This window comes from Hemiscyllium ocellatum, chromosome 34 (assembly GCF_020745735.1).
Source record: "Hemiscyllium ocellatum isolate sHemOce1 chromosome 34, sHemOce1.pat.X.cur, whole genome shotgun sequence".
NCBI lineage: Eukaryota > Metazoa > Chordata > Chondrichthyes > Orectolobiformes > Hemiscylliidae > Hemiscyllium > Hemiscyllium ocellatum.
This window is the reverse complement of record NC_083434.1, coordinates 3,887,519-4,031,697: the sequence shown is the minus strand read 5'-3', so window position 1 is coordinate 4,031,697 and position 144,179 is coordinate 3,887,519. Positions and strand designations below refer to the sequence as shown.

General features: G+C 42.0%; 1 protein-coding gene across 1 annotated transcript; it reads right to left on the bottom strand.

The window, feature by feature from the left end:
* Nucleotides 1–41,264: 41,264 nt before the first annotated feature.
* Nucleotides 41,265–95,232, bottom strand: nedd9 (neural precursor cell expressed, developmentally down-regulated 9). Its single transcript, XM_060850023.1, has 7 exons — nt 95,059–95,232; nt 66,411–66,881; nt 51,683–51,760; nt 47,970–48,086; nt 46,040–47,293; nt 44,795–44,884; nt 41,265–44,016 (listed from the first exon to the last, which is right to left on the bottom strand). The coding sequence occupies exons 1-7, from the start codon at nt 95,068–95,070 to the stop codon at nt 43,507–43,509; spliced, it is 2,532 nt and encodes an 843-aa protein (XP_060706006.1). The 5' UTR covers nt 95,071–95,232; the 3' UTR covers nt 41,265–43,506.
* Nucleotides 95,233–144,179: the final 48,947 nt, after the last annotated feature.

The following is a 144,179-nucleotide window of genomic DNA, read 5'->3' as shown; positions in this document are numbered from 1 at the left end:
AGTACCTTGCTCCTAATACAATGGGCTCTTATCATATTTTATAGCCTCCTGTGCAGCATCTTGCCAAAGCCCTTCTGAAAATCCAAATTGATCGGATCCACAGTCTCTCCGTTGTCTAACTTGCTCATTACCTCATGGAGTTATACAGTTGTACAACATGGAAATAGACCCTTCACTCCAACTTGTCCACACAGACCAGACATCCCAATTTGTCCTAACCCCATTTGCCAGTATTTAGCCTATACCCCACTGAACCCTTTCTATTCATATATCCATCCAGCTTTGTAAATGCTGTAACTGTACTTGCCTCCACCATTTCCTCTGGCAGCTAGTTCCATACATACAACACCCCCTGCATAAAACATTATACCTCAGGTCTTTTTTAAATCTTTCCCCTCTCACCTTTAAACCTGTGCCATCTAGTTTAGGACTCCTGCACCCTAGGAAAAGGAATTTGGCCCTCATGATTTTATAAATCTCTATAAGGTCACCTCTCAACCTCTGACACCACATGGAAAAAAAACCCAGCCTATTCAACTTCTCTCTAATCAAATCCTCCAAACACAACAACATCCTTGTAAATCTTTTCTGCAGCCTCTCGTGTTTAATGACATCATTCCAATTTAATGCAGTATTCTAAAAGTGACCTCACCAATGTCCTGTACAGCTGCAACATGACATCCTAACTCCTATACTCAATGTTCTGACCATTGAAGACAAGTATGCAAAAGCTTCTGTACCACTCTGTCTACCCGTGACTCCACTTTCAAGGAACTAAAAGCAATACTCCCCATTTTGGGCCCTGCCATTAGCTGTATAAATCCCACCATAGTTTGCCTTACCAAAATGCAACACCTCATATTTATCTTAATTAAATGCAATTTGCTATTCCTCACCCCATTGGCCCATCTGATCAAGGTCCCATTGTATTCTGAGACAATGTTTCTCACTGCCCACCACACCACCTACTTTGATGTCATCTGCTAACTTACTAACCATACTTCCTATATTCACATCCCAATCATTTATCAGAATGATGAAAAGCACTGGCCACTTGTGACATGCCATTGGTCACAGGCCCTCCACTCTGAAAAGCAAGCCTCTCCCACCACTCTCTGTCTCCTTTCTTCAAGCCAATTTTGTCTCCAATTAGCTAACTCTCCCGGATCCCAGGTAATCTAATCTAATCTAACCAGTCAACCACACAGAGCCACACACATACTTTGTTCAGTAATCTGTCAGTAATGAATTATTGGAGTGATTGAAAAAGGTACATGAAAAGGAAATGTTGGCAATCAATGTAATAATTCTGTGCTTCTGTATGAATTATTTCGTAAAATTACCACAGTCCCAGAGGATCTGAGGGCTACTTTCTCATTAGAGAGAAATGACAGGTGGTGGCTTAACTTGAGGGTCACCAAATCTCAGGCGACAGGAGATGTCTGAGAAGGAAAGTCCTTTATGGGAACCTCAGCCAGCACAGGGACTGAACCCATGCTGTTGGCATCACTCTGCACCATAAATGAACTGTCTGGGTATCAGAACTCACATGACTACAGATTATGTGCATTAAGAGAATAGAATCCTCCTTAATTTATGTAGTTTGCTGGAAATTTAGAGGGAGTTTATCACTTGATGTTTGTATGATCAAGAGCCAGCCAACAGTTTCACAAATCCATCATCTTGAGATATGTAAGCATATTCATTTTTCAAAATGTGCTAATATGTTACTAGGAACAGAAGCTATTCATAATTGTTTGGAAATGTAATAAACCAATTTCTTTTGGCTAATAATGTAGACAAGTAACTTGGTCTAAAGTAATTAAAATCATGATGTGGAGGTGCCGGTGTTGGACTGGGGGTGGACAAAGTTAAAAATTGCACAACACCAGGTCATAGTCCAACAGGTTTATTTGGAAGCACTAGCTTTAAGAGTGTCGCTCCTTCATCAGGTGTTTGTGGAATATACTCCACAACCATACGTTGTGTGATTTTTAACTTATCAAAGTCAGTTGTGGTTGCAAGTTAAAAAGCACTCAACATTTGTAAAAATTGGAATGAAATTTCAGATACACTTGTGTCACTCAAGAGATAAGGTGATGCTATAATGGAATTGCTTAAGTTGGAGGGTGAAGCATGGTGAATAGAGGCCTGTGACCCAAGCTGAAATTGCACCTGGATCCTTTGTTTCTGAATTTTTAAGAAGCTATATCCTGGGAGAATTATAAATAACAATGGGAATGAATCTTATTGTGAGCGTTCAGGCGTCAGGAGTTCTTGTTTCTTTTGGCCCCACAGCAATGATTTTGGAATGATGTGTATTTGAGGAAAATAGAATCGTCCTTTATGTCTGAGGCCACAAGGGCTGCTGAAGAATCTTAAGCAAAGGTTAGTCTGACACCTCTTCTGTCCAGCAGCAGCCAATTTCAGAAAGGAGAGCTAAAGACTGATGTTCATCCTCCACATGTCAAAATGAAGGCTCATACACCTATTCCTGATGGAGGGCTTTTGCCCGAAACGTCGGTTTTCCTGCTCCTCGGATGCTGCCTGAACTGCTGTGCTTTTCCAGCACCACTCTAATCTAGAACCAGAACATCTGCAAAGCTACCTTTTGGATTTGAAAACACACATACAAATCTGGTGCTGGATTTTGCATCACCGTGTTGCTCATTCTTGTCCCAGATAACAAACGTGTGAAGGATGTTTAAGACTTGGCAGAACACTACATCATCACAGACTCTAACATCACATTGGATAGTCATAAAACCAACATTATTATCCACAGAAAGATTGTTATATTTTCCCATACCATAATTAATAATCTGTAAATAAATTGTTTTGAGATCAGCATTCATTGTAGATCGACTTCCTCCAAGTTAAATACTGGGAAGAATGTCAATAGTCTGCAATTAAGCCAGCCTGTTTACAATGCTGCAACACACACACAAAAACAGAAGCTGCTGGAAAAGCTCAGCGGGTCTGGCAGCATCTGTGAAGAGAAATCAAAGTTAATGTTTCAGATGGGGTAGAGCTCTCAAAGATAGTGGAATCAAGGGTTATGGAGATAAGGCAGGAAGAGGATACTAATTAGGAATGATCAGCCATGATCATATTGAATGGCGGTGCAGGCTCGAAGGGCTGAATGGCCTACTCCTGCACCTATTGTCTATTGTCTATTGTCGAGAGGTCCAGTGACCCTTCCTTAGAACTGACAGGAACTATGAAAATGTTGATTTATATGCAGAAGATTCAGTGGGAGGAGGGGTTAAGAAGTAAACGATAGGTGGAGATAGAGCTCAAAGAGAGAGAAATGTTGGACAGACAAAGGAGTGGATAATGATCTGGCTAGGAGGATGAAAAGCTGTTAATGGAGACTGTTATGGCTAACAATACGTAGTGTATAATGGCAGAGGCCTGGTGTGTGGGGTAGGGGGCTAGGACATGGGAGAGTTCAGGCCCTAAAATTATTGAACTCAATATTGAGTCTGGAGGGCTGCAGGGTTCCCAAGCAGAAAATAAGGTGCTGTTCTTCCAGCTTGCACTGAGCTTCACTGGAGCACTGCAGCAAGACTGAGACAGAGAGGTTGACCAGGGAATGGGGTGGTGCATGAAAGTGTCAGGCAATTGGAGTTCAGAGTTGTTGTTGCAGGCAGCATGTAGGTTTTTGTTTACAATTCTCATCCTACATATTACCCTAAGATGACCTTCCTACCTCATTCATATCATTAAGATTGCATACCTGCATAACATGGTCAGACATTGATCCCATTTCAACTCCTCTGGCACTGAAATGCTCATTCATGGCTTTGTTATCTGTAGCTGTGACTATTCTAATTCCAATATATTCCTTGCTTGTCTCCCACATTCTACTACCTATAAACTTCTACATTTTGCAGCTTGTGCCTTAACTCACTTAAATCCCTTCCCCATCACATGTATTTTTAAAAAATTACTTGCAGGATGTAAGCTTTACCTAATTAAAGTCATGAACTCAACTGGGAGAAATGCATTGATAATCATGTCCCTTGTTCCATCGAGTGTCACAAAATCTATCCAAGTATAAAATCCCAATGAGACCACCAAAATGACTAATTTTTTTGACCGACTGCTACTCAGCCAAAAAAAGCACAGTAAAATAACTGTTTCCAAAATACACAATTTTAACAAGCGTAGGAAAAAGAACGGGTTTCTAATCTACTATATCCCATGAAAATCCCAAATCCACTCACACACAATTAAGATGGACGAAGACAAATGATATAACATACATACTATGGGTGACAAAAGAATATACTATTGAGAGGAATTACAGTCACACGTCCCATACAAGAAAAATGCTTATGGTCAGGGTTTGGAAAGGGAACCGGCAGACAATGCAGGGATCCTCTGTGGCCGTTCCCCTCAGAAACAAATGTACTGTTTTGGATACTGTGGGGGGGACGTCTTACCAGGGTAAGCCGTAGAGCACAGGTCTCTAGCACAGAATCTGTCCGTGTTGCTCGGAAGGGAAGGGGTGAGATGAGTAGAGCATTAGTCATTGGGGACTCCATAGTTAGGGAGACAGATAGAAGGTTGTTACCTCTGGTTTGTTGCCTGTGCCACGTGCTAGCAAGGCGAGGAATAGGGAGATATAGAAGTTAAGCATGTGGTTACAGGAATGATGCAGGTGAGAGGGTTTTGGATACCTGGATAATTGGGGCTCATTCTAGGGTAGGTGGGACCTCTACAAACCTCTATACTTGAACCAGAGGAGTACCAATATCCTGGTGGTAAGTTTACTAATGCTCTTCAGGAGGGTTTAAACTAATTCAGCAAGGGAGGTTGCAAATAGTGAGGTCAGAAATAAGGTTTCAAGATTACAAGAGTTCACCAGCAAGTAGGAAGATGGTTTGAAGTGTGTCTACTTCAATGCCAGGAGCATCTGGAATATGGTGGGTGAACTTGCAGCATGGATGGTACCTGGGACTTGGATGTTGTGGCCATTTCAAAGACATGGATAGAGTAGGGACAGGAATTATTGTTGCAGGTTCCAGGATTTAGATGTTTCAGTAAGAACAGAAAAAAATGGTAAAAGAGTGGTGTGTGCGGCATTGTTAATCAAGGACAGTATTTCGGTGGCAGAAAAGATGTTTGAGGACTCGTCTACTGAGGTAGCGTGGGCTGAGGTTAGAAACAGGAAAGGAGAGGTATTGGGAGTTTTTTTATAGGCCTCCGAATAGTTTCAGAAATGTAGAGGAAAGGATTACAATGATGATTCTCAATAGGAGAGTGACAGGGTGGTTGTTATAGGGGCCTTTAACTTTCTAAATATTGACTGGAAATACTATAATTCGAGTACTTTACATGGATCAGTTTTTATTCAATGTGTGCAGGAAGGTTTCCTGTCACAGTACGTAGACAGGCCAACAAGGGGCGAGGCCACATTGGATTTGGTACTGGGTAATGAACCCGGCCAGGTATTGGGTTTGGTGGTAGGTGAGCACTTTGGTGATGTTTACAATTTGGTTATATTTACTTTAGTAATGGAAAGGGACAGATATATACTGCAGGACATGAGTTATGACTGGGGAAAAACAATTATGATGCAATTAGTCAAGATTTAGGATGCATAGGATGGGGAAGGAAACTGCAGGGGATGGGCACAACTGAAATGTGGAGCTTATTCAGGGAACAACTACTGCATGTCCTTGATAAGTATACACCTGTCAGGCAGGGAGGAAGTTGTTGAGCGAGGGAGCCGTGGTTTATTAAAGAAGTTGAATCGCTTGTCAAGAGGAAGAAGAAACCTTATGTTAGGATGAGACATGAAAGCTCAGTTAGGGCACTTGAGAGTTACAAGCTAGCCAGGAAAGACCTAAAGAGAGAACTGAGAAGAGCCAGGAAGGGACATGAGAAGTCATTGGCAGATAGGATCTAGGGAAACTCCTAAAGCTTTCTAAAGATATATCAGGAATAAAAGAATGACGAGAATAAGATTAGGGCCAATCAAGGATAGTAATGATAAGTTGTGTGTGAAGTACAAGGAGACAGGGGAAGTGCTAAATGAATATTTTTCATTGGTATTCACACTGGAAAAAGACAATGTTGTAGAGGAGAACGCTGAGATACAGGCTACTAGACTAGATGGGATTGAGGTTCACAAGGCAGAGGTGTTAGCAATTCTGGAAAGTGTAAAATAGATAAGTCCCTGTGCCGGATGGGATTTATCCTAGGTTTCTCTGGGAAGCCGGGGTGTGGGGGGGAGATTGCAAATCCTTTGGCTTTGAGCTTTATATTATCATGGTCTACAGGAATAATGCCAGAAGACTGGAGGATAGCAAATGTTGTCCCCTTGTTCAAGAAGGGAATTAAAAATAACTCTGATAATTATACACCAGTGAGCCTTACTTTTGTTGTGGGTAAAGTGTTGGAAAAGGTTATAAGAGATAGGATTTATGATCATCTAATGAAGAATATGTTGATTAGAGATAGTCAAATGAAGGGTATGTTGTGCCTCACAAACCTTATTGAGTTCTTTGAGAAGGTGGCCCAACAGGTAGATGAGGGTAAAGCGGTTGATGTGGTGTAGATGGATTTCAGTAAGGCATCTCTGGGTTATTACCAGTGCCACGTGCTAGTGAGGCAGGTGATTTATACAAGAGGGATGGGTTGCACCTAAACTGGAGGGGAACTGATATCCTCGCAGAGTTCACTTGTACTACTCAAGATGGTTTAAACTAGAGTGGCGGGGAATGGGAACCAGAGCAGTGGGTCGGCAAGTGGAGGTATTGAGGGGACAGTGGATGTTAGGACCAGTAAATCAAAAAGAAAGGTCAGGCAGAGACAAGTAAATAAACAGGATGGTACTGTTGAGCTGGTGTGTTTATTTCAACAGAAGGTAAGGCAGATGAGCTTTGAGCCTGGATTAGTACATGGGACTATGATCTTGGGGCCATTAGTTGAGGGAGAGAGACAGGACCAGGGTTTTGTGGTTTTAGGTGAGATCAAGAAGAAGGTAAAAGAGGTGGAGAAGTTGCATTACTTAACAGAGAGAGTATTGCATCTGCATTCAGATCAGACATACTGGACAGCTCATCACTGAGACAGTATGGATAGAGTCGAGAGCTGGAAAAACACACATGGTCAGGCAGCATCCAAAGAGCAGAAGAATTGACATTTTGGGCTTAAGCCCTTCATCAGAATATGGGTAAGCTAAAAAATAAGGTGGGTGCAGTCACTCTGATAGGATCAAGCTATTCGTCCCACCACAGCCTCCGAGACATTGAAGAACAAATATGGAGGCAGATTATGGAAAGATGCAATAAAACCAGAGTTTTCACATGGGTGACTTTAGCTTCCCCAGTATTGAATAGGAATCCCTTCGAGCAAGAGACTTAGACAGGGCAAAATTTATTAAACGAAACAAGAGGGTTTCTTGAAACCATATATGGATAGTCGGACGAGAGGAGGGGCTATACTGGACCTTGTATTGGCTAATGAGCCTGGTCAGGTGACCAATCTTTCAATGGGAGAGCATTTTAGAAATAATGATCATAACTCCTTAAGTTTTAAGATTGCTATGAATAAGGATTAGTCAGGACCTTATAGCAAGGTACTAAATTGGGGGAGGGCAAATTATGTCAGTATGAGGCAGGAGTGAGGAAATGTCGATTGGAAGTTGCTGCTATCGGGTAGGTCCACATTAGACATGTGGGAGTGGTTTAAAAACCTGCTGATGAGAGTTCCGGACCAGCATGTTCCAGTGAGGAGGAAGCACAAGGATAGCAAGGTAAACCCTGGTTTTATGTTCTATGTAACTCAAACAGTTCTCAGAGCCACTTCGTCCTAAATTCTCCCTCTCATTGCTTCAAAGAGCAAGAATTATGTCGCACTTGATCTTAAAGTTACAGAACTCTCCCAAATTTAATTTACTGTGGTCTACTTTGCATTTCAGTTTATAGCTCCAAACCACTAAAAGTATGTGGTCTCTTACCTTGAGAATGTGGTTCTTCTTGAACCACAACAATCCATATGATGTGGATATACCTACAGTGCTGCTAACAAGGGACTTCCAGAATTTTGACCCAATGGCAGTGAATGTCAGTGCTATAATTCGAAGACAGGATAACGTATGGCTTAGAGAAGAACATGTAGCTAGTGATGTTGTTATGCATCACTGGGGTAATGCACTGGAAATCAAACCATGGTATTTCCAGAATCATCACAAAAATTGAAGATTCTAAAAAGTGCACACAATTCCCCAATTTACTTGACTTTCACATCAAGCTTTACAGAACACATGCACCAGGTTTCTGTACTGAACAAGCATTACTATTGTTTCAAATAATTAGACTCTAGCTACAGGTGAACAATTATGTACCATTGGTACATAACTCTACTAATTAAAACTTGAATCCTCTTGTAAACGTTACAACACAATTAGACAGACATATACAGTAAAAAAAAATAAAATTTGTGTTATGGGCTTGCTGTGATGACTCTTGTGCTGATCAGAAAGCTGACTATCAAACTTTCTTCTCTGGATGCTTTCACTTGTTTAGAGGCAGCACAAGGTGACTGGTTCAGATTTACAAAAGTCTCTAACTTATTAATTAAAAGTCACAGTGTCCAGCAAGTGCTAAAGATACAAAAAAAAGGCTTTCCTCAATTTTACTTGCATACAGCCAATATAGTTTCTTTATAAAGTCACTGTTCTGAGAAACCTTCTCTGACAGAACCATATAAGTTTCCTGCGCTTTATTTGTTCCTTAGTGGACTTTAAGTTCTGACTAAGATTCTCCCTATCAGGGCACTCATCAGTATCTGACATCTTCGGGTACAACTCTATTATTGAAGCTGATATTTTATTCTCTCATTTTCTCTCTCTGTTTTGCGTTCTAATTCACATTTTCTCATTTCTATTTCCTGTCTTTTAAATCCCATTTCGCTTTCCTTATTTTTTTTTCCTGCTCTCTGTATTCCTTCCCTTTGGAATTCTGTCTCCAGTTTTCTCATTGACTTCTCATGGTCAAGTTGTTCTAAATATAACACATGATTCCAAAGTTTCACGACCCAAAGTATTTGGTCTCTTCTGTATTTCTTTGAAACTCAAAGGCTGTGCCAGTACCTGAGCTATTTCGGCCTTCTTAGGCCTGCCAGATAATGCGACCTCCACTCTACCTGCCAAGTCAATCAAACTGAAAGTTTGAAGGTTTCCTTAAGACTGCCAGGAACCCCTTTACCATTTGCATGAGATTCTTTGCCATTTCCAATCCCATTTGCAAAATACAGTCCAGTACCTCGTGTTTTTTTTTCACCTGTGTTATTTACTAATGCCACACCAATCCTCATTGCCTCTGTTTCAAATCAATCCCAGATGGACTTCCAAACTTTGTTATGCCTCCCTGGGGTAGTGCACTGGAAATCAAGCCCCTCTATACTCAGACTTGTCACAAAAATTAAGAGTTTAAAAGGTATGCACAATTCCCCAATTTACAGGGCATCCAGTTTGACAAGGAGGTTAAAAACAATGACTGCAGATGCTGGAAACCAGATTCTAGATTAGTGGTGCTAGAAAAGCACAGCAGTTCAGGCAGCATCCAAGGAGCAGTAAACTCGACGTTTCCGGCAAAAGCCCTTCATCAGGAATACAGGCAGAGGGCCTGAAGGGTGGAGAGATAAATGAGAGGAGGGTGGGGGTGGGGATAAAGTAGCATAGAGTACAATAGGTGAGTGGGGGCGGGGATGAAGGTGATAGGTCAGGGAGGAGAGTGGGGGAAAGTAGCAAAGAGTACAATGGGTGGATGGGGGTGGGATGAAGGTTATAGGTCAGAGAGGACGGCTGAGTGGACAGGTGGAAAAGAAGATAGGCAGGTAGGACAGGTCATGGGGATGGTGCTGAGCTGGAAGTTTGGAACTGGAGTGAGGTGGGGGAAGGGGAAATAAGGAAACTGTTGAAGTCCACATTGATGCCCTCCTCCTTGACCTGTTGTACTCTATGCTACTTTCTCCCCATCCCCACCCTCCTCTCATTTATCCCTCCACCCTTCAGGCACTCTGCCTATATTCCTGATGAAGGGCTTTTGCCCGAAACATCGATTTTACTGCTCCTTGGATGCTGCCTGAACTGCTGTACTTTTTCAGTACCACTAATCCAGAAACTGGTTTCCAGCATCTGGAGTCATTGTTTTTACCTAGTTGATTTTAACCCTATGCAAATCCTCTTGCAAGGATGCCTGCCTCGAAGAAATTTTCCTTCTCTCTCTACAAGACAGAATATTTCTACCCCAGGGCATCAATGTTGACTTCACCAGTTTTTCCTCATTTTCCCTTCCCCCATCTCACCCCAGTTCCAAACTTCCAGCTCTGCGCTGACCCCATGACTTGTCCTACCTGCCTATCTCCTTTTCCACCTATCCACTCCACCCTCCTCCCTGACCTATCACCTCCATCCCCACCCCCACTCACCTATTGTACTCTATGCTACCTTCTCCACACCCTTACCCTCCTCTCATTTATCTCTCCACCCTTCAGGCTCTCTACCTGTATTCCTGATGAAGGGCTTTTGCCTGAAACGTCGGATTTTTCTGCTCCTCGGATGCTGCCTGAACTGCTGTGCTTTTCCAGCACTTTTAATCCAGGGTTTGACAAGGGGTACAGACGGGTTTCTCTATTTAACAATTATTATTTATTACAAATAAATATGGCAGAACCTCGATTATCCAAACAAGATGGGCCGGCACTAGTTTGTTCGGATAATTAATTATTTGGATAATTGATTTTACTTTAAACAAAGGAAGCCATGCTGATCTAACTCTGTGGTCTACTGGACAATTTATTTAAATCTATAATTTTAATGCATTGAGCGCAAGAGGACACAGATTTCACATGATGAACAAAGTAAAGCAAAGATAACGTGAGCAAACCTTTTAAAAATGCAGCAGTAGTTACCATTTGGCAAGGAGTGGTGAAGACAGCATTAAGCAAAGTCCCCAACAGCTTGTACAATTGCAACAGCATTTGTCAGTTTCCAGGCTTGCAGTCTCGTGATACAAAAATGGAAGCACTGCCTCATGTATGTGTTTGCGTACTAGGCCATTTTTTTTTAATGAACGGCCTGGTAAAGTGACGGGAATACCTGTACAGTAATGTCAACACTTACTTTTGCAAAAGGCTGTGTAATAACCCTTACTTTAAAAATATCCAGTTGCTGATGCTTGAGCTACATGTGTTTCTTTGTTTTTGCCAGGGTTTTCACATGTTCTTCAGTGCAGGTAAATCAAATATACTTACCTCTTTGATGCAAGGTCTTTGCGGGACCTTGAAATCTTCTTTGGATAATCCAAAATTTGGATAATTGATATTCAGATAATCAAGGTTCCTCCGTAGATCTTAGTTACATGTGTGCAGTTATGAAGTGTTTGCATATAACTCTACCAGATAACATTTTCATCCCATTATAAACTTTCACTAGTTTGGAGAAGGCACAGGGTGACTGGTTCAGACCTACAAATGTTTCTGATGTATTAATTAAGTCACAGCTTACAACAATTGCTTAAGGAAAAATAAATTGCTTTTCTTCAGGCTTAATTTATTTTTCTCTGCAGACAGCAGAGACAGTTCCTGAGTTTGCAGAGATCTAATGGCTTCCTCTTATTTTATTCACAGCCTAAAGCTGTTTAATTGCTTGGGAAGTATTCACATAGCTATTAGCAGGCAGAAGGCCTTTGTCATTGATAACTGGTCACTAGTCCACAGACCAATCAGCTACTTGTTGCCAGCTGAATCTCTATTTGTATAGCTCATGGTTTTAGCTTGTCTGTAAATGTTTCACCACTGCTTGAACAACAGCTGTATAAACTACACTTGCAATGAATATTAAGTTACTTGCTTTTGAAAAAAAATGCAGCAATTCCTCAACAGTTCTTGGATTTTGATACTGTTCTTTCCTTGTTTCAATCCACCATCAGAAATACAGAAAAATAAAAGCACAGTCTTTCAATGTTCTCTTGCACTGGCTGCTCATGTCCTTAGAGGTGGTAGATTTTGAAAGGTACTATGAAAAGAACACTTGGTGACTACCATCACTGTGTGTAGATGTGAAAGATTAAATGCTGATGGTGCTGATACAGTCTCAATGTAGTGGGCTGCTTTGATGAAACAAAGGACAATGGATACTGGAAACCTGAAACAAAAGCAGAAATTGCTGGAGAAATCAGTTCCAAAGTTCCACTGAACTCGAAATGGTAACTCTGCTTTCTCTCCACCAATGCTGCCCAGACCTGATAAGTTTTTCCACAATTTCTGCTTTTGTTCTCAATGAACAAAGAACAAAGAAAATTTACAGCCCAGAAACAGGCTCTTTGGCCCTCCAAGCCTGAGACAATCCAAATGTACTGTCTAAACATGTCGCCCAATTCCTAAGCATTTGTATCCCTCTGCTCCCCGCCTACTCATGCATCTGTTCAGACGCATCTTAAATGAATCTACCGTGCCTGCCTCTATCACCTCTGCTGGCAACGCGTTCCAGACAGTGATGTTGAACTACTTGTGTTGTTGGATCTTCACCCATAAAGGCTAGTGGAGAATATTCCATTGCATTCCTGACTTGTGTCTTGTAGATTGAGTAAATTGGAGAATTAAGAGGTGAGTTACTTGCCTGTGACAATGTAAACTTCACAACTCTATTAACTATTTATGCGTTGAATGAATCAACAAAAGATCAACTATTATACACAAAAAGCAGTAGCAAAAAATCTGTCTGGAATTAACTGTTTGTTGAGATGAAAAGAATAAAGGCAAGTTGTTACACAGAGACTGAATGCAATTAGCCATGTCTTGGCGAGACAAAGCTGCTTTGCTACCTGCTTGATAAACTGGATGTTTTATTGCCACAAAAGACAACTGATTGCCCTGCAAAAGAATTGAAAGGGTTAATTGCAGGAAAAGCTGCAATTAAACAGACAACTAATCCTGAATGTAACAAGGAACAGGGGAGCTACTTCTGATAAGAAGGCAAACTGCAATCTTGAGATCTCCAGAAATGTAATCAATATTAGGGATGAACAAATCTATTGAATCATCAATATTGTCACACCACAAACTTGAAAGAAAGGAAATTGTATCAGAATCCAATACCAGAATAAGCCAGTAGCAGAACTTTGAAGACCAACACTGCATAAGGATCGAACCCTGGACACTTCCAAAGGCAGATAGTATTGGTGAATTCTTGGCCAGATTCCATCATTAGCCAAGTTTGGTTGTGAGACTTATCTTGCTTACTTGAGGATTGCTACATGTAATGAAGTTTAAATCATTGTTTCAGTACAGTGAAATTTCTTAATAAGTAGCCAAATTAAAGGCACCTTGTGGTGAGTTTACCCACAAAATGTCACAAAATTCCCAGTCTCTGGACTGCTCTTTCAACTACAGTTTCTTTATGACTGGTTCTTTTCATTTTAAACAGAAAATGCAAGATATTGATAGTTGGTAACGATGGTAATTTTATTGTATGTCATGGAGAGAGTGTTAGATTTTCTGTTCTTGGTCATGTTCATTGGCTGGCAGTTGTGTGATACAAATATTATTTGCCACTTATCATCCTAAGTCGAGAGTGCGGTGCTGGAAAAGCACAGCGGGTCAGGCAGCATCCAAGGAGCAGGGGAATCAACATTTTGGGCATAAGCCCTTCATCAGGAATGACCTATCAGCCTAAGGCCAGATGTGTTTTAAGGTGGGAGGAGAAAGATTTGAAAAAGACATGGGGGGCAACATTTTTATACAGAGAATGGTTTGTATATGGAATAAACTGCCAGAGGAAGTAATGGATGCAGATACTGTAACAATATTTAAAATGGATAAATACATGAATAGGTAAGGTTTGGAGGAAGAAGGACCAAATATAGTAGGTCAGGTGGCACCTGAGGAGTAGGACAGTCAGCGTTACTGTTTCCCATCGCCAACTCTCCTGCTCCTCAGATGCTGCCGGACCTGATGTGCTTGGAGAAAGTGTGGACTGCAGATGCTGGAGCAAAGACCTGGAGGGTGCAAGTGAGAGACAGAGACTTACTGAGATCCTTGTAGAGGGAGGAAGAGAATTTCTTCAAAGTAGGTGTCCTTGGAAGAAGTTTCACAGTAAGATTATAATCAACTAGGAGGAAGTGTGGACTGCAGATGCTGAAGCAACGACCTGGAGGGTGCAGTGAGAGAGAGAGAGAGAGAGAGAGACCCACTGAGATCCTTGTAGAGGGAGGAGGACAACTTCTCCAAGGATTCCTAATGAAGAGCTTATGTTTGAAACATCGACTCTTCTGCTCCTCGGACATGGTTGATTGGCTGTGATTTTCCAGTGCCACACTCTTCAACTCTGACCTGCTGCGCTTATCCAGTGCCACTCTTTCCAACTCTGATTCTCCAGCATCTGCAGTCCTCACTTTCTCCCGATATGTCTCTGATCATTGTCGAGATTTCCATTGACTCCAGTTCTGCTGGCACTCTTTGATGCAATAGTCAGGTAAAAGCAAGTGTCAAAAAAGCTTCAAAAGGAAAGAAATGTGGCCCAAGCTGACTGTAATCTCCTGGTAATCACCTCAGGCTGTGAAAATGATAGCCATGATTGACAGCAATCTGGATGAGAATCATGTTTTGAGTCTTCCCCTTTCAAGAATACACAAGAACAGCCAGTTTAACCCTGGTCTGGGTCCATTGGTGAATTGAGGTGGTCCTGGGTGAAAGTGAGCTCATGCCTGATAGTCTGGGTTTGGGAACTATTGTGTTGTGAAGGATACCATCAAACAACCATCTACTAGTCACATTCCAGGTAAAAAAAAACTCTTTTCTGACTGCTAGAAGCTATGCAGTAATAACTTGAAAAGGAACAGGACAAAAACATTTCAATTAACCTGAAAAGCCAAATAGCTCAAAATCGGTGGTTCAACTATCGACATTTACTGATTACTCCCCACATATGGACCATAGACATTGATCTACATATCCTTTGTTGCTTTTTGAATTACTTTTCATTTTTAAACTACGTGTATGTGTGTTACACTTTGTAGCGTTTAGCAACTAACAAACCTGGTCATTTATTAACTCAACTAAATCTGGTTTAATTGGCTCTCTTTAAGACATACATTCATTAGTGTCTGGGAGAAAGGTATCCTTTGTAAATTAGTCTTATTGTGATTAACTGAGGCAGGGGAAATGAATAAAGAAGTAGAGCCAGTTGATCCCTCCTCATCCAGCAACCTGCCAATTTTGGGTATCCCACCTAGGACTATAATAACTTCAACATCTCGCCTTGGGTCTGATCGTAACATAATCAGGATGCATATTGCGATGAAAACCATGTGTTGTATGCATATTGTGCTATAAGACATTGTCCTGTGAAAAGGTAACTCTTAAAGAACAGACTTCCAAGGTGTTGTTACCTTTGATTGTTTCCAAATATTAGTTATCTTCAATTATGGCTGGGTCTGTTGAAAGGGTTTCAATAAGTTACTCAGGACAGTTTGGGATCACTGAAAAAGCATTCAAATGTGACAGGGTAATGAGAGAGAGAGAGAGAGAGAGAATGTGTGTGTGTGTGTGTGTGTAAAATCGACTCCACAAGGCTGTGTTCTATCTAAGATGTAAATTATTTCATCATTTTCTGTGTTGCTGTCCCACACAATGAGTCCAAAATAGGACACTCTTAGAACTGGCCGTTCATATTGCTATTGTTGGTAATTCAGGAGCCTCTGGTACTGTGCTATCTCTAGCCTTATTCTGTGCATTTAGATGGATAATCCTTGTACGTTACTGGATCTAAACTGTGCAGACTCTCTGCTGCAGTGTTTTTTTTCTAGGAATGAAGTAAGGTATTTTTCTTAAAGAGTCCTTGTATGGTTTGTATATCAAGTTACTTGCCCTGGGAGAGTACCCCAAAGAAAACATATATGGGGATTTTCTAGTCATGTGTGTGGGAGACATGGCCTATGTTGAATCTTCACGAAATTAACTCCGTGTTGTTAAAGCCAGTGAAAGGGGAGGACCTTCTTGTTTAGGATTTTGTCCTGCCATCAAATACTCATGATGAATCTTCAGACATGTGTGGTGGAAACATTCCAGAGTCTCGGAGCAGCAGCTGGGATTCTATGCCATGCAGATCCTGAGCATTTCTGTACATACTGTGATATAAAATATTTATTTCTGATGCTAAAACATGTCAATTCCGTTAACAGTGTTAAGTATAGAAGGGAATGTCTGTCAATAAGTAAGGACGTTTCCCTTAAAATGAAACATAAGGACAAGCCTGGGTGGTCCTTATATTGCAGATTATATTGAAGTAAACAACATTATTCATAGAGGTTAATTGAAATACAGCAGTTCTTAGCAGCAACTGCTAATGAGTCACATGATCCATTCTAAAGAATGAGTTTTTGATTGTAAACAAGAATGAACATTTGATTGAGAATGCCAACAGTGTATGAAAAGAAATGAGAGCAATTATTCACCAGGTTCCAATTTTGTTATTGGAAACAAATCCTTGCTGTCACACTGGTTAGGTAAAACCAATCTATCCAATAAAGTCATACAGCTGAAGAAGGGAAAAAATAGATTCACATTTGTCTGTATGAAGGAAGCCAAGGGTGAAGAGCTGGCAATTCCTTTCATAAATAAATTAAACCAAGTTTGATGCCTTACATTGCCTCAGTTAACCCTCTAATATGCCCAGTAATCACATGCATTAAAAACTGACCTCCTCCATGCAATCTGAAAAAGAAATCATAAGGAAGTTTAAAACAAATTGTGTTTTGGCATTCTCTTTGATCATAAGTATTATTAATTGTGAATGTTTTACAGATTATTAAACAGGTTGCTTTAAGTTCGGAGCAGGAATCCATCGAACCAGAGTTGACCATTCTTGTTTCAGATGATGCACATCCTCCACTCAGCCATTACCATCAAGTCAGAGGATCAACCCTGGTTCACTGGAAAGTGCAGGAAGCATACCAGGTGCCAGATAACCTAAAAATGAGGTGTCAACTTAGTAAAACTACCAAACTGGATGATTTGCATGTCAAACAGCATAAGCAGCATGTGATAGACATAAGCAATCTCACAATCAACAGATCAGAACTAAGCACCGAGTCTTGCCACATCCAATTATGAATGATGATGGACAATTAAACACCCCTACTGGAGGGGTAGTTCCACAAATGCCCCCATCCCCAATGATGGAAGAACCGACACATCAGTGCAAAAAGATAAGGCTGAAGCATTTGCAGCAATCTTCAGCCAGAAGTGCCGAGTGGATGATCCATCTCATGGACAGAAGAGCTGAATTCCAGAGGTGAGACGAGAGTGACAGCCCGTGGCAACAAGGCTGCATTCGACCAAGTATAGAATCAAGGAGCCCTGGCAAAACTGGAATCAATGGGAATTGGGGGCATACTCTCCGCTGGCTTGGGACATACCTGACACATAGGAAGATGGCTGCAATTGGTTGATGACAGTCATGGCAACTTCAGAGTATCTGTACAGGAGTTACTCAGGGTAGTATCCAAGGTCCAAACATCTTCAATGACCTTCCCCCAATCATAAGGTCAGAAGTGGGGCTGTTTACCAATGATTGCGCAATGTTCAGCATCATTTGCAACTCCTCAGATACTGAAGCAATCCATTTTCTAGTCCGACAGGATCTGGACTATTGTCTGGTACAGGATGTCTCTAAGACTCTGCAGACTCCTCAACCAAGGTACACAATGTTAACTTACCCAGGCACGTTAGCATGTATCAAGAAAGGACTACACAGCACATGTCTGCAGTTAGTGAACCCAGGTCACACATTTATTTGAAGACAACAAAAGTTAAGAGTTAAATTTTACACTTTTAAGAACTCTATTACTAACTAGCTGAATCTTTAGAAACTTGAAATATTTCCCAGACACTTGTAACTTGGCTGGTCTGCTGAATTAGGCAAAAGTGAGACCACAGTCAAGATTAGAGTGGGTCCTGGGCCTCCTCCACTACGACTCTCTCACTGCCCGACGCCTGGAAGAAGAACGCCTTATCTTCCACCTCAGAACACTTCAACCCCAGGGCATCAATGTGGACTTCACCAGTTTCCTCATTTCCCCTCCCCCCACCTTACCCCAGTTCCAGTCTGCCAGCTCAGCACCATCCTCATGACCTGTCCTACCTGCCAATCCTCCTTCCCAACAAAATGGGGCAAGGACAATTATAATGCAATTAGGCAAGAATTAGGATGCATAGAATGGGGTAGCAAAATGCAGGGGATGCACACAACGGAAATGTGGAGCTGGTTTAAGGAACAGATATTGCGTGTCCTTGATATGTATGTCCCTGTCAGGCAGGGAGGAAGTGATAAGATAAGGAACTATAGTTTACTACAGAAATTGCAGTTCTTGTTAAGCAGAAGAAGGAGGCTTATGTGTTGATGAGGCGAGATGGTTCAGATGAGGCAATGGAGAGTTACAGATCAGCTAGGAAGGATTTAAAGAGAGAGTTAAGAAGAGCAAAGAGAGGACACGAGCAGTCTTTAGCAAATAGAATAAAGGAGAACCCTAAAGCTTTCTATAGGTATGAGAGGAATAAAAGGGTTAGGGTAGGAATAGGTCCAGTCAAAGACAGAAGTGGGAAGTTGAGTGTGGACCCTGTGGAGATCGGAGAGGTGCTAAACGAACATTTCTCATCGGTTTCACTCAGGAAAAGGAAACTATTGTAGAGGACAAGAATGAGTTACAAAATATTAGACTAGAAAGGACAGAGGTTAGCTACGAACAGGTGTTATCAATTCTAGAAGGAGTGAAAGTAGATAAGCCACATTAGGGAGATTTAAACAATACTTGGACAAGCACATGGTTGATGAGGGGACAGTTTAGGAGGATGAGCTGAGAATAGTTCACAGGTTGGTGCAACATCTAGGGCCGAAGGGCCTGTTCTACACTGTATTGTTCTATGTTCTATGTCCTCCTTTGTTTAGTGGATACGTTGTTGGGGGGTATCTGTCCAGAATAACTGTTATCTTTTACATTATGTTAATGTCATTAGCACCTGACTGCTCTGTGGGTTTTTGTGATTTCAGAGCTTCACTTGGCCAATGTACCCAGCATCCCTTGCTGTTTGGCCAAGTTAGCAATTTGTGTTTTAGCATCCAGGAGGCTGCTACAAGACAATATCCAGACTTGGGCTGACATGTGCCAAGTGGCACTCACACCAACAAATGTCAAGGAATGACCATCTCCAATAACAGGCAATCTAACCAATGCCCATTGACACTCAATAGTGTTACCATCACTGAATCCCCTGCTATCAACATTCTGTGGGTTACCATTAACCAAAAACTCAACTTGGCATCATAAAAATACAATGGCTAAAAGTGCAAGTCAGAAGCTAGGATTTCTGCAGTGAGTAACTCACCTCCATATTCCTCAAAGCCTGTCCACCACAAGGCACAAGTCATATGTGGTGGAATTTTCTACTCCCCACTTGGCTGGATAGATGTAGCTGCAACGACATGCAAGAGGCTTGATTCCATCCAGGAAAATGCGGCCAGCTTCATTGGCACCCCATCTAATGCTCAGTAGTTGCAGTGTGTACTGTCTACAAGATGCGCTGCTGAGATCCTTAGGTAGCACTTTCTGATTTCCATCTCTGATTCAATCTGTCCTCCTTATATCAAAACTGACCAAGCCTTTGCTCTATGCCTGAAATTATACCAATGCATGCTTTTCTTCTTGTTATCTATTCTTAATTTATCTCACTCTGTTGTGTTGTTACCCTCATTTGGTTTGAGGTTTTGCAGTAGTAATAGAATTTTGGCTTTCAAGTTTCCGTTCCTTCATAACTCTGCCTGTTAATATTCTGATCTGTGTGATCTGTTTGATCTGTGAAGGAGAAAGTGAGGCCTGCAGATGCCGGAAATCAGAGTCGAGGGTGTGGTGCTGGAAAAGCACAGCAGGTCAGGCAGCAACCCAGGAGCAGGAGAATCAACGTTTCAGGTGTAGGCCCTTCATTAGGAATGAGGCTTGTGGGCCAAGGGGTCTGAGAGATAAATGGGAGTGGGAGTAAGGTAGCTGAGAATGCGATAGGTCGACGGAGGTGGGGGTCGGAGGTTGGAGAGAAGGGTGGAGGGGATAGGTGGAAAGGAAAATGGACAGTACGGAGAGGTCAAGAAGGCGGTGCCGAGTCGGGAGGTTGGATCTGGGATAAGGTAGGGGGAGGGGAAATGAGGAAACTGGTGAAATCCACATTGATCCCATGTGGTTGGAGGGTTCCAAGGCAGAAGATGAGGCATTCTTCCTCCAGGCGTAGGGTGGTAAGGGTTTGGCAATGGAAGAGGCCCAGGACTTGCATGTCCATCGTGGAGTGGGAACGGGAGTTAAAGTGTTCGGTCACGGGGCAGTGGGTTTGCTTTGTGCATGTGTCCTGGAGATGGTCTCTGAAGCGTTCCGCAAGTAGGTGTCCTGTCTCCCCAATGTAGAGGAGACCGCATCGGGAGCAATGGGCACCCACACGCGCCCCAGCTATGTCTGTATCTTCGTCGGGTGTGTGGAACAGTCCATCTTCTTCAGCTACATCACACCATTCCCCACCTTTTCCTCCGCTACATTGATGACTGCTCCCACAAGGAGGTTGAACAGTTCATCAACTTCACTAACACGTTCCACCCTGACCTTAAGTTCACTTGGACTATCTTGGACACCTCCCTCCCCTTCCTGGACCTCTCCAGCTTCATCAACAGTGACCAACTCAACACAGACATCTTCTACAAATCCACGGACTCCTACAGCTACCTGGACTACACCTCCTCCCACCCTGCCTCCTGTAAAAATGTTATCTCTTATTCTCAATTCCTCTGCCTCCGCTGCATCTGCTCCCAGGAGGACCAGTTCCACCACAGAACACACCAGACGGCCTCCTTCTTTAAAGAGTGCAATTTCCCCTCCCACATGGTAGCTGATGCTCTCCAAAGCATCTCATCCACTTCCCACCCCTCCACCCTCGAACACGGCCATTCCAACTGCAACAAGGACAGAACCTTCTGGTCCTCACCTTCCACCCCATCAATCTCCGGATACAACACATTATCCTTCTCCATTTCTGCTACCTACAAACGGAACCCACCATCAGGGATATATTTGCCTTCCCCACCCTTACCTGCATTCTGTAAAGACCATTCCCTCCGTGACTCTCTTGTCAGGTCCACACACCCCCCACCAACCCATCCACCCCTCTCCACCTTCCGCTACAACCACAAGAATTGCAAAACCTGTGCCCACACCTTCATCCTCACCTCTGTCTAAGGCCCCAAATGAGCCTTCCATGTCCATTAGAGTTCTACCTGCACTTTCACCCATGTCATTTCCTGTATCTGTTGCTTCTGATGTGGTCTCCTGTATGTTGGGGAGACAGGTTGCCTACTTGCTTCAGAGAATATCTCCAGGACACAGGCACGAAGCAACCCAATTGCCCTGTAGTCAAATACTTTAACTCCCTCTCCCACACCCCCAAGGACATGCGGGTCCTGGGCCTCCTCCATTGCCACTCCCTAACCACCCACCTCCTGGAGGAAGAGTGCCTCATCTTCTACTTTGGAACCCTCCAACCACATGGGATCAATGTGGATTTCATCAGTTTCCTCATTTCCCCTTCCCCCACCTTATCACAGATCCAACTTTCCAACTCAGCACTGCCCTCTTGACCTCTCCTACCTATTCATCTTCCTTCCCACCTATCTGCTCCACCCTCCTCTCCGACCTAAGACCTTCACCTCTACCTCCATCTACATATCCCATTCTCAGCTACCTTTCCCCCAGCCCAACTCCCTCCCATTTACCTCTCAGCCCTCTTGGCCCACAAGCCTCATTCCTGATGAAGAGCTTACACCCGAAACGTTGATTCTCCTGCTCCTCGGATGCTGTCACACTGGCTGTGCTTTTCTAGCACCACAATCTCAACTCTGTATTTTAATAAAGTTAAATTCCAATCAGTGTTTTTGATTATTATGAAATTCATGGTTTTGTAAGTCTTGTAACTTCTATCCATGTGGATAGTCACCTATTATCAACAAGAATGCATCCTCATAGAAGTTGAATAAGTCTGGTCCCAAACTTTGCCATGGCCTGTGTGGGTGATGAAATCGTTGGTGTTTGAGTATTGATCGAGTATGTATAGCAGGATGAAATGAAGCTCGTTGTTTCTTACAAAATGCCTGGCCAATGCTCTGCACAAGCCCAAAACTTAGCATTCTAAAATCCCTCCGTGAATTCCATTTTGAATTTCTTCCCTTGGGGGTTTTGTTGTTACCAGCTTGTGATTGATACTAGAGATCGTCTACTATAGTCAAGTACTTCTCTTGTTTATGATATTTGCCCCTACGGTTGATCTGTTTGACTTAGCTTTCACTAATCGTCTAGACAGAACTTCTTGTTTGAGGGTTTTCTATATCTGCCCCCTGAGTTTCTAGAATTTCCTGTAATTTCTTCTCTGAAACTGCTGAAGAACTGATGATTGCTGTTAAAAATGTATCTACCGCTCCAATATTGACTAAATAGTTTGTTTCAGCTTGATCCATTGTACTTCTGGAGAGTAAGTCAGCTGTAATCTGCATCTACCCGGACATAGGCACTGTATTCTTGATGTATTAACCTGAGGACCCTTCATGGTATTTCGATCATCTCAGTTGAATCTAATAAAATAACTGATGATTTGTAGTCCTTTTCATTCTGAAACTTCAAAACCATCAGGTAGGTAGTCTGAGAAATGTTTGCAGCTCCATGTTATTGCTAAAGCCTCTTTCTCGATAACTGTAGTATTGTTCTGTTTAAAATAGTAGATAGGTTGACTTTTTGCCATAAGATTTCTTCGAGGTTTATGTGATTTTCGGTTAGCTTGGAATGACCATTTGTAGAAATGCTGAACATCCCTGACAGTCTTTGACTGCTTATTGCCTTTGTCCTCTTCGGATCTGCCATGATTCCTCTTTCAAATTATATGGCTCAGGAATGTAATTCCTGACTTTGCAATTGATGCTTCTCATTCAGCGTGATGCCTGCATTTTGTAATGCTCTCAGAACCTCAGGATATCTTGTAAGCATGTTTCAGTTTTATAGGTCATCTACAAGCATGTCATCTAAATGATAAATTATGCTTTTTAACCCTTTTTGAAAATTAGATATTCATGTTCAGATATTTCTGGAAATGATAATATTGTAAAAGATTGGAGATTAAAGCAAAACTGCCTGAATAATATTATAGAAGTGACTCATAACCGAAGTTTTTGAAACATGGCAGAGAACCAACCTGGGACTGGAGGAGCAATTGGGAAAGTAAGTGGTTACAGTGAGTGAGCTGCTGTGGTTACGGTCAGTGGAGTCCCAGCCTCCAGTATTGCAGCCAAGTCTTGGACCTGTGCCTTGTGAATTGCTACTGGGAACCAAGCCCAGGCCTCAGGGACTGCTGCCAGCTGTTAGGCTCAGGCCTGATTGGGTTACTGCCAAGGGCTGGGTTCAGGCCTTGGGATTTCTGCCTGGAGTCAGACCCAGACCTTGTCGATTGCCATCAAGAGCCAGACGGTGCTGGCCAAAGAGGACAGCTAGGTCAACAGGACACCAGCTCCTATTTGAATAAAGCCATTGGATCTATTGTGTGCACTTGAGAAGATAGATGGAATCTTAATTTACCATCTCATCTGGGAGATTGAAACACCTTTGGGAAGATTGCACACTCTTGTCTTGGAGTATGGCTTGAACTCAGTGTCTGATACAAAAATGGGGGTGTTACCACTGACCCAGAGGGGCTGCTCAGAGGGCTATAATCTGTGCACTTTTGACAAGCTAGAGGCGTTTCATACTCAGCCATATAAAACCAAAAAGCAACAGAAATGGTACAAGATAGCTTCACTTCTACACTATTAAACAGATGACTAATCTTCTCAATTGATTCCTGGTAAGAACCTATGCAAAATAGAACATCGTAATAGAGCTAAACACCAAATATCCTATGGCACTCAAACACAGAGCAACATATGACCAGCTAACAAAGAAGGGAAATATCTGATAACAGTGTGCAGTATGTGACAGGTTGATCAGAATATAGATGGATTCAGGTATCTGGATTATCACCACTACCCACTCATGAATTGACCTCAAACTATTCCCATTCCTAAAAGAGATAAATATCCTGCTCCAGCAGGGTGGCCTCTCAGCTACGGCTGTTGTTTAAAAAAAAACACAAAGAACTAGAGATGCTGGAAATCTGAAACAAAAACAGAAATTGCTGGAGACACTCAGCAGGTCTGGCAGCATCTGTGGGGAGAAAGCAGAGTTAATGTTTTGAATCTGATAATTCTTCATTAGAACCCACCTCCGAACATGACAGTGCCTACCTCTGGCAGAGTTGCTGCCATCCTTCCGTACGATCCAGCTCCAGCCTTGGTGACCTGCAAGTTATCCTTAATTAAAAGGTGGACCTGGGGATGTCCTCTTCCCTGATCCTGACTGGGAAGATTCCAGGTTTGGGACCCAAAAATGATCCTGATTCAGGCTTGTGATTCTCAGAGCAGAACTGGGATCTATAACAAAGGGATAGCATTTGAATGTATCCCACATCTTGTTTCACATTTAGGGAAGCTGGCATTTTTATACATCATTGAAGGCTGTGAAAACCAATTGCTGGTGTCAATGGGGGGCCTGTCTCTTGAATTTGGCAACCAAGTGTGGGCACAGTGTGAGTGATCTGAGCATCTGAAGGTTGCATAAGAACAGATACACATTGGTTTGCTCTTTTACAAGGATAGTCTCCATACCAGATGCTCTATGATTAACTGTTATGATTCTTTAATAGTTAACTGGACTTTGAACTTTAAAGCATCTTAGCATTAATCAGTGGGGGTTGCACAAATTCCAGATTTGGGTGTGACATTGTGAGATCAATTGCTGAATTCATGTGGGGCCATTCATTAAGGCTGGATAGATGATGGGCTAGATTTAATGCAGTATGGGGTGGGGGAGGTGGATGGGTTTGTGAGTATGTGTGGTTGGGCCTTTGTTCTCAGGCTCTCATCTCCGTTAACCCCACCCCTTGATCCCCATCCCCAAATATCTCACTCTGCTTTGGCATGAGGTTCCACTGCAGTTCCTGGGCCTCCAGCAAGTGTGTTACCAACAACTGTCATCGTTCACGGTTCCATTGATGAACACGGGGGGAGCTTCTGGCCTCTGGCACCTCTGCCGATATCATTCTGAATCCCAGGGAAGGTCTCGGGGTGGCCACTTAATGCCTCTGTCAAGCTCTTAATAGTGTCATGGCTTTCCTCAGGGAACGGCTGTGGTTTCTGTGTCAGATCTCCAACCGTGCACATGACCCGCATCAGGCTTACTAATCCCTGCCAAACGTGTCTGCTCCCCAAATCACTAACACCCTTGCATCAGAAAGGAAGGGGGATAAAAGACTGTGAGTGTGACATTGTAATCTCAAAATATTGAGAAAATGTAGAGGCTTTTTTCATTAATGTTCACAGTGACTAGGCCATTGGTTAAACATTGGTATTACTCCCAGTGTCATAATATATAAACTGAACTGATTAGTTTGCGAGAATTTTTCTTTCTATTTTTGTCCTTTTGGTTAATTTTTTCTTTCTTTCAAGTTTTTGATTTCCCTCTCTCAGTAAAGAATCTCGGATGACTTGAATAATGAAACAGAACTGTGCTATAGTCTTGCTAAACGTTGGAGAGAGAGAGCTAGTGGTGGTTCAACCTGAAGGTCACCACAGTGCAGGTGAGGAAAGAGGTTGAGAAGAGAATCCTTCACAGTAACATCAGCCAGTTGTGGGTATTGAAGCCATGCTGTAAGGGTGATGCCAAGGTTGGAGGATTTGAGCTATAGGGAGAGGCTGAACAGGCTGGGGCTGTTTTCCCTGGAGCGTTGGAGGTTGAGGGATGACCTGATAGAGGTTTTCAAAATTATGAGTGGCATGGATAGGGTAAATGGGCAAAGTCTTTTCGCTGGGGTAGGGGAGTCCAGAACTAGGGGGCATAAGTTTAGGGTGAGAGGGGAAAGATATAAAAGAGACCTAAGGGGCAACCTTTTCACACAGAGGGTGGTACACGTATGTAATGAGCTGCCAGAGGAAGTGGTGGAGGCTGGTACAATTGCAACAATTAAGAGACATTTGGATAGGTATATGAATAGGAAGGGTTTGGAGGGATATGGGCCGGGTGCTGGCAGGTGGGACTAGATTGGGTTGGGATATCTGGTCAGCATGGACATGTTGGACCAAAGGGTTTGTTTCCATGTCGTACATCTCTAAGACTATGACTCTATGTTGGTATCACTCACCAACTGACCTCCAGACTAAATATGGGAAACACTCATCAATGTCCTGTGGTGTTGCACATACAGAAGATGCAGGGTAATGTTCAGATGAAAGGAAATGAGAGTGTTGGGGGATAATTCCAACAGGACCTACAGGCCAATATAATTTAACCCCTATTTTAAAATTGTCAATCCTGTCCTTATTTTTACACGATCTTCAAAAAAAATGTTTGGCAATTTGAAAGCAGAGAGTTGGTTGCTACATCAGAATTTCTCTGTGACACAGCCTGAGGAACTGAGATAAAAATTTGAGGTGTTATGGCACCAGTACTAGTGGCTTAATTCCAGTTTATGATGATTAACTAGATAGTTTCCATTATACTGTGGATTTAGGGAATTATAATGGGAAATGTCAACACCATCATTGCACCAGCTGTGAGATTGTGAATACAATATAGATCATTCAGCAAGAAATATTAGGCATTCATGATCAACAAAACTCTTGTATGCACATGCCACTAAGCCTCTGTTCCTTCAATATGACAGGAAGGGAGAACATGAAGGTGCGTTTATTGAGCCTGAGTGATAGCAGTAGCTCTGGAGGCATTGTGAGTAATTTATCATAAGACGATAGAGATGGAAATGAGTTTATCCCAGGGGCCATTTTGAATTGCCAACTTCTGGCTTTCCTCAAAAGCAATTTCCCTCAGGTGCTCAGGTGTGGACAGGGGAATTGGGTGGATGGGAACATGCCAAACTCATAGTAAACTTCTGAAAACATAACCACCCGTACACAAATATAAAATGAAAGGAAATGCTGTAAATAGATATATTCTGTTCCTTTAAATTAAATAAATACATTCCACAAACCAACTGAAGATTTTTTTTAAGCAAAGATCATCCTGTTTCCATCAAAAACATTTATTGTATTAGATTAGATTCCCTACAGTGTGGAAACAGGCCCTTCAACCCAACCAGTCCACACTGACCCTCCGAAGAGTAACCCACACAGGCCCATTTCTCTCTGACTAATGCACCTAAAGCTATGGGCAATTTAGCATGACCAATTCACCTGACCCGCACACCTTTGGACTGTGGGAGGAAACCGGAACACCTGGAGGAAACCCACGCAGACAATTGAACCTGGGATCCGAGTGCTGTGAGGTTGCAGTGCTAACTACTGAGCCACCATGCTGCCAGGGTAATCACTCAGTAGAAATAGCACATTTACATTTGAGCTGCCTGCTGTTTATGGTGACTGAATGCTGACTGAAGTGTACAGCCCACATGCTGTCTGATCTGTTTATATGTATTGGACATTTTTTATCTGATTAGTGAGCTGCCAGGACATTTAGTCAGAAGCTATATGTCAGGGTATTTTTGTCTATCTGATAAGTTGATTATATCATATTTGATGTTTGCAGTCACAGGAATTCAGTGCCAACCTACATGGTAACTTTGATTTTTAAAGAATAACATGACAGAAGCTTATTTCTGATTGTTGCTGCTTTCCAGAGATGTTCTTATACTTGTGGATCCACATTTTAAGTGTGGATGACATCATGAATTGTATATGGGGCTATGTCTTAACCTTTTTCATTGCCAGCAGGATGTGGAGGGCACCCTGCCAGCCTGTCTCAGGTTATAACCTGGGTCAGCTTAGTCTCAACCGTCTGGAGGGATGTATAGCCCTGAACGATGAAGGTCAATGACTATCTCAGCTCCACAATAAACCACGTTCTATTCTGCATTGCACATGTCAGTTTAATTAGGAGACCTTACCAAAAACTCTCAGATTAGTGTTCCTCCTATACTAACCATTGGAAAGAATGTCTGTAGTTGATATGGTTTTTCTATATTAAAAAGCTGGGATTTAAATCACTTTATATTATGACTCTTAAACAGACCTTAGCACCCATTGAAGTATATTTTAACCTCCTCCATAAATTCCAAACAGAGGTAAGGTAACAGTGAAAATGAGGTTTATTTGAGCTTGGCACTCATTTCAAATGGGGTCCTACACTCCTACCCTACAATGTCGGATGCTTTTCAAAGACCAGGTGTTGAATACTCCCTTCCCAGCTGCTTGTGGATTGCCAAGGGTACCTCCTTACCAAGTGCCCAGTGCCCTTTTGACTTGCAGAGAGAACCAGAATGATGCCCTGGAACAGCCATGATTGACTTCCACTTCTCACAACCTGTCTTCAGCTGGCCAGTTTTCAGAAGGTATGGGTAACACATGCGTACCATTAAAAATCTAAAGGTCACTTCTGACTTGGAGTTGACAGGTTTGATTGTCTTCATTTAGAAGAGACCCTCTTCCCCTGCCTCACCCCTGCCACACCAAAACCAGTAATTATAGCTGGAACCCCTCCCACCCCCAAGCCCCCAATCCAGGAGTGTTGCCAAACAAAGGGATCTTGCGGTGCAGATTCATAGTTCCTTGAAAGTGGAGTCGCAGGTGAACGGAGTAGTGAGGATATCATTTGCTACACTTGCTTTTGTTGGTCAGTGCATCAGGTTTAGGGGTTGGGATGTCATGTTGCAGCTGTAAATTGTAAATTTCAAATACCCTTCCGACCCATCCCCCAACTAGAAGTCTTCACACTTCCTGTCTCCCCCACTCCCACCTTCACACTCACCATCTGTACCTTTGAAAATTCAGCCCTAAGTCACATCTCATGGAAGGAGCCCAGCAGGCAGCATCTCGTTGCCAATCTCAGTGGAAGAGAGAGACACAGTAGTTCCCATTCATTGATCTTGCTTTGTTCAACTTGTGTGCTGTTGTAACCTGTATGCCCCACTCTGTCTACATGATCTGCATACCTTTGTTTGCTATAATCTGCCTGTACTGCTTGCAAACAAAGCTTTTAACTGTACTTTAGTACATGTGAATACAATAAATAAAATCAACTACACGACAGATGTATCAGTATCATTCTAGTTTATGCAGCATCAACAGGGGAGACAATTTTGTCTATCGAACCTCAGGTATAAGGTCCCACTTATCCCATCAATTGGGAATCTAAAAACAGTGGCTTTTGTAAATGGAAAACACTATTACTGCTCCTTTGCCATTCAAGTTCATATGAATTTCTGAGGAATTCTTGCAATGAGGGTTTCAGAAGTCATGAGGAAGACAATTTAAAACTGGCTCTTGGGAGAAGTGGGTTACCCACTCTAAAATGTGAAAAATAACTCTGCAGATTCCCCAGATCCTATCTGGAAGAGCACACTACTAATGTTTTCAAGAAGCTATTTTGTAGACCCCCAAATCTTTTAAAATAGGCTGTATTTGTTGACTTCGAGTAAAAAGTGAGGTCTGCAGATGCTGGAGATCAGAGCTGAAAATGTGTTGCTGGTTAAAGCACAGCAGGTCAGGCAGCATCCAAGGAACAGGAAATTTGACGTTTCGGGCCACAGCCCTTCATCAGGAATGAGGAGAATGTGCCAGGCAGGCTAAGATAAAAGATAGGGAGGAGGGACTTGGGGGAGGGGCGATGGAGATGTGATAGGTGGAAGGAGGTCAAGGTGAGGGTGATAGGTTGGAGTGGGGTGGGGGCGGAGAGGTCAGGAAGAAGATTGCAGGTTAGGAGGGCGGTGCTGAGTTGAGGGAACCGACTGAGACAAGGTGGGGGGAGGGGAAATGAGGAAACTGGAGAAATCTGAGTTCATTCTTTGTGGTTGGAGGGTTCCCAGGCGGAAGATGAGGCGCTCCTCCTCCAGCCGTCGTGTTGTTATGTTCTGCCAATGGAGGAGCCCAAGGACCTGCATGTCCTCGGTGGAGTGGGAGGGAGAGTTAAAGTGTTGAGCCACGGGGTGGTTGGGTTGGTTGGTCCGGGCGTCCCAGAGGTGTTCTCTGAAGCGTTCCGCAATTAGGCGGCCCGTCTCCCCAATGTAGAGGAGGCCACATCGGGTGCAGCAGATGCAATAGATGATGTGTGTGCAGGTGCAGGTGAATTTGTGGCGGATATGGAAGGATCCCTTGGGGCCTTGGAGGGAAGTGAGGGAGGAGGTGTGGGCGCAAGTTTTGCATTTCCTGCGGTTGCAGGGGAAGGTGCCGGGAGTGGAGGTTGGGTTGGTGGGGGGTGTGGACCTGAAGAGGGAGTCACGAAGGGAGTGGTCTTTGCGGAACGCTGGTAGGGGAGGGGAGGGAAATATATCCCTGGTGGTGGGGTCCGATTGGAGTTGGCGGAAATGACGACGGATGATACGCTGTATACGGAGGTTGGTGGGGTGGTAGGTGAGAACCAATGGGGTTCTGTCTTGGTGGCGGTTGGAGGAGCGGGGCTCAAGGGCGGAAGAGCGGGAGGTGGAGGAGATGCGATGGAGGGCATTGTCGATCACGTCAGGGGGGAATCTGCGGTCCTTGAAGAAGGAGGCCATCTGGGCTGTACGGTATTGGAACTTTTAGATTAGATTAGATAACTTACAGTGTGGAAACAGGCCCTTCGGCCCAACAAGTCCACACCGACCCGCCGAAGGGCAACCCACCCATACCCCTGCATTTACCTCTTTACCCAACACTACGGGCAATTTATCCCGGCCAATTCACCTGACCTGCACATCTTTGGAACTGGTCCTCCTGGGAGCAGATGCGGCAGAGACGAAGGAATTGGGAATATGGGATGGAGTTTTTACAGGGGGCAGGGTGGGAGGAGGTGTAGTCCAGGTAGCTGTGGGAGTCAGTCGGTTTATAGTAGATGTCTGTGTTGAGTTGGTCGCCCGAGATAGAAATGGAAAGGTCTAGGAAGGGGAGGGAGGAGTCTGAGACAGTCCAGGTGAATTTGAGGTCGGGATGGAAGGTGTTGGTAAAGTTGATGAACTGTTCAACCTCCTCGTGGGAGCACGAGGCAGCGCCGATACAGTCATCGATGTAGCGGAGGAAAAGGTGGGGGGTGGTGCCAGTGTAGTTGCGGAAGATATACTGTTCCACATATCCTACGAAGAGACAGGCATAGCTGGGACCCATGCGGGTGCCCATGGCAACTCCTTTAGTTTGGAGGAAGTGGGAGGATTGAAAAGAGAAGTTATTTAGGGTGAGGACCAGTTCAGTCAGTCGAAGGAGGGTGTCAGTGGAAGGCTACTGGTTGGTGCGGTGGGAAAGGAAGAAGCGGAGGGCTTTGAGTCCTTCGTGATGGGGGGTGGAGGTGTACAGGGACTGGATGTCCATCGTGAAAATAAGGTGTTGGGGATTGGGGAAGCGAAAATCATGAAGGAGATGGAGGCCGTGGGTGGTGTCCCGAACGTAGGTGGGGAGTTTAAAGTCTGGTTGAAGATTTGTAGCTCGTGTGTCCGTTGTTGTGGTTCTGTTCGCCGAGTTGGAAGGTTTTGCTGCAAACGTTTCGTTCCCTGGCTAGGGAACATCATCAGTGCTATTGGAGCCTCCTGTGAAGCGCTGCTTTGATGTTTTTTCCGGTATTTATAGTGGCTTGTTCTTGCCGCTTCCGGGTGTCAGTTTCAGCTGTAGTAGTTTGTATGTGGGGTCCAGGTTGATGTGTCTGTCAATGGAGTTTGTGGATGAATGCCATGCCTCTAGGAATTCCCTGGCTGTTCTCTGTCTGGCTTGTCCTATGATGGTAGTGTTTTCCCAGTCAAATTCATGTTCCTGGTTGTCTGAGTGTATGGCTACTAGGGATAGCTGGTTGTGTTGTTTTGTGGCTAGCTGATGTTCATGGATGCGGATTGTTAGCTGTCTTCCTGTTTGTCTTATATATAGTGTTTTGTGCTAGGTGGGGAGTTCTTGGGCTAAAGGGGACAGAACTGTGTCGAGGTACACGGAGATGAGTTCGGTGGGGTAGGAGCAGGCTGAGACAATGGGTCGGCCGGGGCAGTCAGGTTTACATCAATGACTGTATTGGTGCTGCCTCGTGCTCCCACAAGGAGGTTGAACGGTTCATCAACTTTACCAACACCTTCCATCCTGACCTCAAATTCACCTGGACTGTCTCAGACTCCTCCCTCCCCTTCCTAGACCTTTCCATTTCTATCTCGGTCGACCGACTCAACACAGACATCTACTATAAACCGACTGACTCCCACAGCTACCTGGACTACACCTCCTCCCATCCTGTCCCCTGTAAAAACTCCATCCCATATTCCCAATTCCTTCGTCTCTGCCGCATCTGCTCCCAGGAGGACCAGTTCCAATACCGTACAGCCCAGATGGCCTCCTTCTTCAAGGACCGCAGATTTCCCCCAGACGTGATCGACGATGCCCTCCACCGCATCTCCTCCACTTCCCGCTCCTCCGCCCTTGAGCCCCGCTCCTCCAACCGCCACCAAGACAGAACCCCACTGGTTCTCACCTACCACCCCACCAACCTCCGCATACAGTGTATCATCCGTCGTCATTTCCGCCACCTCCAAACGGACCCCACCACCAGGGATATATTTCCCTCCCCTCCCCTATCAGCGTTCCGCAAAGACCACTCCCTTCGTGACTCCCTCGTCAGATCCACACCCCCCACCAACCCAACCTCCACTCCCGGCACCTTCCCCTGCAACCGCAGGAAATGCAAAACTTGCGCCCACACGTCCTCCCTCACTTCCCTCCAAGGCCCCAAGGGATCCTTCCATATCCGCCACAAGTTCACTTGCACCTCCACACACATCATCTATTGCATCCGCTGCACCCGATATGGCCTCCTCTACATTGGGGAGACGGGCCGCTTACTTGCGGAACACTTCAGAGAACACCTCTGGGACGCCCGGACCAACCAACCCAACCACCCCGTGGCTCAACACTTTAACTCTCCCTCCCACTCCACCGAGGACATGCAGGTCCTTGGGCTCCTCCATCGGCAGAACATAACAACATGACGGCTGGAGGAGGAGCACCTCATCTTCCGCCTGGGAACCCTCCAACCACAAGGAATGAACTCAGATTTCTCCAGTTTCCTCATTTCCCCTCCCCCCACCTTGTCTCAGTCGGTTCCCTCAACTCAGCACCGCCCTCCTAACCTGCAATCTTCTTCCTGACCTCTCCGCCCCCACCCCACTCCAACCTATCACCCTCACCTTGACCTCCTTCCACCTATCACATCTCCATCACCCCTCCCCCAAGTCCCTCCTCCCTACCTTTTATCTTAGCCTGCCTGGCACATTCTCCTCATTCCTGATGAAGGGCTTATGCCCGAAACGTCGAATTTCCTGTTCCTTGGATGCTGCCTAACCAGCAACACATTTTCAACTGTATTTGTTGACACCAAGAAGCATGTGCAGTACACTCGAGAGAGACACTTACGTGTGCACCAGTGACTGAGATTTATTTTCAAGTATCCACATGTGTGTCTTTGTCACTAGGCTGACTGCCAAAATGAAACAGGCCGAGAAAACAGATTGGGTGAGAGGTCGAAGAGTCTTGGAGTTGTACAGTATGGAAACAGATCCTTCGGAGCGTGCCGATCAGATATTCCTAAATTAATCTAGTCCTGTTTGCCAGAATCCAACGTAGGTGGCTGGAGCAGCACGGAAAGCCAGACAGCATCAGGAGGTGGAGTAGTCATTGTTTCAGGTATAACCCTTCTTCAGAAATGGAGGTGGCCATAAGAGGAGCTGCAGATTAAGGTGGGGGGGTGGGGGGTGGGGATTGGTGGGAGAACGGCTTATAGTGGGGAGAGGGTCGGAATGGTGAGGTACTGATAGGTGAATACAGGTGGCGGATACGACCTTGTTGGTTGGTGGTAGGAATGATTCCAATTGGTAGCTGGAAGGAAGGGTCGGTAGGTGGAATTGAAGGGAAGAGTGGGGCTGGAGAGGGAGTTGGGGGATGGTTGGGAAGGGAATTTGAAATTTACGATTTACAGCCGCAACATAACATCCCAATTCCTATACCTGATGCACTGACCAACAAAAGCAAGTGTACCAATGATATCCTCACTACTCTGTCCACCTGCAACTCCACTTTCAAGAAACTATGAACCTGCACCCCCAAGGTCCCTTTGCTTGGCAACACTCCTGGATTGAAAAATGTGTTGCTGGAAAAGCGCAACAGGTCAGGCAGCATCCAAGGAATAGGAGAATCGATGTTTCGGCATCGGCATAAGCCCTTCCTCAGGAATGAGGAGGGTGTGCCAAGCAGGCTAAGATAAAAGGTAGGGAGGAGGGACTTGGAAGAGGGGCATAGGGAATGCGATAGGTGGAAGGAAGTTAAGGCGAGGGTGATAGGCCGGAGAGGGGGTGGGGGCGGAGAGGTCGGGAAGAAGATTGCAGGTCAAGAAGGCGGTGCTGAGTCTGAGGGTTGGGACTGAGATAAGGTAGGGGGAGGGAAAATGAGGAAGCAGGAGAAATCTATATTCATCCCGTGTGGTTGGAGGGTTCCTAGGTGGAAGATGAGGCGCTCTTCCTCCAGGCATCATGTTGCCATGGTCTGGCAATGGAGGAGGCCAAGGACCTGCATGTCCTCGGTGGAGTGGGAGGGGGAGTTAAAGTGTTGAGCCACGGGGCGGTTGGGTTGGTTGGTACGGGTGTCCCAGAGGTGTTCTCTAAAACGTTCCACAAGTAGGCAGCCTGTCTCCACAATATAGAGGAGGCCACATTGGGTGCAGCGGATGCAATAGATGATGTGTGTGGAGGTGCAGGTGAATTTGTGACGGATATGGAAGGATCCCTTGGGGCCTTGGACGGAAGTGAGGGGGGAGGTTTGGGTGCAAGTTCTGCATTTCTTGCGGTTGCAGGGGAAAGTGCTGGGAGTGGAGGTTGGGTTGGTGGGGGGTGTGGACCTGTCGAGGGAGCCGGGAGTGGAGATTTGATTAGTGGGGGGTGTGGACCTGATGAGGGACCTGCAATCTTCTTCCCGACCTCTCCGCCTCCACCCCCTCTCTGGCCTATCACCCTCACCTTAACCTCCTTCCACATATCGCATTCCCTATGCCCCTCCCCCCAGTCCCTCCTCCCTACCTTTTATCTCAACCTACTTGGCACACCCTCCTCATTCCTGAAGAAAGGCTTATGCCCGAATCGTCGATTCTCCTGTTCCTTGGACGCTGCCTGACCTGTTGTTCTTTTCCAGCAACACATTTTTCAGCTCTGATCTCCAGCATCTGCAGTCAACACTCCTGGATTGGGGACTTGTAGGGGGGAGTTCTCCCAGCCTAATGGACCCAATCAACCCCAGTTCATTCTCTCGCCAACCCAACACCTCCCGTCCATTCTCTCATTCCCCCATTCACCTGTCTGTTTTTTCTTTCCTCGTTCGCTTCCCTAACCACTATCCATTCTCTCACTTCTGACCCTTTTGATTCAAGCTCCCACCTGTGCATGATGCAATGATATACTGGAACTGTGTGTATGTACGTTGCTGTGTGAGAATGTATGCGCAGTCACCCTAAAGTCCTGGTATCACCAAACACTTTTAAAATAACCTCTACCCAGTGTTTCAAGTGTACAGAAACAGCAGTGATATGTTTTACCTCTTGCTAACCTATTTACATTTGTCTCGCACAAGAATTAAAAGTGACTCAGGAACTGTCTGTTTGAAATCAAAATGATTCGACGGAATATGACATCATTTATCTCAGCCAGGCTGACCTGCAAATGATCTATAATTCACGTAGGTAACCAAGCGAAAGTTTTCCTCATACTGAGAAGTTGTGCACCCACTATTTTCCATCCATCAATTAAAACCGGGGAGTGCTGAAATGGAAAATCTCCCTTCACATCCACAAATGATAACCATAGCAACATAATGTCATGAGCATAGAACATAGAATAGTACAGCACAGTACAGGCCCTTTGGCCCTCGATGTTGTGCCAGCCTTTTATCCTACTTGAAGATCAAACTAACCTACATACATTGTACTATCATCCAAGAGCCTATCCAAGAGTTGCTTAAATATCCCTAATGTATCTGACTCTACTACCATGCACCTTCCACTCTCTGTGTAAAGAACCTATCTCTGACATCTCCCCTAAACCTCCCTCCAATCATCTTAAAATTATACCCTTTCATGATAGACACTTTCACCTTGGGAAAATGTCTCTGGCTATCCACTCTATCGATTTCTCTCATCATCTTGTACACCTCTAGCGAGTTACCTCTCAGCCTTTTTTGCTCCAATGAGAAAAGCCCGAGCTCCCTTAACCTTGATTAGACATGCTCGCCAGTCAAATCTCTTCCTAACTCTTATCTGCTTTTATAATTTGTTGGAAGGTGCTTCTAAATGAACCATAAAATGAAAATTCAGCCAGCCTTCAATAAGGCAGCTTTCTGCTATTTTCTCTTTGGAATCATTCTCCGCACATCTACTCTTTGGCCCATGGGTTTTACTTAGCTTTTTGCCACTGTCACACTTGGGCTGTTCTCATAGAGTAAAAGAATCACTACAGTGTGGAAACAGGCCCTTCGGCCCAACAAGTCCATACCGATCCTCCAAATAGTAACCCACCCAGACCCATTCCCCTATCCTTGACTGTGTTGCATTGGGCCCCTCTCCATATTCCTTATCCCCTTTACAATGAATACCTCTGCTTTCACCTGCTCCCCAGCCTTGATCCCCCTTCATTTCCATCTGCCCATTCAAGCCCTCTTTGAACCCACCTCAAAGATAGATGAACGGACACCAACTACTGTATTCACCCCAGATCCTTGACCAACCTCGACCAGAAGTCTCCTAGACAAGACTGTCCAGAGCATTGACTGCTTGTTTGTAACTCCCTACAGAATATCCCTGACTGTTGTTGCAGATCTGAAAGGACTGACTACTGAACATGCCCCAGACTGAACTGGTACAGACCTTCTGAACATGAGCATTCAAAGCAGATGACTCTGGCCAACCTCTGGGCTGAGAGCACTGAGACCCCCTAACTGACAACAGCCTACCTGATTTGACTGAATCCCATTGGTTTCCAACATGACCAAATGTGAACAAATGTGCAGTCTGTGGCGCAGGCAGCTGGCACATTCTGGGGGTGTTAGGCTGATGTCCTAGTGCACCTTTCACCAAGATATTCCCCCACCCAAGAACCTTTCAATACTGACCAGGACGACAAGCAGCATTTGTGCTAAACAGCCCTTTAAAATAGCAGCACTGAAGGCCTTTAGCTGTTGCATAAGGATCTAACAGGCATAGACATAGGCACACTAACAGGCATAGTATGGCACAGGTTGGAAAACAAGGCTTGGCATGGATGGTGTGAGCATGCAGGTACGCACAAACTGAGCAAGCACTGAGAGAGCATGTGACCATCCCTGAGATTCAGCCTGTTCCAATCCATGAGCTGGGTGCCTGCCCATGTCCACAGAGTCTCCTTGCCCTGGTTTTCTGAATTCCAATTGCACCCTACAATGCAAGTCTGTGTCTCATGACTGGCCTGCCAGTGTTTTGGACAGATGTCACGATGGTCATGATGAGTTGGCAGATGCCAGGTGCCAATATCTGTAGACGAAGGATACATACAGTAAACACCTGTAATTATACACTGAATTGGTGTTGTTTTGGTCACTCTGAGCAACCTGTGAGCTAAATCCATCAGGTCCACACTCTCCTTTATTTGTCAAGTTTTCCTGATGTTTAGTGAGTTTGGTAAGATGGGAGTCTGAATAATAATGAGGTGAGTTGACCACAAGAAATAGGAGCAAGGGGAGGCTGTTCAGCCCCTTAGCCTGTTCTGCTGCTGTAGTGATAACAAGGCGAGTGATGACAAGTGATGAAGCCTGTCAGTTGGCTTTGCGCTGCCGAGTGGGAATCTCATCACATTGCTTGTAAAACACAAACGATGGAGCAAAATAATCTCAATATTGAGATTGGCCATGCTGCATCTATTGTTTGATTGCGACACAACTCTTCCCTTGATGCCTTTAATATCTAAAATATAGATTTATCTTTTTCTTGAATACATTCAATGGCCCAACTTCCACAATCTTCTGGGGTAGAGAATATCACAAGTCAACCACCCATTTCATTCTCAGTGCTAAATAATCTACTCTATGCTCTGAGACTGTGACTCTGGATTCAAGACTGCTAACCATGGGAAAAATTGTCCTTGCATCTAGACTCTCCAGCCATGTTAGAATTTTATATATTTCAGTCAGATCCCCTCCCCATTTTTTCATAACCTCTGTTGAACACAGATCCAGTCAAACCAATGTCTCCCCGTATGACAATCATGCCACTCCCCACCTAGTGAACCTCCACTGTACCCTATCTGTGGTAGGTATATACTTGCTTAGCAGGGTAGGGAGATCAAAGCTCCACAAAACTCCAGTTGTGGTCTTACCAAGACTTTGTATACCTGCAGTAAGACATCCCTGCTTCTGAACTCCCTGCGTCTTGAAAGAAGGACAATACACCATTTACCTTCCTAATTGCTGGCTGCAGCTGCTGGTCTACTTTAATTGACTGCTGTACAAAGGCACCCAGATCCCTTTGTACATCCACTTTTCCCAATATAACACTACTTAGATATTACTTGCCTTTCTGTTTTCATGCCGAAGTGTCTATCTTCCCATTTAGCCATATTATACTGTATCTGTCATGTGCTTGTATATACACACACACACACACACACACACACACACACACACACAGTGGTTTTTACCTTCCCCTCACTGGTTTACATTGTTTTTTCCCATCTTCATGAGAGTCACATCATCTAACCATTCCATTATTCTCAGCCTGGTGACAGAGGAGGTCTTTGACTCAGGTGCTCAGGACCCCACAGCTTCCAATGTCTCCTACAAGATCTGTCCAAGGACCACCTGATATTGCCACTGGGAAAGGGCATCCCGTTGTTCTCAGGGAACCCCTGGAGAAGAACTTGCAGGGGAGATAGGGAGCACATACCGGTTGAACACTTCCATGTTTTTGCTGATCTAGATCAGGATGCAGTGACAAGGCTGCAGATCTAGGTGATGGGATATCGACCAAAGAGATGGTAGAGTGTTCTACTACATTGTTTCAGCTTGTTTGTAGTCACTGTAAGTAGGTTCAGGTGTTACTTAAATGTGGCAGCCAGACCTCTGACCTCAACAGCTGATCACAGACATAAAGACTCCTTTGCTTCCCCTGCTTCTAGGTTCCATTCCTTTATTGCATTTTTTTGGCAAGCTGCACTAATTGGCCAGTCATTAATGAAAATGCTGCATTGTCTGCCATCACACTGACACCATTGTGTCTGAGAGCCCCCATGACTGAAGTTGGGTATTTATGATCTCGGCAGATAGCCCACTTGTTTCTACAAATAGTTTTTTGAAGGCCAAAGAAACATCCAGGAACTTGAGACCAAATAGCAATAGTTCAGATGCTTTATTGCAAAGCTCGTGAAAATGGAAAACACCAGTTATGACCACACTCATTTCATCAGTACATGTTGTCCATGTAGTAACACAAAATAATGAAAACACTACACTTACCCACATCAGTGAACTCCCACATCTTGCTTAAGTTCAGACAAAATAACTGAATCATTCTGGTCTTTTCCTTGAGTGGTATTCAAACCTGTTTTAGACTTTGTGTTTATCTTTTTCTCTTCTTAGATTATGAATAATACGGATAATATGTCGTAAACAGTGTAGATTATTGTACAAACTGTGGTATGGAGAATTAATTGTTAGATTGTGGATCATGGTACAAATATTTAGTTTAAATGTTTCTAGAATCATTGGCTTATGAAGCAGTTTAATTGTGGCACAGTATGGATTTTGGAAGAGATTATATTCAAAGAATTGGTATGGTTAATCAGCACCTGCACAATTCCCAAAATTTAAACTATAATTCATGATTCATATTATGCTATAATCAATGTTTTATTATGGCCATCATCAGAGACTTTGGTACAACCTATTGAATAGTATGTATCATTATATATTAATATGCACTAAACTATGTGCTACAGTCAGTATGAATTACAGTATAGATCGATATAAATTGAACTATAGTATGGATTAAAGGACATATTGTGATAAATGTATATCATGGTGATTATGGGAAAATATAGATTATAGAATAGACTAAATTATTTTGGTGTTCCACAAGATTATTTTACATTTGGATTAATCAATATGGTTACTATTACAATGGTTGCATTGTGATATTTATGTCTTGGAAAGGTGCAAATTATAACAGCATGGATTTAGGCTATGAGAGATTTTAATATATTTACTGAGTATGGGATAAATGCAAAACTTAATGAAAGCTAATGAGCTAACTTAAACATTAATGGTATGTGTTACAGCATAGTGCACGTTATGATGTAACAATACAAGTCACAGTACAGTCTGATTATGGATCAGTAAAGGTTATGGTGTTACAATACCACAAATTAACAATGAACTATAAGGCATCAGCATGTGTTCATGTGTTTACAGCACTTCTTTTCTGACTCATGTTTGGACTGCACCCCAGCACCTTCCCAAGCCACTGTATCAGCAGTACGCATGTGGTTTTATTGCTCAAATGGTTTTCCTAAAGTGAGGCACCTCATTAGAAGTAGCCTTGTACTCTTTCACTATATAGGCACATATTGAATGAAATAAACATATCCCTTTAGAACAGAGAACTTTTTTATTGGGTTAAGGGAAAGATTTGTTGTTTGAGATGACTCTTTCAAGTCACTAGAAGCACAAACAGAACTGTTACTCATATTTTCATGCTTGTGTCACTGCTCTCAGTTTCAATTTTAGAAGTAAATCTGAATTATTGCTTATTTTCCCCATACTTATGTATAGGAAGCAACAATGTTTACACATATATAAGCACGAGGCCATTGCAGGGATGAGGTGAAGGGGATGGAGGATAGTTTTTTTTTAAGTACATTCTAGCAATGAACAGCCTTACCACTGGCAGATATCACTGGGTAAGTATCCACATGCTGCTGCTATTTTCGTGCACATGTTAGGAGTAGGAAGGGCTCTGCAATGCAATAGAAATGATTCTCAAGTGGATACTTGTAGTTGCTCAGCCTATTCAATTTAATAAAAGTTGAAATTTAATTATTCCAATTTATTTTTAAACAAATTAAATGACTTTGGTAGATAAAAGCAGCTTTTTATTTGTCATTTCTACCATATACAACAGGTACAGTAAAAACGAGACAGTGTTCCTCCAGCACCAAGGGTGCTTACATGGAGGTATTACCTCCCATTTTAATGGATGATTAAAGTATGAAAAATAAAACAATCTTCCATTTTCTAAAACCATATCAAAACCATTTAATTTTTTCAGTCGAGATATATTTATATTTTTTAACAGAATAATAAGAAAATGTTCTATGATATTCAGAAGGGTTTAAAGTAAATTTCCAGTTCTAGCAATGTCAGGGAATGAACAGAGTCTCAATGTTAATTTCTTGCTGCACATTTGCTTTAAGGATTTCAGTTCAGTTCATGAAACCATATTTTCATCCATAAAGCAATATAATCTGCTATGAATAAATCATAAATCTACAAACTTAATGACAGTGATAAAGAGCACAACATAGATTCTGACTTTTTTTTTCCTTCTACCTGTAAACAAGTTACACACACATTTCCTGCATTGTAGATTCTACTTTAAACATGACTCAATTAGGACAAATAGATTATATCTGCAATCAGATGTAACACTGTCCAAAGTCCAATCCCAAGAATGCTCTGGAGATACCACAGAGACTGTAGTGAAGGAGGAAGCTTATGTATCACCTTTTCAACAGGAACTAGAGATGAACTAAAAATGAGAATCTACATTGGGAGAGTTAATAACAAATGAAGGAAGGCATGTGATCAACTGAAAAGAGTTGGCTGAAAGAACATTTATAATCAGATTAGTAATGTAGAACTAGCTGCTGGAATAAACTATGATTCCATCAAGGAAATCTATTCTCAGTGTATGAAAGTAAGGGGTTTCAATTTTTATCCTTGAAAGTCATATAGACGTCAATCAGAATACTTCATATTCCCCCAAATTTGCAAGCATCAAAAAGTTGCTGATCCTAAAAATCTCTATGTTTTGATTTAAGATTTAATAATCAAAAAGGTAAAAACATAGCGGCACTTTTAAAACTATTGGCTACAAAATTCAAACAGGGCAAAACAACAAATAAAAAACGAAGCATAATTTAAGAGTGAGTTACCCAGACTTCAAAGGTGCAAGGGCAGCATTTATGGACATTTCTGTATAAAATTGTACTGATTCTTGTTCAATATCCTTGAACTGTTACTGACTTGGCAATCAGTGTAGATATTTACAGGGTGTACAGGGTAAGTATTAAGTACTGAATACAGTTTCATTTGACAATGTTAGAATAAAATAAATAATGGAGTAAGGCAATGATGATTAAAACAGAAAAAAAAAACAGTACAATAAATGTACAAGCTAATTTTTAAAAAAAGTAGCAGGTGACTTTTCTGCTTCATAATCTTAAGGAGGATGATTGGGATGTGGAAGGGATATGAAATTCTCCAGTTTGTATTTTTGCAAACTCAGTGATGGGAAAAAACCTGGAGAATTCCTAAATTTTAAGTATATCCCTCTGGTGATAGCATGAATGTATAAATTAGAAAACTACTTAATTATTGTGGTCATGTTACAGACACCTGCAGGGAGCCGGTCATTGATATCCAGCCATGCTTTTTTCCCCAACCAATTTTCACCATCAAGAAATCATTCCTGTGCATCTTCAATGCGTCCTCTTGTGAATTTAGCTTCCTTTTGGAACAGAGGATTATGGAATCAATCCTGTACCTGACCAACATCATCATTTCTGAAATACAAATGAATCAAAACTTCCTTGATATTAACTAACTCCATTAAAAATCGCTGCCTCTCTCCTCTGATGCAAGAGAAAATCTCTTTTAGTGATGATTTATTCTCCATTCATCCATTTCAATTGCCAAATAAATATGTACAGTTATAAACAAAGCTATAACTGGTTTGATTGCTGCTGAAATGCAAATTTGCTACAATATATGATACTAAAAGATATTCCAAAGTGCAGTGTTAAATGTAAAGTAGTAAACTATATGACTTAATGTGTGATTATACTAGGTACACAGCATGATTCTGAGCAATATAGGCCACATAAAAATTTATATGATCAAATATCATATGCCTGTGAAGAATGAAAATAGTTTCACTGATGAAGTCAGCATGAGAAATATAGCAAAATACATAGTGATATAAAAAAAATTCCACATGAACACAGAACACTCAATGAGTGTGTCATTTTAATACAATATTGATTCTTTAAAGAACAGCTTTTTGTTATTCAGAATTTAACTATAATGTCTCTTCATAAAGATGCCAAGTGCAGCAGCAGGACTTTGAATTGATGAGAGTGATACGATAGTTCTGTGACCTTGTCCACCATTTCCTGAACCGCTGCTATGCTGGGATATTGTAAGGCAGCTGTCTTTGTTGCCATGACAATGCTTTTAAGAAGTTCACAAAGTAGATTACTATAGTTTAATACTTTATTCCGAACATCTTGAGCCATAGCTTGTCTTGATAATGTGTCCCCTATAAATACAAGTTTATGAGCACTGAGGATAATGAATTTGCTATGAGCCACGAAGATTCTGGGTGGCTGTCCACTACTGATTGAGCTGAAGAAGGCATCAATGGCATTCAGCAGTGTTACAAAATGAGTCTCACACTGTTCAGAGTAGAAGAAGAGAAGTTGTTTATCTTGAGAGCTGAGACTGCTGCTCTTCTGAGGAATGTGCTGTGGTGCTTTCCAGTTTGAAAGATCATTTTCCACTGGTTTTGTGATTTCTTTTTCCAGTTCCTGAAATTGATTTAGCTGAAACAGACAATTAGTTAAATTAAAAAATAATAAAAATACAATTCAAAACAATGTGAACGCTACAATTTGTCCTGTTTCCAAAGTTTGTCATTTTCAAATTTAAATAACTAAAAAATCTTCTTACAAAACCAACTTTCCAAAAATGAAATTTGTTCGGAACCATAAACTGGGATTCACCTACTGATATGCTCTCACATCAAAACCCCAGCATCCCTTACACTGAAGGCCCAGTGACCACAATTATTTTAAATCATTTTGAACAAATCAATGCTTTTAATGTACAAACAAAAATGAGGATGAGAGAAAAATGCATTAAAATAGAATATTTTCCATTCTGTTAAAATTATTATTGTACATAGCCCTGTGATTGTAAAACGTCATTACAGCTACGCAATGCAAGCCTGAATCACTTTTGCACCTCACTTCTGATGGGAGGTAGGAAATGAATGCTGAGGATAGGAAGTCAAATTTCATCTGAGGAAGGGAATCTCTTTCAAAATGGCTTACATGTCTCACTTGATGTGTTAATGGAAAATAAAGTTTACACTTTTTGATGTCTTAACATGAACACACCAACATTTTACGTATTCATGCCAGTATTTTATCAAAATCAACAGTCTTTTAAAGTAAATGCTGATTCAATTGCAGAGTCATTGCTAATCAACTATGATTCAGCCTTTGGAGAGTGTTGGAAGGGTGTTAAAAAAACATGTTGACCTAACAAAGTCTTTCAGGTTCCTGGCTGAGGAAAACATGTCCACACAACAAAACATACCTGATGTTGCTCCAGTTGCATCTTGTTCTGTTTGACAATATTTTCTTTTTCCAGAAGTTCTCTTTGTTGTCTCTCAAATTCATCTTTCCCCTTTGTGTTTGAAAACAAAAAAAAATCTCCATTGTTTCATATCTTTATTATAATATCATGACCAGAACCACACACAGTATTCTACATGGGTTGAATACACTTCCATCATAACCTCACTTATTTTTAGTTCTGTCATTCTAGAAATAAAATCTAGTGCTTGGTTTGCTTTTGTTTAAAAAAGGCCCTGCCAACCATATTTTATTGACACCTTTCTTTACTTATATCATCTAGACTTGCCCATTAATAAGTCACCTCCCTATTCTTCCTACCAAAATATATTGCCTCACATTTGTCTGTGTTGGACTTCATTTGCTATTTTCCCATTCTGTACTTTTTTTATTAGCTACCTGTAATTTGTTTCAGTTCTACTCAGTGTTTTTATCATCATAGATTCCCCAATTTGCATCCATATGATGAAGGAGCAGCGGTCCGAAAGCTAGTGCTTCCAAATAAACCTGCTGGACTATAACCTGGTGTAGTGTGATTTTTAACTTTATACACCCCAGTCCAATACCGGCACCTCCACATCATGACCTTACTTCCACTTTGTTTTCTATACTGAAGCTATCCAGCAATTCATTCTACCACCACAGACCCTACATACCTTGACCTTATTCATCAGTCTATCATTGGGCACCTTTTTGAGGGTCTGTGGAAAATTCAGATAAACCATATTTACTGCATTATCATTGTCTACTCAATTGCCGCATTATCATTGTCTACTCTATTACATTCTATTACTGCATTATCATTGTCTACTCTATTACATTCTCAAAAAATGCAATAAGATTGGTCAAGCAAGTATTTCCCTTTTGAAATCCATGTTGACTATTCCTTAGTACATCTTTATTTTCTAAACATTCCCCAATGTTCTCCTCTAGTAGGAATTTAATTATATATCCTATTCCTCCACCCCTGCTCCCCCCTCCCAAACTGACTGGTCTACAATTCTTTGGGCACATCCTGTCCCTTCCGTAAATATAGGAATTATGTTAACTATCCACCAGTTCTTTGACACTACACTCTTTTAATAAATCATTAAATATATGCCATAATATCTCCGCATCTCTTCAACAGATTCTCTTAAACTGTAAGAACATAATCCATCCAGATCTGGAGCTCAGTTAAATTTTCAAGGTCACAACTTCTACAAACCTGCAAATGGACATAATCGTAGTCTTCCATCCAACTTTTATCAATGATTTCTTTGCTTTTAATGTGATCCTCATGATCCAACTGTGGTGGACTATGCAAAGGCCTAATCTGAATCATTGTCTTATCTCCTTGTGAATGGAGCTGATTAAAGCTTGTAGTACTCTTGTCACCAACGGTCACTTGGTTTATTTCATGGACCGTCTCTAGGTTTGTAATTCCAACACCTTGTTTGAATAAGAGTTCTGCATTTGTGCTCATAGAAGATGCTAACTGCTTAATGTCATCTGGTATAGTCTTTGTCACCATAACAAAACGGTCTAAATTATCACATTTATTATGGGACCGGTTTACCACCAAGATGTTCAAGGACCAGTTGGTGTTATCCAGTGCCTGGCTGGTCTGGACTAAAATCTGGTAGGAGTCATCCAATCGCTGCATTTGCTTTTTCAGCTTGTTGTGAAGACTGATATCTGATAAACGTGATGCATTCACTAAGGCTCCCTGGGCAAACCCAAGGAATCCCAGCAATGAATGCTTTACCTTGTCAACGCAAGCATGTATTTCATTCAGGTTTTTTTCCATTATTTCATAAGATCGCCAGTTAGGATTGACAAAAGCCATGAGTCCCTTTATTGAGGTATCTACATTCTGCTGCAGTTGAGTCAGTCTCTCAAATGCAGAATCTAAATCTAGCAGTAACTTCTTCTCTGGCAATGGTGAGGCTGAAACAGAAGATTCCTTTGATGTCGTTGAAGATGTAGACATATTACTTCGTGTACTACCTGTGCTAGAAAATGACAAACGGTTCATTCCATCAGTCATATCTTGTACCGCCTTAACATCTTGGGAAACCTGTGGCGGAACGTCATATACAGTATTTTCTACTCCTGATGCAGATTGTTCAAAGTCTTGCAAACCTCGTGGAATATCATAGATGTCTTTCTGTGGAGATTGTTGGTGGGTTGGTGGAATATCATAAACACATTGCTTTTTTGAAACCAACTCCGAATTGACCACTGTTGGTGGGACATCATAAATGGACTGTTTCAGGGAACTGATCCCACCTCCTGAATGGATTGAGTTCAGCTTTAAAGATGGCTTTACAGTAGTTGGTGGGATGTCATATAACCCCTCAGATTTATGGCTTATAAGGGGATCGGTGAAGTGTCTCATTGGGGGTGGAAAGTCATATGTAGCTTCTCTGTCATGACTGCCAAGTGCCTCTTTGCAAGAAACGGGTGGAATATCGTACACCTATAAATACATTGTCAAAACAAAACACATTTTTAATAGACCTTTATAATACTGATCTCCTTTCCTTTCTATTTACTATGTTATTAACGAAATTAAATATTTAACAGAATTGAGAAACCAATTCTTGCTGAATAGCTATACGCAAACTACCGAGCTTTCTTCTAAATTTCAAACAGACTTCAATTCACTGATCAGAGAATGAGTAAAAGGATAAAACGTGACTACTTATGATCAGCAGATCTGGGTCTAAAAAATTATAAACATTACTATTTTTTCCACAATTGGAGATTAGATTACTTACAGTGTGGAAACAGGCCCTTCGGCCCAACAAGTCCACACCGACCCGCCACCCACCCATACCCCTAATCTAACACTATGGGAAATTTAGCATGGCCAATTCACCTGACCCGCACATCTTTGGACTGTGGGAAGTAACCCACACAGACACGGGGAGAACATGCAAACTCCACACAGTCAGTCGCCTGAGGCGGGAATTGAACCTGGGTCTCTGGCGCTGTGAGGCAGCAGTGCTAACCATGCCGCCCGAGATCTTCTCTCTAATAATTAGTCATTGGAGTCTGGCAATCAACTTATTTTAAACCACTGATTTAAATAAAGAGAGTGTTCAAAATAAATTTCAATGTATTACACATGTGAATAGACAGTAAATACTTACACTCTGCTTCTCCTTTCCCAAACAAGATGGTATATCATACAGTCCTTTGGCTTTAAATTCTTCCAGTTGTGTCTGATGCATGGGTCCCTTTAGCATTGCAGCAGGAATGTCATAGAGCTGGTAATGGTAAAAGAGGCTTGGTCAAAACTTAAGCCAACAGTATTGAAATTTCATTGACAGGTTTGAAGTGGCTGCAAATTTTAAAACTCATTTTCTCAGATTTTAGCTTGGTTTAGCTTTCTGCCACCTGGACTGCTCTGTTTTGCATACTCTTCCTTCAGGTGTAGAGAGGGTGAGCTGGAAATCTCCATAGTAAATGCAGGTTCTTGGATCAAATGCATTTCAAGGATAGATAGGAATACTCAGAAACATGGTGCATTTTGATAGAATAATAAAAAAGTACGATAGACAGTTTGACACAATAATTCTGCTTATAATAATTACACAATCCAAGACTGTAGGACGTTATTTAATGCACCATATAAATGCTTGAATCTATCATTAAGGAAGAAGTAGCAAGACATCTAGATAGAAATTGTTCCATTGGGCAGATGCAGCATGTGCTCATGTAAGGCAGGCCATTAACTAATTTACTTGAATTTCTGAAGCCATTACAAGTGCGGTGGACAATGGGGACCCAGTAGATATGGTATATCTAGATTTCCAAAAGGCATTCGACAAGATGCTGCACAAAACGCTGTTGCACAAAGTAAAGGAGCTTGGCATTATGAGCAACATATTAGCATGAATAGAGAATTAGTTAACTAATAGGAAGCAAAGAGTGGGGATAAAAGAGTATTTGCTGATTGGCGATCAGTGACTAGTGGTGTGCCTCAGGGATCAGTGTTTGGACCATAATTGTTTACAATTTACATAGATAATTTGGAGTTGGGGGTATCACGTGTATTGTATCAAGGTTTGAGATGATAGTAAGATTAAAGGTAGACCAAAGTGTGCAGAGGACTGTGAAACTTTACATAGGGACATAGATAGTTTTAGTGAGTGCGCAAAGGTCTGGCAGATGGAGTACAATGTTGATAAATGTGAAGTCATCCATTCTGTAGGAATAACAGTAAAAATGACTATTACTACGTGAATGGTAAAAAACTGCAGCACGCTGCTGTACAGAGGGACCTGGGTGTCCTTGTGCATGCATCACAGAGGGTTGGTTTACAAGTGCAACAGGTAAGTAAGGTGGCAAATGGAATTTAGTCCTTCATTGCTAAAGGGATTGAGCTTAAAAACAGGGAGGTTATGTTGCAGCTGTATAGGGTGCTGGTGAGGCCACACCTGGAATACTGTGTGCAGGTTTGATCTCTTTACTTGCAAAAGGATGTACTGGCGCTGGAGGGGTTGCAGAGGAGGTTCACTAGGTTGATTTGGAGTTGAGAGGGTTGGTTTATGAAGACAGACTGAGTAGAGTGGGAGCAGATTTAGGACTGAATTGAGGAGGAACTTCTTCACCCAAAGGTGGAATTCCCTGCCCAGTGAAGTAGTTGAGGCTTCCTCATTGGATGTTTTCAAAGCCAAGACAGATAATGTTTTGATTAGTAAAGGAATTAAGGGTTATGGTGAGAGGGTGGATGAGTGGAGCTGAGGCCACAAAGGGATCAGCCATGATCTTATTGAATGGCAGAGTGGGGTCAAAGGAGCAGATGGCCTTCTCCTGCTCCTGGTCCAGATTCTTACGTTCATGCTTGTGTTGGTTCTTTGAAAGAGCTATCCAGTTACTCTTGTTCTCCTACTCTTTTCTCATATTATTCCAAATGTTTCATCCCAAATATTTGCCCAATTTCTTTTTAAAAGTTGAATCTGTTTCTATCCCTATCAGTCACTGCATCTTAGAACATGACAATTCATGTGTCAATAAATGGCTCCTCATCTCTCCTCTAGCCCTTTTGCCAATTATCGTAAATCTTAAAGTGCCCAAAATGATAATTCTGTTTCTCTCTCCATATTTGCTGCTGTCATTTCCAGCATTTTCTGTTTTTACTTCATATTTCTAGCATCCACAGTAATTTACTTTTGCATCTTAAATCTGAGTTCTCTCCTTAAAATTCTATGCTTTGGAAACAATCTCTCCCAATCTGTTTCATGTAATTAAGATGAGTCATTACTAATGTTACTTGCAAAAAATAATTGATCCCTAACTATACTGCACGTATGGAGACATCCCAATTTCTTTGAATTATACTTCATTTCTTTTTTCCCCTCAATTAGCCTCCCCTGCCATTTGTATGATCAGGATCTAATTATGGAATTCTACTTTCCTGCCAGTCACACAAGCCCATAATGCTTTTTCTATCAAAAATCTGAATGGTTTCAAAGTTGAATTAAGCAAAGACACAGCCTCATTTAAGTGTATGTTATTGGTATGTAGCAAAGCATTTTGATGTGAAAGTAGTCTGCGAATTACAGAACTTTGGAATTCTGCCTATGTTTAATTGATGTGTCCTTGAAGCAGAATCATTCATGGTGTGAAGTGAATAGAAAGAGATTGTCCCTGAAATATCTGTCACCAGATTAAAATGACATTGACAAAATAGTGCAACTTTTTAATCAAGCACTGGTCTCGCAAGGTATCGTCAAACTCATAATAATTATGGTGTGAGATGTACAATGCTTGCTCAATGTTACACAATGGAGTTACTGGCAACCAAGTGAAGGAAAGTTATAGTTTTAATTAAGAAGACATAATGCAATTAGTGTATTTTCAAAGTGTCTTTCATTGGGTACGAAATAATAAACTTATGGCAAGGAAGAGGGGATTTGGAATTAGGGAACAAATAGTTGGATGGATAAAAACGAGAAAGCAATCAGTGGCAACAAAGAACAATCAATCATTCAGACTGAAAGCTGTGTTCCACAAGTTCAGTGCAGGGTCTGCTTTTGGACATAAATTCTATTAATTACTTCGGCTTTGGAACAAGTAACTCAGTGTTGAGCTTTGCAGATTATTCCAAACTGCGGAATAGAACAAACACTGACAACGCACGTAATTAATACAAAGTAGACATTAGAAAATTTGCAGACTCAAATACTTCAGCAGGAAAAACAAACATCATCTCCCCTATAACAAATAGGAAACTGAATGACGTAGAAGGACAAAAAGTCAGATGGAAAATATACAGTAAAAATGGCAATACAGTTTAGGACAGCATTTAAAAATACTAACATTTGGATTTATTTCGAGAAAAGTGGGATGGAAAAGTGGTGAAGTTATGTTACACTTGTATAAGATGCTGTCAGGCATAACTGTGTACCCAGTGCACATACTGGCCTGCAGTCTAAATAAACAAATTTGCAAGGATGGTACCAGAACAGAGAGATTACAAATGGGAAAGGTGGAGACATCAGTCAGTAGAAGAGAGAATTAAAAGTAGATTCAACCAAGATCTTTGGAAAGAATGCTTTACATGTGGAGGAGGGCCCTGAAAACTGAGAGACATAAAGTCAGCATAATTACTATAAAATCCAAAAGGAAAGCAAGGAGAATTTTCTTTGATTTCAGAGTGGTTAGAATGTGAAATTCACTACCATGGGAAGATAGATGCTTTCAAAGTAAAAACAGATATGAGGTGAAAAGAAAATGGAAAGATGTACTGAAAGGCTGAGAGAAGGTAAATGTAAATGGAGGATCTTAAGTGGATTATAAACACTGGTTATAGAATAGGTCCATTTCTCTGCTTTATGTTCTTTGTGACATTACATACCCCCTGCTGGCGAACTGGTGGGATATCGTAAACCCTTTGCTGCTGTCTTGCTGGAGAATAGCCCTGTCCACATCTGACCTGCAGAAAAAAAACAACAAAAGTTTACAAATCAATTTTCAAGCATTTTATTCTACAAGTATTTACACACAGCATGTGAAAAATGTAATCTCCATTAAAACTGCCTATAATCTGGGCTGATGCAGTATTTAAATCTGCAGTGATACATCTTCAAAACAGTTCACCAAAGATTATCTCCATTAAATTTAGGTCATCTCACATTTTGGATGAACTAAACTCAAATTTCAGTCAAAATTAGAATTTGAACTTCAGGCCCAATAATGAAATTGAGCCCTCTACTACACAACTGTCCAGCTGCTTCCAACCTTGGACACCTATCACAGGTCACAGATTCAGAGTTCAGATAAAAATGTTTACCACTAATTCTTCTGTTGCTAAATGATTCCACCTGGAATTTCAATGGATGACAATGAAAGATGTTGCAAATGAAAGATGCAATTTCTACTAAATAAAGGGTACAGTTTGATTTGACATGAGATGATTTGATCTTTATGAAAAGGCTAGAAAATAATACAGGAAATGAAGATACAACTGACTTTTATCGATTAGAATACACAGCATCCTGACAGTCAGCAGAGATACCACATCTTCAAAGCAAAGACAGGCTGCAACAAAAGTTGTCAAGGCCCTGGAGGGTATACTGATGCTAATCTGAAAAAAGTTTACTATAATAGATGAGTGTTTTTGAGACAGTTATTATAAACAAAAAGATAGCTTCCAGGCAGATGATTATCCTCTCATTCATCTTTAAATTGTAGCACTGCCTTGAGAAGTTAGTTACAGAAGGGACATTGCAGAGAGAGGAGAAATGTTGTACAGCTCACTGAACAGTTTTGATGATCATAAATAATATGTGCTTCCCTTTAAACAGTGAACAAACAAAATAGTTGTGCACATTTGCCATCATAGTGATCATTGTACATTGGATACAAAGGATTATGCTCTCCAAAAGCAGCTTGGCTAATTTTACATTTAGTTTCTTTGAATTGGCTCAATTTACTCCAACTCCAATAACAGAGTGGCAATTATAAAGCAAATACTGAGGAGTTTGGGTGGTACAGTGGATTGCACACCACCCTGTGAATCTAATCCAACATGATGAAACAACTTATTTTCTGCCATTGTCTGGGTTTAAGTAACTAATGCATAATAACCATTGCAGACACAACCTAGTTTCTGGCTGATGTGGTCATAGAAGACAGTACCTCTAAATTGCTAAATTGAAATCTCTAACGAAGAGTCATCTAGAATTGAAACATTAGCTTGTTGTCTCTCCATGGATGCTGTCTGACCCAGCATTTGTTGTTTTCAAATGAAATCGCAATACCTTTGTCTGTGCCACATCACCCAGTGCCCTGCCACCCAGTCTATCACTGGGTTTGTACTCAGTCTCCCAGGCCACTACTCCAGTGCTAGGTCTGTCCCCTGTACAACAGTATAGTAATTCCGTTGACCATATTGTTTTCAGCAGGCAAGACACACTTTTCTTTGACATTATGTGGTTGCGGTGGATTCAGATTCCAGGCAAATAATGGAAGTTATGCTGACCCAAACTAGTGATGACACAGTCTGAGCCATCTGGCTGGGGGAAACTTTTCACCCCACAGTAAATTGTTTTCTTATTCATTGGTGCCATCTGTATGAAACAGATGGGGGAGCCAGCCTGCTCAGAACAGCATACCCTCAGCCATTCCCACTCACCCCCAGTGCAAAGCGGATGGAAAAAAATAGAAAGGATATATGAAATTAAATACAAAACATCTCCCTCATATATTGACTGGAAAATCATATTGTGCTTACAAAGCACAATATTTATTTTGATGCATTTCAAAAAAGTAAAGCCTTTTCAAATTACACAGCACAGGGCCAATAGAGTCAAGACATAAATAAACTATGAAAAAAAGAGTCCTGACAGATCAATGAGAACAGTGGAGCATAGACAGAATGTGAAGCTGAGACCTATAAAAAGAGATTCAGCTAAAGCTACCAATCTACATGTAAAAACTGACAATGATGGGGTGGAATTGCCAGTAGCCAACTCCTTCCCAGGAAAGTCAATATTGATTTAGCAGATGGGGCAGTTTCCTTTTAAGGTGGTGCCCTGATGGTTTCACATTGCTTTGGTTTGGCTAAATTTCTGTTATTTTTCACTTAAAACCAAGTGAAGGGATTATGGCCGGCTCAGAGACAAGTCACATGCAGGAAAGCAAACTTCAAAGAGAAATGATCTGAAGACCATTATAATTAATCTGAACTGAATTAATGGTTTTAAATAACAGTACTTTTTATATCAATCAACTGAATAAATATTTAGACAAACTTCTATCCTGTGTTTAGGGAGCATTTTTGGTTCAGCAAATACTATAACAACAGTCAGAAGGTTAGAAGTATCAGAATGCTGACTGTGGTCTTTACTTTAATTCGCTTGTGACATATAATTAAGAAAGAATAATAACCAGTGCTCACTATACACAAAACAGGTGATGGTCAAGAAAACAACAAATACACAAACAAGGAACAGAAACTATTCTCACTGCATGGGAAGTGCCTTAGCCACCTGGAATCTGTAAGCCCCAATCACCAAATGTGGGAAAGAGAAAGAAAATATGAGAACAGAAGCAAGATGTATTGTCGAGACAAATCAGTTTACTCTGCTCTTCGATTCTCTGTGCACTTCTAAAGAACGTGGGGCAACGGCCATAAACAGGAGTCAGATATCCACAGATCTGTTGACCTTTCACCCCAGCTTCTTGTTACACCAATTACAGACAGAAGCAGGTGCTTCTCCAAGGAAAAAAGCTAAAACAGGATTCCCAGACCCTACTCCCAAGCTGAAGTCCAGCAGCTCGTCAAACATTTGGCTATTGCAGTACCAGATAGACTTCAGACTAACTATTTCCTTTGCCAATCTTGTGGTTTTCAACAACTCAATTTTCAACTTGTCAAATGAAGGCTCAAACACTTCATTCATATCCATCCTATTCTGAGCTAAGTTAAAAATCACACAATCCCAGGTTAGAGTCCAACAGGTTTATTTGGAAGCACAACATGGTGTTGTGAGATTTTTAACTCTGCCCACCCCTGTCCAACACCGGCACCTCCAAATCATGACTATTCTGAGCTAATCCTACAGCCATTTATACACTATGCCTCCTTCCAGTCATCAATTGCCAACTTGATGGTTAATTAAAAAGTCATTTGAAATATATGACATATAACCTGCATTTCTGATAAGGAAGTTTGACATGGTTAATAATGATCTAGTTTGAGTAAGAAGGTTGCAGGTGAAATAACTCCCCACCGGCTGGTATCCCGTCACCCTTTGTTTACATGTGCATAGCTCTTGACAGTGGTTCGGCCCCCTCAGAGCCAGGTCTCAGAGTGAACAGAACATTTGACACTCCTGTTTAAATCTGTCAGCCAGGTCTGATTGGACCAGATTAACCAGATTCTATGAGCTCTATGTGGTTGACGTTATTGGTTGTAGATTTGAGCTCCACACTCAGCGGGCAGCAATTTGTTGAATCAATAGGGTCTTGTCAGCCAGTTGGAGTGCTGTATATTTGTGTAAAAATGGTGCACTGTCACTTTAAGAGTCTGGCTATATGCCGTAATAATAGTGGCATTGGCTGCTTTGGGTGGACAAACAGCTCTCTCTCTCTAATCTTGCTGCCTATAGAGCAAACCCCTCCATAATAAAGCTCCTCCTGTTTAACGCTTTGGCCTCCTGATCCTTCTTGGAACTTAACATGGAGAACCACCAAGAAGCCCACACTGGCTTTTCCAGGTAAGGCCGACTGAATTGAATGCCAATCAGGCACTGGTGATGCCACTGGTGAGCAATTGCCCGGAATCATGGCCAGGCTGCAGATGTCCCATCCAAAGACAGCTACTAACCAATTAGAAGCCAGTATCTCTTGCAGTCAGCAGTGTCACAGAGCTGACTGAAGGACACCACAATGTAAGAAAGATCAAGATGGAAAGCAAGTGGTTTCGAGGGAGGGGGGTTTCTGGAGCTGAGGGTCGCAGGAAAGGTGGATCGGGGGTGTCAGGAAAAGGCATATGGAGTGGCTCTAGTAGATATCCCCTGCTTGATGTCCAGTCCCGTAAATCAGGTATCGATTTCCTTTGATAACATGGCCGTTCCACCTCCAACATCATCATCTGTGGCAGCAAAGAACTCCATGGTAGGAATTGAGACATTAAAATTTAACAATATTGCGACCATTTTAGGGTCTAAAACAGGGGGGACCATAACTAATCTAATAGAACAGATGGATAAGTATTTTGGACACAGGTAAATTACTTAGACTCTTTGAAAAAGTTAATCCTGGTGAGCAGCTTGTGTTCTCATGATTTTAATCAGCCTATTCAGATTTGTTAGGACACTCCACTGGAGCAGGTGGGACTTAATTCCAGGCCTCCTTGCTCAGAGGTCGGCACACTACCAGCGTGCCACATTTATTTATAAACTTTTTTTTAAAAAGTTAGCTGACACAGAACTCTGACCATGACATTTACATAGGATAATGGAACAGTAACAGACTATTTAACTGAATTGATCTACGTCAGTATTTATGCTCACTGAAACCTGCTCCCACCTTTTCTCATCCAAATCCATTACTGTAATTACCTATTCCTGTCTACCTCATCTGTTTACCCAGCTTTTGGTTTGCCATAATACTTGGGAAAAGTTGGAAAGCTTTAAGCAGCAACTGAGGGGCTGAAAAGAACGTTGTTGATGTAATTACCACCTATGTAGATCAGCCTGAGCTCATCTATTTAGTCACCTGGCAGGAGTGTTGAAAGCCAGAGCTGATTTAATCTCCCCACACTCAGCCACGCCAGAGGTGAGGTTTATCCACAGATGATGTGCACGGATTTTAAAAACAGAAACTTGTTGTGACATGGCTGCTGGGGACAGATTCTGCTGAAGCTCATGCCAGAAGTGTGGCTGTGGTGAAACAGGAATATCAATGTGTCGCCTACAGCAACTGAGCCACAAGACTCAGCTTGTTCATTAATATTAACCAGGGGCAGTGCATTCCCAAGAAAGCTGAAAAAGGATAGTAAATGATTTTTTGCTGATGTATATTTGGTTACAGATTTTTTGAAAACTAGTTTTATTTCCTTTTAAAATAAATGCTAAAATAGAGAAGTGTACATTATCAACTTTTTTTTATATATAGAATCCCTACAGTGTGGAGTTTGCACATTCTCCCCACATCTGTGTGGATTTCCTCTGGATGCTCTAGTTTCCTCCCACAGTCCAAAGATGTGTGGGTTAGGTGGACTGACCATGTTAAATTGCCCATAGTGTCCAGGCATATGCATGCTATGCGCATTAGCTGTGGGGAAATGCAGGGCTACAGGGGAGAATGGGATCCTCTTTGGAGAGGCAGTGTGGATGTGATGGGCTGAATGGCCTACTTTCATACTGTGGGGATTTGATGATTCTATAAGAAGTATCCATTGCATCAAAAGATCCCCCAACTGTTGTTTTGAGGACACACTGAATATTTTTGAAATGTAGTTCTTTATTAAGATATTGAAGTCTCAGTTTTCTGAAACTAAAACAGAAAATGGTGAAAATACTCAATACTGCAGTTGGCATGTGTGTAGAGAACGTAGAGAACAGATTAGAGCATGTTTCAGATGTGAGCCCTTCTTCAGGAAGAAGGGCTCATGCCCGAAACGTCGATTCTCCTGCTCCTTGGATGCTGCCTGACCTGCTGCGCTTTTCCAGCAACACATTTTCAGCTCTGATCTCCAGCATCTGCAGTCCTCGCTTTCTCCTCCATGTTTCACCTTTCTCCTCTGCATCAGAGTTTCTGGTTTTATTCTTGATTTTGAACATCCACAGTTTCATGCCCCTTTTGTCAATCAGTTCAGGTGAACCTAAATGGTGCCTTACAAAGAAGGAGAACACATAGACACACTGGAACAATGCTTTACATGGAAGCTACCAGAACTGAGAGGGTATAGCTAACAAGGAAAAGGCTCATCAAACGTTATCAGGGTTAGGTGAGATTGAGGAATTTGGAACCCAGCAGTACAGCCATGATTTGATTGAATGGTGAAGCAGGCTGTGGGTTCGTGCTCAAATAATGACCAAAATCGGTGACTCTTGTATTCAGCAACCGCAAGTAGCACAAGTTCAAGGCGGCAATAGAATCCCGCAATATAGATCTTACACTAGCCTCATTACGCACTGCTCTTACATACATTAAAATGCCATTCCTATGGTGTTAATTGTTTTATCTATAGCACACAAAGGTTTGAGGGGCTTCTGTTCTGGAAGACAAGGGGAGATGGGTTAAAACATGTTCTACTTGCTGGCTGCTACTCCTGATAGGATTAAGAGTGTCTATCCGGTGTGCTTTTGTCTTTTAAGTTGGTAAATGTAGTAAAAATGAATAGGCTTATATGCTCTAAGTAAGTTAGAAATGCTACCTGTACTTAATAAAAGAATAAAAGGATGTTAAACTGATTACAGCAGCCGATTTGTGAGATTTGTTTACTATTTGCCAGTGTGAGTTTCACTTATTCACACAATTTCACATCAATGCTGTTTTGACATTAGTTTCTTAAAGCGTTAACAGCAGCATGGTATGGGGTTGTTCATTGTGCTCTCTCTCTCTCTCTCTACGACAAACACCTCGTGCCACTGTGTTCATGTCAGAGATGATGAGGCATCAAGTGGACCTCCCTCTAGGGACTTAATTGGCCTGGAGCTGAGAGGTGACAGGGAGGGCACAATCATTCTCCCACAGTTTTTTGTAATCGCAACATTTTGTTGTTAGTAGTTTTTATTTTGTGCATTTTGTTCTCTGGCTGTGCCTCTCTCGTCTGAATGAAAGGGCATATAAAGAAAATCTGAAGTGAAAGATACTAAGCAATTTAAAGGCTTTGAAGCAACAACAGAATAAACAAGGGGATTTGCTAATTCAACCATGTCTGGTAAACAATACATTTCTAACATCTTGGATCACTGTGTATATTTGACAGAATGATTTCTTAAACTTTGCGTACTTCAGTTGTGTTGTGCGGAAGTGCAGCAAACTCTCATTTTTAAAGATTAACGCTTTATTTCTGTAATTCTTTTACTCAGGCACCACCCTTGACATCTGGCAACTCGGTATAAACAGGAAGTCAAAACCAAAGTCATACCACAGATGTTCCGGCATTTTGAGAAGTCTGTGATGGGAAATTTTTAAAAATTTTTGTACATTTCTCCCCAATATTTAACGATAAGACTGAATTATCTCAATTTTCATTGAAAATCATCCTAGGTAACAATTTATAAGTAACAAGTAATTTATAACAATTTATGCTGCCCCCATCACATTAGCATATCACAGACTTCTTGATGAGATTGATTTATAATTGCTTTCAGAATGCAGTGACTATTAATATATTTTGGTTTACCGCTATTTAACCACACTTTTATTGCATTCCACTAAAAATCATCTTCTAACAGTGTGTTAACAATAATGTTCAGTTTAGGATTGGATTAGTGTACAATACAACAGACCACAGCATTCACTTTTCCTGGAATGTCCCAACTTGTTGAGCAGCACATAGTTTAGCAACAACCCTTCAATTAATGACTGGGATAATTATACACCCTCTGTATGTTTTTCCGAGAAGTTTGGCCATTCTTTGTAACTGCCAGACATTGAGAGAGCTTTAAGCCTTGTGATCATGAAGGCTGTAGTCATTAATTTGTCACAGTAAATGCACAGTTTGAAATCCTTCATATACGTTTTAAATCTCCCATCAGTTTTTATTCGGAGGCTGATCTATTAGCTACTTGTAAATCAATGAAGTGGTTAGGAACCAAACACGAATATGGCTGGACAGCAGTTTGTTTGAAACTGTGCTTGTTTGATTCTGGCTATGCGCAATTTCCAGCTCATGTCTTTCTCAGATGAAACTTTAGTAACAATGTAAACTTCAAATTGGTATTATGAAGCTTTTCTTTGATAAAGGAGGTTTTGTGAAGAAAGACAATACCAAAATACAGATTACAGATGTCTGCTTTTTTATAGGAAACGATGTCCACCAACACTACCATTACTATCCACAACTCGAGGCTATGACATGCAAGTAAAAGTCAATGTTGCCCATAGCAACCTAAGGCTCCTTGGAGAAGCTGGTTACCCGAGTTGTCTGGATGGTTAGTGTGGATCAGATCGGGTGCCAACTGTATGGAGTCCAATTCCCATTCAGGATGGGATGGATTTCTTGTCATACTTTTGGAAGTTGTGATGCTGTGGGTCAGACTTACCTTCAAGCAGAGAACTGAAGAGGAGGATCTGGGTCAGCTGCTTTCCTGCTGGAGAATAATTATGGGTACAGCTCCCAGTACGTTAGGCAGCTGCGTGACAACCTGGAAGTACACGTTCTGCACATAAATTGGCCCCTTTAAGTTAGTGTGCATATATGGATGCATAATCATTTTTTAAAGCGGCCATGCGCTTAAATAAATTACCTGCCTAACCTCTAATTTGTTAGAAATGTTGATTACAGTTAACTTAAATATATTGTGCTGCAGAGTATAGGTCAGGTAATTAGTGCTACAGTACTGACACACATGTTTCCTGTCATGATCAGAAGCACTGAATTTACCTTCACATTATTAATAAGTTAAAAGTACCATACATTCATCACATCTTTGAAATATCAGACATATGTAAAATATGTAGATACCTATATGTAATGATTGTTGTCATGTAGTTGGGCTTTGACTAATTGTTACTACTCTACCTACATTCTAATACATGATTGTTAATGTTGTTTGCTCAAGATTAAATTAATACAGGTGGTAATAATTCCATGTACACTTACAAATTTCCACACTGGAGGAACAATTCCCAGAAGCTAATGTTACTCCTGCTCAGTTCATTCAAATCTTTATTCACGGTGAATTTTTAATTTTTTAAATTGCTTTAAAGTATGACATAAACCAAGTAGGTTCATAACTTCTTGAAAGTGGAGTCGCAGGTAGAAATGACAATGAAGGCGGCGTTTGGTATGCTTTCCTTTTAATTGTCAGAGTATTGAGTACATGAGTTGGGAGGTCATGTTGTGCTGTATAGGACATTGGTTAGGCCACTGTTGGAATATTGCGTGCAATTCTGGTCTCCTTCCTATCGGAAAGATGTTTTGAAACTTGAAAGGGTTCAGAAAAGATTTACAAGGATATTGCCAGGGTTGGAGGATTTGAACTCTAGGGAGAGGCTGAACAGGCTGGGGCTGTTTTCCCTGGAGCATCGGAGGCTGAGGGGTGACCTTATAGAGATTTACAAAATTATGAGGGGCATGGAAAGGGTAAATAGACAAAGACTTTTGCTAGCAATGATTTTCTAACATTGCAATGCCCACTCCATACCCCTTCTCCTGGTTCCGACACCTTGCCCTCACAACCCACCTCAAAACCCTTCACACAGGGATGTCTCAACATTTACTGAATCCAGCATTGATTGTGAAGTGAGCAGCAAGAAGAAATTTGACTGCAGCAATCACATACATTTGCAAAGCACCCATTACACCCCCTTTCCAAAACTCTTGTTCTGATTCTACACAAAATGAGGGGTACTTTTTAAATGGAGGCTCTGAGGGTTTTACCTACTGGTTGCAAGTCATGTAGAGCTGAAGATGTGTTGCTGGAAAAGCGCAGCAGGTCAGGCAGCATCCAAGGAACAGGAAATTCGACGTTTCAGGCATAAGTCCTTCATCAGGAACTTTTTCCTCGCAAGTCACATAGAGACCTACACTGCCTGCTCTGGGAAGGCCTGCCAGTATGATGCAGCTCTCAGGCACTTGTGGCCATGGTTGGCCTTCCTTGGGATCAAGGATGGAAATAAGTGCAGGATGAAAAGGGAGTTCTATCTTTGCAGAGACCTCTGTGCATACTAAGGGCAAACCATCGAAGATAATATCCTCTTTTTCTTCTCCGAGCATGGAATGTTAAAACCCAGCCTTCCTAAGGAGGGACAATTCCTCCTGGTCAAAGCTCCATATTTGCAGGAGTTCCTGGACTGCGATCCATTGGAACCTTTCCATGGGCATGTCTGCGATCCTGGCAATGTCCAGTACTGAGTTCTGGTTTTCTGGAGCTGCTGGCTCATCTGATCCAGGAGGTTAGAACATTTCCTACTTAAGGGTGGAAGTCACACTCTGCTAATTAAGCCCATCTACAACACATTATCGCTTTGGGACAGGCACGTCATGGGCTCATCATTGACTCTCCTTCCGAAGAGTGGGGCAGTTATCTACCACCCCTATCTCTGTTAAATTCTGCCCAACTTTTCAAACGTTCCTTAATAACAGCTAATATAGGAAAGAAAGACTGTACTTGTATATTACCTTTCACAGCCTCAGTATTTCAAGCACTCTATACTTTTAGGGTTTTCAAGCTTATTCCATGGGCTATCTCCAAATCTAAATTCACTGCTGGGGGAATCCAGGATCGTTGCATATAACTAAGAATCAAGGAAACAATCAGAAGATCTCCTTTCAGGATTTTGCATCTCTTGCCAGAAAAGATTGAATTTTATTTCCTTTCATCTGTGACTTTGGGTCAGTGAAGATGTGTGAATCTTTGACTCTTCCCATAGCTGAGGTTAGCTCACTACTGTCTATTTACAATGTAGCAACACATCAGCCAATTTGCACACAGTCATGATTCCACCAACAGTAATTCTGTTAAAAGATCAACCTGCACATTTTTAGATATTATTTGAGGAATAATTGCTGGCCAAGACACTGTCAAAATATAGCCATGGAGTCTTCAAAGACCTGAGAGGACAAGTAACATCTTGGTTTAGTATCTCAGCTGAAAGACAGACCTTAATTCTCTTGCAGTATGACACCAGCATACCAGTTTAATTTTGGGTTAAAGTTCTAGAACTTGAAAGGCAAGAATGGTTGTGATCAAGTCACAGCTGACACTGTGTTAGCAACTTAATATTTTTCTTAGACCTTTCTCTCACCAACTTATTACTGCGAGATTGATTATTTTCTGATTATATAAAACTTTATCCATTGGGAGAGCACAGCAAACTACATGTAGCCACAATGTAGCATTGATGGGTGTGTGAGGTTTCTCATCATGTGGCCCCAGTAGACGAGGCTATTATCAGGACGGTGTTTACAATGTATCAGAAGTTTTTTTAAAAAAGTTTTCAATTTCAGGTAGTTTTTATTCAAAAACAGAGAGAGATTGTGGGGTGAGGGGGTTTTATGGAACAAAAGCAATACATGACAGAATTTATGGCAATTAAAAATTACGACAGTCTTAAACTGAAAGCAAGCACTGAAGTCTGCCTGGATAGGAGGTTCAGCCTTCTATACCTGCTTGCTAACTGGAAGGTGTTAGACCCTCCAGCTCAGCTACAGTAGGTGTTTATACTAGTTATCAACAAGGGGCTCTCGGGGATAAATTGAAAAGTAGAGGTGGGCCCTGAAAGGGAAATGTCTGACCTTTCTGCCAATATAAACTGTAATGAAAATGGAAACTGCTGCTTTCCAGCCAAGCATTTCCTGATCAGTCTTTTTGCTGTCTGCTGAGCTTCAATACAAAAATCATGCCATGACTTTAATAGGCAGTTAAAATTATTTTTCTCTTCTGTACAGCAAATTGGTCAAATTTCTTTTGCCCAATGTAACTCAAAACATACATGCTATGGCACGATGTTTGTGTTGTCAGTCTCTATCCTCCACACCCAAACTCTGCTGCTTTTCGTTACAGAACATCCCAGCGTTTGCCTATAGCGAGCCAGACAGCTCCAGAAAAATAACAGCTGTGAAGCCATTTACAGAACTGCACTCGAAATGCCAGAAGCATTTCACTGTAAATAAAGATTTGAATACGATTCAGCAGCACTCCTGTAAAATGCTAAAAACAGAAAATTTACAGTAAATAGAATTACTAAGTGTAAAACAGACTGGGTGGTCCAATTTACATATTGTTTGTTCACTGAATCTTGGCTTTGAAATAAATCCGATTTATATCTATCTTAAGTGTTAGTTTGGCTCAGTGATAGCACTATTGCATCTGAAGACTGTATCTTCAAACTTTCAGAATATAAGAGTATTTAATTACGACTGCTATTTCAGTATATCACTGAGAATGGCTTAGACTGTCAGAGGTGATATTTTCCAGAGGTAATGTAAAATTATAAACTCTGTTCCGATACATACCAGAAAATGCCATCACACAACTCAAAGTTCTCCTGGTGTCTACCTCTATCTCTCTTCGGAGGTTAAGGCTGAGATTGGTTTGCAGGCAGGTAGCTCAACAATGTCCCAGAGCTGACTATACAGCTTACTGTTACTGGGGGTTTGTACCAAACTACTTCCTTTGGAGATTTTGTTGCATTATATTCCAAGTTCAATACACAAAATTCATCGTAAACATCAGTCCATGGGAGACTGGTTAGCAAGGTTAGATCACATAGGATACAGGGAGAACTAGCCATTTGGATACAGAACTGACTCAAAGGCAGAACACAGAGGGTGGAGGTCTATGACTCTGAATGTCTCCATGTTGCCAGTAGTACTCCTCTAGAAGGTTATAACTATTAGGATTCGTCTTCAATGCAAGGCTATCTCATCTTTCATAGAATGTTCATCCATAATAGCAAGTTCATTGTGGTTATTTCCAAACAATGTGCAGTTTTTAAAAGGGAGGTAAGAGCACCACTAAACAGCTTTAGAATCAGTAAAGGGACAGTAACAGTATATATACACAGATTAATCTATTTTTTGATTTACTGTGATGTTGTTTACAGTGAATCATTATTATAATAATGAGGTTTTATGTCATGTTCACAGAGCAATATTAAGACCATTGATTTATCTAATTTCCTTCATCAATTGTGATTTACACATTTAGTCCGAATGTGCTGTTTTTGAATAATTAAAGGTGATGGCTGAAATGTGGCACTTGAACTGTAGCAGGAAGGAACTAAGATGCTGACAGGAAGCTTGTTCTGCAGTTAAGACCTTTTAAGTACACCAGAGATGTATCATAAACTTTGCTTCTGATCTAGTAAGTACTTAAATATAAAAGAAAAACAAATTCAGTTTTCCGACATCTGCAATATTTTGCTATTAATAATAAAATGTTTACAATATTCAGACATAAGACATTTTCAAATGAACATAAGAGTAGAATATTACAGCACAGAAACAAGCCAGTCAGTCATCCATCTAAATTGTGCTGATTAGCTTCCTTCCATATAAGATGTTATAATCTCATTCCTCTATTGTCTTTGGTACTGTATCCATCATTATTCTGGGTCATAAGTAAACAAAGCCCCAAAAAGTTGCGGATTACTTGTACATTAACATGGGTTGTACTTCTCTACACTGGTAAATTTGTAGCCTTGGCAGATGTAGGCAAGGAGCTGATCATCCAAATTTTATTTTAAGACCACTGTGTGCACTGCCTTTTAATAAAATCTCTGGTTTATCATTAATACAAATCACAAAATCACTGATCGTTAGACCAGTAAACTGCATTCTTGTTCATTACCTGTGGGTTTGTGTGTCATAGAGGTGTACAGCATAGAAACAGATCCTTTGGTTCAGCTTCTCCATGCCGACCAGATATCCCAACCCGATACAGTTCTACCAGCCAGCACCTGGCCCATATCCCTCCAAACCCTTCCTATTCATATACCCATCCAGGTGCCTTTTAAATATTGCAATTGTACTAGCCTCCACCACTTCCTCTGGCAGCTCATTCCATACAGGTACCACCCTCTGCGTGAAAAAGTTGCCCCTTAGGTCTCTTTTATAACTTTCCCCTCTCACCCTAAACCTATGCCCTCTAGTTCTGGACTCCCCCACCCTAGGGAAAAGACTTGTCTGTTTATCGTATCCATGCCCCTCATGATTTTATAAACCTATATAACGTCACCCCTCAGCCTACTGATGCTCCAGGGAAAACGCCCCCAGCCTATTCAACCTCTCCCTTTAGCTCAAATCCTCCAAGCCTGGCAACATCCTTGTAAACTTTTTCTGAACCCTTTCAAGTTTCACAACATCCTTTCGATAGGAAGGAGACCAGAACTGCATGTAATATTCCAAAAGTGGCCTAACCAATGTCCTGTACAGTCGCAGCATGACCTGCGGAGTGACTTTCAGCATTCACCAACTAGCGGTTATACCCTGCTGGTTCAGGAAGCTGCTCAGGGACCCCTTCCAAAACTTAAGTTTAATACTATCAATGGACAAGGACAGGATTAACTTTAACTGTATAATTCTCTGCACTTCAATGGTTTTCTGACACCGATGTTGGTGCACTCTGGTAGTGATCCTGTTGTCCAATGGGGTAGGTTTCCAGCTTGAAATGAAAATGAAAATATGGCAGCTTTTGTAAAGAATAAACAAATATTACTGCTCATTTTGCACCTGGTTGGCAAGTTGAAAAATGTATCAATGTCTTCTGCAGAGAGGCAGGAAAAATCTGGTCCGAAATGACAATGAAGCCAACAATACAATGTGACATACTGGGCAGTGTTTGTCAGTGTAGAAACCAGAAATAAAATTTCATGTTTCCCTGAGCTTGCACAGAAATAGACAAAGCTGGGAATCTGATACATTAAAATAATACACAAAATGAATAGGAGAAACCTACCTTGCTTGTAAGAGGGGCACTGTCAGCACCCCAAGGGCTCCTGTGTACAGATGGTGGAACCTGATAGATCTCATGGCCTTGTGCACCTTGGCCTGACGCACTGGGAGGCACCTGATATACATTCTGACTCAGTTGAGAAGGGGGTACTTGGTAGATAGGATCTCGAAAAGAACTTCCACAGCTGGAATGGCCATGCATGCTTGGTGGAACTTGATAGATGCCTTGCTGCAGTGACTGCTGTGTTGCTATAGAGGAAGATGGCTCACTTGTGGAGCTGTCATAGATAGGCCCCACAAGAAGTTTGAGACGGTTGCCAGGGGCAATGCCTTGTCGTCCATGCAGTGAACAAAGCCACCATCCTTCTAACCCACCAGTGTTCTGTTCAATCACCATCAGGATATCTCCTTTACGAAAAGATAGCTCCTCTGGAGATTCTGGTGCATTGTCATATAAAGCTTTGGCCATAAGATTCTAGAAAGAAAAAGGGAGAAATAAAGTAGTTAGGGACAGAGTCAAGGAAGACATGAAAAATTGCCATATGTATAAAAGTCTGAGATGTGTGTATCCAAACAATGAGTCACATAATGCTTCCAGATCCTTTACGCTCAGCTGGCTCACAGGGGCACTATTTGTCCCCCATTTGTCTATGATGTTGTTACATGTCAAAACTTTGTTGCTTTTCAGGTGCAGCCTCTTGCTGGATCCACTGAAATTGGAAGTGGGAATAATATTTTCAAAATTAACAGGACTTTTGATAGAGAATGTAGATACAGCAGGCAGATAGCAATGGAAGCACTTGCTCTAAGAGGGCCAATTATAGGGTACAGATTTACTATGATTAAAAGAAACAGTGTAGGGTGGGTAGAAACAGGAAATGACTATTATATAGCAATTTGTTATGCCTGAAAGAGCAGTAAACTCACCAAAGTCCTGCTCTCTCCTGAGAGACAGGGGAGAGGTCGAGAAGGAAAGTCCTTTGTTTAACCTCAGCTGGTGTGGCAATTACACCCACGCAGTTGACATCACTCTGCATTACAAACCAGCTATTAAGCTGAAATGTGGCCAATAGATCTGCAGATGAAGCTCGATTCCATACTCTTAGTTTCTACAAATGCAATGTTTAAGTAAATATGATTCGATCTTGTGATCCTTCAGAAGGTTTAACAAGTCCAAACAAACTGAAGGGGGCACTTATACAGCAAACACATCTTCAGCATGAAATGGTTTCATTATAGTTATAGTGTAAATGCAGCCTAAAGTGTGGAATTGGGGAGTGACCCAACAATATAATGGCATAGAGTTGGCATGCCAACAAGAGGAAAATTCACTTTTCATCAGCTCAGATGTGTTGAATCCAACTCCGCACTTGTACTCCATAAATTTAGCAGAGAACACTTGCAGTGTGAATATCTCAAATTTCTTTCCTAAATGAAATTATTTAAAATACATACAAAATGCCATTAGGCTGCTCAAAGTATTAAGCTGCCACTTCTCACGAGTCGATTCTTGCTTAAGAAAGCTTACCCAGCAACTGAAGCAAAATGGAATTAATGAGGAATATTTGGTCCGATTTTGGTTCAAATTCAACTGTGAATAAAGAGGCATTGGTTGTATTACTGATGATAGTAGGCACTTGCCAGCAAATCAAGAACCAACAGAGAATACTGCTTCTTTTTAGAAGATTGTTCTATTACAAGGATTTACAGATCTAACAGATCCCTCTTCATTTCTCTTTCACGAAGACTAGCCTTTTATCACTTAAATTCTACAATTCAATTACATTGATAGTTGGAAAGCTGAAAACATTGTCATTATCCAGTGTGAAAGTCACCAAATGCACTGACAACTTGCTGCACTGCCTTTCTTCTCAGTACATTCTGCTTTGGCATTTCACAGAGTGCTCACCCCAAACAAATAAACCATAGGGTCTAAGTAGAGAAACTGCCATCACAAGGTGTACAAGGGACAACTGCTGACTTCACTGGACAGGATGCTCAATCACCAAATCCTTCTCACTGCTTTGCAATTAACTCACCGTGTATCTATTAAACCCTCTGGAGGGCTCTTCTGGTGCAATGGTATTACCCCTACCTCCGAACCAGAATGCCTGAGTCTCAGGTCCTACCTACTCCAGAGGTGTACCATTACATCTCTGAACTCAGATTAAAAATACCTTCATTAAACATTTTTTTCAAAGAGAAGTGGAGTGCTCAGTGTGTTCCATGATCAATGCCAATCAACATTATTAAAACAGATTACATTGTCATTACTAGGGCTTTTGTGAACTTGTACACTGATTGGTTGCTGCATTACAACAATGACTACACTTCTTGTTCCACCCTTGCTACATGCATAAATAATTGAGTCCAAGGCAGGAAATTGGAATGAGGTCAGTGTATTTCCTGATGAAGGGCTTATGCCCGAAACGTCGAATTTCCTGTTCCTTGGATGCTGCCTGACCTGTTGCGCTTTTCCAGCAACACATTTTCAGCTCTGATCTCCAGCATCCGCAGACCTCACTTTCTCCTCAGTGTATTTCAACCCTCCTTCAGTGAGAGTGTGAAATCCAAGCCCCCGTGTTTTGATCATTTTGATCAGGTAACAGGGGGACACGACACCTTTTTGATAAAACTGGAGCTGCTGTTACAAGGGTATACACAGGCACTATAAACCATCAGAATGTGCTGTGTGAAGCTTTAATTGGAATAACTTAAAAGCGACTTAACCAGAGAGCAGAGCAGATAAAAAATACGGCTATTCTGCCTTTCAGAGTTTCCCCGGAATAACTATTACAGGGTGTATCTGAAATGTTGGGACCCAAAGCTCTCAGCTAAACATGCTCTCTGTCCTAATTATTGTTAAAAAGGCGCCATATAGACACACAAATGCGGACTGACTGTCACAGTGAAGATAGAAAGAATATAGACACTACAGAGGCATTTTTCAGCTGTACCATTTCTGAGGTGGAAGAATCCATGAACTCAATCTATAGGAACTTGGCAGGGGATAAGAAGTGGGTGGAAGAACGGGGAAAACAATGTGGTATGAAGAATGATGAGACGGCAATAGTCATGAGGGAAAATGCCTACTCTATGGTCAGGAAACAGTCGTCAATGGCTCAGGGAAGGACAACATGAATAACCACATCATTTAGTTGTTTGCTCTTGTCTGGTTCCAAATGAGACATATTGCACAAGTGAAGGAGTGGCAGAGCACAACATAACGCCTCCATAACCAAGTGCAAAGTACAAACCCAATTCTATGCAAGTGTTGGCAACAAAACAGCCTACATTCAAAGAGCCAATAGTATCTTGACAATACTATCCAGTCCCTTTACACCAGATAGGGCAGCACAAGAAAATTTCCATTTACTGCTGAACCACACCCAGTGCAATGTAAGAAAATCTGAATTGAAGAGGTTTACTTGTTGCACCCAATTCTGTTGTAGTCAGGACCAGAAACGAGTAGTTTGACAGACGTGTTATCAAGGAGAAAAGGATCAACATTACCTTTTCCACTCCACTTGTCTGACCTCTTAGATGCCATCCAGGACCAGGCCAGGAAAATTAACCTTAATATTTTTCAGATTATGGGATATTATTTTTAAAATGCTTGCATATTAAAAATACATTTTATTCAATTACACTGCTGAATGAGGCAACCTTGGGTTTACCAGTGGTAAATTTCTTCAGTTATGTGCAAACTGTGAGTTCAACATGTGAAGTAAAATTAATTCCCAGGAAAATTCACAAGGGAATCTGATCACCATATCACCAGTAAGACAGAGCAGCTCTTGCATCCATGTGCAAAAGTGGAATGTAATTTGATAACATTTTGAGTTACATACATTTGTGAAGGACAACTACTGTATTAACATTCCATGCTTGACTATGAATTTGCTAGCCTCAAGTATTACAGCTGTGGGCAAAGAACAGACAGTACAAAATATAATTTTAAATCCAAACTTTTCACAATGATATGACAATTTCTGTCACAATAGAGCCAAATGTTATGACTGTGCATTACTGGACGTGTGTCACCATGGTAACATGCAGTTTTAAATTTAAACCCTAATATTTAAATCTACATCAAGGCCTTTATTTCAAAGGGAATGGTGTATGAAAATAGGAAGTTTTGTAAAGCTAGTCAGACCACAGCTGGAATGCAGTGAACAGTTTTGCACCCCTTATTAAGCAAAGATATACAGGACTGACAACAGAGAGACAGAAGGTTTACTACACTGGCATGAGTGTGGCCAGACTGTATTATGAGGTAAAAACAATGACTGCAGATGCTGAAAACCAGATTCTGGATTAGTGGTGCTGGAAGAGCACAGCAGTTCAGGCAGCATCCGAGGAGCAGCAAAATCGACGTTTCGGGCAAAAGCCCTTCATCAGGAATAAATGAGCTAAGTTGAGTAGGTTGGGCCTGTCTTCATTAGAATTTAGAAGAATGCAAAGAGACCTTGATTCTAAGGAGGCCTCATAGGGTAGATGTAGATAAATTGTTTCTCCTTATTGAAGAGTCTAGGACAAGACAGCAAAAATCTCAGAATAAGGGATCACTCACTTAAGGAGGAGATGAGGAGAATTTTTTTTCTCTCAGAGGGTGGTGAATCTTTACCACATAGGGCTGACAAGGTCATTGAGTATAATCAAAGCTGAGATCGGATTTTTTTCAGGTCAGTAAGACAGTCAAACTTTATGGAAAAGGGAGGAAAGTGGATTTGAGAATTATCAGATCAGCCATGATCTAATTCAATGACAATAGATTTAATGGGCTGAATGGCCTATTTCTGTTCTTGTACCTTATGGTCTCAAGCTACAAAGGTTGTTGATATGATTGGAACATAATGTGGCTATGGAAGAATTTCTGCAAAAAGAAAATATAGAATCAATGAGGTACTTTAATAAGTACAGGCACATGCATGCGTACTGTTTGCTCCTTGTCGTTGGCTAATCTGGTCCGATGTGTTCAATTTTTTTGACTAAGTCACAATTAATTTAAAAACGGGCCTACAAGTCAATGGTAAATGTGTTTAGTGGCACCGCTAGCTTCTGACAAACCAAACTGAATGCGCATACATAGTAAGATTAGATTACTTACAGTGTGGAAACAGGCCCTTCGGCCCAACAAGTCCACACCGACCCACCCAAGCGCAACCCACCCATACCCCTACATTTACCCCTTACCTAACACTACGGGCAATTTAGCATGGCCAATTCACCCGCACATCTTTGGACTGTGGGAGGAAACCGGAGGAAACCCACGCAGACACGGGGAGAACGTGCAAACTCCACACAGTCGAGAATTGAACCCGGGTCTCAGGCGCTGTGAGACAGCAGTGCTAACCACTGTGCCACCGTGCCGCCCACCAAATAGCATGAATAAAAACTGTAATTATGGCTCTCCAATAATATGGACATTTTGGATCACCTCTGTCTGCAGTAGGACCATACTGTTCATGCAAATATTGGTAGAAATAATGTCATGGAAAATGTTTTCATTGTTGTTGATCAAAGAAGCTTGCAGTGCAGAACAGACTAATTAGATATTACTGTGAGAAATTAATTCAAAACACTCTCAACATTAAAATAGGGATTAACATAAAAGATATTGGATGACAGTTCTGTCACTGGGGAATTATGGCATCCTGTGCATTTGGCTGAGAAAGAACTAGCGATTCGCAGGTAAATATTACTTGAAATTCTTTGCCTAGATTGATCGGTGGGACAGATTATGCTTATGGCTATAGCCAAAGATTCTACACAGTGCTGTCAGTTGACTAAGATGTCATCCAGATTTTTCAAAGCTTTGAAAAGTAATCTAATCCCTGAATTCTACAGGATATATTTACCAAATGTTACATAGGGAACTGTAATCTTAATGATTAGAGAAGGATGTTTGCAGTTGGCACTGGGTCAATGTAGCCCTTTGGAGGAAAACCTGTGAGATTGTATTATGCCTGTGGAAAGATTCTTCTACAGGAAGCAGAGGTCAGTGACAAAAATGGGGGTATCATACAGTCACTGAAAATATTGTCAACTGGAGTTCAAGCTGAAGTTTACTTAAACTCTACTAGACTTAAAAAGTCTCAACAAAATCATTTCAGTGAAGTTTAAAATTTTCTGGGCAGGATTTTACCATTTGTGTGGAGGTTCTGATGTTAGGAAAAATGAGAGTCATCAGTATATATGGGCAGGGGGATTTCTATGAATTTTACAGGCAAGAGGAATACATTTTCATGCAGTGAACGGTTAGGATCTAGAATGTGTAGAAGAGAACAAATTCAACCAAGGTTTTCAAAAAGGGAATTGGAAGACAAAAATATTTGCAGGTCCACAGAGGAAAGGAAGGTCAACGGGACTCTGCTGCCAGGGAAGGTGGCAGGAGCAGAGATGATAGCAATGTTTAACAGGCATTGAGATTGACACTTCAACAGTTAAGGATAAGAGAGATATGGACCTTTATGCAGGCAGATAGGATAAATTTAGAATGGTACCTTGGTCAGCACAGATATGGTGCGCCAAAGTATCTGCTCCTGTGCTATACTGTTGGATGTTTGATGCTCTTCAAAGAGCTGGCATGGCCTGCAAATCCCACTGGTGTGGGATGCAGTAAATTCGAATGTGATCCCCGTAGGATGGGGATGGATACTGTTTCAGTTGGCAATCCTGGTGATGGACTGGGTCACAGATCACAGCCAGCCATCAGGTTGCAGCTTGAGCAGAGAAGTTGGAATTTGAATGTTAAGTTTCTGCTGAACTACAATATGTTCTGACACATTGATGGCCTACCTTTGGATGGCTTAATCTGCAGTGCAACAATCCCTCAGGAGTGTCAGCTTTCATTTTCATGCTTAATCCTGGAGTTGGTTTTAAACTTGGACGAAATGATTCAAAGGCAACAGAGCTACCATCTGAGCTATCTAAATGTGACATATACAGGACTGCATTCAGTGTGGGCAAGTCCATCAACCTATATGGCTGTTAAAATAGATGTTAAAATATTATGTGAAATGGTGGTTTCCTTTCCCATATGGCTTTAGGTTGCAGACCTTTGATAAACTGCGGTGGTGTATAGCATCTACAAACATTCAATTCTTTCAACCACACGTGCAATGATTAGAGAGATCACTGACAGATGCACTGAAACAGTCAGATAAGGGCAATGTCAATTATTGAGTATGGTGGTTGTTTTAGAATATTAAGCTGGTAAGAAGGTTTTTTTTTAAAACTGAAAAAGGTAAAAAGGTAAGAATCCAATAATAAGCTAATTCCAACAGAGTACTTCCGGAAAGATCTGCATTAACAATTTTTGAGACAAGCAAAATAGTCAGAGGAGGGTCAAAGCAAAAAGACTGGCTCATGTATGTCCTACATTTTCGGATACCATATGTAGAAAACTCACAATTAAGCACGTCCTTTTGGCTCTTTATAGTTTGATGGTCTTGCCCACACTGAAAGCAATCCCGTATATGTCACTTTTAGATAGCTCAGATGGTAGCTGTGTCGCTTTTGAAGTCCCAGTTTAAGTCCCACTCCAGGATTAAGCATGAAAATCAAAGCTGACACTCCGGCAGGATTAGATGAAAGTGAGGACTGCAGATGCTGGGAGATTAGAGTTAAGATTAGAATGGTGCTGGAAACACACAGTAGGTCAGGCAGCATCCGAGGAGCAGGAAAATCGACGTTTTGAGCAAAAATCCTTCATCAGAAATGATGCTGGGAGCCTCGGGGGTGGAGGGATAAATGGGAGGGGGGGTGGGGCTGGGAAAAGAGGTACTTGAGAGTGCAATAGCTGGATGGAGGAAGGGGTAAAGGTGATAGGTCGGAGGGGAAGGTGGAGCGGATAGATAGGAAGGAAGATGGATAGATGGAATGGGTCAAGGGGACAGGGCGGAGCTGGAAGGTTGGAGCTGGAGTGAGGTGGGGGGAGGTGAAATGAGGAAAATGGTGAAGTCCACATTGATGCCACGGGATTGAAGGGTTCCGTGGCGGAAGATAAAAGGTGTTCTTCCTCCAGGCGTCGGGTGGTGAGGGAGTGGCAGTGGAGGCAGCCCAGGACCTGCATGTCCTCGGCAGAGTGGGAGGGGGAGTTGAAATGTTCGGCCACAGGGTGGTGGGGTTGATTGGTGTGGGTGTCCTGGAGGTATTCCCTGAAGCACTCTCTGAGAAGGTGTTCAGTTTCCCCAATGTAAGAGAGAATGCATCAGGAACAACGGATGCAATAAATGATATTTGTGGAAGTGCAAGTGAAACTTTGATGGATGTGGACGGCTCCTTTGGGTCTTGGATGGAGGTGAGGGGGGAGGTGTGGGCGCAGGTTTTGTAATTCCTGTGGTAGCGGGGAAGATGCCAGGAGGGGAGGATTTCGTGCTGAAGGGCTTCTGCCCGAAATGCCAATTTTCCTGCTCCTCGGATGCTGCCTGGCCTGCTTTTCCAGCACCACTCTAATCTTGACTCCTGAGGGATTGTTGGGCTGCCAGAGGTACCATTGCCGAGAGGAGAAACTTGAAGATACTGCAATCCTACAGGAACATAGCACAGAGGAATAACTGGCGGCAGTTTAACCTGAAGGCCACCAAGCCTCAGGTGAGGGGGGAGGGCGAGGAAATGAGAGTTTAATGGTGACCTTAGCCTGTACAGGAAATTGAGCCCCGTGCTGTTGGCATCATACTGTATTACAAACCAGCTGTCCAGCCAACTGAGCTAACTGACAACCAACATCCTAACTGACCTTTCAAGTGGTACATAAAGTATTATTTCAACGATGAGGAGAGATACCCAACGTATCCTGAGTGTTGTTATTTATCCCTCAAATTAACATTTTAAAAAAAAACTATATTTGGCCGTTATCACATTGCTGTTGGTGGAAGCTTGCTGTACACAAGTTTCCTGCTACATTGTTTACACTTTACAGTAGGAAGTGAGGACTGCAGATGCTGGAGATCAGAGCTGAAAATGTGTTGCTGGAAAAGCGCAGCAGGTCAGGCAGCATCCAAAGAGCAGGAGAATCGACGTTTCGGCATGAGCCCTTCTTCAGGAATCCTGCTCCTTGGATGCTGCCTGACCTGCTGCGCTTTTCCAGCAACACATTTTCAGCTACACTTTACAGTAGCTGCACTTCAGAAGTGCTTGATTGACAGTAAAGCACTTTGAGGTGCTAGTGACAATGAAAGGCACTATAAAAATGCAAGTCTTTTTCTTTCATGATGATACTGAAAATATTAGTCGTTGAGATGCTGATATCATTTTCTAGAAACAAGGGAGGGGAAGGGGACAACTCCTGTTTTGTCTAAATTGTTCCTTGAATACCTGATGGAAGGTCAGGCTGCTTTCATGTTACTTAAGTATTTTCTTCCTAGCCTGGCAATCCATGAACAAACTTTCTCCTCATGAACTGCATGACGTATAATTGCTGTGCGCTTCACTCACAGGGTGGAGGAGGAATTTCCTGTCGGTTTTTCCCAATTCAAAACTGTAAACTCAGTAGAAACTTGCTCTCCCTCTCTCTGTTTTATATATGTATACACGTAAATACACAAACATGGTATCTGTAGTTATGAAGCCAGTCGGAAGTAGTCATGGAAATTGTTAGTGACCATGATTTTTGTGGAATTAACAAACCCATCCAGCTTCAAAAGGAGTAAATAGATATGGAGGGCCAATGACTGATGTATAGCTCATTTCCTGGAGCAAAGTTGAGATAGTGGCTGTGCGCGGCAGCTGAGATTAGACTGCAACATAATGTCCTGACCAATCTTTCTCACTAGAAGGGTTCTCCATCTTGCATGTTTACCCCTTGAAGATGTTGCATCCCAATGCTTTCATTCTGTTTTTCTTGCCCTCTCTTCGGGTACTGAATAAATCTCTCCTTTTTTCAACCTTCCAGTCTTTTGTTGTTTCTTTCTCCCAGCATTGCTCAGTCTTCACCCTGCCTTGCTCTACTCACTGGAATGGAGCAGCCACTTATCACAATTGCTGCAAATTTCAGAAAAGAAATAAAACTAAACTGACATAGACCCAGGCATCAGAAACAGCACAACATAGCGACACACAGTAAAAGTTCTCCTTACTAACATCTGGAGGCGAGTGCCAAAACTGGGACAAACTAATCAAGCAATGACCCAACACAGTCACACTCACAGAATCATTCCTGATGGACAAAGTCCCAGACACCACCATCACTATCCCTGGAAATGTCCTGTCCCACTGGCAGGACAAGTCTCACAGATGTGATGGTAAAGTCAGGAAGGAGTTGCCAAGGGAACCCTAAACACAGTCTCCAGACACCATGAAAATTCATGGCAACAGGTCAGACACGGGGAAGGAAACCACCTGCTGATTATTATGCACTACATCCCCTCCTCGGCAAGTGAACAAACAATCACAGCCTTCTGAGGTCCCCAGTATTACAGATGTTAGTCTTCAGCTCACCTGATTCACTCCATATGACATCAACATTTAGCTGAAGCCACTGGATACTGGAAAGCCGTGTCCTGGTAACATTCCACCAATAACACTGAAGACGTGTGCTTCAGAACGTGCTGCACTCCAGAGTAGCTGCTCCAGTACCACGCTGACATCTAACTTACAATGTGGAAAATTGTTCAGGTCTCCTGTCCTCAAAAAGCAAGCCAAATCTAACCCAGCCAATTACTGTCCCCTCAGTCTACTTTTGATCATCAGTAAAGTGATGGAAGGCGTCATTAACCATGCTATCCAGCAGCACCTACTCAGCAACACCCAGTTTGGCACTGAGGTGTCCTAGCAAAATTGAAGTCAATGGAGATCAGGGGAAATCACTATTGGTTGGAGTCGTAACTGGCACAAAGGAAGATTGTAATTATGGTAGGTCAGTCATCTCAGCTCCAGGATACCATGCAGGAATTCCTCAGGGTAGTGCTTTAGATCCAACTATCCTCAGCTGCTTCATCCATCACCTTCACTCCATTTTAAGGTCAGAAGTGGAGAGGTTTGCTGATGATTGCACAATGTTCAGACCCATTCACCACTCATCAGATATTGAAGCAATCCAAATAAAAAAGGTAGACCTGGACAATATACAAGGCTTGAGCTGAAAAGTGGCAAGTAGTATTCTTATCACACAAGTACCACACAATGACAATCTCCAATGACACAGAAACTAACCATCATCCCTCAACATTCAGTGGCCTTACTATCACTGAATTCCCAACTATGAACATGTTGGAGGTTACCATTGAGCAGAAACCTAAGTGGACTAACCCCAGAAATAGTGACCATAAGAGAAGGTCCCAGGCTAGGAGGAACCTCCTGCCTCCCCAAAGCCTATCCACCATCTATAAAGGTACAAGTCAGGAATTTGATGCCGTACCCCAAACTTGCTTAAAAGGAGTATCCGCATTCTCCCCATGTGCATGGGTTTTCTCCAGTTGTTCCAGTTTCCTCCAACATCCAAAGACGTGCAGGGTAGGTGGATTAGCCTTAGGAAATGCAGGCTTACAGAGACAGGGTAGAGGTTTGGGTCTAGGTGGGATGGTCCTCAGAGGGTCAGTGTGGATTTGATGGGCTGAATGACCTATTTCCCCACAGTAGGGATTCTATGATTTTATGAGAGTTGCTCTAGAAATATTGAAGAAGCTGGACAAATCAGACTGCTTGTGTGACACCAATATCCACAAACATCCACTCTCTCCATCAATGTCCAGTTGCAGCGGCCTGTACCATCTATAAGGTGCACTGCTGAAATTTGCCAAGGCTCTTCAGACAGCATGTTCCAAACCTACCACCACTTCCATTTAGAAGGTCAATAGCAGTAGACACAGGGAAGCACCCTCATTGCAAGTATCCTCCGACCCACTTAAACATCCAGACTCATCACCTTACTTATAGTGTTGCTGGATCAAAATGCTGGAATTCTCTCCTGAACAGTATTATGGGTTTACTTACAGCACATGGATTTCATCATTTTAATAAGGCACACCTCAAGTGCATCAATGCCAGAAAATTAAAGAAATTATCTTCTCCTTGCTTTCGTAAGTATCATATCCTAATTAGCACCCTTGCTGAGATCATCTGACTCAGCACTGACTGCACCTCATTGTGGGGTATATTTTCACAATGCACTTACCACTTAATTATGCCTTCTCAGCAAATATTTTACAGTCTACTCAACTACAAGAACAAATTACCACTTCAAATTCGTATCATTTTGGATTTTTCCCTACAATTTTTTATAAATTTATTTTACTCTTTTATACTGGTTTGAGCTGTTTTCTTACAAATCATTGACAATTTCATCACTTATTCAACAGAAAAAAGCTATAACCAGCATGTATTTTCTCGAAGAAAGTTGATTAACAGCACTGAAGTTTGCATGTATAACAACTCTTTCAGTTGTGGTCACACACTGCAAAAGTGGTGCACAACTAGTTTCCAAATTCTTCCGCAACCCACCACTGAGACTGCACAGGAAGCTTTTAAACCAGTTTAAAACAAAACATTGTTCACTTGATTTGCTGTGTAGCTTCAAGTTCTTGATTGCAAGAATTTCCATGTTGGAATATTTAGATCTCCCAGTGAGATCCTATTACAGGACATTTCTTACATTGGTATTATGTACATTCTAGCTGTATCTTAATTTAATACAAAGGTACATAAACTAAAACACTTGTTGACATTTTTTAAACTAATATAAAGAATGTCAAAGAGTTTTTAACTGGGCACTAGAAATTGTAAACTGTAAGTTAATGACCAAATGCTGGCAAATGGGACTAGATTAATTTAGGGTGTCAGGTTGGCATGGATGAGTTGGACCAAAGAGTCCCTTTCCTTGCTGCACATCTTTCTGACTCTATTATAAAGTAAAATTCATGTAGAAAAGATCTTTTTCAACTGTTTAAGTTCATGAAATTAACCAACCACATAATCAAGATAATTTTCATCTGATGAAAACTCCTGGTTGCTCCATACTTTGGGTGACCTAACTGAGAAGAAGGATGTTGCAATGTATTGAAGTGGAGGCTGTGAGAGTGAAGTAAGTCTTGCAGTGTGCTTGAAAGAAATTCACTGGAGTTAATTCTACACAGCATGAGTTTTAAAAATAACATCCATTCTCTTTTGTTGGTAGCCATGTTTAACCATTTTTATATCGGGCCCTTTATGTTTTATTCTGAGCGTCCTCCATTGCTTATTGTCTTCTAGCCTTGATGCTGTTAAATCTTGGCCAAAAATGCTGGGTTTCAAACTACGTTTGCACAAACCAAATGTAGAACTACTGAGACGCTAAGACTGGATGCTGGCCAGGCCCTTGATAAATAGTTCTCTCAAACCACCCATGTCATCAGGTCCCAGCTTGTGCAAAACCTACTCCTTGGTAAGCTGGTGGCAATAGTACTATTTAAATGTTCTGTAGTAAGTGATTTAGCAGCATGAAAACTAGGTCCTGGCCTATAAATATTTGGCAACCTTAACGACTTACTTAATACTACGTGTAAGATCTGCTGGATGGAGCAGGTGCAGTGATTATAGATATCACATACAATGACGTCATAAAATTCCTGTGACCGACACGTACACAACGTTTACAACAGTATGTTTTGCAGGCTAATTAAACTATATGTTTTATCAATTAGTTTTCACAGTGGGAGCTCCTCTGGCAAATACAAGCACAGAAATAACACTCCATTGATCCTTGCACTTTTCATCTGACACATACTATCCAATTGTCCCGTGTCAAGCGCCTGTGGGGATGTCCACACAAAGTAAGACAGTTCAGGCAAAGTGTTTCACAAAACACATTTATGAAAGTTGCATTAAAAAAATTCCACATCTTAATTCATTTCCAAAATTGCTCAAAGTCACACATATTTGGAGCCAGAGGACGTAAATAGGGTTCTAAATTAATGCTTTGGGCCCCTGTTCACTATTGAGAGGGATACTGTGTGTGTAGAACAAAAATCAGGGAGTAAAATCTGTAAATACAATTTAAGAAATTAGCATAGACAAAGAAGAGGTTCTAACTGGTCTGGCAAGTTTAAAAGTAGACAAATCTGTGTTGGATGAAATGGATCAGTCCTTGCTGTTGAGTGAGGCAAGGAAGGACACAGAACAGGGATGCTTAGAAAAATGTAATTCCTCCCTGACGACAGGAGAGGAGCTGGAGGACTGGGGGACAGCCAATGTGATACTACTAATCCAGAAGGTAGCAAGAGCCAAACCAGGAAACAACAAACCAGTCTGTAAGAAATTATGAGGGGTTGAATTAATCTGCACTCGTAGAGGCAGGATTAATTAAGGACAGTCAGCGAAGTTTTGTTAAGGGGAGATTATGTCTGACCAACTTGATTGAATTTTCAAAGAGGTGACCAGGTGTGCAGATGAGGCAATGCTTTTGACATAGTCTACATGGACTTCTGCAAGGTTTTGATAAGGTGCTGAATGGGAGACTGACAACAAAGGGATCCAAGGAAGTCTGGCAAATAGAATCCACAATTTGTTAAATGGTAGGAAGCAGAGGACCATTGTTGAGAGATATGTTTCCAATTGGAAGTCTGTGCCAAGTGAGGTCCCATTAGGTCAGTGTAAGGGGCTCTTGCTGTTTATGGCTTGTATAAATGATTTAGACTTGAATGGAGGAGGGTCGGTCAGTAAGTTTTCAGATGATACAAAAATTGGTGAGGAGGATAGCTTAAAACTAACGGAGGATACATACAGGCTGGTCAGATGGGCTGATCAGTGACAAATTGAATTCAGTTGGATAAATGAGATAGTACAATTCAACAGGACAAACAAGGCAAGGAAATATACCAACAGTAGACCCTGGGGAACACCAAGGATCAGAGGGACCATGTTGTACATATAACTGGTCCCTTGTAGTACCAGGAGATAATGAGGACTGCAGATGCTGGAGAGTCAGAGTAGATGCACTGTGGCACAGTCTGGTGCTGGAAAACGTACAGCAGGTCAGGCAACATCTGAGGAGCAGGATAGTCGATGCTTTGGGATTAAGGGTCCTGCCTGAAACATCGACTCTTCTGCTCCTCAGATGCTGCCTGACCTGCTGTGCTTTGTCCAGCACCACACTATCTACCCTTGAGGCACCAGGTCAACTCATAGAATCCCTACTGCGCGGAAGCAGGTCATTTAGCCCATCAAGTGGACACTGACCTTCTGAACAGCATGCTGCCCAGACCCACCCTCCTACCCTATTCCTGTACTTCCTAAGCTAACCCACTTAGTTTGCTCATCCCTGGACGTGATTCCTTCCTCAGGAGACAGTCTGTTTGGAGTTTGCGTGTTCTCTCTATGTCCGTGTGGGTTTGCTCTGGCTGTTCTGGATTCTTCCCACAGCCCAAAGATGTGCAGGTTAGGTAGAGTGGCCATGCTAAGTTGCCCAGAGTGTCCAGGCATATGTAGGTTAGGTGGACTAGCCATGGGAAATGCAGGATTACAGGGAATAGGGCAGGTGGTGGGTCAGGGTGGGATGCTTTTCGGAGGGACAGTGTGGACTCAAAAGGCCAAATGGCCTGCTTCCACACTGTAGGGATTCTATGATTCTGTAACCAAAACACCAGTCATAGCAAGGGCGAAGGGAGTAGCCTGAAAAGACCAAGGTTTATTAGGGAAAAAAAAATCTACTTGCAAGTGCATTTCTTGTTCGACGACGAAGAGCGCTTCTTGTTCGATAATTTGGATTTGCCTTGCTCTGTTATTTCCTATTCATACTCGTTTGTGATCTCTTCCCTACTATCATGGTTTATTTTTCTTCATACTGATTCTGCCTGAACATTGCGATTTTCCATGTCATTCACATAGGCTTTGGAAAGAAAGCCCACAATGTGAAATGCGAGTGTTAAAATGTCCCAGGCCTTTGACCCACCTTGGCCTTGCACATTCGATGCCAGCCCAAACAATAGACAATTAAATCAAAGAAAGACACACGTAAAGAGATAAAAAGCACAATATTATTCCTACTTTCCCCCAAGAACCCAGATTATCTACTTCAGTTTAACAAAGATTTACTTTAAACATATCAATTTTTACTTTTACTTTGGAAAAATAAATGAGGAATCTTTGAAAAGTGGCTAACATCTGGTGACATATAACTATTTTTCCGCTGATTCTACCAACACACTTTTCCAGGAATAACACTGCCGTTGCTCCAGGAATACCTCATTATCTATGACTATACTTTTCCAGCGAATTGAAGTTCATTTTTGTATTTTGTGCACCTTTACTGCTCACAGATTTATCAGTGTGGGCTGGTTGAAAAATTATGTATTTAAAAACCCTAAGCTGTAGGTTGTTTACATCCTTACCTAGTAATTAAGTTCAGACAAACTACTTTCCTTAAGAGTATAGTGAGAGTCCTGCACAGCAAGTAGAAATGGCTTTGACGGCTTTAAACAGATACTTTTAAACTCTCTCACTTTTTCTGCATTGGGGTACTTATTTGACAATTAAAATTCAAAATCCATTTATCTTTTCAAAAGTCAAAAATCAAAACAGAGGGATACATTTTTGTAAATGCATGGCTGCACGTGGGTGACTTTAAGATCCTGCTCTAGGTAAAAACAAGGACTGCAGATGCTGGAAACCCGAGTCTGCATTAGTGTGGTGCTGGAAATGCACAGCAGGTCAGGCAGTATCCAAGGAGCAGGAAAGTCAACGTTTCGGGCTAAAGCCCTTTCCTGATGAAGGGCTTTTGCCCGAAATGTCATTTTTCCTGCTCCTTGGATGCTGCCTGACCTGCTGTGCTTTTCCAGCACCACTCTAATCCAGACTCGAAGATGGTGAGGGTTTGTCATGGGGACACTTAATTCTACCCCATAATTTATAAAGGTACATTTTTTCAGATTTGAAGCTAGGTAGAGATTGGCAATCCATTCAAACATGAAAGCAATACAACCAAACATGATTTTGTATTTCAACAACAAAATAAATACTATGGATGCTGGCAATAAAAAAAAGCTTTTTCCCCAGGAAAAGTTAGAAATGTACAGATAATCGTTTTGGAGCAAGTGAAGTATTGGGAGAAGGATGTGTGGAAGGTTGGGACAGAGGTAAAATGGTGGTGGTGGTGGGGGGTGTCAGGGAAGAAAAGGTCAAAGAACAAAAGATCTACAATAGTGTGGACAGCAGGAGAGCAAAAGTGACAAAATGTTTGTTCATAGTGTGAGATCGAAAGGAGTAGTAATGGGTCAATTAAACAAACAACAGATTATCTAGAGACACGTTAGTGGGATGATATTGGATGGTGAGAAAGTGAGGACTGTAGATATTGGAGATCAGAGCTGAAAATGTGATGCTGGAAAAACGCAGCAGGTCAGGCAGCATCCAAAGAGCAGGAGAATCAATGTTTCGGCATGAGCCCTTCTTCAGGAATCTGATATTGGATGGTGCCAACTGAAAGAGCGATCGGGAAACACAGAAGAAAGAATGTAGTAACAAAATGGGGCAAAGATTAGATTCAAAAATTGTTGAACTCATTGTTTAATCTGGAACATATGAAGTGTGCAGCCAAAAGAGGAGGGTCAGATCCTCAAAGTTGCAGTAAGCTTCACTGGACCATTGTATTATGTTGTGGATATAAAGGTCAGACTGGGAATGAGGTAGAGAATTAAAATGATAGATGACTGGAAACTCATGTTATGTTTGTGGATGGAACAGACTTGCTTTGCAAAAGGTGTCATCCATTCCGCATTTGGCCTTCCCATTATAGCAGGAATCATATTGTTATAATCACTGATCACAAACTAAATTGGAAGAACAACAAGTTAATCACCGTTTCATTTGAAAGAAGTATTTGGGGCCTTCTTGGATGAGAAGAAAGGAATAAAACTGCAGTGTTGCATCTCCTGCAGAAAAAGAATGGGATTCTCCAGGTGACTCATGAGTAGGCCAGGATGTCGTGGAGTAACTGGTCCCTTCAAAACATTGTATGGGAAGGGGAGGAGAAGAAGAAGAAGAGTTCTGAAGAGGGGTCACTGGACCTCTCCACAATTGCTGATAGATCTGCTTAATTTTTCCAGTAATTTCTGTTTTTGTTTGAGGGGGTGTGTTTGATTTTGAAACCTCTCCTGCTCGGACATTCACACACATAGATCACTGATCATTACAGAACAATCTATGGAGTACTGAGTATGATATAGGTGCAATTGATCATTATGTGGAAACAGTTCAGGTGAAAGTTAGGATAAAGAGGTCATAGGTGGAAGTCATGCATTGGCCCCCAGAGTTGCCTTACTGTAGAACAAAATATAAATCAGGAAATAATGGATGCATGTAAGGGAGAGTTTAATCTGTGGACAATCAGACTGGCAAGGGTAACATGGAAAAGGTATGGGTTGAGTGCAAGGGGTACGCAGATAAATTGACTGAATGGACAAAAATTTGGCAGATAGAGTTTAAGATAGGAAAATGTGAGGTCATGCACATTGGTAGGAAGAAGCAAAGGGCAGACAAGATTTTAAATGAAGAGATACAAAAAAAAAATGCAATGCAGAGAGATCTGATGTTCTTGTGCATGAAACAGAAAAGGATAGCACGTAGATGAAGTAATTAGTTACGTTAAATTGAAATCTAGACTTTATTGGTAGGGATTTGGAATTTAAAAATAGGGAAGTCTTCATACAACTGTACAGAATGTAAGTGAGGCTGCAGGAGTATTGTGTCCAGTTTTGGTCCCCTATTTAAGGAAGGATATTCTAGCAGTGGAGGCAGTTCAAAGGTGATTCACTGGATGATTCCTGGGATGAATAGATTAACTTATCAAAAATGGCTAAACATCTTTAGAGTTCATAAGAATGAGGGGTGATCTAATTGAAACATACAAGATTCTGAGGGAACTTGTTAGAGTAGATGTTGAGAAGGAGTTTCCATTACTGGCGGTTCTCAGACTAGGAGATAATGTTAAATGTGCGACCGTTTTTGTGATTCTGAGGTGCAAAATAATTTCTTCTCTCTGAGAGCAGTAAATGACTGGAATTCTTTATCGCAGAGACTTATGGAGGCGAGATCACTAAAAGTATTTAAACAAGATAGATTTTTCAAAGAGGAGTTGAGGGCTATAAGGAGCTGACACAAAATAGGAACTGAGGCCAGAGACGGATCAGCTATGATCCATGGAATGGTGGGGCAGGTTTGAAGGGCTGACTAGCAATCTGATGAGTTTTCTTCTCACTTTCAAACACAGATACAGGGGTCAAAATATACTGACTCCTCACTCCAACCGAGGATTCCTCGAGTCTTCTCAATGACCACTCTTTGAAGTGTTTTTTCATTCTCATTCATTTATTAGGCAATGCAGTCACATAGTAACAATACCTTTTCTATTTGTGCTGACCTTTAGGCTGTTTTGACTCCGACAAAAGCAAAATTAGAAGAATTTATCAATGTAATCAATAATTGTCACTCTTCATTAAACTTAAAGCCACAGAACACAAGCAAAACATTAAATTCCAAAATATTACAATTCTCAAACTAAAAGAAGACAACAGAAAAAAGTAATCAAAAGGTTAACAACAAGTTTTGTTTTTCAAAATAACTAGCATACACTTACTTCTATCCATCACTCCAAATACACCTTCCACTGACTAGTGAGGTCACAGCTGCTATGTTTCCATTGCATATGTGTAAAGCCGAAACATTTTGACCAGTTACTATCATTTTGACTGTATCTCAGATCTCAAATCATAAGTTTAATTTTAACAACTCACATGTTTATTACAATTTCACTCACTACATTTTTGCTGTTTAGTAGCTCTTGAACCGATACAGCTTTAAGCTAGAGGTTCTACATTAATTTGCAAGGAATTTATTCCTCAGTGATCTCAAGATTTCCCAGTTTCTAATTAGTTGAGTTTTCCTTCGTTGACAGTTTTCGAACTGCTTGTTTTATTTTGTAGCTTCTCTTCACTTTGCAGTCTCTTTCTGAATCACCTAGTAGTCTCCCTCTCCCCATCCCCCAACAGCCTCCTTCTGGCCCCATTTTCCTTACAGCCTCCCTTTCCCTGAAGTGCGGAGGATATCTTCCTCAGAGAATGGTGAATCTGTAGAATTCTTTACCATTGAAAGCTATTAAAGTTGAGAGATTAAGGATCTTCAAGACTGAGGCAGTCAGATTTTTAATTGGGAAGGAAGTCATAGTTATGGGGCAAAAGTAGGAATTGAGGATCATTACATCAGGTAAGATCTCACAGTCTGCTCCACCATTCAATGGGCAGAATAGACTATTTCTGCTTCTACATCTTATAGCCACTCTCTTTTAGCCTCTTTTTCCACCCACCCTTGCAGCTTCATTTCCTGTACTGCCCAATCCCTTTACAGCTTCCTCTTTTCCCTCTGCTTATCCTGGAGTCTCCATCTTCCCACACCCAACTTCAGATCTCATTCTTAACCCACATCCTTCATTGGATGGTGACCACACTACTTCAATTGTCAGGAGTCCCCTCAAAACTCCTCCAACACAAGATTATGTAACTCCATATAACTGAAGTTTCGTTGTCCAGTAACATTTTCACACAGGATTCTCTCCTCATTGAGCACAGAGAATTGGCATCAAACTAACCTGGGACCCATAGAACAATGCAACAGCAGGGAATCTTTTCCTCCCTTTGAGGTCTGTATATGACTGACATTCATCAGAATGTTGTAAACCATAACTGTTAAAAATTGTTGCAATCTCCAGATGGAATTTCAGACTCCAAACTGAAAAATCTGCCCTACAGGCCAATATATATGCACCCTTAGTTTTCAAAGCAAACTGTCCTAACTTTACACATCTCTTGAATCATAAAACCAAATGAAAATAATTTAAAGCAGTTTATTGGGACCTGAAACATCTTCAGAAATATCAAAGGGAGGATCGTTAATTAGTTAACGTAAAGACAGTCAATTAAATTGTGGCTTCAAAGCCCTGTATTTCTGACGTGGAACCTTGTCACAATGCGATTATCTTGCTGGCACCAGTTTCCAAAGATTAGATTGCTCTGACATCAGACAGCCACAAGCCTAGTCAGGATGATGCTCAACACTTGGATTGATTACTTTTACGTGGTTACAGAATGTCACCATTACTTATATTTTAATGTCAGAACAAATGGACGTTCACTGAAGCATTCTGTTTGCTGGCATTTATTTCCATTGTTATAAGGGTAGGACTTATGACTTCAGAGTACAATTGATATTGAAAATTTCAGAAGCAAACTTCCACTAAGGGATTGTTTCTCAGTGAAAGGTAGCAATCATACTCAAATTTATAGCTACCTTAAAAGAAATCCATATTAAGAAGACATTGCAGATGTGACCCTCAAGGCAAATATTTGGTTAAGACAACAATATCTTGTCCAACTTATATCAGTCCCTCAACAGCTTTGACAAGGTGCAACTCCCAGTAGGCCTAGAGCAGGGACTCCCAGCATTGAGGGACTCCAGGTTACAGGGCTAGTGTGGGTTTACCACGAAACCCAGCATCAGCGTTGGTCGTGGCATCAGCAAAGTGGCTCAGTGGCAAAGAGATGGTACCTAAAGAGTGGCGGCTCCTACATTAGTGGGTGCAGCGCAGGCTGCGGTGAGGCAGTGGAGGAGGGATGGTGATGGTGTCATTGGTGAGCTGGCTCAGGACTCTCTTTCAGTTATAGCTTTTATCCTTTTTATTCTTAAACTAGTCAAAATGGCACCAGATTATGGTGACCTTTGAAGTATTTAGCTGGTAATTACTGTATTATTCACTGTAAAATTCAAGTGAAAATAAATCATTCATTTATTTAATGTTGAGGAGTTTATGAAACAACCAGTGATTCTAGAAAGGCTTTTCAAGTGATTAATTCTCAATCTTTTCCTGTAACAGACTTTCAAATAAAACACATAACTATACCTAAAACAGTACTAATGCAAATATGAAGCCCATAAGTGGTAAGGCTAATAGTTCTACATGAAGAATTATGTAAAAGGCTATGTGGAGAATGTGGTTATGGTGCATTCCTTCTGTTATCTGTTGCAAACAACCTCAAAATGGCAAATTTTTCATCAATACAAATTATGAAAGCAAATATAATTAGGTGGCTGATCCATTTCACATTTCCTTCTTGGAAAAATAATACACATAGTTATTAGGAACTTAGAGAAATGTAGAGAGTCAGACACTACAGTTCACTTGACAGGAAACACCTGACTTTAACCCCTTATCTCATTCAAATGCAGAGAACTGAAGAAAACAGAGTGTATCTGCAAGTTAAAATAGAGACAACTTTTATGGTGGCTGCCATTTCAAATCGTAAGTTTCAAGGCTGAGGAATTGCAATGAGGGGGGCAGGGTAGCTAAAAGTCAAAAAAACTATAAAAAGTCTATTGATGTAATTCAGACTCCAATAAAAATTTTAATGAATAATTTTATCGGATACAAGCTTCACCAGGAACAATGGGCTTCACTGAGTGGAAGGCCCAGTAGGAAGTTGAGAAGCCTAATGGTTTAATTTTATAAAGGTTTCTTGGGGACCACGAGAAGCAGATGTTTCACTCACAAGCAAGAGTTAAAAAGGATCTGGCTCCAAAGTCACACTGCTGTTCCCCAACATTGACCTTTTGGAGCCGGTTCCAGTTAGGGCTTAAATCACCACTCAGTGTCAAACAGCATGAAAACAGACCCTTTGGTCCACCAGTCCACGCTGACCATATTACCAAACTAAACTAATCCCACCTGCCTGCGCTTGGCCCATATTCCTGCAAACATTTCTTATTCATGTATTTATCTAAACGTCTTTTAAATGTTGATAACTGTACTTGCATCCATCAATTCCTCTGGACGTTCATTCCAAAACACGAGCCACTCTGTGAAACAAATTGCCCCTTAGGTCATTTTTAAAATCTTCTTCCTCTCACCTTAAAAATATTCCCTCAATCTGTAAATTCCCCGCCATAGGGAGAAGACACGTGCTATGCACCTTATTTCTACCCCTTATGATTTTATGAACTTCTATAAGGCTACCCTTCAACCTCCAATGCTCCAGTGAAAGAAATCCCAGGTTACCTTGCCTCTCCTTACAACTCAAACTCTCCATTCCAGGCAACATTCTGCTAAATCTCTTCTGAATCCTCTCCAGCTTAATAATGCCCTTCCAACAATAGAGCAACCAGAACTAGACTCGTATATATACACACACACACACACACACACACACACAGACATTGCACAAGTAACACCTTGCCCTACAGGCTGAGGTCTTGTATAACCCAAAAAAATGAAAACCTTCACTTCTAGTCTTTGTGGATGGATTCACCTAATCTGGAGATGGCTAGACAAATTCATGAATGTCACGTTGCTACTATGGAGGGGAAGATACATGACAGCAGGATCTGGTGAGACTTTAACCCAGCCCTCTGTGCTCAAAAAGGTATGGATACTGCACTGCATTTTAACATTTGCCCCCACTGTTTACTAAGAACAACTGATGGGTATGGGTACTTGCAGGTTATTAACTGAGCACTAGATGGCTACCTTAAGGGAGTAAATGTATTGCAAAAACTATATTCCTCAGTTTCTGAAACTGCTTTTGTTATTAATTTGGCTGAATACTCCAAGGACCTTGGCAATAAAAACAGTTAGTCATAACCACAGTAATCGGAGTATTTACTTGGACATAACAATGACTACATGTATGCTGAAACACCTGTTAGTGCAGTCAAATATTACAGCAGTCCTCCTGACTGGAAGCTTCCTTCAGCCAACAAGCTGTTTGAAACAACTGAAGTTGAATGTTACAATTTGTTAGAGTGCCAACACATTGTGCCACTGAGGAGAGTAACATGTGAACCTGCTGAATTCCCCACAACAGGAGGCCCTAATTTTAGTGGAGAAAGATTGAAATGGAGGCAGATGTTTCCTCAAAGGGCTAACAGGAGTTATTCATCACCACTTCCACCAGCCCATCACTGCTGTCCTCCATCTCACCTCTGCAGCAATTCCTTATAGCAGCGGTGTCTAATAATTTGTTTTCTTGGAGCACAGATAATAAAGCAGAGCCTCAGTGGAGTAGGAGATCAGCAATTTAGAGTTTACATCTCTGTCCTCATTAATCCTGTAGTTAACCCAAGTTGCTGATTCTATCAGATCTTAGCGTTCTGACTAAAAATTATCGACCAACGTGTCAAGTGCACCATAAAGTTAAGCAAAAATAAAACTCAAGTAGAATTGAGTTAAAAGGCAGAATTTCAGAGATCAAGCACACTCATTTATTACAGATGGACTAATGGTCGAGGGAGCTGACCTCTTACCAACTTGTAAATATTATTTTTAAATCAACCTCTGGGCTATTTATGACCCACTTCTGGACCAGGTGGGAAGTGAATCTGGCCCAGAGGTGGGGACCAAAATAAAGCGAAAAATCTGTACCTGAAAACATATCATTAATGCTGTGGTGGTTGCGTAAACTTTATCGATCAAAGACTATACTACAGAAACATCTTCAATAACTCCGTATTACTGATGGGTGACCTACAGTCCATGGAAATGAACAGTTTACATCCACAACAACCTTTGTGACATTGCACAAGTAACACCTTGCCCTACAGGCTGAGGTCTTGTATAACCTAAAAAAATGAAAACCTTCACTTCTAGTCTTCGTGGATGGATTCACCTAATCTGGAGATGGCTAGACAAATTCATGAACGTTACGTTGCTACTATGAAGGGGAAGATACATGACAGCAATGTTGATGCATTGTGGTAGATGACAGGAAGCAGGATCTGGTTCTGCTGGACCTCCATCCATTTAAATCTTCTTTCCCGATGGTACTGAGAGGAGAAGCTGAAACTGGTGGGATGTCATCAGCCTCTAGAAATCCCACCAGTTCCAAACACTGAACAGACTAATCAATTGAAAAGAAAAAACACGTACTCATAGAACATTTTTCATAATCTCAGTACATTCCAAACACTACATACTAACAAGTACATTCTGCAGTGAGGTCACTGCTGTCATCCAGGAAATTTGGTCGAAAGCCAGATGGTCCAAAACCAATGCCATAATTTTAAACTGTTTAACAGATCTTCAGCCAGATTAATAGAATTCCATAAGGGGCTGCTCCAAACATCTTGCTGATGTCAAGACAATGTCATAAATGGCGTTGGGGCCTACTCCGTTCATGTGAATGGCGTTGGGGCCTACCCCGTTCATGTGAATGACTCCACCTTGAGAGCTCAGAATGTCAGGCAGAGTTGGTGACTGGAAGTCCGACCTTTCTAGGAAAGGATTTCAGATCCTACCACTTTTTATTTGGATCCAAGAAAACGTCATTGGCTACATTGTAACCTTTTCACTAATTTTGATCAAGTTACCTTTGGTTTTAACTAAGCATTTATAAAGTCATTAATATTGTAATTTGAGAAATTCAACAGTAGTTTGGCAAATACAGCCCATATAACTTTGTGGTCATGTGACTGGTGCTTTTCTTTTCAGCTCAAACGACTGAAAGAAGGGCTGTTTATCCATCTGTCAATGTAAAATAAATGTAAAATAAAAACAAATTCTATGTCAGGTGTTACTAGGGGACATTCAAATTGAATGGAGTCAGGTGTTACTAGGGGACATAGCTTTAAATTAAGGGGTGGTAGGTATAGGACAGATGTTAGGGGTAGATTCTTCACACAGCGGGTTGAGAGTTCATGGAATGCCCTGCCCGTATCAGTGGTGAACTCTCCTTCTTTATGTTCATTTAAGCGGGCATTGGATAGGCATTTGGAAGTTATTGGGCTAGTATAGGTTAGGTAGGACTCGGTCGGCGCAACATCGAGGGCCGAAGGGCCTGTACTGCGCTGTATCCTTCTATGTTCTATGTTCTATGTTCTATGTCATGCACAACTGGCCAGGATCCAAGCAAAGAGTTAAATTCTTGTTATGTGGGCAGTATGTCCTAATGCAACATACACACGCACGCATAAAGTATTTTTAGGGCATGCCATTTCTGTGGTTTCAGGCTGATCTGAAGATGAGTGGGATAAAATGCTGAATTCACAAGATTTTTGAAACACAACACAAATCCACCAGTGTGAACTGAGCTCATCTGCTTTATCCAGCTCTTTGACACCGGTCAACAATTCTATATCTCCATCTCCTGCTGTATATAACCATGGTAAATATTTCATAGGGTTTCACCAAATTCAAGCCCTTCTTTCCATACCACACACATTTTTACAGATGACAGCAACACTTAGTACATCACTTAATGACATCTGGGTATTTGTTCCTGGATGTTATTTTCCCTAGACAGCTCAATCACTCTGACCAATGTACGAATGCTGAGATAGATCATAAAGTCTTCAGCGTGGAACATGGTGCACGGAGGAAAGTTTATTTCTATTGCACTTTCTGCAAATTTCAATGTTTTATTCTCAGACTGTATGCCAGACATGGAATATTGTACATATTGTTCAGCATTAAGATTATTATAAATATATTAAGATCTAGACACCTGAACCTAGGAAGGATGTTTTGGTCTGGATGGAGTTCACTGTAGGTTTACAAGGATGATACCTAGATTTTGAGACATTATGACAGATCAGACAAATTAGGCCTTTATTCTCTAGAATTTGGAAGGTTAAGGGACGACAGGAAGATAAAGAGACAGGTTGGTGCAACATCGAGGGCCGAACGGCCTGTACCACGCTGTAATGTTCTATATTCCCATTGGTTGATTATTCTTGAACCAAGGGGCACAGTCTTAAGAATTAGGGCCAGGCCTTTCAGATAAGCACTTCCCCATGCAAAGAAATGTTGAGGTTGGAAACTCTCTTCCTCAAACAGTGGTCAACGTTCATTCATTTTTAAATTTACATCGGAGTTAGGCATTTTATTCTTAAGCAAAAGTATCAAGAGAATATGGTCAAGATTAGAGTGGTGCTGGAAAAGCCTGAAACATCGATTTTCCTGATCCTCAGACTGCCTGACCTGCTGTACTTTTCCAGCACCACTCTAATCTTGACTCTAATCTCCAATCTCTAATCTCCACTTCTACCTCAAGAGAATATGGGCCCAAGACTGGTATATGGAGGTAGGTCACAGATCAGCCATGATCTTATTGCATAGCAGAGAAGGCTGGAGGGGCTGAATGACCTACTCCTGTTCCTCATGTTCCTATGTTGAGGGACATAAAAGTGGAACATGGAGACATTTTATTGTACTCTATTTTTTGAAACATAATACAGATTTAACAAATTATATAAATAAAGTATTGGGGCTAAAAGAGATAATCTAGCTCAGGAAAGACAGGGAATGAACTTGACAGTGTATGAGCCTTGTGGATGACCAGAGAACTGTCTCACCTCCAAGGACCAGAATTAGCCCCGCCTAAATAGGGATTCAACAGATGGTGATAACAGTGAAACGCGACCAGCTCTTCAATCTCATTCCTCAACACCACACCACAGACCAACCCTGCAGTCTTCTTTGTCTATTAAATTGATTTGTTCCATGACTCTTGTGCAGTCTATCCTGTCGATAGAGTTCGCATCCTTTTTTCCCTTTACGTTAAATTAATTCTTTAAAATGATGTATATAATATATACAAAAAGACACATCAGTCCTAACTCTTTAGTCCATCAGTTGAAAGAATGCAGTTCTAAGATAATGTGTGGCGTTACAGGAGATCAAACATGGGAAACTGGGAGATTTCCTTTGAAAAACGTCTCAGAGGATTATAATTATGGCGAGATTGATTCTGCACTGAGTTCTTCAGGAGTGATTGGCTGCTGAGGACTTTCTCCTCTTGATAACAGGTCACAGCCGATCGGATCGAAGCGCTCAGGTTGTGGCCTGGGTTTCAGCATGTGGGTTTTGTCTACTAAAGGCTGGAAATCAAACACACAAGGCATTACAGAGTGGAACTGACTGCCGCAAAAAAAAAGCGATGGAAATAATTCAGGCAGAATGTTAAGAGGGTGACAAAACAGAAATAATGGACCATTGGTGAGGGTACTGTGCTGGGGTTCAGGAAAGGCCAGCAGACAGGTCACAATCTCGGTAGTCGAAGTGGAAAGAGAAAGCTTTCAGGTCGCTGGGTGGATCAATTTTGCCCGAAATTTACATTCCGCCATCAAGTGGTGTCAGAAGGTACCACAAATCTGCCTTCTCCAGCTCCCTTTGCTTATCTTTTTAAACTAAGTTGATCTCGAATATCTTTAATGTCCGCTCAAAGAGCTGTTGCGGGACAGAACGTGTAGGTACCTATTCACCCAAACAGCGCAGACAGAACACCACAGCAACCGGAATGCTTGTGAAAAATCCGTACACTGTAACTCCAGCCCCAGATGTTTTTCCAGTCCCACTCACTACCATACGCAGATTTTTTTAACACAAGTTTTCTACGAAGAGATTTGCCTTTAGTCAGGATTACAGAGCTGCATGTGAAGTTACACATCAGTGTTTTCAGACTGAAATAAACACACTGTAGACGACAACACAGGGAGCCCCACCTCCATATCGCCTATAACCAAGCAATGGCAATGTGAACAGCTCCAAGTGCACATTGAGCAGTTTAAGCAGGAGCCGCTGGAATACTGCGAGTATTTGCAGTTGGAACTTTCAATCAACCACCGCTTCTAGTTTCCCGCACACGCCTGCAACCAACACCAGCAACTCCGCAAAAGAAAACAAATAAACCCTGCTTTACCTTGTGCTTCATTTTGACGATCCTCCCAAGTGTCAGAGTAACCCTCGGTCTAAAGGGTGCACTTGTGTTATGAAACGTATCACAAACAAGTCATTGCGAAAACGGAGAGTGAGGCTGTGGAAGGGTGGCCGGCGTGTATCGGCACTGAGCTCTCTGCCGCCTCCTCCTCCCGCTGTCCCAGCTCCGGTTTTACAGGCACGCCCCCCAACCCCCCAATACATATCTGCATGGTCTGTACAGCTCGGCTTCCTATTTGCTCAGGGTAAACTATACAGTCCCATCGGCAAAAAGGGTAATTCTTCAAAGTGACCAGCAAAGAGAGATTGAACAAGATCATGAATGTATCAGCCTGTTCGAGGCTCCACAGAGAAGGAACTCTTTGTCAGATTAGTCAGGCTTTAGTGATAATATTTTTTTTAAAAATATAAGCTCGCAGAGCGAGTTCTGAAAATCCAATTATTGCGACCTAGCAACCAACAAATCGGCCTCCTAAAATTGATTAATTTCAAAGCCTCATGTACACATGAAATTTCTCAAAAAAGAAACATTTTCTGAATATAATCCCTCCTATTGAACTTCTCACTTTTTGTTTCAGTTCCGTTTCAGTTTGGATTTCAAAGAAATATGACAGTGAGATTCCAAGGCACTGAAAGATCAAACCTGAAGTTGCGAGAGACACCAAATGAATATTTCACGTCAGATTTAGCTGCGGAGAGAGAAGTGGAGTCTAGGGAATGCAGAGAGATAAACTTTGATGCTTTAAAAACAGTTCACAATATAGAAGAGGAAATTCGTGAAGTCTTAGAGACTATAAAGGTGGATATATCTCCCCGACCTGATCTATCCCAGAATGTTGTAGGAAGTATGTGAGGAAATTACTAGACCCCTTGCAGAAATATTTGCATCATCTATAACTGTGGGTGAGGGGTCTGATGACTGGAGGATCAAAAACTGATGCTGGAATCCGAAGTAGACAACCATAGGGCTGGGAGAACGCAGCAAGCCAGGCAGCATCAGGAGCTGGAGAAAGTGGGCACTGCAAATGCTGGAGATCAGAGTCAAGAGTGTGGCGCTGGAAAAGCACAGCAGGTCAGGCAGCATCCAAGGAGCAGGGAAATTGACTTTTTGGGCATAAGCCCTTCATCAGGAATGTGAGGGTGGGGGGGTACATCCATCCTCCCTATTCATCAGCCTTCTTCCCTTCCCGCCACATTCCTGATGAAGGGCTTATGCCCGAAACATCAACTCTCCTGCTCCACGGATACTACCTGAGAAGGTAGCTAGGAAGATGATAAATGGATGAGGGTGGGAGGGTACTGGTGATAGGTCTGTGGGGAGGGTGGAGCAGATAGGTGGGAAGTTAGATGGACAGGTAGGTAAAGTCAAGAGGATGGTGCTGAGTTTGAGGGCTGGATCTGGGATGAGGTGGGGGTGGGAGGTACATTTGGAAATTAGTGAAGTCAATGTTGATGCCAAGTAGTTGAAGGGTCTGAAGGTGGAAGATGCTGTGATCGTTCTCCAGTTGGTAGGTAGCTTTAGTATGGCAGTGGAGGAGGCCCAGGACTTGCATGTCCTTGGGGAAGTGGGAAGGGGAATTGAAACAGTTGGCCACAGGAGTTGTTTGGTGCATGTGTCCCAGGGATGTTCCCTGCAATGCTCTGCGAGTTGGTGTCCTATCTCCCTGATGTACAGGAGACCACATCAAGAGCAATGGACACAGTAGATGAGGTGGGTCGATGTGCAGGAAACGCTCTGGCAGATGTGAAAAGATCTTTTGGGGTCTTCGACAAAGATGAGAGGGGAGGTGTGGGTGCAGGTTTTATACCTTGTGTGGCAGGAAGGTAAGATGCTGGACTTGGAGAGTGGGTTGTTGGGAGGGGTGTGTGTGGTGTGCAGACCTAATGAGTGAGTCATGGAGGGAATGGTCTCTGCAGAATGTACATAGGGTGGGGAAGGAAATATATTTTGGTGGTGGGGTCTGATCGTAGGTAGTGGAAATGGTGGAGGATAATGCGTTGTACCCAGTGATTAGTGAGGTGGAAGTTGAGGACCAGAGAGTTCTATCCTTGTTATGTTTGGAAGGGTGGGGTTCAAGGGTGGAGGTGTGGGAAGTAGAGGAGATGTGCTGGAGGGCATTATTGATCATGTGGGACAGGAAATTGTGGTGCTAGAAATAGGAGGCCATTGAGGATGTTCTGGAGTAGAATTGCTCCTTTTGGGAGCAGATACGGTGGAGGTTGAGGAATTGTGAGTAAGAGATCACATTTTGACGGCGGGGGGGGGGGCATTGGGAGGAGGTGTAGTTAAGATAGAAGTGGGAGTCAGTGGGTTTGAAATAGATGTCCGTGTTGAGTCGGAAACAGAAATAGAGAGATCCAGGAAGAACAGGAATGTGTCAAAAATGGTCCATGTCAACTTAAGGTCAGAGTGGAAGATATTAGTGAAGTTGATGAACTGTTGAATTTCTTTGTGGGAACCTGAGGTGGTGCCAATACAGTCATCAAAGTAGCCGAGGAAAAGGTGGTGGATGGTGCCAGTGTAACTGTGGAAGATGGAGAAGTTCACTTCCTGATGCTTGCTGGCTTATGGTGTTCTTCCAGCCCCCTGCTTGTCTACTGATTTCTGGAGAGTTGCTAATGTTGTACTTTTATTTAAGAAACGTTGCGAGGAGAATCCGGGAAACTATACACCCACGAGTCTGACTTCAGTTGTGGGTAATTGTTGGAGGTGATAATGAAAGATAAGATTTATGGACATTTAGAGAGACACAAATTAATTAGGGATAGTCAGCGTGGTGTGAGGAAAATTGTGTCTCACAAACTTGATTGAGTTTTTTGAGGAAGTTATTAAAAAGGTTGATGATGACAGAGCAGTAGGTGTTGTTTATTTGGATTTTAGTGAAGCCTTTGACAAGGTTCCACATGGTAGACTAGTAAAGTGAGGTCACATGGGATTCAGGGTGACCTTGCCAATTGGATATATAATTGGCTTAACAGCGGGAGACAGAAAGTAATAGTGGAGGGTTGCTTTTTGGACTGGAGGCCTGTGACCAACTGCGTTTCACAGGGATCAGTTCTGGGTATTCCTTTGCTTGTCATTTATAGAAATAATTTGGATGTGAAGATAGAAAACATGGTTAGTAAGTTTGTGAATGACACCAAAGTGGATGGTATAGTAGACAGTGAAGAAAAAGGTTATTTAAGATTACAAAAGGATCATGATCAAATGGGTCAATGGGCTGAAAAATGGCAGATGGAGCTCAATGTGGATAAATGCAAGATATTGTGTTTTGGTACAACAAACAAGAATAGGGCTATGCAATTAATGTTAGGGCCTTGGGTAGTTTTGTGGAACTGAGGAACCTAAGAGTGCAGGTCCATAATTCTTTGAATTTTGCATCACATATAGGCAGGCTGGATTAAAAGGCTTTTGGTATGCTTGCCTTCATTGCTCAGTCCTTTGAGTATAGAAATTGGGACATTATGTTGAGGCCTCTTCTGGAATACTGTATCTAGTTCTGGTCACCCAGTTATAGAAAGGATACTATCAAACTGGAGAAGGTTCAGAAGAGATCTACCAGCATGCTGCTGGGTGTGGAAGGTTTGAGTTATAAAGAAAGGCTGGATAGGGTGCAACTTTTTTCACTGGAGTGTAGGAAGTTGAGAGGCGACCTGATATAACTTTATAAAATAATGAGTGGTATAGAAAGAGTTAATGGTAGTTGTTTTTTCCTCCAAGATGGGGAATTTCAAGACTAGGGGACACATGTCTAAGGTGAGAGGAGAGAAATTTAAAAAAGACATAAGGGGCACATTTTTTAATTAGAGGGTGGTTTGATTGTAGAATGAACTTCCTGACGAAGTGGTGGATGTGGTGCAATTACAATATTTAAAAGACATTTGGATAGATACATGAATAGGAAAGGTTTGGATGGTTATGGGTAAGGAGTAGGTAGATGGGACTAGTGTAGTTTGGGATAATGTTCGTCATGAACTGGTTGGACCGAAGGGTCTGTTTCCACAGTGTATGACTCTATCCACAGCTCACTGACAACAACAAGCCCTGGGAAGAAACTCATCACACCTTTATGTCCCTGCATATATAGCTGGCTTCACAAATTCCATAGAATCAACATTAGAATTACTCACATCAAGTTTGCTATCCAATATTCTGATATATATGCAACTCTAAAGGGAGTATAAGCGCAGAGGGACCTGTGTGGATAATTATTAAATGTTGCTGCAAAAATTGACAGAACAGTTAATAAATGTTCAGTATCTTATGCCTTAGAGTACAAGAGCAAGGAGGTCATATTGAATTTTAATAGCATAGTGCCTGGTTATACGTTCTGCACGTTAAGATGGATCTGAAGATATTGAGGAGAATACAGAGGAAAGAAAATGCTGTATGTAAGATGGGTTGGACCAATATGTGCTTTTTCCTTTTAGGAAAGCTTCACGAGAATGGTTCCTCAGATGAGGAACTTCAGTAAAGAAGATAGATTGTAGACACTATGACTGTTTCCCTTGAAAGCACGAAAGGAGATCTGTTGGCTGTACTTAAAAATCATGAGATATCTGTTAAAAATCACACAACACCAGGTTATAGTCTAACAGGTTTATTTGGAAGCACAAGCTTTCGGAGTGCTGCTCCTTTGTCAGATGGTATTGGAGTATATTCCACAACCACCTGATGAAGGAGCCGTGCTCTGAAAGCTAGTGCTTCCAAATAAACTCGTTGGACTATAACCTGGTGTTGTGTGATTTTCAACTTTGTACACCCCAGTCCAACACTGGCATCTCCAAATCATGAGATACCTGTACACTATGGGTAGGGAAAAACTGTTTCTCTTCATGAAACAATCCAAAATGAGAGGGGAGAAATTGAAAGTAATTGGCAAAAGACACAAAAATTATTTGAGAAAAACATTTTTCATGTGAAGAATGGTTCAAGTCTGGAATGCACTGCCTGATATTATGGTGGAGGCAGGGAATTAAATTGTTATTTGAAAAAGGAACAATATGTAGATTTAAGGAGAAAAGGCGTGAGAATTACACAAGCAATGAAGTGCTCATTTGGAGAATCAGTCCAAACATAACAGGTCAATTGGCCTGCTTTTGCACGATTGAACATGTTGAGAATGTAACAAGGGAGGTCAATGTGGTTAGCACTTTTGATATAGTCTGTAAGGGTTTTAGCAATTCTCACAAGGTAGACGGATTAGAAAATGAAATGTAGTCCAAGAGAAGATTACAAGATATATCCAAAATTTATCCAGTGGATGGAGTGAATTGTTATGGTTGATGGTGGTTTTGGGACTACAGAACTGCTCCATGTGGGGTTTCAGAGAGGTTGTTTTGGATTCCTTACTGTTCATGATATATATCAGTGATTTAAACATAAATGTGTATAAATAAGAAGTTTGCAGATGAAATGAAAATTCACCATGTGAGGAAAAAAGCTGGAGACATATAGGAGAATATAAATGGACTTGTCAGGTAGGTAAGATAGTGGTCATTTGGAATTCAGTCTGGCGAAGTGTGAATAAACACATTACAAGAAAACAAACCAAGGAGTTTAAAGGAACAGACAAACATTGAAGTGTATGCATACAGATCTCTGAAGGTAGATAAGATAGTCAAGAAAGCTTATGGACTATTTTTCTTTATTCACCGAGGGCTGGAGTATAAGAGATGAGATTATACTAGAACTATACAAAACAATAGTTAGACTTAAGTCGTACACATAGTGATGGTCACCACATTGCAGGAAAGATGTGATCATGTTAGAGACAAGATAGAAGAGATTTCTAAGGATCTTTTCAGAAATGGAGAATATTAGCTGTTATGAAAGATTAGATAGATTTGGTTTGCTCCTTTGGTACAGTAAATGAGGAGTATCAAATTATGAGGAGATGTGACAGAATGAAGAGAAAGGACATATTTTCCATAGCAGACAGCTCAATAACCATGGGACCAGGTTTAAAGAATTTGGTAGAAGGATTAGAGGGAAGTTCTTTTTGTTTAGAGGGTACGAAGGATCTGAAATCCACTGCCTAAAAAGATCATAGTGAAATTTTGATCACTTTAAAAAGACATCTGGGCATTCACTGAGGTGCTGTAATCTATAACCAAGAGCTGCAAAATGGGCTTAGACTGGATAGTTGCTTTTTGGCAACATGGTGGGTTGAATGGCCTCCTCTGTGCCCTTAACTTTCTGTGTTTCTATGTTAAAAAAACTCCGCCTTTTCTTTGAGCTTTGGAAGAGTTCTTTGATTGGGTAGTTGAAGAATATGAGGAAAAAGTGAGGTCTGCAGATGCTGGAGATCAGAGCTGAAAATGTGTTGCTGATTAAAGCGCAGCAGGTCAGGCAGCATCCAAGGAACAGGAAATTCGACGTTTTGGGCATAAGCTGATGAAGGGCTTATGCCTGAAACGTCGAATTTCCTAGTTGAAGAATACCTCAACAGCTTTAGAAGCTCATCTGATATGAACGAGACCAATCAGTCCATTTATTTTTGTCTGTGCTTTATAATCAACCTCTTTTTAACACAGCAAACTACAAAAAACAATTCAACAAAAATATCAAGTTCACATTCTGAATACAGAACAATGAAGTTGTGAGAAGGTTAAAAGGCACAAGTCAGAGTCATACAAGTTGCAGTAAATTCCCATTGGACTAAAATTATCTGAATATGCTGTCCTCTAAAAAAAGATGTTGGGGAATCCCATAGTGGGGAACAGCATCACCCTCTGTAAAGGTGGGTAGATAAGCGTGCCTGAGCATGAGAAATTCTTTCACTTATCACTGACTTCACATATTAGCATGTCTTTATATGTGATTTAGGTTGTTGAACAATTAACTGCAATGTTAATATTGGGCAAGACCCAATCTGAGACTCAAAACTTCCACCAATAAATTTCTGTCTATAATTAATGGTACAGGTATATGCAGTAGTTTGGATACATAGGAATAGGAGTCGCTTATTCAGTCCCTCCAATATTTTCTGCTATTCTTTAAGATTTTGTCAGATCTATATCATCACTGCATTTACCTGCATATGTTCCTTATTCCTTGATATGCTTTCCTAATAATCATCTATTAATCTCAATATTGGTAATTTCAACTGACCGACTGTTCTGCTGACTTTGAAGCAATGAGTTCTAGATTTGCACTAGCCTTTGTTTGCAGATTTCATTCCTAAATGAATTCATTTAAATCTTAAGGTGATGCACTCTTGTCCTGCATGTTAATACTGAAGGAAATCATTTCTCTGGGCAGAATCTTTCCAGAACCTAAACAATAATGAGTCAGTTGGGAAAATGCACAAGGTTGGAAAAATTAGATTCTAGACATTGACAAAGACGTTTGATTGTTCAGCCAAAGTTTGAATGACAAATGAGAATCTCCTAGTGAGCCTTAGATACATTTATATCTGATTTGCATCTAATCTCACCTTGTTTATATGCAACCTATTCGTCCATACACTGGATAGAAACTAGGTGGTGGCAAGTCCCGACATGAAAGTAACTAAAGGTTCTTTGCCCATCTTTGCACTTTGGAGCACACCGACACCTTAGATTCATAAAATCAACATAGTACAGAAGAGGCCCTTTGGCCCATCATGTCTATACCACCAAAATACACGACTATCTGTACTCGTCCCACTTTCCATATTAGGCCTGTAGACCTGTTATAATGTTACACTGTATTGTTACTGCCAGACCAATTTACATGGCATCCATCCCACAGATTGGATCAGGGTGTATCTCAGGGCTCTTCTCTCGCTCACATGCCCTTCACTCATTTTTTGTCTACTTGAATGCATCCAGCATATCCGAGTTGTTTGGCTGCTTGCACTTTGCCACCTCATTCAGACCTCACAGGATCACAATACTTCTGTACTGCCTTATCAGTTAGTGCAGATATAAAGCCAGGAAGCTTGACGCATATAACCAGTAATGATTAGTCAAGGTGATAGACATATTGCTGTATGGCACCATGCTACATCGATCTCACATCTCACATGTAGCTTCTATGGCAAACACACTGCTTTGCTTCAACCAAATGGCCATGTCTCAAAGTCTGAGGAGAATAGTCCTCATTTAAGTCAAGGGAGACTGTCATCAGTCAGGGGGTCCCAGCACAGTTAGTCAATTGCAACCCCTGGTATCAGGCTTGGACACAGTATGTCAGTCATTTAAGGCACCAGGGAATGGGGGGGGCTTGCATCAATACAATCCAGAGAATGAGCCATGATCCTGAAAGTTCAGTTCAATCAGTCTCAGTCAGCTGTAGGTCAATCAGAGAGCTATGCAGAGATCAGTCAAGGGTGTGTAGATTCATTAATTGGGGATATCTTTACAAGTTGATCAGGGGATGACCCACAATCATCTAGAGGGTCTGCCCACTAAAATTCAAGGATAGTGATCAAGGACCACTATTGTAGTTGTACAGTAGGGAAATCAGTTGTGGGAACTGAAGGCGGCATACTGGGATGCAAAGGAGATGATAATTGTGAAGGGGAGCAACTCAACGTAAATGTGGGAGATGATAGAGCATGAGAGGGAACAGGATGCTGCACAGCTGGTTGGGGAGTGGAGGAGATTATCGATAGTTACCAACACCCTGCCTTTGTCTAAGCAATGTTAGGCATGATTAAATTGTATCCCAGGGACATAAGGGGTAAAATGGGGAGATGAGCAGTTGAATAAATGGGTTGTGTTGGATTGTGGGAAAGATCAAGGCTAGTGGGGTTGACAGGCTGGGCAAGGCAGCAAAGAACTTGACACGTTGTGGGATGAGAGGGTCACCTATGCTGAGCATATGACTCACGCTGTGAAGGCCTGCCTGAGTTTCCTTCCAGTCTCACCCAAATTGTGATTGTGTAATTGAAATGGAAAATGGCTGCCATTGCACCTGGAGTGGAATTAAACAGGCATCCACTCAGAGCATGTGAAAGAAACCTGTTATCACAAAATGCTGTACATGGACCTCATGCCTTGATCCGCTGTATTGATTAAAAAAAAAACTGGCACCAAATCATTCAACATTACAAATAAAATCCAATTACTGGCTGTGAGGCACAAGTAATATTCTATGGGCTATCACTTTCCAAAGTAGCAATCACTTTCCAAGGTTCCATAGCCTGCACTGAGTGCAGGAGTTACTCAAGTCACATCTTGGAATATGAAATGTCACCATCAACATTCCCTGTTATGTTTCTTGCTGCTGGGGAGCCCTCTCTGGTCCATGTGTGGCAGCAGTTTCTGGAAGCATAAGCAATGTGTCAACAGTCCAATGAATATACAGAGCCCCCCAGTGAATGTGTGGCCATGCAGTTAGTGGAAATGTTGATCCACACCATATTCAATTCTTGGTTACTGTTGGGTAGGGAGTGTGGAAAGAGGTCTTTATTATTGTTGCAACAAGTATAATTTCCTACCATGTGTGCATCAAAAAGTTTGGATGTCTGAATTAGGGCAACAATGTGCAAGGTCCATGCATGCCTCCTTGCTGGGTCCCCCATGTTCCACTGCGGTCACTGCACTAAGGGCTGCAACACCAAAAGATAAGAAACATGTGCGCACAAGCTCAAGAGCAGCATCAACCACTACCTTCTTAGCAGAGCTTCCAGCAATAGGTGACCTCATGATGCAGCAAAGATGCAGACAAGCCCCTCCCACAGTTGAATGTTGTGCAGATGTCATAGAGGCTGTGGCTTCGATTGGAGTTGGAAGTCATTTGGTGCTGAGAATCGACAATGACACACTGTCTTCAGCTGGATTAAAGAGAGCCACAAGATGTCTTCTCATCTTCAGCAGGTTATGTCTGGAGCTTTGTATCGCTTCCATCTACACAGAAGATACTGCTTCATCCTCCAAATCTCTGCTTTGGACAACTGGGATGCGTGGTGGGGATCTGTGATAGATTCAGCATTCTATTGAGTAAAACATGAATGTGTTCAGATGAACAGCACCTTCAGTATCTTATATTGGCCAAAACAACATAGCCAGAACTTTGCGAATCTTGTTCAATTGTATTGAGTTAGTCATTTTTCACTGACTCCAAATGTTTGATGCTAGAGCATTACCTGTATGATCCCAACTGTAAGTACAGCTTAATAGTTTGATCTTCAAATGTGCTGAAGCCCTCAATACATCCAATACTGCCTCATTCAATCATGACAATGTTTTATACTGGTATGGGTGCTAGGAAAGGATAAAAGCTGGAGGCTGGAGGAACATAGCAAGCCAGGCAGCATCAGGAGGTGGAGAAATCAATGTTTCGGGTGTAACCCTTCTTCAGGATTGGATGTAGGGATGGGGAGAGCTGCAAATAAAGGGGGTGGCAGGGGCAGGGTGGTGAAGTGGGGACAGGTGAAGGCAGGTAGAGGGTACGACCTGATTGGTCAATGGGGGGAGTGGAAGGGAGGGGGAGGGGCTGGGAAGGGAGTTGGGGGATGGGAAAGGAGGTTACTTGAAATTGGAGAACTCAATATCGAGTCCTCCAGGTGATTGGCTGACCAGGCAGAAGGTGAGGTGTTGTTCCTCCAATTTGCGGTTTGGTTCGTTGTGGCAGTGGAGCAGGCCAAGTACGGTCAGGTTGGAAAGGGAATGGGAAGGGAGAATTGAAATGGGCAGCGACTGGGAGGTCAGGTCAGCCCCTGTGGGCCCGGCTGAGATGCTCGGCAAACCATTCCCTAATTTATCGTTCGTCTTCCCAATGTAGAGAAGATCACAACTGGAGCACCTGATGCAGAAAAATAGGTTGGAAGAGAGGCAGGTGAACCTCCGTCTCACATGGAAGGACTGTTTGAGGCCCTGGATGGAGGGGAGGGGCTTGGTGTACCAGCAGGTTTTGCATCTTCTCCAGTTGCAGGGGAAGGTACCTGGGGGGGGCTCAGGGTGGTTGGTGGGGGGTGGGGGTGTGTGGTGCAAACCAAGGACTGGCAAAGGGAATGGTTCTTGTGGAAGGGCAAGATGTTCTTGGTGGTGGGGTCTAGGAAAGGATAGCTATTGTGCAACAGAGTTAGAAAAGCATGTGGTGATAAGAATAGCTAGCCTCTCTATTTTATTCTTATAGTTAAGCTGAAATGATATCCCTTCACGTAACTGATGATGAAAAGTGAATTTACAAATAAAATAATGCATTTAAAATGGAGTGCCACCTGTGCCAAGTGTGTGCCCCTCATGAGATCTTCTTCTTCCTTTTCCTCCACCATGTGGTGGCACGGTGGCTCACTGCTGTCTCATAGTGCCAGGGACCCGGGTTTGACTCCAGCCTTGGGCGACTGACTGTTGGGGTTTGCACGTTCTCCCCATATCTGTGTGGGTTTCCGCTGGGTGCTCTGGTTTCCTCCTACAGTCCAGGTTAGGTGAATTGGCCATGCTGAACCATGATCACTCCTGCAGGAATGCAGAAACATTCATGTCCCACCAACTGAAAAAGTACCACTCTTCATTTCTCTGCAACTGTCAAGTTAACCCCGCTGTCACGCTCGGTCGTTGCAGACCACTTCTCCAGAACTGAAGGCATGGCACTAGGGGATGCCAGGAGTCTTGACCCTAATCCAGGTGCCCTCTCCCTTGCAAAGAGACAGAGCAGTGCCCAGGTGGCGCCCTCTGGAGGAGGAAGGAGACCTCACACAGATGGCTCTGCACTTTCCATTCAGGACACTGCTGCTCGTCGGATGCTGCCTGACCTGCTGTGCTTTTCAAGTGTCACACTTTTTGATTCTAAGTCTCTTATCCACCCACTCCGAATGTGGTCACAGCTATTTCTTTCCTGATTGTGCATTTTCAATTTCCATGACATGGACATGATGACAGTGACTGCTCTCCTGTGCATGACTTCCATTTTTACCCTGAATGTGACAATGTGTCCCCAGTACATCCATACCCTCTCCCTCATAGGCCATCCTGTTAACCAGACAAACCTCCCACTTACCCAAGTCTCCATCCAACCCATCTGTAGGTACATATATCTACTCACCTTTCCCAACCAGCTCCTGCTGTATGAGATGAACATGCCTAGAGTGGTTATTCATTGCTCCCTTCCTTTAAATCAAGGTGCTCTGACTGTGGTGACCATCCCCTTATATTACACACTTCCCAGCAATGCCTTACAGTATCCCCCCATGCAAATCCTGCTGCTGCCTTCACAATCTCACCGTTGGCCAGAGCCTGCAATTCTGAGTCCCAACTACTAACCCATCAGGGCTCAGTGTCACAGCAATATCTGAACTCACTTCCACTCCCACCATAACCCTCTTAGTTTCTGAGAATGGACCTCTGATAGACTAACCTTGGCCCAGTCATGACCAGATAACCTCACAAAGAAAGGCTCATACCCCTGATAGATATATATGCATCTTCCTGACTTTATTAGCCCTCGACTTGTCATTATGCTCCTTATGGATGGACTGTGACCCACTGTCTGGACTGCAGATACGTGGACCCCCTGATTGAGAACATACCAACTGGATATCTGACTGTAGCCCATTTTATGAATTAGAATAGGAATTTTTCCTTAACTTTTTGTGCAGGGACCCCTTGATTGACAAGAGCCTTCATGGACCTCATTGAGTACTACTCCACCTAGAGTTGGACACATGGCTGCCGACTTGCTGCACATACGGTGTATTTTTGTGTGAGCTGCTGGCACATGGTGCAAGTGTGAGATTGATGTAGTATGCTGCTGTACAGCAAGATATGTGCTGTTTTGACTGAGGGCTACTGAACGGAAAGGGAAGCTGCTTGTTTTTATGACTGTGTAATTGACACAGCAAGGCCATATAGGACAGCGAGGCTGTGAGCATGCAGGTTGGAGTTAAGTGAGTGAATGCTCAGAAAGCATCAAGTAAGCATCCATTCGATACAGCCCAGTCCAGTCTGTGAGCTGGGTGTCCCTTTCAATGCAAGTAGCTAGTGTGGCCAGCAAGGAAAGTTCCAGAGCACATTGTATGTGAATAGTAGAAGTGCAAGGATGGCCATGATGGGTTGACAGGTACTAGATGCCAATGTCTGTGGAGGAGGGGGTGAGTTCACCTGATGCATATTGGTCATGCTCTAAGCTGCAGCTTAGTCGTAGATAATATTGAGGTCATTTGGAGCATGCAGTGAATCGAATGCACCAGGCACTCGCTCTAATTTCCTCGCTGGGAAGCTGAATGTTAATGGACTGAATTGTGGCATTAACAGGGCATTTAATCCCCATCTCTTGGCATCTTGTATTGCCTGGAGACAATCTCACCATACCACTTGTGAAATAAATAAAAGATTGAGGTGGAATGATCTCAACAACAAGATGGGCCTTACTGACCTTCTTGTCTGATTCTAACACACATTGAGCCATAGAGTCATAGAGCTATACAGCATGAAAACAGACCCTTCGGTCCAACTCATCCATGCTAACCAGATATCCTAATTTAATCTAATCCCATTTGCAAGCATTTGGCCCATATCCCTCTAAACCCTTCCTATTCATATACCCATCCAGATGCTTTTCAAATATTGTAATTTACCAGCATCCACCACTTCCTCTAGCAGCTTATTCCATACATGCAACAGTCTGTATGAAAAAAATTGCCCCTTAGGTCCTTAAATCTTTCTCCTCTCACTGTGGGTGGAAACCGGAGCATACCCGCACAGTGATGGGGAGAATGTGCAAACTCCACACAGACAGTTACCTGAGGCAGGAATCGAACCCAGGTCCCTGGCACTGTGAGGCAGCAGCGCTAACCAATGTGCCACGATGACTATTACAATCAGTAGGTGTCAATATTTAGAGATTATGTCATCTGCTATTACATAATGAATGTTCTTAATCTTATTAACTGGCCTTCACATAATGGGTATTAACTGACCTCACATACTGAATGTTTCCAATATTGTTAAATGGCTCTACATAATGACTGCTTTTCCACCTTGTTAATCCATTATTCTTGCCTCCAGCTCCCCATTGTTAACTGCAATTTCTTATCTGATCTCAGCTCAAAACTCAAAACATAACTCTTTCCCTACCTGTTCATACCTTTTTACACATTCTCACTTCTAAGAGGTTACCCCTGAGCCTCCAATGCTCCCAGGAAAATATGCCCAGCCTATTCAATGTTTCCCTGTAGCTCAAACCCTCTAACCATGACAACATCCTTGTAAATCTTTTCTGAACCCTTTCAAGTTTCACATCTTTTCTATAGCAGGAAGACCAGAATTGAACACAGTATTCCATAAGTGGCCTAACCAATGTCCTGTGCAGCTGCAACATGACCTCCCAACCCATATACTCAATGCTCTGACCAATAAAGGAAAGCATACCAAACATCTTCTTCACCATCCTGTCTACCTGCAACTCCACTTTCAAGGAAATAGGAACCTGTACTCCAAGGTTTCTTTGTTCAGCAACACTCCCTGGGACCGTATCATTAAGTGTATAAGTCCTGCACTGCTTTGCTTTTCCAAAATTGCACCTCATATTTATCTAAATTAAACTCCATCTGCCACTCCTTGGCTGATCGTCTTGTTGTACTCTGAGGTAATCTTTTTCGCTGTCCACTACAGCAACAATTTTGATGTCATCTGCAAACTTACTAACTATACCTCCTATGCTCACATCCAAACCATATATATATGACAAAAAGCAGTGGATCCAGCGTTGTTCCTTGCCACATGCTGCTCATCATAGACCTCCAATCTGAAATGTAACCCTCCATCATCACCCTCTGTCTTCTACCTTCAAGTTAGTTCTGTATCCAAATGGCTAGTTCTCTCTGTATTGCATGTGATCTAACCTTGTTAACTAGTCTATCATGTAAAACCTTATCAAATGCCTTACTGAAGTCCATATAGGTCATGTCCACCTCTCTGCCTTCATCGATCCTTCACTCCTTCTTCAAAATATTCAATCAAGTTAGTGAGACACAATTTCCCATGCATAAGCCATGTTTACTGTCCTAAGTCAGTCCTTGCCTTTCCAAATATATGTAAATTCTGTCCCTCAGGATTCTCTCCCACAACTTGTCCACCACGAATGTTAGGCTCGCCAATCTGTAGCTCCCTGGCTTTTCCTTCTCACCTTTCTTAAATAGTGGTACCACATTAGTTAACCTCCAGCCTTCCAGCACCTCACCTGTGGCTATTGATGATATAACATTCTATTACTCTTATTATACCCCACATTGCTCAGATCCCTATAAAATTCCATCTCAGGATTCTTGATGTTCACAAGTCCCTCTTTATGCATAAGTTTTCAGAGGCCAAAGAAGAATTTCACTAGTGAGCAACGAGAAGCCTATTTACATGTATTAACATGTCATTATTCACTAACCTTGCCTCATTTGCATGCTGGATATTATTTCAAGCCTTGTTACTATTGTTACTGTCTTGTTACAATTAAATGTGGATGATCAGATTGGGCACCTGGCTGCTGCAACACCTTGGCGTCTTCCTTGGCATCTATCTTGGCCGCCATTTCCCAACAGTCAGGGCAGCACAATGGCTCAGTGGTTAGCACTGCTGCCTCCCCCTACAGTGGGAAATTGCTTGAAACAATTACTTAGGATTTTATCAAGGCACTTAGACAACAGTGGGAGAATCAAAATCAGTCAGCGTGGATTTATAAAAGGAAAATCATGCTTAACCAATCTACTGGAATTAGAACATTGAACCTAGAACTGTACAGCATAGGGACAGGTCCTTTGGCCCATGATTTTGTGCTGAACATGATACCAAATTAAACTAATCCCTTCTTTCTGCCCTTGGTCCATATCTTTCCAATCTTTGCATATTAATGTGCTTATTATGTACTCCACAATCATCCGATGAAAGAGCTAGTGCTTCCAATTAAACCTGTTGGACTATAACCTGGTGTTGTGTGATTTTTAACTTTGTACATCCCATTCCAACAATGGCATCTCCATATTATAACATTCTAACAGGAGTTAAACAGGTTAGTTTGCAGAATGGATATTCCCAATGTTAACAATATCAAGAGCCAGGGTCACAGTTTAAGAATAAAGGGTAAACCTTTTAGGACTGAGACAAGGAGATATTTCTTCACCCAGAGACTGAGAAGTCTGTGGACTTTTCAGCCACAGAAAGTGGTTAAAGCCTAAATTTTATGTGCGTTTAAGAAGGAGGCGGATATTGTTCTTGGGGCGAAAGGGTTCAAGTGATCCAGCTGGAATGTGGGATTAAGCTATTGAGCGGGATGATCTACCATGATTGTAGTGAATGGCGGAACAGGCTCGAGGAGTTCAATGGCCTATTTCTGCTTCTATCTTCTATGTTTTCTATGTTTCTGTCTTTCTTTGTCTTTAAGCACAAATACAAAGCCTGGTAGCTTATCATGGTTGATCAGTTAAGAGGGTGGACATGTTGCTGCACAACATTGAGTTACATCGATGCCACACAGCTTATGTGGCATTTGACAATGAGCCTTACTTGATTTCTGGGACATGGAACTCTCAGAACACATCATGAATGATCACAATCTTCTCTTGCTAGGACAAGGACTCTCTCCTCTCTAGGATGACAAGATTAATATTAGGTACTCCATCACCCATCTTGCCCTCTCTGCCTAATTGAGGTTGATTTTATCCTACAATGAGAGAAGGGCAGTGATGAGTGAGATGAAAGCTGCTAATGCCGATGCAAGTTTGGAAAGACGGTGAGATGACCCGAGTGAGTGAGTAAGAAGCACAACTGACTTGTAGTTTGGGCAAATGTGCTGCATGAAAATCATTGAGAGAGGATGCTGTATGCAACAATGCGAGCCTTAATGGGAGGTGGGTGCAGTCATGGAATTAGAGTGAATGAAAGAAAATAGCAACACTTACCCTTGCAGAGTGCAGAAGTCATTAACCTTTTTCCCTGCATTGCCTTGTGTTCCTTTGGCCCATAGACCCTGTATTAAACGGAATGGCAAATTTAGAGTCTAGATTAGAGTGGTGCTGGAAAAGCACAGCAGGTCAGGTAGCATCCGAGGAGCAGGAAAATCGGCGTTTCCTGCACTGATGGAGGGCTTTTGCCCGAAATGTCAATTTTCCTGCTCCTCGGATGCTGCCTGACCTGCTGTGCTTTTCCAGCACCACTCTAATCTAGACTCTGATTTCCAGCATCTGCAGTCCTCACTTTTGCCTGGAATGGCAAATTCAGACCAGGCTGACTGGGTTTGCTGCTACGATCTTGTCTGGCACATGTGAGCAAAGAGAGTAGCTCTCCTCTCCACCAGCACCTCTCGGTCCTGTCAGCAAAATAGGGTGTTAATTATCCCCTATCAGCATCTCCCTGTAATTCTTTCCACACTAACACTGAGAGGCAATTCCTGCCTTGCAGCATTTGACCTGAGGGTGCATGGCTGGAATTTAAATCAGGTGCCAGCACGAGGAAGCAGTGAACACTTCCACTGGTGAGTGCAAGGTAGCCTGAGGCATGGTGCATATGTTGTGAAAGTAGTAACATAACATTGTGCAAGAAAAGTTACTAGAGGCCCTGGCAAGAAACTCTCCAAAAAATTCCTTGACATTGACACTTAGCCAAATTTTGGAAATATTCTGCCCACTGTTTTCTTTCATTTATTTTATAAATTTAACAGTTGAAGAGCAGCCCCTGAGTATGAATCTTTAATTTAATGCACATTATTGCATTTTAGTACTGAAGGTACAAGATACCCATCAGGGACCAAGAGTTCAAAGTAAATTGAATGACCCCGTATTCTATAGGCTGCATTTGTATTGAGTTATGGGCTGTCAGTTTCTCAGAAACAAATGAATGGCAATCTAACATCAGAAAAAACAAACTCTGGAAGCTAAAGGGAAATTAGATGGGGCCACTGATTTATTGGTTAATCTCAGTTCTTCCACATTCCCAATTTTGAGTCATGCTTGAAGAGTGCAAAGAACTTCATCCTGTGGTGTCATGCATTATCTGAGCAAATGAACTGCAAGCGTGACTGACAGGAGCACAAATGTACAGAATGTCCCTTTTCTATTAATGATACACTTATTAACATGATATAACAGTTAGGAACAAGAAAGTATCAGTCAGCCATTTGTGTACAATTTGATTTTAGCGGCAGTAAGACTGTTGCCTCTGGTGTGTTGAAATTAATGGATTATGCTGTAACTATAATGGTAGTAACGATGCCTGCTTTTCTTAGTTTCTCTTCCCTATGTTGCTATTATCTCTAAATACCAATAAGAAGATACAATTTTCATTTACAGAGTGCCTTCCATAAATACAAATAACTTTTTCTATTATTATTATACATTATTTTTCTATTGGGATTCTTCTCTTGATGGCAGAGCTGGTCGCTCAGAAACCATCTCTGCCTTGACTAACTTTCTAATTTCAGCTTCATCCTATGTGCAGTCCAGAGTCCTGACATATTTCATATTCGTCAGGGGGAGAATTCCAATAGTGTTGCTCTGGGAATAGAGCTATGCTCCCCTGCAACAGATAGGGAGGTGCAGCACCTTCAAATGCCAGACACACACACACAGAGGCACATACTCACACACACGCGTGCACACACACACATGCAGGCACGTACACATGCCCAGGTACGTATATACACACACAGGCACGTACTCATGCACATGTGTGCACACACACGCATGTAGGCACATATACATGCACATACACACATGCACAGGCATGTATATACATATACACACACACACACACACACACATATATACACACACACAGGCACGTACTCACGCACACATACACACACAGGCACATCATATACACACACATAGACAAGCACGTACACACACGTATTTCTACACACATACACACACACACACAAACACAGGCACATATGCACACGCGCATGTACGCACGTACACACACATAATGTTTGCTCCACTATCTCACAAAAGACCTCACCCAAGACCAATACCTTCAATAATCAAGTGTATAGGACCAACCATTAAATTGCTGGCTCCAATGCCCATTCCACATAGGAGCATTATGTTATGCCAATTTCTTGGTCCAACTGCCATTTCTATTGGTGTGAACTGAGGAAAAATCCTCTGAGGACCTGGGCCTCATTTTTGATTTATGAGAAGGAGACCAAGGGAACTCATTGTCAGCACAGACTAATGATGTAGGCTTCATGTCCTGAATATTTATTTGCTGCAATCCTGCACCTCATCATTTTTTCTAATAATGAGTTTCACTTCAAGTATCTGTATCTGTCTATTTCTCTTCATCTGGCTGTCCCTACCACTCTATACATACATTGTTATCTGAATTCAAGCTCTCACACCTCTAGCCTGTGAAATTTACTTAGGCCTATAGGATTTTAGTGATTTTTCATTGAGATTTGTTCTGCCTGTAAGGAGTCTAAGAGAGAAACAGAGAAAAAAAGAGGCTGTTGTGTTGCAAAAGTGATGAAAGCGACTTGAGGACACTGGTAATAATCATCTCTCAGAGTCTGAAGAAAAGCAAATCATGGCAGGCAGAAGGAATTAGTTTAATATGGTGTCATGTTGGTACAGCATTCTGGGCTGAAGGGCCCATTCCTGTGCTGTATAGTTCTATGTTGTATGTATATGAAAGTGATGATACTGAATGCATGTATGACAGTATGAAGATAAAGAAAAATATAACTTTATTTTGTGGTATCTTTACAGGCATTATGGCTGACGACTGTTCACAGAATGAAGACTACTTAAGTCTGAAGCACTTGTCTGCCAAGATAAGACTTGGCTAAGTAGTAGTCTGGCCCATTGCAGATGGCAGCAGGAATCTGTGGCATGCTTAAGCAACAGCATAGGAATGTGCACAAGAGCCTGATGGCTGACAGCTTTTCATCCACAGAGTAACTCTTCAATGTTTACTGTTTTGATCCTTTATATATATTAGCCACATGATTACTTCAGAGTTATTATTTTCATAAGTTTGAACTCATCATTGGGAGAACATTGTGACGTGGTCAAAGGATTTGCAGATTGATTAACAGTGTGACATATCTGAATGCTCCTTTCAAGATTACAATTGCCTTACACCATGTAATTGTTAGTTCAATGTAGTGGAAATATTCTATGGTCTCCCACAACTTACATTGTGAAGGGGTGGTGTGGAAGGGAAGAATTATGGGTGTGGTCAACTAGATCCACCAGATGTGAGTATCTGAACAGATGTTGATGCAGTATTCAGACTGGAAATGGTTTGAGGCAAGATTCAAGTCTTCTATCTTTTGACTTAGATGTGGGAATGCTATCCCTAAGTGAAAGTCTGGTTCCAGTCACAAAATGAAGTCCTGAGATAAGAAGACGTCTTTTCAGACACTCACTGATCTAATAATTATAATGGATCAATCATCTTGTTATCTGTATCACCTTGATACAGATTCAAATAGCCACCATTCATTTTCTTTTTTGATGTAAAAGTAAATGGAGAAAAGGATGTTCTAATTGCAGGGCTGATTGACATTCTCCTTACGAGAAGAGATCAAGCAATACAAGGAAAGAAATTGAATAGGCTGATAAGCAATTTCAGATCAATAGATTTCTCCTTGGAAAATAAAAATGTTCTGATATTAAATGTTCTGAAGCAAATTATCAATTGTTCATGGAAAATCAGCTCAGATCTCAAAAATACTGATCTAGATATACGGGCATCTCCATACTCTCAAACCCTTCATACATACTGTAACTAACATTCAGACCACTCCATACATACTGTAACTAACATACAGACTCGTCCATAATTTCTGTAACTGATATATAGCCCCTTCCATATATTCTTTAACAGTTACACAACTTCCTCCAAACATACTGTAATGGATATACTATCCCCTTCATATATATTGTAACTTGTACAGCCTCCTCCATATATACTGTAACTAATGTGCAGCAATCTCTGCATGTTATATAACTGAAAAACAGTCCCCTGTATGAAGGGGTCTGTAGTTCTGTTGCAGAATATTTTGAGGGGTTTGTACATTTGATTTTAATGCATATGAGGTAAAGTTGCCATAGTCCCAGAGAATCATATGGTTGTTAACCTCATCAGCCATCTCCAAACATTCTGCAACAGATCTACAGGCCCCTTCATACGTACTGTGCCCCATATACAGCCAGTGCTGTATTACCATGATCCATATGTGACCTCTTCAATACACATTAACCCACATAAGAGTGGTATGGTGGCTCAGTGGTTAGCACTGTTTCCTCACAGAGCCAGAAACCTGGGCTCAATTCCCACCTCGGACAGACTGTTTATGCGTGTTTGCCCATTCTCCTCGTGTCTGCATGGGTCCCCTCCGGGAGGAAACTCCGGGAGCTCTGGTTTCCTCCCACAATTCAAAGATACGCAGGTCAGGTGAATTGGCCATGCTAAATTGCCCGTAGTGTTAGGCACATTAGTCAGGGGTAAATGTAGGGGAATACGTCTGGGTGGGTTGCTCTTTGGAGTGTCAATGTGGACTTGTTGGGCTGAAGGGCCTGTTTCCATACTGTGGGAAATCTAATCTAATACAGCTGCCTAAATTATACAATATATATAAACTACAATATTGTTTCAGGAACGGTTTCATCAGATTGGAAAATAATGAATGTGACCCCATTAAGAAGGGTTGGAGACAGAAAGCAGGAAACCATAGGCCAGTCAGCTTAACATCTGTGATAGTGCAAGTGTTGGAATATATACTTAGGGAGATTAAGTGGGGCACTTGGAAGATTGCATTTAATCAGTCAGAGCTACATGATTTTGTGAATGGTCTGTATTCAATAGCTGGTAAATAAACCATTCACAAATATATTGCAACTCATACTTAATCACCTATAGACACATTGTAACCCATATACAGTTAGTTATGTATATACAGTAATCTACGTAGACTCATTTCTCTATATACTGGGTGCTACATATACCCTTTTTCATGGATATCATGACTCATACAGAGTCTTTACATTCTGTGTATTATATATAGGTATCTCTGTACGTTCTGAACTTGTTTAAATTCTGTATAAGTGGTTTTGAATGGGTTAACTGTGTCCTACATACAACCACCCTGTGCATACTGTATCCCATGCATGGTCATCTCTATACATCATGTAACCTATATGCAGCCACCTTAGTAATTTACAGTCCATACAATTCACACAAAATGTAATATGTCCTTGAGTTGATAAAAGAAAGAGCATTGTAAAACTCCTATTTTAGGAAGTGATGCCCCTTTTAAAGCAGATTCATCACCTAATCACATAAACAGTGTTCCTGTTTGGCATCTCCTGAATCTGTCTGCTCTATTACCGTTATTTTCCAGTGTAAAAGTTAGCTTTTTGATCTTTTTGTTGCTATTCTATAGTACCTCTTCCTGTTTGTAATGAATGGCATTTCCTTGTCTAGTGTCATACCATTTACGTGGAGCACTTAAACTACAGCTCACTTTCACTCATGCCTATTTTAATTATACTGCTCCTTTCAGACTCCCCTGAGAGTTGTCTCTTCATTGACCTCAGCCCTGATCTTTGACAATTGCAACCATATTTCAAGAAGGGAAAACAGAGCATTCCATTGATTCCATGAAGGGTAAGCCAGATTGCTGTGGTCAACATTTCAAACTCCGTAAAGGATTCCAGAGCTGTCAGTTCAGTAAAGATGCACCAGGAAAATTTGCAAAGTAATAAAGGATCGCTGCACCTCTGGGAAAATCCTCTTGGATTTATGTCTGGGTTCATTGTTTTGCTGGGAGAGGAAAGGAGGAATTGAAAATAATAATAAGGGGAAGGAGACTGAGAAAATTATTAGAGCTAGAAGTTGCCAAGTCCCCTGGTCTTGATGAACTTTATGCTAAGGTCTTGAAACAGTTACTGCTGTAGGAGTAAAGGCTCTAGTTTTAATTCAGGAAATAATGAGTTTTGAGAAGATTTGTAGCTCAGGTTTAGGTACTGGATGTAGGTTTGCTCACTGAGCTTGGAGGTTCATTTCCAGATGTTTCATCACCATACTAGGTCACACTTTCAATGGGCCTCTGGGTGAAGCTTCACCTGGAGGCTCACTGAAGATGCTATCTAATAGGGTGACGAAACATCTGGAAATGAACGTTCCAGCTCAGTGAGCAAACCTACATTCAGAAATCAGGAAATGTCTCATCAGATTGGAAAATTGTAAGTGTGACTTCTTTAAGAAAGGATGGAGACAGAAAGCAGGAAACTACAGCCCAGTTAGCTTAACATCTGTCAGAGGGAAAGTGCTGGAATACATACTTAACAAAGTTACAGTGAGGCACTTGGAAAATAGTATCTATTCAGGCAAAGTCTTCATGATTTTGAGATAGGGAAATCATATTTGACTAATTTAGTGGAGTTCTTTGAGGAAATAACAAACAACATGGTTAAAGGCAAACCTGTGAATATGCTGTACTTACATTTACAGAAGGCAATTGACAATGTACCACATTAAAGATTGCTACACAAAAGATTGCAGGTATTGGGGTTACCTTTTAGCATGGATAGAGGATTGATTAGTTGACAAGAAACACAGAGTAGACATAATTGGATCAATTTGTGTTTGGCACCATGTGACGAGTGGAATGTCCCAGGTATCAGTGCTAAGGTCTCAACTATTTAAAATTTAGGAAAAAGTGAGGACTGCAGATAGAGTCATAGAGTCATAGAGATGTACAGCACGGAAACAGATCCTTCGGTCCAACCTGTCCATGCCAACCAGATATCCCAACCCAATCTAGCCCCACCTGCCAGCACCCGGCCCATACCCCTCCAAGCCCTTCCTATTCATATACCCATCCAAATGCCTCGTAAGTGTTGCGATTGTACCAGCCTCCACCACATCCTCTGGCAGCTCATTCCATACACGTATGTCCCTCTGCATGAAAAATTGCCCCTTAGGTCTCTTTTATATCTTTCCTCTCTCACCCTAAACTTATGCCCTCTAGTTCTGGACTCCCCAACCCCAGGGAAAAGACTTTGTCTATTTATCCTATCCATGCCCTTCATAATTTTGTAAACCTCTATAACATCACCCCTCAGCCTCCAACGCTCCAGAGAAAACAGTCCCAGCCTGTTCACCCTCTCCCTATAGCTAAAATCCTCCAACCCTGGCAACATCCTTGTAAATCTTTTCTGAACCCTTTCAAGTTTCACAACATCTTTCCGATAGGAAGGAGACCAGAATTGCACGCAATATTCCAACAGCGGCCTAACCAATGTCCTCAACAGCCACAACATGACCTCCCAATTCCTGTATCAATAAAGGAAAGCATACCAAATGCCACTTTCACAATGCTATCTACCTGCGACTCCACTTTCAAGGAGCTATGAACCTTCACCCCAAGGTCTCTTTGTTCAACAACACTCCCTAGGACCTTACCATTAAGTGTATAAATCCTGCTAAGGTTTGCTTTCCCAGAATGCAACACCTCGCATTTATCTGAATTAAACTCCATCTGCCATTTCTCAGCCCATTGGCCCATCTAATCAAGATTCCGTTGTAATCTGAAGTAACCTTCTTCGCTGTCCACTACACCTCCAATTTTGGTGTCATCTGCAAACTTTCTAACTGCACCTCTTCTGCTCACATCCAAATCATTTATGTAAATGACAAAAAGTAGAGGATCTAGCACCGATCCTTGTGGCACTCCACTGGTCACAGGCCTCCGGTCTGAAAAACAACCCTCTGCCATCACCCTCTGTCTTCTACCTTTGAGCCAGTTCTGTATCCAAATGGCTAGTTCTCCCTGTATTCCATGAGATCTAAGTTTGCTAATCAGTCTCCCATGGGGAACCTTGTCGAACGCCTTACTGAAGTCCATATAGATCACATCTACTGCTCTTCTCTCATCAATCTTCTTTGTTACTTCTTCAAAAAACTCAATCAAGTTTGTGAGACAAGATTTCCCATGCACAAAGCCATGTTGACTATTCCTAATCAGTCCTTGCCTTTTCAAGTACATTTACATCCTGTCCCTCAGGATTCCCTCCAACAACTTGCCCACCACCGAGGTCAGGCTCACCAGTCTATAGTTCCCTGGCTTGTCTTTACCACCCTTCTTAAATAGTGGCACCACGTTTGACAACCTCCAGTCTTCCGGCACCTCATGTGTTACTATCGATGATACAAATATCTCAGTAAGAGGCCCAGCAATCACTTCTGTAGCTTCGCACAGAGTTCTTGGGTACACTTGATCAGGTTCTGTGGATTTATCCACCTTTACCCGTTTCAAGATATCCAGCACTTCCTCCTCTGTAATCTGGACATTTTGCAAGATGTCACCATCTATTTCCCTACAGTCCATATCTTCCATAGCCTTTTTCACGTATATACCGATGCAAAATGTTCATTTATTATTTCCCCCATTTTCTGTGGCTCCACACAAAGACTGGCTTGCTGATCATTGAGGAGATCTATTCTCTTCCTAGTTACCCTTTTGTCCTTAATGTATTTGTAAAAACCCTTAGGATTCTCCTTAATTCTATTTGCCAAAGCTATCTCATGTCCCCTTTTTGCCCTCCTGATTTCCCTCTTAAGTATACTCCGAGTTTTTTATACTCTTCTATGGATTCACTCGATCTATCCTGTCTATACCTGACATATGCTTCTTTCTTTTTCTTAACCAAACCCTCAATTTCTTTAGTAATCCAGCATTCCCTATACCTACCAGCCTTTCCTTTCACCCTGACAGGATTGTACTTCCTCTGGATTCTTGTTATTTCTGAAGGCTTCCCATTTTCCAGCCGTCCCTTAACCTGCAAACATCTGCCTCCAATCAGCTTTTGAAAGTTCTTGCCCAATACTGTCAAAATTGGCCTTTCTCCAGTTTAGAACTTCAACTTTTAGATCTGGTCTATCCTTTTCCATCACTATTTTAAAACGAATAGAATTATGGTCACTGGCCCCAAAGTGCTCCCCCACTGACACCTCAGTCACCTGCCCTGTCTTATTTCCCAAGAGTAGGTCAAGTTTTGCACCTTCTCTAGTAGGTACATCCACATACTGAATCAGAAATTTTTCTTGTACGCATTTAAGAAATTCCTCTCCATCGAAACCTTTAACACTATGGCAGTTCCAGTTGGAAAGTTATAATCCCCTACCATAACTACCCTATTATTTTTACAGATAGCTGAGATCTCCTTACAAGTTTGTTTCTAAATTTCCCTCTGACTATTGGGGGGTCTATAATTCAATCCCAATAAGGTGATCATCCCCTTCTTATTTCTCAGTTCCACCCAAATAACTTCCCTGGATGTATTTCCAGGAATATCCTCCCTCAGTACAGCTGTACTGCTGCCTTATCAAAAATGCCACTCCCCCTCCTCTCTTGCCTCCCTTTCTATCCTTCCTGTAGCATTTGTATCCTGGAACATTAAGCTGCCAGTCCTGCCCTTCCCTGAGCCATGTTTCTGTAATTGCTATGATATCCCAGTCCCATGCTCCTAACCATGTCCTGAGTTCCCTGTTAGGCCCCTTGCATTGAAATAAATGCAGTTTAATTTATTAGTCCTACCTTGTCCCTGCCTGCCCTGACTGTTTGACTCATTTCTGTTCTCAACTGTACTCGTCTCAGATCGATCTCTATCCTCACTATCTCCCTGGGTCCCACCCCCCACTTTCCTCGTTTAAATCCTTCCAAGCAGTTCTAGTAAATTTCCCTGCCAGTATATTAGTCCCCTTCCAATTTAGGTGCAATCTGTCCTTCTTGTACAGGTCACTTCTACCCCAAAAGAGATTCCAATGATCCAAAAATGTGAATCCTTCTCCTACACACCAGCTCCTCAGCCATGCATTCATCTGCTCTATCCTCCTATTCCTGTCCTCACTAGCTTGTAGCACTGGGAGTAATCCAAATATTACTACCCTTGAGGACCTCCTTTTTAAATTTCTACCTAACTCTCTGTAATCTCCCTTCAGAATCTCAACCTTTTCCCTTCCATATCATTGGTTCCAATGTGGACAATGACCTCCTGCTGGCCCCTCTCCCCCGTGAGAACATTCTGCACCCTCTCTGAGACATCCTTGATCCTGGCACCAGGGAAACAACACACCATTCTGCTTTTTCTCTGCTGGGCACAGAAACGTTTGTCTGTACCTCTGACTACAGAATCCTCTAACACAATTGATCTCTTGGAAGTCAACGTACCCCTCATTATATTAGAGCCAGTCTCAATACCAGAAACTTGGCTGTTTGTGCTATGTTCCCCTGAGAATCCATCACCCCCTACATTTTCCAAAACAGCATACCTGTTTGAAATGAGTATATCCACAAAAGACTCCTGCACTAGCTACCTACCTCTCTTACCCTTCCTGGGGTTAACCCATCTATATGGTTGTATCTGAAACTTTCCCCCCTTCCTATAACTGCCATTCATCACATACTGTTGCTGTTGCAAATTCCTCATCGCTTTTATCTGTCTCTCCAACCAATCCACTCGATCTGATAAGATTCGCATCCAACAGCATTTATGGCAGATATAAACCGCAGTAACCCTTAAACTCTCTTTAAACTCCCACATCTGACAAGAAGTACATATCACTGCAAAGGCCATTTTTGCTCCTTCACAATCTACAGACCCAGAAAATAACACCGTCTTATTCCTCTACAAAACACTGCACCAGGTTAAATTAATAGTTATGGCTTATATTTTAAGTTTAATCAAGAGACTTATCTCCAAAACATATAATCAAGAACGAACCCATACAACCTTTCTCTTGGACAGACTTAAAACAACAATTACTGCTGAAGATCAGAGTTGAAGAGTGTGGTGCTAGAAAAGCACAACCAGTCAGGTAGCATCTGAGGAGCAGGAGAATCGATGTTTCGAGCATAATCTCTTCATCATAAATTTATCCCAATTACTTGGAAGAAGGAAATATAAATATGATAGCTAAATTCATGTATTAGGTAGGCAGGTAACATGAAGTCAAATTGTGGCAGGAGGGAGTGATGCAGTGGTAGTGTTACTAAACTGATAAACCATATCGCCAGGCTAATGTTGTAGGGCCATGAGTTCAAAATCTAGCAAGCAGATGGTAAAATTTGAATTCAATTAAATCATAGCACACATCAGACTTTGTCATCACACGGACTGCTACCACAAAACCCAATGCCAGCTCACTGCTAAAATTTCCCAACCATTTCTGTTTTTGTCAGCTGCTAATGTTTCCCATTAGCACCAGTTGATTCTCCCAGGTTGAGCTTTGTCTGCACAACTGCTGTTCTCTGTCTCTCCTCGCCCATGCCTATTTTCCCCACTCCATCTTCACATTATATGCCCACCATTTCCAAACTAAAACTAGTTCTGAAGCAAGGTCACTGGACCTGAAATGTTAACTCTGCTTTGTCTTCACAGATGCTGCCAGACCTGCTGAGATTTTCCAGCAATTTAGGGTTTTGTTTCTGATTTCCAGCACCCACAGCTCTTTGCTTTTTTTAAATGCTGGTACACTGACTGTTCCACCCCCACTACCACAGCAAAATCTGGGCCAGTCTTCCAGTTGAGCCTGATTTATAAAGCTTTAGCATAGCCACGTTGCTTTCAAACTCTCTGCCTTTATATTTATAGAACTTCTGATCTTCCTTATGCTTTTATAACAGCCAGATCACGTTTCTCTGTGGCTTTCATATATTTTTGTGTGGAGATCCCCATGTCCCTCTATTCTTACAATTGCTTTAGAATTGTTCCAATTTATTTATGTTGCTTTAAATTATTCTTTCTTCCAAAGGCCTCATTTCACACTTCTCTGGGTTAAACTTCATCTGGCAGGGGTCTGCCATTTCACCAATCTGCCTTATGATTGTGGCATAAACCATTGTCACGTATATGCATATAGAAAGGCAATGATAGAGTGATTAGCTGAATGATAGAGACTCAGAAAGAACATGTATTTTTAAGACCCACATTTAATTATAAGCCATACCAATTTATTTTCATTATTTGTGGCAAGATGAATGCAAACATGCTCTGTGTCCTACCTAAATGGATCGGAATTTAAGGATGTGGAATTCCACTTACATGGGAAGTGGCCCTACAAAAAGTGGATTCATTGGTGGTCATCTTCCAAGATTCTTTAGATTCTAGAACATTTCCTACAGATTGGATCGTAGCTGATGTAACCCCAATATATAAAAAGGGAAGTAGAAAGAAAACAGGAAACTTTGGACCAGTGAGTTTGACATCAGTAGAAGAAAGTAGTGGGAAGGGGCTTGAGTCAATTATCAAGGATTGTTTCGCAGAGCACTTATACAATATGCATGGATCTTCAAAATGTGAATCATGTTTATAAATGTACTGGAATTCTTCAAGGATGTGATTAGTGGGTTTGATCGGGGGAGCCAGTGGATGTTGTTTATTTGAACATTCAGAAGGCTTTTGACAAAGTCCAAAGAGAATAATGTGTTAAATCAAAGTATACAACGTAGTGGGTTGAGATGATAGCAACTTAATTAGCTGACACTAATCAAAGAGTAGGAGTAGATCAGTTGTTTTATGAACTGCAAGTAGTGACTAGTGCAGTACTGCAGGGATCACTACCAGGACCCCAGCTATTCACAAAGTATACTCATGAGTTAGGAGAGGAAACTCAATGTAATATCTCCAAACTTGCAGGTAATACAAAGCTGAGTGGAAGAATGAGCTACAATGAGCATCCAGGAATTATGAAGTATGATTTGGACAGACTGTGTGTGTGTGAAAATGCATAAAAGATGTAGTATAATATAGATCAAGGTGAGGTTATCCACTTTAGTAGCTAAAAATAGGATTGCAGATTATTGTTTGATTGGCTGTAAATTGAGACAGGTAATAGACCCATAGAATCATACAGCATGGAAACAGACCCTTTGGTCCAAACAGTCCATACTGAACATAATCCCAAACTAACCTAGTCCCACCTGCCTGCTCCTGGCCCATATCCCTCCAAACCTTTCCTATTCATGAATTTATCCAAATGTCTTTTAAACGTTGTAATTGTAGACCTGGCTGTCCTCATACCGTACAGCCCAGATGGTCTCCTTCTTCAAAGACCGCAATTTCCCCCCAGACATGATCGACGATGCCCTCCACCGCATCTCCTCCACTTCCTGCTCCTCCGCCCTTGAGCCCCGCCCCTCCAATCGCCACCAGGACAGACCCCCACTGGTCCTCACCTACCACCCCACTAACCTCCACATACATCATATCATCGGTCGTCATTTCCGCCACCTCCAAGCGGACCCCACCACCAGAGATATATTTCCCTCCCCTCCCCTATCAGAAAAGACTACTCCCTCCATGACTCCCTCGTCAGGTCCACACCCCCCACCAACCCAACCTCCACTCCCGGCATCTTCCCCTGCAACCGCAAGAAATGCAAAACTTGCACCCACACCTCCCCCCTTACTTCCCTCTAAGGCCCCAAGGGATCCTTCCACATCCGCCACAAATTCACCTGCACCTCCACACACATCATTTACTACATCTGCTGCACCTGATGTGGCCTCCTCTATATTGGGGAGACAGGCCGCCTACTTGCGGAACGTTTCAGGGAACACCTCTGGGATACCCGGATGAACCAACCCAACCACCCCGTGGCTCAACACTTCAACTCCCCCTCCCAGTCCGCCAAGGACATGCAGGTCGTTGGACTCCTCCATCGCCAAACCATAGCAACACGACAACTGGAGGAAGAGCGCCTCAGCTTCCGCCTAGCAACCCTCCAACCACAAGGGATGAACTTAGATTTCTCCAGTTTCCTCATTTCCCCTCCCCCCATCTTGTCTCAGTCAAATCCCTCAAACTCAGCACCGCCTTCCTAACCTGCAATCTTCTTCCTAACCTCTCCGTCCCCAACCCACTCCGGCCTATCACCCTCACCTTGACCTCCTTCCACCTATCGCATTTCCAACGCCCCTCCCCCAAGTCCCTCCTCCCTACCTTTTATCTTAGCCTGCTGGACACACTTTCCTCATTCCTGAAGAAGGGCTCGTGCCTGAAACGTTGATTCTCCTGCTCTTTGGATGCTGCCTGACCTGCGGCGCTTTTCCAGCAACACATTTTCAGCTCTGATCTCCAGCATCTGCAGTCCTCACTTTCTCCTCGATTCAACCCATTGTGTGTGTACTTGCTCCTGAAACAGCTATCCAGTTAGTCCTATTCTCCAGCTCCATCTCCATAGCCCTCTAACTTCATCACTTCCAAATATATATCCAGCTCACTTTTGAAACCTCCTTTGGAATCCACCTCCACCATTCTCCCAGGCAGTGCATTCCAAATCCTAACAACTCTGAGTAAAGCATTCCCGGCTCTTTTGGTTGACAATCTTGTAATTGTGACCCTACTTATTGACATACCAGCTAGCGGAAATAGAATATCCTTCTTCACCCTGTCAAAATTCTGAACACCTCAATGAGGTCGCTTGTGGGAGCCGCAGGCCATGGGGGAGAGAGTAAATGAGTATTTTGCATCAGTATTTATTGTGAAAAAGGACATAGAAACAGATGGTGACATCTTGAACAATGTCCCTATTACAGAGGAGGAAGTGCTGGATGTCTTGAAACACGTAAAAATGGATGAATCCCAAGGACCTGATCAGATGTACCCTAGAACTTTAAAGTTTGTGAGAAGATTTGTAGCTCGGGTGCTCGTTGTTGTGGATCTGTTCGCCGAACTGGGAGTTTTTCTTGCAAACGTTTCGTCCCCTTTCTAGGTGACATCTTCAGTGCTTGGGAGCCTCCTGTGAAGCGCTTCTGTGCTGATTCCTCCGGCATTTATACTGGTTTGAATCTGCCACTTCCGGTTGTCAGTTGCTGTCCGTTGCAGTGGCCGGTATATAGGGTCTAGGTCGATGTGTCTGTTAATAGAATTCTTGGATGAGTCCAAGGATGTACATGCATTTGGAAATACAAGGAAAATTATGTCTCACAAACTTGATTGAGTTTCTTGAAGAAGTAACAAAGAGGATTGATGAGGGCAGAGCGGTGAACGCGATCTATGTGGACTTCAGTAAGGCGTTCAATAGGTTGCCACATGGGAGACTGGCTAGCATGGACAGATCTCATGGAATACAAGGAGAACTAGCCATTTGGATACAGAACTGGCTCAAAGGTAGAAAATAGAAGGTAGTGGTGAAGGGTTGTTTTTCAGACTGGAGGCCTGTGCCCAGTGGAATGCCACAAGGAACGGTGCTGAGTCCACTACTTTTCATCATATATATATATATAAATGATTTGGATGTGAGCATAAGAGGTATAGTTAGTAAATTTTCAGATGACACCAAAGTTGGAGGTGTAGTGGACAGCGAAGAAGGTTACTTCAGATTACAACGGAATCTTGATTAGATGGGCCAATGGGCTGAGAAGTGGCAGATGGAGTTTAATTCAGATAAATGCAAGGTGCTGCATTTTGGGAAAGCAAATCTTAGCAGAACTTATACACTTAATTGTAAGGTTCTAGGGATTGTTGCTGAACAAAGAGATCTTGGAGTGCAAGTTCATAGCTCCTTGAAAGTGGAGTCACTGATAGATAGGATAGTGAAGAAGGCTTTTGATATGCTTTCTTTTATTGGTCAGAGTATTGAGTACAGGAGTTGGGAGGTCATGTTGCGACTGTACAGGATATTGGTTAGGCCACTTTTGGAATATTGCGTGCAATTCTGGCCTCCTTCCTATCAGAAAGATGTTGTGAAACTTGAAAGGGTTCAGAAAAAATTTACAAGGATGTTGCCTGAGTTGGAGGATTTGAACCATAGGGAGAGGCTGAATAGGCTGGGTCTGTTTTCCCTGGAACATTGGAGGCTGAGGGGTAATCTAATAGAGATTTATAAAATCATGAGGAGCATGGATACGATAAACAGACAAAGTCTTTTCCCTGGGGTGGGGGAGTCCAGAACTAGAGGGCATAGGTTTAGGGTGAGAGGGGAAAGATATAAAAGAGACCTAAGGGGCAACTTTTTCACACAGAGAGTGGTCATGTAAGGAATAAGCTGCCGGAGGAAGTGGTGGTTAGTACAACTGCAACATTTAAAAGGCGTCTGGATGGGTATATGAATAGGAAGGGTTTGGAGGGATATGAGCCAGGTGCTGGCAGGTGGGTCTAGATTGGGTTGGGATATCTGGTCAGCATGGACAATTTGGACCAAAGGATCTGTTTCGGTTCTGTACATCTCTATGACTCTATGACTCTAAGGTCACTTCTAAATCTTCTCTTCTCCAAGGAGAAAAAGCCCAGTTTCTCTAATCTTTTCTTATATCTAAAATCCTTCTTTCCTGGTCTCATTCTAGTAAATCACCTTTGCACTCTTTTCAGGGCATTAACATCCTTCCTTAAATAAAGTGCTCAGATGTGAATTCAATATTCTAAATGTGGTCTGACCAATGATTTTTAGAAATAGGACATCACTTTCTTGCTTTTATATCCTGTCCCCTGTTTAGAAACCTAAAGAGCCTTCTTAAAAACTGGCTTAACTTGCCAGGCCACATTCAGAGAATTGTGCACTTAAACCCTGAGCTCCCTCTGCTCCTGTACTCCCCTCACAGTTGTATCATTGAGCCTGCATTGTCTCTCCATGTTTCTTGTATCAAAATGCATCACCTCACATTTCTCTGCATTGAAATTCATCTGTCAGGTATGTGCCCATTTGACCAACTTATTACTGTCCCTCTGAAATCACTCAGCTTCAGCCTCACAATTCACTATCCTCCCTAGCTTGCTATCATCTGCTTAGAGCTTTTGCATTCACCTCTTCGAAAAGGTTCCAACACTTGCGGAACACCACTTTCAACTCATCTCGAGTCTGAGAAATGCCCGTCCAAACCATTCGCTTTCTCAAACCTTTCTTTTCCAAGGAGAACAGCTCCAGCTTTGCCAATCCAGTCACATAACTGAAGTTCTCCAGTCTGGAAACATTCTTCAGAATCTTTTCTACAACCTCTCTAATACCTTCACATCCTTCCTGAGGCAAGTTACTCAGAACTGGACCTAATACTCCAGTTGAGACCAAACCAATGTTTTATTTGATCTTGTTATGATTTTTTTGCTTTTGTCCCCTATGGCCCTATTTGTGAGGCCCAGGGTAGTGTTTGCTCCAGGAACTACTCTCTCAACTTGGCCTGCCATCTTCAATGATTTATATACAGATACTGCAAGGTTCCTCTTGCTCTTGTATCTACTTTAGAGTTGCGTCTTTTATGCGTTAATGTTTCTGTATTGTTCCCAACAAAACTAACTACTTCACACTTCTCTGCATTAAATTTCATCTGCCACCTATTTACCCACTCCACCAATTTGCCCATGTCCTTTTGGAGTTTAATAATATTCTTTTCACATTTCACAATACTTCCAAGATTTGTGCCACTGTGAAGTTTAAAAATGTGCTCTCCAAGCCAAAGTTTATGTTATTAATATGCATCAGCATGAGCAAAAACCCTAATGCTGACCCTGCGGACCCCACATTGATTTTCCTCTTATCTGAAATATATCTGTTCACCAATACTCCACTTCCTGTCACTTAGCCAAATTCATATCTATGTTATTACTGCCTTTTTGTAAAATTCAATGAGCTCTAACTTCACCCACAATCTACTGTGGGTAGATCTACAATCTACTTTTTATCTTTCATAAAAAGCATATTTTTTTAAATACTCAAATGTTCACAAGTATAAATTTACCAGAAATGTGATTACATCTTGCTTTCATTCATCCACAGCTCTCCATACACAAGATCTTCCTCCCACCATGCCTCATACACTCTGCCAAGGACACAGGTGTTTTATTCAGTTAAGACTTGATGGGTCCAACCCAGAGAAATGGCCTGGCATGTCACTGATTTTCCTTGCTCATGAACCCACTACTAGTGGGAAGAATGCCTCATACCCATTGGAAGCTCTCCTCTCTCTGATGACCATCTGATACTGTCAAACATTAATGCTAATGGCAACAAAGATTGAAGTTGTGTTTCCTGTGCCCACACCTCCTCCCTCACCTCTATCCAAGGCCTGAAAGGAGCCTTCCACATCCATCAAAGTTTTACCTACACATCCACCAATATCATTTATTGTATCCATTGCTCTTGATGCGGTCTCCTCTACTTTGGGGAGACTGGGCACCTCCTAGCAGAGCGCTTTAGGGAACATCTCTGGGACACCTACACCAATCAACCACACCGCCCCGTAGCCCAACATTTCAACTCCCCCTCCCACTCTGCCGAGGACATGGAGGCCCTGGGCCTCCTTCACCGCCGCTCCCTCACCACCAGACGCCTGGAGGAAGAACGCGTCATCTTCCGCCTTGGAACACTTCAACCCCAGAGCATCAATGTGGACTTCAACAGTTTCCTCATTTCCCCTTCCCCCACCCCATTCTAGTTCCTAACTTCCAGCTCAGCACTGTCCCCATGACTTACCTACCTGCCTATCTCCTTTTCCACCTATCCACTCCACCTTCTCCTCCCTGACCTATCACCTTTATCCCCTCCCCCACTCACCTATTGTACTCTATGCTACTTTCTCCCCACCCCCACCCTCCTCTAGCTTATCTCTCCACGCTTCAGGCTCACTGCCTTTATTCCTGATGAAGGACTTTTGCCCGAAACGTCGATTTCGCTGCACTTTGGATGCTGCCTGAACTGCTGTGCTCTTCCAGCACCACTAATCCAGAATTTATTTTGGCATTGGGAAGGTTTGTGTTGCTGGTTCTCATTTTTTGATTTTTATGTAGCTGCAGCAACTCAAGTACAAAATGTGATTCACTAAAGTTAGCTGCCAAATAAAGCATGTTGGACGGTGGGGGCGTGGGGGGGGGGGGAGGTGAGGGGTCCTCAATGGCTGCTAACCTTGGGATTGCAGCAGGATCTCCAAGCTTCAAGAGCTTAATGCAGCTATCTTACTGACACTTAATTAAGGTTAAGTAATCTACGCACCATTTTCACAGGAATTTGTTAAAATCATCTGTAAGGCAGTTGCAATATCAGGAGGAGAAAATACACACATTCAGAAAAGTCAGCTGATGGGACTGAATGTCAACATTAGCATACATTCCTTGCATTACGATGGTTAGGAAAATAAATTCGAAAGTAAGTGCATACAAATGTGCAATGTTTCCTTTAACTAATAGCTGATATCAGGAAACTATTTTATTTTCGGCCACTTTATAATTTAGATTATAGCCCTCAGTTTCATACTTACTTTATCACCTTCATCCCCTACCAATCTAGAAAACTGGTAACTTTAATGTAGCCATTTCAGGTGACCTTTTACATTTGTGCTTTAGCGGTGAATTAGTAAACCCTGGATTTTGTAACTGCAATTATAGTTTTGCTTAGAGATACTGTATTGGAAAATTTCCAATATTGCACAACACAATAATTTAGCAACATGTACAGACTATGAATGTAGCATTAAGATTGAAATGGGTGAAGCTTATGAAGCGAGTGTGCATCTGCAGCTATGAATTAGATTCTTCCCAGAATACAAGGTTAGCTACATTTAGCCAGTGGAGGCCATGTGCCAGAACAGTAGGTATGAGCTGCTGTAAAAAGACTGACTGCCTTAAGATGCACCTTCAGAAAATTGTCCAACAGTAAAAGAATCAACACACAGTTCAGCAGTTGGAGTCTAACCTTCGTGAAGTCCAGCAAAAACTGGTTTAGTGTTGATAAAAAGAACATCTACCAAAGCACATCTTTTTAGCAAGCTTCCCTGAAGCACTCATTATAAACCAGCACTGAACATTGTGAGCAATGCAGAGACACTGTTTGGGTTATGCAGGCCTGCTGAAAAGCATCCATGACACACTGGGTGCTAGTGATCACATGATTAGGTCTGTAATGGACAGTGTGCTTATCTGGTGATCAATTTTGACTAACAGTCATAAAGTAATACATCATGGAAACAGGCCCTTCAGCCCAAACTGATCCATGCTGACCATGGTGCCCACTCAGCTTGTTCCAATTGCCCGCATTTGCTCCATATCTGTCTAAACCCTTCCCATCTTTGTACTTATCCAAATGATTTTTAAATGTTGCTATTGTACCTGCCTCAACCAGTTTCTCTGACATCCCATTCTATATATGCAACACTGTCAGCGTGAAGGAGTTGTCCTTCTTAGATCTTTCCCCTCTCACGTTAAACTTATGTCCTCTCATTTTCAATTCCCTATTCCTGGGGAAAAGACTATATACATTCATCCTGACAATGTCTTTTATGATTTTATACACCTCAATAAGGTCACTCCTCATTCAAGTCCTATCCTGGCCAATCTCTCCCCATAACTCAGGCCTACCAGTCCTGGCAACAACCTCATAAATCTTCTTCGCATTCTTTCCATTTTAACTATTTATTTTCTATAATAAGGTGACCAAAACTGTACACAATACTCCAAGTGCGACCTCACCAATGGCTTATACAACTATAACATAACATCCCAACTCCTATACTCAATGCCTTGACTGATGAAGGCCAGTATGCTAAATGCCTTCTTCATCCCCCTGTCTACAAATGATGCTACTTTCAGTGAACTATGTACTTATACTCCTAGGTTCCTCTGTTCCACAACACTCCTCAGGACCTTACCATTTACTCTATAAATTCTACCTTGCTTTGACTTTCCAAAGTGGCTGATGAGGGATATTGAGGCTCTGGTCAGGAAAAAGTGGAAGACATACATCGGGTTTAAGCTATTGGGCTCAAGTGAATCTCTACATGACTGTGAAAACTATCGGAGCACACTTAAGGAGGAAATCAGACAAGCAAAAAAGGGATCTGGCAGGTAAGGTTAAAGATAACCCCCAAAACGTTCTATAGTTATATTAAGAGAGAAAGGGAGAGAATAGGTCCCCTTAAAAATCAGCACGGCTGTCTACTCGTGGATCCACGAGCAAATCTCCCCGAAAAGAACTTGGCACAAGCATAGAGGTCTTGATTATAACTTTAATAGACAAGACAGGGTTGGGAATGTCATTGAAATGTTGAGGCCAGGTAACTTGACCTCAACCAGTCTCCATTTTCACTGTAAATTTTAAAGTGCACAATTCAGAATATGAATAATCTAACAACAAAAGACAAGGAGCCTATTAAATGTAGCCTAAATAATTGTATGCGCCAAGTGAGAGTGTCCAGCACCCTAAGCCTCTAAAGGAAGCTTTTAGCTTTCTTGAACAGTACTTTGTAACTTTCCTGCCCCTTGATCCAGTCTTTTCCATTGGTGGCCTTTCCCAACCTCCCAACTGCTGACCAGAGCTTCCTCTACTAATCCACCCAGCACTAATGCCAACTAAAGATTCCTTTCATGTGCTAAGTGGTTGTTAGTAAGGGTCCACAGCTATGGTCCCTAGGCACTGGTTGTTGTCCTGCCTGCTGGACAGAGGTTCCATTTGGTTAGCTTCTGGGCAGGAGGGGCTGAGGGCTAACATATCCATGCACAGTTGTAAGTGGGGACTTCTAGGATGTCTCACAATAACTTCTATTTAAGGAGAGTCATTAATGCTGAAACTAGTCCAAAAGCACCTTACATAGGATGGACATGGTGAGACACTGAAGAAGGTGATCTGAAGTAGTTTATTAAAGTGCAGAGAGAATGTAAAGGATTTTGAAAAAATTAAAAGTAAAGAAGAGAGGTGCACAAAAAGGCCAGACTCAGAGGCACCAAACTATATAAGAGGGAACATAAGATGGGAGGACGTTCCAGGCAGTAAAGCGTTGGAAGGAGTGAAGGTTTAGGTAAGAATCTTAGACAAGAGACAAGAAATATAAAAAGCTTTGATGCAATACATTAAGATACAGGGCAATAATGTAGTTTCAGGAGGACAGGTTTATAATTCTGAAGATTCTGAAGGGGTTTAGTTGTGTAGACACTGAGAGGTTGTTTCCTATTGGCTGGGGTATTTAGAACAGAAATGCCATCTTAGAATAATGGAATGATCATATAGGACTGAATGGAGGAAAAATTGCTTCACTCAAACGTTTTTAAACCTTTTGAACTTTGTACTGAAATTGTACTAAAATTTTGTAGCTGTACCATTGTGGATACATATTTAAGGTTGATGTAGACAGATTTTTTTGTTATCTGAGGGAATCAAGGGACAATGAGAGAGGATGGACAATTGGGTTGAAGCCAAACATCAGCCATGATTGTACAGAATGTCAGAGCAGGTGCGATAGGTTGTATGGGTCTACTCCTGCCCCCATATCTTGTGTTTCTATTTAATGTGATGGAGGATGAAACACATTAGATCGAGTCTCGCATTTTGCAGAATAGGTGGGATAGCTGGTTGAGGCTGTAACAGTTACAAAAAGAACATGTATCATCGAATTATTCACATAAAGCTTAACCTGTTCTATCCCCTATCATCTACCTGTAGCCTGTAAAACTGACCTAAGTTCAAATCTGTGGTTCAGAGATGGGACAAACTACTACTTCCTGCAAAAATGTGAGTGTACTCAATATACTTTAAAACCTTTTGAAAAAGCCAGCACATATCTAGTAACCGTTTTCAAAAACTCTGAAAATTGCAATGACATGCAAGAGGTCATTAATGAAAAAAGGGCATTTTGTTTGGCTATGTTCCTGTCTTGAAGCAATTTATGTATGTTGGAAAATTTGACCTATGTGTAAAGTTATACAAAAGTTACAGACAGAACAGGCCATTCGCCAGAATGATCTATGCCAGTGTTTAGAATGTCCATGAATTTCCTTCAAACCGACTTTATCTCACCATATCAGCACAACCTTCTATTCATAGAAAAACATAGTACAGCACAGGACTTTGGCTCACTGTGTCCACACTGACCATTATGCTATTCTAAACTAACCTCTTTTGCCTGCACATGGTTCATATCCCTCAATTCCATGCCTGTCCATGTGTCTGTCTAAATGCCTCTTAAATGCTATCATATCTGCTTCTATCATCCCCCTTGGCACCGAATCCCAGGCACCTACTACTCACTGTGTAAAAAACTTGTCTTGCGTATCTGCTTTAAATATTCCCTCTCTCACCTTAAAACCTATACCCTCTAGTATTTGACACTTCAACCCTGGGAAAAAGATTCCAACTATTGCCCCGATCCATACCTCTCATCATTTAAAACACTTCTATCAGGTTGTCACAAAGCCTCTATGCTCTCTCAAAAAAATCCAAGTTTGACAAACTTTCCTAATAACTCATACAGTCTAATCCAGGCAGCAACCAGTAATCCTCTTTTTCAACCTTTCCAAACCTCCTTCCTGTCAAGTGACAGCTAGAACTGCACACAATATTCCAAATGTGGCCTAACTAAACTTTTATACAGCTGCAACACGACATGCCAACATTTATACCCAATGTCCCAACCGATGAAGGCAAGCATGCCATGCACCTACTTTATCACCTCATCCACTTCTGTTGCCAATTGCAGGGAGCTGTGGACTTGGACTCCAAGATCCCTCTGTATAAAGTCTGGTTGAAGATTTGTAGCTCGGGTGTCCGTTGTTGTGGTTCTGTTCGCCGAGCTGGAAGTTTTTGCTGCAAACGTTTCGTTCCCTGGATGATGTTCCCTAGCCAGGGAACGAAACGTTTGCAGCAAAAACTTCCAGCTCGGCGAACAGAACCACAACAATCCCTCTGTATATCAATGCTTCTAAGGGTTCTGCCCTTTTCTGTATGCTTTCCTCTTCCATTCGTCCCAGAATGCATCACCTCACACTTGTCTGGATTGGAAGGAGTACTGAGTATAAGGACAGACAGGTTATGCTGCAGTTTTATAGAACTTTACTTAGGCCACACCTGGAATATTGCAGACAGTTCTGGTCACCATACTACCAGAAGGATATGGATGCTTTGGAGAAGGTACAGAAAAGGTTTACCGGGATGTTGCCTGGTCTGGGAAATTTTAGCTATGAAGGTAGGTTGGATAGACTGGAATACAGGAGGTAGAGGGCCAACCTAATAGAGGTATATAAGATTGTGAATGGCATGGATAGAGTAGAAAATATGTAGCTTTTTCCCAGGATGGAGGGGTCAATTCAAGGGGACAGGTTTAAAAGAGATGTAGGCAAAAGTGAGGACTGCAGATGCTGGAGATCAGAGTCCAGGTTAGAGTGGTGCTGGAAAAGCACAGCAAGTCAGGCAGCATCCGAGGAGAAGGGAAATTAACGTTTTGGGCAAAAGTCCTTCATCAGGAATGAGGTGTGCAAGGCAGGTTTTTCTCACAAAGAGTAATGAGTGCCTGGAATGTATTGACAGTGGAGTTGGGGGAAGCAAACACAATAGCAGCATTCATGGATACATGAATAGGAAGGGGATAGAGGGATATGGATCCTGTAAGAGAAAACAGTTTTAGTGTGGAAGGGCAAAATGGAGGGCCGAGAGGCCTGTTTCTCTGCTGTATTGTTCTTTGTTCTTTGTTAGGCTCCACCTGCCATTTCTCTGTCCAATGTTCCAACTGATCTGTGTCCTGCTGCATCCTTTGACAACCTTCCTCGCTACCTACAACTCTACCAAATTTTGTGACATCTGCAAATTTACTAATCAGACCACTGATGTTTTATTCAAATCATTTATACATATTACAAACAACAGAGGTCCCAGCAATGATCCTTTTGGAATGCTACTGGTCACAGTAGCCTGGTTACTGGTCATAAAAACACCTCTCCGCAACTACCCTGTCTTTAACGACCAAGCCAATACTATATCCAACTGACCAACTCACTGTGGATCCCAGGTGACTGAACCTTCTGGCCCAGCCAACCATGAGGCACATTGTTAGTGCTTTAATAAAGTAAATGTAGACAACTCCACCCCTTGCCCTCTTCAATCATCTTCAACAATTTCTCAAAAAACTCAGGCAAATTTGTGAGACTTGACATCCCCCATACAAAACTATGCTGATCATCCATAATAAATCCATTCTTTTCCAAATGTGAGGACATACAGTCCCTGAGAATTGTCTCTAATAATTTCCCTACCACTGATGTAAAGCTGACCAGCCTATATTTTCCTGGATTATCCTTGTTGCTTTTCTTGAACAAAGGAACAACAATGACTATTCTGTAATCTTCTGGATAATGAGGACACATAAAACCTCTGTTAAGGCCCCAGGAAACACCTCCCTGACTTCCCTTGGTACCCTGGGTACATCCCATTAGCCCTGGGGACTTACATACCTTACTTACACTTGATGCTTTTCAAGACACCCAACACCTCCTCTTTCTCAATATCGGTATGCTGCAGAATATCAACATACAGGTTGTTCTGCTATAATGCATTTTTTGTTAAAGTGTATTCACTGAAATGAGATTGACATTTGGGGACACTATTACTAAAGCACAAACTTTTAAAACATTTTGGCTGTAACATGATTATATCGCCAAACTTTAAGCACCATTTCTGAAGTGCGATTTTTCTATAACATGGGGGTTGCAGAAAAACACAACCAGTGCGTAACAGAAGAACTCCCTGTACCCCTCTCGAAACTTGCCATCTATGTCATCTCCTTGGTGAATATCATTGCAAAATACACATTAAGGATCTTACCTGCAACTTCTGGCTCCAAGCATAAGTTCTCTCCTTTGTTCTTAAGTGGAGCTACTCTTTCCTTAGTTACTCTCTTGCTCCTAATATATGCATAAAATACCTAAGGATTCTCTTTAATCCTTTCTACTTCATATACATCTAGCGTTCTCCAAAATACACCCATGACAATTGCCTCAATTACGGCATGCAGTAGCAAGCTCTGCATTCTAGTCACTCTCTGATTATGAATTTTTTTTTAACTATTCATTCGTGGAATATGAGCATCACTGCCAAGGTTATTATTCCTAGTTGCATTGAAGAAAGTGGTGGTGAGTTGCCTTCATTAACATCTGCAGTCTATGTGGAATGGGTACACAGTGAAGGAATGAGGATATATTTCCAGTGTGGTGCGTGGCTTGGAGGGGAACTTGCAGGCTGGTGGTATTCCGGTGTATCTACTGCCTTTGTCCTTCTACACCCTAAACCTATGCCCTCTAGTTCTGGACTCCCCGACCCCAGGGAAAAGACTTTGTCTATTTATCCTACCCATGCCCCTCATAATGTTGTAAACCTCTATAAGGTCACCTTTCAGCCTCTGAGGCTCCAGGGAAAACAGCCCCAGCCTGTTCAGCCTCTCATGTAGCACAGATCCTCCAACTCTGGCAACATCCTTGTAAATCTTTTCTAAACCCTTTCAAGTTTCACAACATCTTTCCGATAGGAAGGAGACCAGAATTGCATGCAATATTCCAACAGTTGCCCAACCAATGCCCTGTACAGCCGCAACATGACCTCCCAACTCCTGTACTCAATACGCTGACCAATAAAGGAAAGCATACCAAATGCCATGTTCACTATGCTATCTACCTGCGACTCCACTTTCAAGGAGCTATGAACCTGCACTCCAAGGTCTCTTTGTTCAGCAACACTCGCTAGGTCCTTACCATTAAGTGTATAAGTCCTGTTAAGATTTGCTTTCCCAAAATGCAGCACCTCTGAATTAAACTCCATCTGCCACTTCCCAGCCCATTGGCCCATCTGGTCCGGATCCTGTTGTAATCTGAGGCAACCCTCTTCGCTGTCCACTACACCTCCAATTTTGGTGTCATCTGCAAACTTACTAACTGTACCTTTTATGCTCGCATCGAAATCATTTATGTAAATGAAAAAAAATAGAGGGCCCAGGATTTGGTCACAGGCCTCCAGTCTGAAAAACAACCTTCCATCATCACCCTCTGTCTTCTACCTTTGAGCCAGTTCTTTATCCAAATGGCTAGTTCTCCCTGTATTTCATGAGATCTAACCTTGCTAATCAGTCTCCCATGGGGAACCTTGTCGAACGCCTTATTGAAATCCATATAGATCACATCTACTGCTCTGCCCTCATCAATCTTCTTTGTTACTTCTTCAAAAAACTCAATCATATTTGTGAGACATGATTTCCCACCCACAAAGCCATGTTGATGATCTCGAATCAGTTCTTGCCTTTCCAAATACATGTACATCCTGTCCCTCAGGATTTCCTCCAACAACTTGCCCACCACCGAGGTCAGGCTCACCAGTCTATAGTTTCCTGGCTTGTCTTTACTGCCTTTCTTAAACAGTGGCCCCACGTTTGACAACCTCCAGTCTTCCGGCACCTCACCTGTGACTATCGATGATACAAATATCTCAGTAAGAGGCCCAGCAATTACTTCTCTAGCTTCCCACAGAGTTCTCGGGTACACCTGATCAGGTCCTGGGGATTTATCCACCTTTAACCGTTTCAAGACATCCAGCACTTCCTCCTCTGTAATCTGGATATTTTGTAAGATGTCACCATCTATTTCCCTACAGTCCATATCTTCCATAACCTTTTCCACAGTAAATGCTGATGGAAAATATTCATTTAGTATCTCCCCCATTTTCTGTGGCTCCACACAAAGGCCACCTTGCTGATCCTTGAGGGGCCCTATTCTCTCCCTAGTTACCCTTTTGTCCTTAGTATATTTGGAAAACCCCTTTGGATTCTCCTTAATTCTATTTGCCAAAGCTATCTCATGTCCCCGTTTTGCCCTCCTGATTTCCCACTTAAGTATACTCCTACTTTCTTTATACTCTAAGGATTCACTCGATCAATCCTGTCTATACCAGACATATGCTTCCTTCTTTTTCTTAACCAAACCCTCAATTTCTTTAGTCATCCAGCATTCCCTATACCTACCAGCCTTCCCTTTCACTCTGATAGGAATATACTTTCTCTGGATTCTTGTTATCTCATTTTTGAAGGCTTCCCATTTTCCAGCCGTCCCTTTACCTGTGAACATCTGCCTCCAATCAGCTTTTGAAAGTTCTTGCCTAATACCTTTCTCCAGTTTAGAACTTCAACTTTTAGATCTGGTCTATCCTTGCCCATCACTATTTTAAAACGAATAGAATTATGGTTGCTGGCCCCAAAGTGCTCTCCCACTGACACCTCAGTCACCTGCCCTGCCTTATTTCCCAAGAGTAGGTCAAGTTTTGCACCTTCTCTAGCAGGTACATCCACGTACTGAATCAGAAAATTGTCTTGTACACACTTAAGAAATTCCTCTCTATCTAAACCTTTAACACTATGGCAGTCCCAGTCGATGTTTGGAAAGTTAAAATCCCCTACCATAACTACCCTATTATTCTTACAGATAGCTGAGATCTCCTTACAAGTTTGTTTCTCAATTTCCCTCTAACTATTGGGGGGTCTATAATACAATCCCAATAAGGTTATCATCCCTTTCTTATTTCTCAGTTCCACCCAAATAACTTCCCTGGATGTATTTCTAGGAATATCCTCCTTTAGCACAGCTGTTATGCTATCCCTTATCAAAAATGCCACTTCCTCTCCTCTCTTGCCTCCCTTTCTATCCTTCCTGTAGCATTTGTATCCTGGAACATTAAGCTGCCAGTCCTGCCCATTCCTGAGTCATGTTTTCGTAATTGCTATGTTATCCCAGTCCCATGTTCATAACCATACCCTGAGTTCATCTGCCTTCCCTGTTAGGCCCCTTGCATTGAAATAAATGCAGTTTAATTTATTAGTCCTACCTTGTCCCTGCCTGCCCTGACTGTTTGACTCACTTCTGTTCTCAGCTGTACCCGTCTCAAATTGATCTCTATCCTCACTATCTCCCTGGGTCCCACCCAACCCCCACCTTACTAGTTTAAATCCTCCCAAGCAGTTCTAGCAAATTTCCCTGTTATTAGTCCCCTTCCAATTTAGGTGCAATCTGTCCTTCTTGTACAGGTCACTTCTACCCCAAAAGAGATTCCAATGATCCAAAAATGTGAATCCTTCTCCTACACACCAGCTCCTCAGCCATGCATTCATCTGCTCTATCCTCCTATTCCTGCCCTCACTAGCTATTAGCACTGGGAGTAATCCAGATACTACTACCCTTGAGGACCTCCTTTTTAAATTTCTACCTAACTCTCTGTAATCTCCCTTCAGAATCTCAACCTTTTCCCTTCCAATGTCATTGGTTCCAATGTGGACAATGACCTCCTGCTGGCCCCTCTCCCCCGTGAGAACATTCTGCACCCTCTCTGAGACATCCTTGATCCTGGCACCAGGGAAACAACACACCATTCTGCTTTTTCTCTGCTGGGCACAGAAACATCTGTCTGTACCTCTGACTACAGAATCCCCTAACACAATTGATCTCTTGGAAGCCGACATACCCCTCATTGCATTAGAGCCAGTCTCAATACCAGAAACTTGGCTGTTTGTGCTACATTCCCCTGAGAATCCATCACCCCCTACATTTTCCAAAACAGCATACCTGTTTGAAATGGGTATATCCACAAAAGACTCTTGCTCTAACAGCCTACCTCTCTTACCCTTCCTGGAGTTAACCCATCTATGTGACTGTCTCTGAGACTTTCCCCCCTTCCTATAACTGCCATCCATCACATACTGTTGCTGTTGCAAATTTCTCATCGCTTCTATCTGTCTCTCCAACCAATCCACTCGATCTGATAAGATTCGCATCCAACAGCATTTATGGCAGATATAATCCGCAGTAACCCTTAAACTCTCTTTAAACTCCCATATCTGACAAGAAGTACATATCACTGCAAAGGCCATTTTTGCTCCTTCACAATCTCCATACCTAGAAAATAACACCGTCTTATTCCTCTACAAACACTGCCCCAGGTTACATTAATAGCAATGGTTTGTATTTTAAGTTTAATCAAGAGACTTACCTCCAAAAACATACAATCAAGAAAGAATCCACTGTACTCACTACTGCATCCTTTCTCTTGGACAGACTTAAAAACAATTAACTTATCTGATTCTGGGCTGTGAACTTTGCCCAACAGTTCCTCCAAGATTAGCTGTGAATTTCACTGTTTGTTAATTTTCCCAGATGCACTCCGATGACCAGCGATACATGAATTCAAACAGCAAAGGTGGTAGCTGTGCAGGTTTTTTTTTTCTCTTTCCCTCCTGCACTGTCCTCGCCATGTGCTTCCTTTGTCTGCTCTTCTCTCTTTTAAACTGCTGTTGTTCTGACTTTTTTTTCCCCCAAGTTCCAAAACAAAGAAACAGCATATAAAACAGTATTTACTGCTCCTGGAATTCGAGGAAATCACCTCCAGCACCTAAAATACCTCAAAAAAAGGAGCAGCTCTTTCAGCCAGAAATTTTTCCCGTCCTCCATCTTGGATTACCCACAATCTTCTGCAGTGCTTTTAGTATTTTGCCAATCAAGTGGGTTCCTTTTGACGTGAATAATGTTGAGCTTCTTACATGTTTTGGAACTGTACTCACCTAATTATATAGGGAGAACTCCATTACATTTCTGATATGTTTTATAATGGTGGATAAATTTTGAGGAGTTAGGTATTACTTACCACAGAATTTCCCATCTTCTGACCTGCTCCTGTATTCATTGTTTTTATAACGCTGGTGCAGTTCAGTCTCGTGTCACTGGTCATTCCAAAATGTTGATAGCAAAAGATTCAGCCAGGATAATATCATTGAATGTCAAAGGGTGTGGTTTGATGATTACACTATGGGCATTACTTTGATGGAAAGTACAAAATAATTACTGTGCCAATGAGACATGCTTCTTTGGAGCCTTATTTTATCCCATAAATTTGTCATTAGTTGACCACTATTATGATTTTAAATGTGCCTACATGAATTGAGATGGGCACTTTTAAGGTTAGCAATCAATTTCTGTTTGGAAGCATTTTATTTATTTACTCATGGGACCTTTTTTATTGTTAGCTGGGCCTGCATTTACGGCCAATTCTAGATGCCCTTCAGAAGATGGTGGTGAGCTGCCATTTTGAACCATTGCCGTCTGTTTACTGTAAGTAGACTCACAATGCCATTGGGGAGTAGTTTCATGAATTTTGCACAATGACACTGATGGGACAGCAATATATTTCTGATACAGAATAGTGTGTGTCTTGATGGGGAACCTGCAAGTGATAGTGTTTCTGTATATCTGGTGGTATTTCCTTCTACATGGAAGTGATTTTGGGTTTATAAGGTACTGGTTGAGCAGCTTTGGAGAATGTGTGTAGTGTGTCTTGTACATACTAATACGATTGAGCATCCTTGCTGGAAGGAATGAATATTTACGAATGTGATGCCAATCAAGCAGGCTGCCTGGATGATATTAAACTTCCCAGTGTTATTGGACATGCCCTCATTCAGACAACTGGAGAGTATTCCATCACACTCCTGATTTGTGCTTTGTAGTTAATGCACAGGTTTGAAGTCAGCCTCTGGCCTGCAGTTCTGGCCACAGGATAAAAATATATCGGGTCCAATTCAGTTCTTTGTAAATGATAATCTCCAGAATGTTGACAGAGGGAGATTTAGTGATGGCAATGCCATTGAACATCAAGGGGCTACAACTGGTTTATTGCTTGTTGGAGATGGTCATTACCCTATCATTTATGTGCCACGCATGTTACTTTCCATTTGTCAGCCCAAATCTGGATATTTTCAAGTCTTGCTGTGTTTAAACATGGACTGCTTCAGTATCTGAGGAGTCATGAATGGTGCTGAACCTTGTGCAGTCATCAGAGAACAAGTCCTCTTCTGATCTCATTATGGAGGGAAAGTCATTGAAGATGGTTGGGCCTAAGATACCATGCTGAGGAAATCCTGCAGAGATATTCTGGAGCTGAGATGAGTGACCTCCAATGACCACGCCATCTTCTATGTGCTATGTATGGCTCCAGCCAGCAGAGAGTTTTCTGCCCAATTCCCATTGCCTCCAGCTTTGCTCAGGCTCCTTGGTACCACACTTGGTAAAACGTGGTCTCGGTGTCAAGAGTTGACTTGCACTAGTGGAAGCCATATTGGGTGTCAGTATTGTTGCTGCTCAGGTGCTGCCTGATAGCACTGTTGATAACACCTTCCATCACTTTACTGATAATTGAAAGTAGGCTGGTGGGGTGGGGGTTGGCTAGGTTGGATTTGTCCTTCCTTTTGGGTACAAGATCTACCTGGGCAATTATCCACATTGTTGGCTAGATGCCAGTGTTACAGCTGTACTGGAACAGCTTGGGTATGGAGTATGGCAAGTTCTGGAGCACAATTCCTCAGCACTAATGCCAGAATATTGTCATGGCCTATTGCCCTTGCAGTATCTAGTGCCTCCGACAGTTTCTTCATACCAAGTAGAGTGAATTGAACTGATTAAAGACTGG

Excerpts from the sequence above, each read along its gene's own strand:
- nedd9 (XM_060850023.1), bottom strand. Across the intron at positions 51,761-66,410 it reads GTGCCCCTCTTACAAGCAAG|GTCAGATGTGGACAGGGCTA; the intron begins GTAGGTTTCTCC and ends TTTTTTCTGCAG. Across the intron at positions 47,294-47,969 it reads TGGGAAAGGAGAAGCAGAGT|GTGTACGATATTCCACCCGT; the intron begins GTAAGTATTTAC and ends ATGTATTTATAG.